We start from the raw sequence: 143,407 nt of genomic DNA, 5'->3' as shown, positions 1-143,407 counted from the left end.
CTCCTAGTTCCAGGCTCCCTCCTCCCTCCCCTCTCTCCTTTCCCTCCCTCCCTTCGAGTTCCAGGCCCCCTCCCTTCTCTTCTTTCCCTCCCTCCCTCCCTTCGAGTTCCAAGGCCCCCCCTCCCTCCGAGTTCCAAGGCCCGCCCTCCCTCCAAGTTCTAAGGCCCCCCTCCGAGTTCCAAGGCCCTCCCTCCCTCTGAGTTCCAAAGCCCCCCCTCCGTTCGAGTTCCAAGGCCCCCCCCCCCGTCCGAATTTTATGTTTAAATCATTTTTATTAGGAAATGAAGTACAGAGTCACATGTCTCAAAAGTCCTTAACAACATTCCTAAACGAGATCATGCATATCTAGCAATAAACTTTAGCCAAATTTTAGAAACATTCCCCCCCTTTCCCCGCCTATCTCCTATCCCTCCCCTGTTCCTCTTCTCTCCCAGGGTTCTTCATCCCGTAAAATGTCAGATTTTTTAAAATTAAGGTACGGTGTAGGTATAGCCCTCAAATTCTTCGACTGTCCTTGCTGTGTTCAAACTGCAGAGGATTAGACTGGGCATAGTTCACATGTGTTTACATTCAAAGCCTGCTTTTGAGCTGTAGCACGATCATGGGACACCATAAAATAAAGCTATTTTCAAAACCAAAACGCGCTTTTCACATACGTATACAGCAAGTATTTTGCTGCTCATTTAAAACCTTTTAAACAAGACTGTTTTGTTGTCCTTTTCACGATGGAGTTTCCCGGTCAAATATCCCGAGTGGGTCTTTCGACAATAGGTTGTGCAAACTCCACTAGGTGAGCCCCCAGGTGCAGGCGGCCACCAGGACTTCCAGAACCGGCGGGGTTGCACGGCCACTGACCTGACAGGCAGGGAGAGCAGACACCGTCCAAGAGTAAAGGAATCAGCAGCGCAGCGAATAGTCAGAGAAACAGTCCGAGGTCTAGGCAGGCAGCAACAGAGCGCATAGTCAGGCAACAATCCAGGGTCTGGTACACAGGAATCACAGGAACAAAGACAGCCGGCTGTAGAACACAGACATAGACCACGACCTCTAAGCAGTAGAAGCTGAAGCATGGAAGGACTGGTGGCAGGGTTTTAAATAGTGTAGGAATTAGGCTCAAACATGTGCAGCTGTTCCAAGATGGCTGCCCCCATCAGAGGAGATGCTCTACGCCCAAATATGGGCTTCCTTCCTGAAGCTGCCCAACTTCAAGATGGCTGCCACAACCTGAGACGCCCATCTCCAAGATGGCCGCCCAATCCCACATCCAAGATGGCTGCTGCATCCTCGAATGCCCACACCCTGCGCAAGCAGGCTGCACCTCTGGAGGAGTGTAACAGATTGTAACAGGGAATAAGAATCATGCGAGTGCGAGTAAAAGGAATAGTCCCTGACCTTTGGATAATGTAATCTCCAAACATCACATACTGCTAACTTCCTAGCCAAATCTCCCAGAGCCGTAGAGTTTATAACATCAAGCTTCGACTGCCCTCCGGATTTGTCCAAAGTCGGGTCAAATGAGGCAGAGTACGTCCATGTGATCTAGGATTTCTTCCTTTGAAGCTTTTATTTCATTCCTTATCTCAGTAAAGCACGACGTTAGTTCCTTAGGCAGACCACGCGCAGACCCACCAGCGCACACATCAGCTGTGGACAATGCCGAATCTGAGTCAGAGCAGGACATGCGCTCGGAAGAAATATGGCGCCTCAGGACCTTACCTGCCGACCTGCCGGGCTGCTGCTGAATTTCCTTATGTACCGCCGACATTACAGCTTACCAAGCAGCCAGATTACGCCCGAAAGTGGTAGGTTCAGTGCGAGCAGGGTTTTTGCAAAATTGTTTGGCAAAAGGCTACCGATGTCGCCAATTAATCTCGGGGATGTCGCGGAGCTACGGACTTAAGCAGCCATCTGCGCTCGTGATGTCACTTCCTCCCCTTATCCTTTTTTAATACGCGGAAAATATTCGGCCTGGGCTTCCAGGATGGTGTTTTTGAACAGCATCCATGCCTGATGTAAATTTTTGACCCTCGAAGCTGCTTCTCTAATTTTTTTTTTCACCGTTCTCATTTTATCATAGTCTACTTTTTTAAAGTTAAACGCTAACGTATTGGATTTCCTGTGTATACTTACTTCAAAGCTAATACCAAATTTGATCATATTATGATCACTGTTATCAAGCGGCCCCAGCACCATTACCTCCCGCACCATATCATGTGCTCCATTAAGGATTAGGTCCAGAAATTTTCCTTCTCTCGTTGGCTCCTGTACCAGCTGCTCCATAAAGCAGTCCTTGATTTTGTCAAGGAATTTTACCTCCCTAGCATGCCCCAATGTTACATTTACCCAGTCAATATCAGGGTAATTGAAATCACCCATTATTATTGTGTTGCCCAGTTTGTTTGCTTCCCTAATTTCCTTTAATATTTCTACATCCGTCTGTTCATCCTGGCCAGGTGGACAGTAGTACACTCCTATCACTATCCTTTTCCCCTTTACACATGGAATTTCATTCCATAGGGATTCCAAGATGTGTTTTGTTTCCTGCAGAATTTTCAAACTATTTGATTCAAGGCTCTCCTTAACATACAGTGCTACCCCTCTACCAATTCGATCCACCCTATCACTACGATATAATTTGTACCCCGGTATGACAGCGTCCTACTGGTTATCTTCCTTCCACCAGGTCTCAGAGATACCTATTATATCAAATTTTCCATTTAGTGCAATTTATTCTAACACTCCCATCTTATTTCTTAGGCTTCTGGCATTCGCATGTAGACATTTGAAACTACGTTTGTTGTTCCTATTTACATCATGCTCAGTACTTGACAGTATTAATTTGCAATCTTTTGTCTGATTTTTATTTAAGGACACCTGATCTACTATGGTCTCTTTTGCAACCTCACTATTGGGATACCCTATCTTCCCTGTTTTAGTGATATCTTTGAAAGATAGCTTATCCCAAACCATGCACTTTTGAGCAACTGGCGACCTTCCCTCAGTTTCTAGTTTAAAAGCTGCTCTATCTCCTTTTTAAATGCCGATGCCAGCAGCCTGGTCCCACCCTGGTTAAGGTGAAGCCCATCCTTTCGGAATAGGCTCCCCTTTCCCCAGTATGTTGCCCAGTTCCTAACAAATCTAAAACCCTCCTCACTGCACCATCGTCTCATCCACGCATTGACACTCTGGAGCAGTGGCGTTCCTAGGGGGGGGTGGGTGGGTGCGGTCCGCCCCGGGTGCACGCCGCTGGGGGGGGGGGGGGTGCTGCGCGCGCCTGTCCTCCGTTGTTCCATGCTTCTTCTCTGCCCCGGAACAGGTTACTTCCTGTTCCGGGGCAGAGAAGAAGCATGGAACAACGGAGGACAGGCGTGCACCCAGCGTGGGGGGGGGGGTTCCTTCACGGGGGTGTCCTTTCGCCGGGGGGGGGGGTCCACACTGCTTCGGGGGGTGGGTCGCATCTGCGATCCGCCCCGGGTGCCAGCCCCCCCCCCAGGAACGCCACTGCTCTGGAGCTCTACCTGTCTCTTGGGCCCTGCACGTGGAACAAAGCAGAATAATTTATGATTTATAATGTGATAGAAAACCCAGATTTTAGTTAAGTCCAGACTGGTGGGTGTCAAAATATTTCTTTTTAACTTCAAAGGTCTTACATTCCGGGATTGTTTTAAAATTCACTTTTAATATTCTGACCATAAAGTCATTGATGCAGTGCTCTGGTCTTGCAAAGTGCTCTCCCTTAGAGGTGTCACCCTGGTTAGCTTTGTGGTGTTTAATGTGGTGCCTGTGTAAGTTGATTCTTGTCTTTAGCATCTGGCCTGTCTCCCCAACATAGCATCCTTCTTCACATTGTAGGAGTGGACACTAGATATGGCCTGCAGCAACCACTGGACTGGCAGGACGGCCTCAAGCTTTGTGCATATTACCTATGGACTTTGCCTTCTTTGTGCCACATTCCATACTTGAATGTTTACTGGACATTTACATTTTCTTGCACTGTGCCTTAATACTGTGCCTAACTACAAACTGTCAACTCCTGCTTGCAAGCTAAATAACTGTTTGAGTCAGGATGCAGGAGCAGTAGATAACAGCTTGTAACATTTAGTTGCCAAGGCTTGCACACTGAATCAGCCTACACGTAGACGCCACATGAATAGAAGATAGCCTGCATCTCTGAGCCTTATGCTCCAGTGAGCCTTATCAACTCTGTGAAAGAAGCATTGTGTGATTATATATGTGTGTGTGCTAAACAGGGAGATAAGTTTCGTTTCCCTTGCTAGTATCATTTCAGTATTATGACATATGTATGTACTGTAAGAACTACAAGAACTACAAATGTTTACTGCGCATGCCAACTGTGACGTATAAGGGGCCTAATGCGCAGGCCCAGAAGGGAAGTATAAATGTGAGTGTCAGGTGATTTCTGACACACAGTATCCTGAGATGGAACTCAGTACTGTACATTGCTAGCAATAAAGCTGTCTTGCCTTTGGAACCAGTTGCCTCTTGTCTCCTGATTTACTAGCCGAGGGTCCTGTTACATCTGGCGAGCCAGCCAGGAGTATATAGAGGGAAACGGATTATATTCTTTCCCCTCCCCCGCCGCACGGTCGAGTCGGGTGATCGCCCCCCCCCCCCCCCGAGCGGGTGGTGAGTGGCCACCGCTGAGTTCAGCGTCCACCCCCGAAGGAGGGCTGATAGATGCCGACTGGCTGGCGGTGGGGCTATGTGGTTCCAGCAAGACACCTTTCTTGAACTCCGAAGACAGCGGACAGGCGAGTATACTCTGGGTAGTTGACCAACCCAGTAAAGGGTCGAAGAGAGGCTTGATCTCCCTCTTAGCCAGTGTCAAGTACGGACTAGGTCCCGAAACCCACTAGGCTCCGGGAAGAAACCGAACGGCAGGGGAAGGGGCTGAAGGGGCAGGGGGGCGAGGTCCCCTATAGGACGGAACCAGTGCGCCAACTGCCGACAAGAAGGGCATTGGTGGGTGGACTGCCCGGAGAAGCCACGAGACCATAACCGAGAGGTGGCGGACGACGACCGTCCAAGGGGCCCCAGGCAAGGGCAACGAGGCCGAGGTCGAGGCCGGGGACACATCGAACAACAGGAGTGGCAGATGGCCCTTGATGCGGCCCAGGGCTACCCCGCATGAAGTGACCGGGAGGGCAGAGTCCCCACTGACCCTCTGGTGGAAATCCGGGTGGGGACACAACTAATGAGGACCCTATTAGATACAGGGGCCCAATGATCTGTCATCACCACTGCCATAGCCCCTCCCACGAAGGAAACCATACCGATTGTGGGAGCCTCAGGAAAGTCCCTCACAGCCCCGCTCCTCAAGGAACGCCATGTCCAAATCGGAGGAACGATGGTGTCCCACCAGTTTATACATATCCCTGAGTGTCCAGTCCCCCTGATTGGCCGGGACCTACTGTGTAAGCTCCAAGCCACTTTAAAATTCAAGGCTACGGGAGAAGTAGAAGCCCAGTTCGAAGACCGACCAGTAACACTCATCTGCCCTGTCCGAGAAAAATGGAGACTACACGCCCCCCTGGTCGCAGGCCCCGCTGACTGCTGCTATTGCCAGGATACCGCTTTCGCACGGCAGAGGAGAACCCTCATGGCTGGAGTGCCTGGCGTGTGGGCAGAATCAAACCCCGGAGGACTGGCGGTCAACGCCATCCCCATCTGGATTGAACTCAAACCAAATGCTCAGATTGTCAATCAAGGACAGTACCACATTCCTTATGCGGCCCGACACAGTATGCAAACGCACCTACAGAAACTCCTTCAACAAGAAGTCCTAAAACCAGCCAGATCTGCCTGGAACACCCCATTGTTGCCCGTTAAGAAGCCAGGGACATCAGAGTACAGACCTGTCCAGGACCTGAGGAAGGTCAACAACCAGGTGGCCGACATAGTGGCCCTCGTGCCCAACCCATACTCCATTCTAGCCCAAGTGCCAGCCCAAACCAAGTGGTACAGTGTCATTGATCTGAAGGACGCCTTCTTCTCCATCCCTCTTGCTGCTGATAGTCAACAGTTGTTTGCCTTCACGTGGGAAGACTTACAAACTGGGAGTAAGCAGCAATTCACTTGGACCCGACTCCCCCAGGGGTTCAAGAACTCACCCACTCTCTTCGGAGAGCAACTTGCCCAAGACCTGAAGTCATACCAGTGCGAGTACGGGCCTGTCGTCCAGTATGTAGACGACCTGTTGGTGGCCCGGGAAACGTACACGGATTGTGCAGAAGCTACCCTTTACCTCTTGAAAACCCTGGAAGCCCAAGGGTACCGAGCCAGCCGAAAGAAAGCCCAGATATGTGAGATCGAAGTCGAGTACCTGGGATTTCGCCTTCGAGAAGGAACCCGAAGGCTCGGTACACCCCGTACCCAAGCTATCCGCAACCAACCCATTCCTGCAAATAAGAAGGAACTGTGAGCGGTACTAGGAGCAGCCGGATACTGCCGGATTTGGATCATTCATTTCGCTGTTTTGACCCAAGACTTATACACCAAGCTGAAGGGACCTGAGCTCGAGGCCCAAACCCTCCAGTGGGAGAAACACGAACTGAAGGCTCTCGTGGACCTAAAGGAGGCCCTCGTGGCCCCGCCAGCGCTCGGATTGCCAGATGTGACTAAACCATTCCACTTGTTTGTCGACGAGAAGAAGGGTTTGGCACTTGGGGTCCTCACCCAAACAGTTGGCACCTGGCAACGACCCGTAGCATACCTTTCCAAGGGCATGGACAACGTGGCACGAGGTTGGCCGGGGTGTCTCCGAAGCATTGCGGCTGCATGTCTGTTAATACACGAAGCCAACAAACTCACCTTTGGCCAGACGCTCCTCGTGACAACGCCCCATTCCATCCGTGGCCTGCTCGAGAGCCATGGGCCCCGATGGATGACTAACTCCCGACTAGTCAAGTACCAAGCCCTCCTATGCGAGAATCCGGAGGTGCAAATCCAGGACACCACCAACCTGAACCCTGCTACCCCTCTCCCGGCCCCGGAACCACCACTCCATGACTGTGAAGAGGTAATGGCCACTGTACATTCTAGCAGACCCGACCTTAAAGACCAACCCTGGCAGGGGGGAATCACCTTGTTCACAGACGGAAGCAGAGGCGTATCTGCGTGGGGCCTCAGGGGCCTGGGCCCCCGCAGATTTCGCCCTGGACCCCCCTACCGCTGCCAACCCTCCCCCTCCGTTGCTGTCGCCTACCTTCGCTGGCGGGGGACCCCAACCCCCGCCAGCCGAGGTCCGCGTCCTCCTGCCGCTGCCGGCTGCCTGTAAAAGAATTCCGTCAGCTGGCGGGGGACCCCCAACCTCCGCCAGCCAAGCCGAGGTCCTTTCATTTCTTCCACTAAAGCTGGCGCCGAAAGTTTCTTCTGAGTCTGACGTCACTGGTCTCCATCATCCAGGCTCTTATCTTCAGCTGGGGGGGGGGGGGGGGGGAGGTGTTACAGCGAGAGCTAGGAGCTTTTGGACCAGGAACAAACCTTCTGCATGACACGTCTGCCCACAGATGAACCCTCACTCTGCTGTGACAAGCCCTCCCTTTTTATTAGGCTCTGAGCACATATTCAGAGCTATGGAAAGTTACAGAATGCTTCTCTACTGTGGGAACGTGGTCACATGCTTTCCAAAGTCCACGTGGCCAAGCTGGGCCCCGAAAAACAAGTGTCATCCTCCCATTCACATACCAAATTAGTTAGAGCTGTGTCTTATCTTCTGTATTCCAACTTATTTTCACACAATCAAAGTTAAACAACCATTTTTAAACAGAATTACTTCTAATCAACAATACAGACCCCGAGTGCACTGGTTGGTCCAAACAGGGCTGAAAAATAATCTATAAAATTCACTTCCATTACATAAGTTAGAACGATCTTCATAGAGGTTAATTTGGCGGTTTGAATGATTCAATCATTATCTCTGACTCTTGGGTCACAGCATATACAATGATATTGTGTGGCATGGCTGTGTACAATGGATATTTTTTGTATGTGAAGGGTGGAAAATGGAGTTGTGGAAGTAGCTGCATCTATCAGTTGGTTTCCTGTGTGTGTGTGTATATATATATTTGTTTATAGCCATTGTTGATAGAAATTGTGGTGTCTATTTTGGATAAGGGTCAGATTCCACTCCTTATTTCCCTTGATCTCTCAGCAGCATTTGACCTTGTTGACCATTCATTGCTTATTTCACACTCAAAGACACTGGACTAACCAGCCTTACCCTAGCTTGATTTACATCATTCCTCTCAGACTGTAGTTTTTCAGTAGTTTCCCAATCTGGAACCTTACTTCAAGACTTTAATATTCAATTCTTCATCTGTGCAGATTATATCTTACTGATCTACTCGGTTTCCCCTTTTTGTATTGATTTAAATCCACTTCACATGGCATTACAGGCTTTATCAAATTGGTTGTCATCTCACAAATTGGTTCTAAACCCAGCTAAAACTACTGCTTGCTGGATTATAGAATTTCTTTCTAAGCCTACATGCTCACTCTCACTGTTTGACCTTCCTATTATTCCAGTGGATTCATTCAGGTACTTGGGCATTATTATTGATTCTATACTTGCATTCGAAAAATAAGTCTCCCAGGTAGTCCAAAAACGTTTTTTTTTTGCTTCGGTACTTGATTTTTCCTCACTTCACACCCTAGTTCATTCATTTATCATATCTCGTCTTGACTACTGCAGCATGATTTATGCTGGTCTACCTCAATCTCAACTCTGTTGCCTTCAGACATTACAGAACTTCACTGTCCATTTGTTATTTAAAGCTCGCTGCTTTGACCCAGCTACCCCTTTTCTAGAAAAGGTCACTGACTCCTTCTTATCTTCCATGTTCAATTTAAGGTCCTTCTCTTTACTCACAAAACTCTTCACCTTAATAGCCCACCTTACCTTGCTTCCCTGGTCATACCATATACCCCCTCATGCTCTCTATGATCCCTGAATGCCAATTGACTAGTATTACCCTCTCCAAAACAAGCCCACTACGAGTCTACTCGTCACTCTGCTTTCTTTTTCCTGGCACTACACTTACCACCAAATATCAGATCTGAGCAATCCCTGTTGAAATTTAAGATCAAACTTTTAAACCGTTCTTCTTTCAGACTGTTTTTGGATTTGCCTCATGTCCGCATTTGAGTGCCTGGGTATGAATTCTGAGACACAAAGGCTGTTTTTCTCTTCCTTTCCCTCCCTCCTTCTTCTATTCCTTCTGTTTTTTTTCATCCTTTACTTTTAATTTTACTATGTGTGAATGATTTCTACACTATACTATTTTAATGGAGTTCCTTTCTATCTTTTGTATCTGATATTTTAATTTGTATTGTAAACCACTTTGACCTTCTGTAACATAAGGCAGTATATCAAAATTTTAATAAACAAACATTTTCTATGGAGTAATCAATTTTTAATCTGATTGAACGATGGTACGCACTGAAAGAACTGAAAATTGTTTTGAGAGTCTCTTCTCCCTCAGTCCAAATCATATGTGTTCAAAAACGTCTCTTCCAGTTCTATCATGAAAGGGTTTGCATATTGTGGTGCCATCCTGGTGCCCACACCTGATGTAATGAGAAGGGATCAGAGTGCAGGAAGGGGAAATATGAAGGGGAAGAGCACCTGGAGGGAAGAACAAAGAGATGTTATGAAGGATCTGAAAAGGGCTGAGAGGCAGTGTAAAGGGACAGCTCTATGAAGGGAGAGAGAGAAGGAGATGAGAAACAGGGTAGAAGAGAAGAGGTTCCATGGCAGGTAAGGTTTTTGAAGGAATGATACTGGGAGGAAGATGAATGAGAGCTATGGAGAGGTTGAGAGTGGAAGATGGAAAGCCCATGGATAGCTGAGATGTGAAAAGTGGGAAACTGAGGTCTAGAGGATGAAAGAAGGGGATAATGGCAGAGGGGGTCAAGATGGCATTGGGAGCAGATCTGTGAACATGTCACTTCTCCCTGTTGGTTGGTAGTAGGATGCTACTGCTTGTACCAGCTGTTTGCAGCATGGGGAAGTGAAAATAAACCTCCAGAACTTACCCTCCATTTCTGGAAGCTCTGCTGCATCTGATTCAGACCACATTGCCGAGAGCTGTCTCGCATCATGCAAGAACAGTAGAGCCTGCTTTGAGAGGAGTGCCGAGTGATTTGGCAGACCTCCATGCAAACCGGGCATAATTAAGCCCGGAGTTGAGACTGCCCCCCACCCTACCTGCAGCCTGTAGGCAAGTAGCAGCACTGGAAAGGGGTTAATTTTCCCAAGAGGTTGGCGGAATTCCCCTTCAAGGAGGAGCAGTTGTGCACAAAACTTCGGTGGAACACCTGACTGTGAAAAGAGCTGTGCCGCAGGCTGGAGTTTTGGAGAATGGTGCCTCTGAAGGTAACAGCTTACAGTTGGGGGAAATTAAGAAACCGGCCACTGTGGATTTAGAGGCTCTTTGGCAGGCTATTAGAACCATGGACACTAACCTCAAAATGCAATGTCTGTAATAAAAACTGATATTGGTGCGATCTCCTCCAAAGTGGAAAAGCATGGGGAATTGTTGACCAACCACGGAGAAATACTGGGGAGACAGGCTGAACGGTTAATGGAAATGAAACAACTTGAATGAACTTATGTGAAAGAGATATTTGGTGGCACGGAAGCTGGTGTATATGAAGAACCAGTTGAGAAAGAACAATCTGAAATTTTTGAATTTCCCAGATCTCCAACTTTCTTCTTTGAATATAGTGCGGAAATACTTTTGTGAGATTTTGTTAATACCATCTGAGAATAGCCCTCCTATTGTGACCATAGGAGGTGAGCCTGGAAGTTCAACTCCAGTTGGGATTGAGAGATGGCACAGATGATTTGAATTTAATAATGTTTTTGGAAAGCTCCTTGGAGGTCCTAACAGCTAGAATGACTCTCCTAGTGACTTTTGCTTTGGAGCATGATAAAGGTTGTCTTGAAGTTGTATTTCTGGCATCTTAATGAACAGTTTCTGGGTTCAAACATTTGTATATTCCCTCATTTGTCTCAGTTGACACAGAAGCACAGAAAAAGTTTTTGGCTCTTAGACCAAGGGATCTTGTGCTAAGTGGCACATTTATTTTGAAATTTCCTGCTAAATGTTGTGTTGCATATCAGTCTAAGAATTTTCTAGGCAACTGGTTGAATTTGTTGTGGTTAGGGAAGGGGTTGATGTGATAGTGGGTTCTGATGCTTTGTCTTAGAGATAGCACGTTATGGCTGCAGGTTACTGCCTAGTTCATACTGCTACCCTTGTGTTAAATTTTTATTTTTTTCCTTTATTTTGTTTAATTATTTGATTTGCCCCCCCCCCCCCTTTATAAAGTGGACTAAATATTTATAAATTGTATTTTTTTTCTCATGTTTTAAATTTGATTTTCTGATCCGCTTCAAGTTATGGAATAATATATTGAGAAATGCATAAATATAAAATAAAAAAATTAAGGGCCCTATTTACTAAGCCACGCTATAGGCGCGCTAACATTCTTAGCACGCGCTAAGACTAGAGACACCCATAGGAATATATGGGTGTCTCTAGCATTAGCGTGTGCTAAAAATTAGCATGTGCTAAAAACACTACAGCATCTTAGTAAACAGCCCCCCCCCCCCCCAAAAAAAAGAAGGGGAGAATCAGGGGTTAAACTAGCTGTAAGTGGAGATACAGAGAGGAGAGATATAGAGAAAAACAATGAAGTAGAATAATCAAATGTCAGAAATAGATACAGAGGGGAAGGGAAAAAAGGAGAAGAAGAAATGAAAATGAGACCCTTGAAAAGAACTTAGAGGAAGATCAGCACAAAGAAATAGGAAAGGAGAGACTGGGACCAACAACATAAGTAAAATAAAACAAATGTAGAACATATTTATTTTTCAGTTAAGTGCCAGGAACATGTCAGCTTTTAAAATGTGCAAGCCTTAATTATTTTACACTAGTGAAAAAGACCAGTTTCTGACAGAAATGAAACGGGCGCTAGCAAGGTTTTCCTCGGAGTGTGTATGTTTGAGACAGTGTTTGTGAGATTGACCGTGTGAGAGAGTGAATGTGTGAGTGTGTCCATGAGAGAGAGTGAGAGAGAGAGAGAGAGAGACTGGGTGCGAGTGTGTCCGTGAGAGAGAGAGTGTGTGTGTGTGAGAATCAGAGTGTGTGCCAGGGGCCCCTCCCTCCTCCCTCCCAGTTCTAGGGTCCCCCCTCCATCCCTCCCTCTGAGTTCCAGGGTCATCCCCCCTTGCCTCCGAGTTCCAGGGTCCCTTCCAGTTTCAGGGTCCCCCCCCCCACCCTCGCAGTTCCAGGGTCACATTCCCTCCCTCCCAGTTCCATAGTCCCCCCCCCCAGTTCCAGGGTCCCCCTACCAGTTCAAGGGTCCCTCCTCCTCCCTCCTAGTTCCACAGTCCTGTCCCCTCCCTGCTTGGTGGTGGTGGCGGGGGGGTTTGTTATCCACCTAAGGAGACACTGCTTCTGGCGTCCAGCAGCTGTCCTCACCCACAGAAAGCTGGAGCTCCCTCATACTCTTTCAGTGACACACATTGACAGGCAACGGCGGGGCCGAAGCAACCACGGGCACTTACAGTGGGGGAAATAAGTATTTGATCCCTTGCTGATTTTGTAAGTTTGCCCACTGACAAAGACATGAGCAGCCCATAATTGAAGGGTAGGTTATTGGTAACAGTGAGAGATAGCACATCACAAATTAAATCCGGAAAATCACATTGTGGAAAGTATATGAATTTATTTGCATTCTGCAGAGGGAAATAAGTATTTGATCCCCCACCAACCAGTAAGAGATCTGGCCCCTACAGACCAGGTAGATGCTCCAAATCAACTCGTTACCTGCATGACAGACAGCTGTCGGCAATGGTCACCTGTATGAAAGACACCTGTCCACAGACTCAGTGAATCAGTCAGACTCTAACCTCTACAAAATGGCCAAGAGCAAGGAGCTGTCTAAGGATGTCAGGGACAAGATCATACACCTGCACAAGGCTGGAATGGGCTACAAAACCATCAGTAAGACGCTGGGCGAGAAGGAGACAACTGTTGGTGCCATAGTAAGAAAATGGAAGAAGTACAAAATGACTGTCAATCGACAAAGATCTGGGGCTCCACGCAAAATCTCACCTCGTGGGGTATCCTTGATCATGAGGAAGGTTAGAAATCAGCCTACAACTACAAGGGGGGAACTTGTCAATGATCTCAAGGCAGCTGGGACCACTGTCACCACGAAAACCATTGGTAACACATTACGACATAACGGATTGCAATCCTGCAGTGCCCGCAAGGTCCCCCTGCTCCGGAAGGCACATGTGACGGCCCGTCTGAAGTTTGCCAGTGAACACCTGGATGATGCCGAGAGTGATTGGGAGAAGGTGCTGTGGTCAGATGAGACAAAAATTGAGCTCTTTGGCATGAACTCAACTCGCCGTGTTTGGAGGAAGAGAAATGCTGCCTATGACCCAAAGAACACCGTCCCCACTGTCAAGCATGGAGGTGGAAATGTTATGTTTTGGGGGTGTTTCTCTGCTAAGGGCACAGGACTACTTCACCGCATCAATGGGAGAATGGATGGGGCCATGTACCGTACAATTCTGAGTGACAACCTCCTTCCCTCCGCCAGGGCCTTAAAAATGGGTCATGGCTGGGTCTTCCAGCACGACAATGACCCAAAACATACAGCCAAGGCAACAAAGGAGTGGCTCAGGAAGAAGCACATTAGGGTCATGGAGTGGCCTAGCCAGTCACCAGACCTTAATCCCATTGAAAACTTATGGAGGGAGCTGAAGATGCGAGTTGCCAAGCGACAGCCCAGAACTCTTAATGATTTAGAGATGATCTGCAAAGAGGAGTGGACCAAAATTCCTCCTGACATGTGTGCAAACCTCATCATCAACTACAGAAGACGTCTGACCGCTGTGCTTGCCAACAAGGGTTTTGCCACCAAGTATTAGGTCTTGTTTGCCAGAGGGATTAAATACTTATTTCCCTCTGCAGAATGCAAATAAATTCATATACTTTCCACAATGTGATTTTCCGGATTTAATTTGTGATGTGCTATCTCTCACTGTTACCAATAACCTACCCTTCAATTATGGGCTGCTCATGTCTTTGTCAGTGGGCAAACTTACAAAATCAGCAAGGGATCAAATACTTATTTCCCCCACTGTACCTGGATAAAGTTTGTATTGTTGACAAATGATCTGAAAATACAGAGTTAAAAATTGCTGTTTCTACTGGGTAGAATAAGTTTTAAAGCTGTTTTAGTGATATTTAATTTAGATTTCATGATATTCATATGTACAGATGGGTAGCTTTCAAATAAATTTAAAAGGTGTGCAGTAAGAAGCCAAAAACAAAAACCTTTTGTCTTTTACCTGTTAAGGCACAGTTTATCCAGTAGAAACAGCTTTAGACGTGTTTCAGATGGAAGAAGAAAAAAAAAAAAAGACGACAATGTGGATCAGCAGCTCCTAGGTGTGCTTGGTTTTGAGTGTATGGGAATGATGGCTGTGTTGGGGAGTGGAAACAGAGATTAACCAATGGGCTTCCTTGTTTACATTGTAGTTGATTGGGTCACTTCCACTCGTGTGTAGTAATCGTCCTGGTGCATGGCCAGAGTTGGAGAGGAGAGGGGTTGCGGCGGAACGATGAGCGAGCGGCCACAGGGGGGTGGGTGAGGGGGGACTGGATGCAGCGGCGATTTTGTTTGGTTTTGAGTGTATGGGAATGACGGCTGCGTTGTGGAGTGGAAACAGAGATTAACCAATGGGCTTCCTTGATTCGTTGAGTGTCAGTGCTCCGCCCTCGACGTCATCACGTTTGATGCGAGGGAGGGGCAGACACTCATGGGCAAACCGGATATCTACACCACCACAAAGGGAGACGTTTCCGGCTTGCAGATGAGGCTTCAATAGAATGTTGAAGGTGCGTTTTATATAGATACTAGTAAAAAAGGCCCGTTTCTGACACAAATGAAACGGGCGCTAGCAAGGTTTTCCTCGGAGTGTGTATGTTTGGGAGAGTGTATGTGAGAGTGAGTGTTTGAGAGTCAGAGTGAAAGTGTGAGTCCAATCCATGCTCCTCTGTCACCTGGCCCCTCCATTCATCCCTATCCAGCAATTCCGCTGTCTCCCTAAGGCCTGCCCTGCAATCCATATGCATCCATGGCCATCTGTCCCCTCCATTCATCCCTATCCAGCAATTCCCCTCTCCCTGAGTCCTGCCCTTCCAATCCATGCCCATCCATGCTCCTTTGTCACCTGGCCCCTCCATTTTTCCCTATCCAGCATTTCCCCTCTCTGCCTGAGGCCTGCCCTGCAATCCATATCCATCCATGGCCATCTGTCCCCTCCATTCATCCCTATCCAGCAATTCCCCTCTCCCTGAGTCCTGCCCTTCCAATCCATGCCCATCCATGCTCATCTGTCACCTGGCCCCTCCATTTTTCCCTATCCAGCATTTCCCCTCTCTGCCTGAGGCCTGCCCTGCAATCCATATGCATCCATGCCCATCTGTCCCCTCCATTCATCCCTATCCAGCAATTCCCCTCTCCCTGAGTCCTGCCCTTCCAATCAGGGGCGTATCTGGAATCCGGCGGTAGGGGGGGCCAGAGCCAGAGAGGGGGGACACATTTTTGCCTCCCTCCCCCCCCCCCCGCCGCCGCCTCTCTCCACCCCCTCCCCGCCGTCAACCCTCCCCCGTTGCTTACTTTTGCTGGCGGGGGGCCCCAACCCCCGCCAGCCGAGGTCCGACCCGCAATCTCCATATTTCGTCTTCCTCCTCCGTGGCCATGTGCTTCAAGGAAGTAACGCTGCAGTGCTGATTGGTTGAATCCAGTTCGGCGTCTGACGTCGCTGCGACGTCAGACGCCGAACTGGATTCAACCAATCAGCACTGCAGCGTTACTTCCTTGAAGCACATGGCCACGGAGGAGGAAGACGAAATATGGAGATTGCGGGTCGGACCTCGGCTGGCGGGGGTTGGGGCCCCCCGCCAGCAAAAGTAAGCAGCGGGGGAGGGTTGACGGCGGGGAGGGGGGCCAGGGCGAAATCTGCGGTGGCCCAGGCCCCTGTGGCCCCACGCAGATACGCCCCTGCTTCCAATCCATGCCCATCCATGCTCATCTGTCACCTGGCCCCTCCATTTTCCCTATCCAGCAATTGCCCTCTCTCCCTGAGGCCTGCCGTGCAATCCATATCCATCCATGCCCATCTGTCCCCTCTATTCATCCCTATCCAGCAATTTCCCTCTCTCCCTGAGTCCTGCCCTCCCAATCCATGCCCATCCATGCTCCTCTGTCCCCTGCCCCCTCCATTCATCCCTTTCCAGCAATTGCCCTCTCTCCCTGAGCCCTGCCCTCCCAATCCATGCCCATCCATGCTCCTCTGTCCCCTGCTGCCTCCATTCATCCTTTTCCAGCAAGTCCCCTGTCTCCCTTCCATGACCCCCCCCTTGCATCCATGCTCCTCTCTCTCCCATGTCCCAGCCTGGCCCACCCTCTTCTTCCCCCCCCCCCCCCTTCGCATCCATGCTGTCGTTTCTCACCTGCCCTCCCGCTCCCATTGTTGTACTTTAGTGGCCACCCTCTTCTCTCCCCCCCAACATGTTTTTTTTTTTTTTTCTTGTTTTTAAATTTACCTCCGTGGCGGTTCCGGCAGCGAAGCGTCAGGGAAGGAGGCGGCGCTCTCGACGTCTAGGTTTCCCTTCGCTGTGTTCCGCCTTCTTTTGACGTCATCCGAAGGCGGAACACAGCAAAGGGAAGGCTAGACGTCGACCGCCTCCTTCCCTGACGCTTCGCTGCCGAGCGTTGCGATTGGTTGTGTCATTGCTCCGCCCTCGACGTCATCACGTTTGACGCGTGGGCGGGGCAGACACAATGCGATCTCACCCCCTTCACTTAGAATGTTCGCTAACTAACAGAGGCTTCATTAGAACGTTGGAGGTGCGTTTTATATAGAGAGATAGAAGAAAATGTTTCTATTTCTCCAATGATGCACTGCATGCAGATTGACTTCTCCAGATTCCTATTTCTAAATTGTGATCCCTTATTCTGTATTTGAGGTTGTGTCTGTATTCTGCTGGTGTAGCAGGTGAGATATTCTTTTATTTAGTTTCCGTATTGAATCTGAGGCAGTCTGGCTTGTTCTGTTTTTCCAGCAGGAAGTATTAGTATTCCAGGGTTCTGCATTTTATAGGTACGAGTTCTGGACATTAGTGCTCTTTTAGTATAACAGGTTTGCTATGTATGTCTGGAATATGTTTTTTTATGGTTTATGTTACTTCCAAATTATTTGATAGTGGAAAGTCTTCTGTTATGGGGTGTAAGGGAGTGAGTGGTATACTGACAGGTTTCCCTAAGAACACTCCTTCACTAGTGTTGAAGTCAAACTACCTTAAGGCACGTGCAAGACGACTCACACAGAAACAGAATCCTTCCACCCAGATCAGCTGCAGCAACGTGCCGGCCCAGAGACCGGTGCTGAGGAGGACTTCGGCTGGCGGGGTTGGTGACCCCCACCAGCAGAGGTACCTGATGGCGGTGGCAGGGGGCCAGGGCCAAATCTGGGGGGGGGGGGCAATGCCCCTGCGTAGCTATGCCCCTGTTCAGTGTCAGCCAAAATTACTGAACACACAGACAAACATGGTTTAATGGAAAAGAGTTAGCATGAATTCAGCCAAAGGAAGTCTTGCCCCACCAATTTGCTTTATTTCTTTGACAGTATGAATAACAGACATACCAAGTCACACATTTGACATGTGACACATGCATTGGGCCCCTGACTCCAGCTCACACACCAAAGCCCCCTCTTTTCACGCATTGAGAGGAAGAGGCCTTTGGCATGTGGTTGGGCAACAGCCACCCCCCAATCACTGCTTCCTGTGCTGGCTCCATGGTTTAAAATGGTGGTCGCAAACTCTCATGAGACTACTGTGAGAGGTCACAACTGTCATTTTAAACTGCTAAGCCGGCACGGGCAGCAATGACTGGTGATCACTGCTGTCCAACAGTACCCTAGACCACCAGGGCAAGTGAGAGGTGCATGCATCGGGGAGGGTGGGGAGGAGTGAGAGGTGCTGCATTGGAGGGGCAGGCAAGAAGGGAGAGAGGTGCTGGACAGGTAGGGAAAAAAGATTCAATTGGGGTGAGGAAGAAAAAGGGCACGGAGAGGGAAAGAGGTACAAGGAAAGAGAGAGATGTCAGGACCTGTGGGGAAAGAAGGAAGAGGGGAGGTGCTGGTTCTGCAAAGGGAAGACAGAACATGAACAAGGGTAGAGAGAGGAACACTTGTAGGACCCCTAGTGGGGGCAGAGGGAGAAAAGAGAGGTAGATTTTCATGGGCAGGAGGGAAGGAAAAGAGAGAGAGAGATGCTGGCATGTGGGAAGGGGGAGGGGTAATAGGGGCACAGAAATGGGAGATGCTCAACATGATGGGAAGACAGGAGTGATACTGGGTGTCATGGTCTCAGGGTCTCAGACACTGAAACCACGTGAGCCCTTGGACCACTGCCGCCAAGCGGCAGCAGTAGGCAAGACCCCCAACCAGGACTGGGTAAACAAGCAAGGCAGGAGAAACTGTAGGCAGGCAAAGCTGAAACAACCGAACTGGAACTAAAGCAGTAGGCAAGCAGGGCATAAGCAGGACAGAGCAACCGGTCTTCACCTGTGCTTGACCACCTTTCCCCAGGGGTTGAGCCCCCAGGTGCAGGCGGCTGGCAGGACTTACTGGACTGAGCTTGCAGATAGACTGGACCAACAAGATTCTAAACAAGCTTGACTAAAATAGGGTTCAGGATTCTCACACAGGGTATAGGATTCTGAAACAAGCATGACTGAAACAAGGTTCAGGATTCTCACACAGGGTACGAGATACATAAACAAGCTTGACTGAAAGGGGTTGGGACTCAGGGTTCTCACACAGGATACTAGGTACAGAAACAAGCTTGACTAAAACAGGACAAAAGGGTAAAGCAAGGCAGAAGTGCTTCTAACAGCACACCAAGGCAGAAGTGCTCCTATCAGCACCAAAAGGATAAAGCAGGGAAGCCAAAAGCAGACAGGGTAGGAATCAAGACAGAAGTGCCCACAGGCACCCAAACAAGAACAAGGCTGAAGTGCAACTGCACAAACACTAACCTGGACCTTTGGTGTTGCAAAGGCAAAGCAGCAAAGCCCACAAGCATTTAATAAAGACCATCACCAGCTGAGGTACAGCTACAGGAATCTCAAGGCAAGTAAGGGTGCTGCTTAGGTACAAACAAGCCAAGCAAGTTTGGCAGACTGGAAAATCCGGACCAGACTGGCCTCTGGAACATGTTTGGAAAACAGCAACAGATAAGTCTATAGCAGACACAGGGTCTGGCCACCAGGGGGCAAAGTGGATACAGACATGGAAAATAGTCACAATCGTGACACTGGGTCAGATAGATAGGGGTGCAGAGAGAAGATGGATGATGGATATGGAGAGGAGTGCCAAATGGACAAGGAGACTCTGGCAAGACAATTAAGAGAAGAAAGCAGAAACCAGAGACTAGGATCAACACAATAACAAAAATAAAATGACCAGATAAAAAAGTAGAAAAAAGAATTTTATTTTCTATTTATTGATTGGAATATGTCAGTTTTTGGAATGTGCATCTGCCAGAACTAGTTTTAGACATGGCTGGGGCCCACAAGAAAAACCTCACTCATTGGCCTTCAATCTCCAGCATTGTGGTGGGCCACCCTTGGCATCACTGGAATAAACATGTGGATAAAGGTGAGCTGGATGATGTAGTGCATGGTGACTACAAAATCAGACTTGGCGCTTAAGGTTTACAGCCAGCATGAAAACATACCTTTTCTTCCTGGCAGGCACATGGCCTTTACGGAAGAAAATGTAAAAGATTTACCTGTACCAGAAATGATTTTCAAGGGTGACAATGTGGAGGAACTGAAAGAAATCTTGGTGAACCTGGAAGACATACTGAGCCAAAGTAACAAGTTAAAGAGTGATAAATCATCTGGCCCAGATGGCATATACTCCAGGGTACTGAAAGAACTCCAACATGAAATTGCTGATCTGTTAGCGATCTGTAACCTGTCGTTAAAATCATCCATAGTACCTGAAGATTGGAGGGTGGCCAATGTAATGCCAATTTTTAAAAAGGATTCTGGGGGTGATCTGGGAAATTACAGACTGGTAAGCCTGACTTCGGTGCTGGGGAAAATAGTGGAAACTATTATAAAGAATAATTAGTTAAATCAACCCAGAACTATCTAAAGTTTAGAAAATTATTAAAGTCCATCCTATTCAAAAAGGTCTACTCTCCAGATGCAACTTAATCTGATCAATTTCTTTGGTTTCAAATAATCCAGAGCCACTTAAACCTATTTTCTTTACTATTCTGTTGTTTAATATAATGCCAATGTTTTTATTTACTGTTTGTACTGTTTAAACTTACTATTAGTACTGTAGTCCTGATATGCTTTTGTAAGCCACATTGAGCCTACAGAACCAGTCGGAAAATGTGGGATATAAATGCTTTAAATAAATAAATAAAATTACAGAACACATAGACAAATATGGTTTAATGGGACAGAGTCCGCATGGGTTCAGCCAAGGGAAGTCTTGCCTCACCAATTTGCTTCATTTCTTTGAAGGCTTAAATAAACATGTGGATAAACGTGAGCTGGTTGATGTAGTGTATCTAGTTTTTCAGAAATCTTTTAACAAAGTTCCTCATGAGAAACTCCTGAGAAAATTTAAAAAAAAAGTCATGGGATAGGAGGCTATGTCTTTCTGTGGATAAGGAATTGGTTATTGGACAGAAAATAGAGGATAGGGTTAAATTACCATTTTTCTCAATGGAGGAAGGTGAATAGTGGAGTGCCGCAGGATCTGTATTGGGACCAGTGCTATTCAATATATATATATATATAAATGATCTAGAAAATGGAATGACAAATGAGGTGATTAAGGTGACACAAAACTATTCAGAGTTGTCAAAACACATGCGGATTATGAAAACTTACAGGAAGACTTTAGGAAACTGGAAGACTGGGCATCCAAATGGCAGATGAAATTTAATGTGGATGAATGCAAAGTGATGTACATTGGGAAGAATAATCCGAATCATAGTTACTTGATGCTAGGGTCCACCTTAGGAGTCAGCACTCAAGAAAAAAAATCTAGGTGTCATTGTAGACTATATGCTGAAATCTTCTGCCCAGTGTGTGGCAGCAGTCAAAAAAAGCAAACAGGATGCTAGGAATTATTAGGAAAGAGATGCAAATTAAGATCAAGAATATTATAATGCCTCTGTATATTGCTCATTGGTGTGACCTCACCTTTGAGTATTGTGTTCAATTCTGTTCGCTGTATCTCAAAAAAGATATAGCAGAACTAGAAAAGGTTCAAAGAAGAGCGATCAAAATGAGGAAAGGTTAAAAGTTAGGTTCTTCAGCTTGGAAAAGAGATAGTTGAGGAGGGATAGGATTGAGCTCTAAAAAATGCCGAGTGGTGTAGAACGGGTTGAAGTGAATCAATTTTTCACTTTTTCAAAAAGTACAAAGACCAGGGGACACTCAATGAAATTATATGAAATACCTTTAAAACAAATAAGAAATATTTTTTCATTCAAAGAATAGTTAAGCTCTGGAACTCGCTGCCAGAGTATGTGGTAACAGTGGTTAGCAAATCTGGGTTTAAAAAGGTTTGGACAAGTTCATGGAGGAAAAGTCCATAGTCTGTTATTGAGATGAACATGGGGGAAGCCATTGCTTGCCCCAGGATTAGTAACATGGACTGCTGCCTACTAACTGGGATTTTGCCAGGTACTTGTGACCTGGATTGGTCATTGTTGGAAGCAGGATACTGGGCCAGATGGACCATTGGTTTAACCCAGTATGGCTATTCTTATTCATATATGTATTGTGGGACAGATGGAAGGAGACCTTTGTATACCAGAAGGAGTAGTTTATTGGTGATTCAATAAGATACAGGCAGCCAGTGTTCTTGCTATAAGAGAGGAGTAACATTCACACTTCCGGTCATTGTATAGGAGTTTAACCGCAGTAGACTGTATGAGCTGTAAACGATTCAGTGAGGACAAATGTAAACCAGAGAAAAGAAAATTACAGTAATCTAGATGAGTAATGACAAGGGCAAGAATAAGGGAATGAATGCTTTTCAAAGGAAGAAAAGATCTAACTGAACAAATGTGTTGTAGAGCAAAAAAGGACGATTGGATGGTTTTATCAATATGGTATTTGAAAGAGTTTTGAGTCAACAATGACTGCAAGCCTTTTCAGTGTGTGGCTGTATTCCTGAGAGTTCCTTCTAACCCTGGCTAAGGATCCACTCTGCCACATGGGGTAACTCAGTTATATGATGTACATTGTATTTCACCTATAAAGGTATAATTTAGTACAGTATTTCTACTTTTGTACATGCTTTAAAGATCAATATCAAATAAAGTTTTTAAATCTCTGATATAATTTCCTGTTTCCACGAGGACGGGACACAGTAAGGTAAGGCCTGAGACAGCCTGCTTCCTTCACAGACACTGCTGATTCAAAGATTTAAAAAATACATGCAGGGTGGCAGAAACAAGAAGGGGGCTGTCACAGGAGCTGAGAGCAGACAGGTGGGTACTGGGGGCTAGGGCTGAAAGGGGGGGGGGGATGAAAAGGAGGATAGGAAGGATAAGGGGCTAGGACTGTAAGTGGGGGCTGGAACTTGGGGCAGGTGGGATGATGGGACTGAAAAGAGAGGGCAGAGGCTTGGCAATGGCCCTGATAAGGGGCGGATGGGGGTTGGGGACTGTAGAGAATGAGGTATGTGGATAGAGAAGGAAATATGGGAGAAGAGGCAGGGAAAAAGGATGATTAGGAAAGAGGCAAAAGAGATAGGGAGTTGTGAGGAGGGCGAAGGACAAAGGAAGGGGACAGATCTTTGAAGGAGGTGAGAAAGGGTGGAAATAAAGAAGTTTAAATGGGAAATGGGTGCCTGAATAAGGGGATAAGACATAAAGGGGATTGGAGCTGGAGAAGGGATCAGTGACAGGAAAGGAGTTGAGAGGTTGTTAGCAGCCAATTATTGGTGCTGATTGGCTCATTAATCAAGTTGCGTGCCTAAATAGGCAATGCATGCTGATTTACATGCACAATTTTAGTTTCCATATATAGAATCCAGGGGTTTAAGAATATTTAGGTGCTCATTTTCAAAGTGTATAGACTTACAAAGTTCAGGGCCGCCGAGGGGGGGGGGGGGGGGGTACAAAATTCCCCGGGCCTGGGCCCAGGGCCGGTCTTAGCAATTGCGGGGCCCTGTGCAAACTTTTTTTTTTAATTTCAAATAAAGACAAATCAAGCAAAACTTGTACAGAAAAACTAATTCAAATATGCAAAATGCTATCATAGGAAACCTTTGGGTTTAAAAAACAAAAGCATGTGCATGTAAGGACTAGATAAATTAAACAAATCCACTTAATATGTAATACTTGGTAGCAATAATTAAACAGTAATTGAATATTAACATGGCTGCCTGAGCCAACAGTCTCAGCAGTCATTTTTAAAGCACGATGCGGCAACAAGGCATCAGCGCCGGCAGCGGACAGGAAAGTGGGGATCTTTCCTGCCCTGAAGACTCCACTACACCACCAGGGCGGCAAGGAGTGAGATCGTGGCAGTGGTGGTGAACAGGAAGGAGCACAACGGGGTCCCTGGAGGCACGGGGCCCTATGCGACCGCTCCTTACGCCTCTGCCTAAGACCGGCCCTGCCCGGGCCTCCGAGGGACCCGGCGCCAGGGTCTCTCTCTTTCTCCTGCTCCTGATGGGACCTGAGTGATCGTGTCCCGACAGGAGCAGGACAGAGAAAACTCCGGCACCAGGCATCCCTTGGAGGTTGGAGAGGCCTCGGAGGAGCAGACACTGCAGGTCTTCCTCCAGCACTGCTCTTTTGCCCATTGCTTGCTGAGCAGCTGCTTTTCCTCTTAGGCATGCATGCTCGGTTTTGAGAGTCAGCGCTGGATTAAGACGTCTTCTGCTGGTGGGTCCGCGGGATCCCCACCAGCCAAGGTAATTGAATTGCAGCAGTGATCCAGGGGGGTGGCAGTGGCGATGATCGTGGTGGGGGGCGGCAGCGGATGATGATTGTGTAGGGGGGGCGGTGGCCTTGCCTCGGGCCCGGTTCAGTGTCTCAGCAGCCCTCACAAAGTTACATGCTAACCTATGTAACTTTGTAAAGACTATGTACTTTGAAAATGAGCCTCCACATGTTCATTTTTTCCACTGTTAAAGGTATTCAATGTGTCTATCCATATCTTAACCTTCACTTATCAGGCAGCTTTACTGTGGAATGAGCTTCCATTAGAATCACGGCTACAAACTAATTATTATTTTGGAAGCAGTTGAAGACTTTTTATTTTGAAAAATTTTGGGAATTGAACTTAATAAAGGAGGATGTTCAATAGTAGCAGAATTGATCTTAATATCTGTTTATCCTAGGTACACTTTACTTAATCTTTCTTTTTGTAATCCACCTAGACCTTGTGAGGTTGCAGCAGAATATAAAGTACTTGAATTTGTATTTAAAATTCTGATCATGTAGTATATTTTGTATAGATTAGAATTGTTCTGCACATTAAATCATCTACATGTGTAACCCCCGAGGAGGTGTCTCTGCTGCAGAGCAGGGGTGGGAGAATTTCCTGGGGTCCCCATGGTGAATGGGAGCTAGAAGAGCTGCCTAATCAGTGGAGATGGAGGAAGCCCAGCCCTGAGGGGGTGGGGGAAAGAGAGAATAAAAGTACTAAGCATTGTTAGAGCGGGGTCTTTGCCCAGTCCCTGCCGAAACTAAGCATCAAGGGGGAATCTGGGAAAAGTGGATCTCTGTTTTTGCCTTAGAAAGGGAAGTGCTAGAAGTTGAAGGAGTGAGCAGAACAGAGAACAGCCACTGTTCCTTAATTCACCTTCTCCCATCCTGTTGTTCAAGGAACAGGAGGAGAATGGGTGAAGTTGTTCAGAGCAGAAGAGCTATTCTGCTCCATAATTCAGCTTTTCCTCTCCTGTTGTTTCTTTTCTCCCAGTGTGCCCCCTGGCACCCAAAGATCTCTGCAATTTCACTGAAATCCTGGCATCTCTGAATAATATTTACTTCCATTTGAAAGAAGCATGGAAAGTACTATGTAGAATATAATTACAGAGCTTCCAGTTTACCCTGTTCACCCTGATGCATTATGGGACCTGCATTGATTTAACTGGGTAAAATCAGGGACTAAAAATCCCACATTGCTTTGGAATATACATTTAAAATTAGGATTGGTCAAAAAGTCTCCCTTCTTGAACTGAGGAATTTGGCAACTCTGCTCTTATGAATATCACAAATACATGCATCTAAGTTTGGAACACCATGTCAGGTTCTCAGGTTCAGAGCCCGCGGGGCTGGGCTCTGGAGCAAACGTGAGCCCTTGGGCTGCTGACGAGGAGCGACAGCAGCAGGCAAAACCCACCAACCAATGCTGGGCAAGCACACCGACACCGGCAGGGACTGCAGGCACCGCCCAGCGAGCCGGAACACATGGACTGGAACACTGGACTGGAATTCCCCGGACTGGAGGACACAGGACTGGAACACCGGACTGGAGCACACTGGACTGGTCCACACAGCTTCACCTGCACTTAGCTACTAAGCCCCCCAGGAGTTGAGCTCCTGGGTTCGAGTAGCCGGCAGGACTTACTGGATACCGGATGACACAGGGACCAGGACTGGAAACAGAAGTGTTCCTAAACCTAAACTGATCTACGTGCTCCCAAGCCCTAAACCAGCAGGAGTGTTCCTAACAGTAAACTGACAAAAGGACTTCCTAAGCCCTATACTAAACAGGAGCTCCAAAGCCCTGCTCAAGAAAGGGACTTCCTAAGCCCTAAACTAACAGAGCAGGAAACTAAACACAAAGCTAACACAGGTGCTACTAAGCACCAAGCTACAAGCAGAGCTCTACACTAACAAGCTAAACACAAAACTAACAAGCTACCTAAGCACTGCTCTAGCAAGCTAGATACAAAACTAACAAGGTGCTTCCTAAGCACTACTCTGGCAAGCAACCAGAAGAGCTCCTAGCACTAAAAGGGAAGACAGGGGAGCCACAAGGAAAAAGCAGGGAAGCTAACACATAAGCCAAAAGTGCTTCTAAAGCACCAAACACCAACAGCAAAGACTGCAATGCTCCCAATAGCACAAACACCAGAAGTACTTCTAACAGCAAAATCTGTAGTGTTCCTAACAACACCAAACCCTGAAGTACTTCTATCAGCAACAGAGCTTCCAAAGCCCTACACACAGCAATGCTTCCAAAAACCAAGAGGGAAAAGCAGGGGAACCATAAGGGAAAAGCAGGAAAGCTAAACACACAGTCACCAGTGCACACTGCACTAACACTAACCTGGCCCTTAGCAAAAGCAAGCAGGGAAACTAGACACAAAGTCAGAAGTGCACACTGCACCACCCTACCTAAAGCAAACACCACCGTTGCAAAGGCTCTGAAGGAAACAACACCACTTCCTTATCAAGGCCCTCCCTGATGATGTCACACTCCCTAGACCCAGGCAACAGCACACTGACCCAGAGAGCACCCTGAAACCCACAGAGGCCCAACCCACACCAATGCAACACCGTGAAGCACTTGAAGCCAGTACACCCAAGAGAGTTAGAGCTAACTCCGTCCACACACACAGCTGTAGTAAAGTGAAACAATTAGCCCCATGCTGCTGGAAGCTGCCAGCACAGAGAGACAGATCCAGCTCAGAAAGGACAGACAAAAGAAACAGAAGCCAGCTAAGAAGCTGACCCCCAGGAAAGAGGTAAGTTTGAGAGGGGTTCTGACCCCAATCATAACACACCAATTCATTGTGTCTTGTGTTCTTTGAAATGCATAGCAGTGTTTGGATACAGTTTATCCCACTGGAAGTCTTACTTTATGTTTTACATATACTACTCCTTGGGGGAATTCTGCACTATTGTGCAATGCAGAATTCTGTCTTTCCCACGCAGAATTCTATGCAATTTGCTGAATATGCTCTGTTTCTGGCTGGCTGGCTGGCTGCCTACGTACCTGCACACACTACTACAGCACGGCAAGGGGGAGGAGCTGCTTCCGCTTTCCCTGCAACTTTGGTCCCCAGCGGTTCCTTTAAGTTGCATGATTGTACAGAGGCCCATGCAAATCAAAGGAATAGTTGGGCCCAGGATGACAGAGGAGGAGAAAGCAACCCGATGTACGGCTGTGCAGCTTCTTTCTATTGAAGTACTATGTGGGTAGGCAGAGAGGGTGGTGATGCCTGGAAAGAAGGTGGATGATGTGTGTGGGAAGGGGGTGGAGGGCTACAGGAAGGTGCATGTGGTGGTGTGTGCCATAGCGGGGGGGAGGGGGGGGGGCTGGGGAAGGTGGATAGTGTGTGTGATGGGGTGGAGGGCTAGATAAAGGTGGTGGTTGGGGGATATATGCACCTGGGGAAATGCCAGCCCTTTATAATAGGAGAATTCTGCACAAGAGAATTACAAATAAAGGGCTTCTTTTACAAAGCTGTGCTAGTGATTCCTGCGCAGCAAATGAGAGGAAGCCCACTCAATTCCTATGGGCATCTTCTCATTTGCCACGCGGGAATGGCTAGCATGGCTTTGTAAAAGAAGCCCAAAGTATGCAGAAGTTTCAAATATTGTGTGCAGAATTTCAGACTTTTTGAGCAGAATTCCCCCAGGAGTAATATACTCACATAACATGTCTACTGTAATGTTATGTTTCAAACATTTAATAATTATGCAAAAAAAATTGTTTTTTTCTTATAACTGGTCTAGATGTATTCCGGCTGGAAGAGTCTTTCAGTTCACGCATTCTCCCCTACTATTGTCTCATGTTTGCTTAGTGGAGGAGTGGCCTAGTGGTTAGGGTGGTGGACTTTGGTCCTGAGGAACTGAGTTCAATTCCCACTTCAGGCACAGGCAGCTCCTTGTGACTCTGGGCAAGTCACTTAACCCTCCATTGCCCCATGTAAGCCACATTGAGCCTGCCATGAGTGGGAAAGCACAGGGTACAAATGTAACAAAACAAAGAAGATACATACCATTGTATTTTATTCAGGCCAGTTTCTTTCCATCCTGTCTACAGTGTACCAGGGATTAGCTGCCTGACTATATATGCCTCCCTCCTTCCCTTCCATCTGCATTGCATGGAACTGTGGTAACCATGCTAAATTTAGAACACAGGGCACCAAGAAGAGATAGATGCATAACTAGTCAGGTTGCAAAAAAAGAAAACAAACAAAAAAACATAACTGTGTCCCTCCCCTAATAACCTCACAGTTCTCTCCAATATAGTAATCTAGAGGAAGGCAAACAATTGTACACCAGTAGCCAGCTTTGGAGCAGAAAATATTTCTTTCCCAGCCCATTCCTACATTTGGCAATAAGATCAGACTTGTTAGAGATGAGTATGTTTTCCTACCAAGTAGCAATATAATTTTCATCTAAAAACATGGCCAATTTACTTTTGAAAAGATAAGGGTGCCTGATAAGTGCTGAAAGTTCATACTCAAAAAAAGATGCCAAGAGTGAACCATCCCAAAGAGTGAGATTTTCAGACGACATGTCTAGGGTACACACCTAGAAAAATATTTGTATTACTTTACAAATGAAAAAAAACAGCATAAAATTATATTTGTTCTTCTTTGCTGCCTCTAAAATAATATTGACAGAGATGAGGCATAGACAATTGTCAGAGGAATTTGCTCAGTGGCTAAAAGTATGTGCATAAGCTTCACTGCAAGTGTATTTGTAGGTGCAAGTCCACATGGCTTTTCTTCTCTTAGGCTTGCCTCTCATATGAAAGCAGTAATCAGGATCAATGCACTGGAACTGAGGCTGTGTGAGAGAAGGGGTTTAAAGTGTGAAACTGAGATAGCCTTCAAATGTGTGACACACTCTTAACCGTGTGTGAGGTGTGGCATCTCCACAGAAAATGATAATAGAATAACAATTTGTAGGTATTTCCTAAATACCTCCCTCCCTTTTAAGCTGTGCTAGCAGCTTCAGGTGCGGTAATGCTGACACAGCCCAGTCAAACTGAAGGGTCCTTTACAAAGCTGTGGTAAAAAGTGGCCTGCAGTAGTGTGGGTGCGTCTTCTGGGTGCACGCCGGGCCACTTTTTACCATGGCTTGGAAAAAAGCCATTTTTTAATGGGTCGGGAAATGGGTGTGCACAAAAATTAAAACTATTGCATGCCTATTTACAGCCTGAGCCCGTACTGCCAGCCATTGACTTAATGGTAAGGGCTCACACGCTACCCACGTGGTAATCATGCAGTGCGTGCCAACATAGCCACACTGCCAATTACCCCTGCCTCCAGGAACACCCCCCACAGTAGAAAATAGAAAAATATTTTCTTTTTTTATTTTATTATTTATTCATTTAAACAATATTTACAAGAAACATCTTGATTAGGATAGAGTCAATAATAGGAATTACACAAGTGAATATAAAAAAAAAAAAAAAAGACAAAAAGGAAAAAAAAGTAAATAAATCTTTACTTTTCAAAACCTTATGACTCTCAAGTCCATAAATGGAGATCCAAGATTAAATAATCTAGGGGAGAAATATAACACAGGAACTAATTAAATGGCAATTCTTGCTCTGCTAAGAAATTGTACATCTTCTTCTTAGTGCTTCTCCATTTTAACAGAGGTTATCAGTGTTGAAACTTGGACAGGTTCAGTAAACATGTATTTTTTTTACCCCCAAGCCTTATTATGCACTTGCAGGGGTACCTTAAAAAGAAGGTACCCCCCAAGTGCAAAACCTCCGGCTTAAGGAGCAAAAATTGTTTCCTCCGTCTTCTTGTCTCCTTAGAGACATCAGGAAATAGCATTATTCTGAAACCCAAAAAGGGTTTCTCTATTTCGGAAAAACAGATGGAAAATCCAGTTCTTATCAGGCATCAATGCGACAGTCGCCACCAAAGTAGCGGCCGACACCAAGTCAGAGTCAGAGGTCTCAAGCAAAAGAGAGACATCTATCGGTTTTTCTTGATTCAAATTTTTTCCTGGGACATAATATACTTGTGAAAAGGGTGGAAAATCCTTTTCCAAGATATTCAAAACTTCAGAAAAATAACGTTTCAACATATTTATTTATTTATTGCACTTGTACCTCACATTATCCCATCTTTTTGCAGGCTCAATGTGGCTTAGAGTAGGTTATGATAGAGACATACCTGACTTAAATACAATTGATCAAAAGCAGAGGTAAGAGAGGTGGTAGTTGGGCAGATGCTTAGGTAGATTATATGAGAGGTGTTTAGGTGTGTTTGGATGGATTGGGGGAGGAGTTGTATCATTGATGGAGACTTTTGTAAGCTTTGTTAAAGAGGTGCGTTTTCAAAGCTTTGCGGAAGCTGGTTAGATTGTTCGTGGTTTTCAGGGTTTTGGGTAGTGCATTCCAGCACTGTGTACTTTTGTATGCAAAGGTCGTGGCATATGTTTGTTTGTACTTTACTCCTTTGCAGCTGGGAAGGTTCAGGTTTAAGAATTTGCGGGCCGATCTTTTGGCGTTTCTGGGCGGCAGGTCCACTAGGTTTAGCATATAGAGTTGGGCATCTGCGTGAATGAATTTGTGCACGGTTGTGCATATCTTGAATTCAATTCGTTCCCTGAGCGGAAGCCAATGCAGTTTTTCTCTCAAGGGCTTCGCGCTTTCATATTTAGGTTTTCCAAAGATGAGTCTGGCTGCTGTGTTTTGAGTTGTATGGCTTTTCCTACCATCTCTATGCTGATGACTCCCAAATCTACCTTTCTACCCCTGATATCTCACCTTGCATCCAAACCAAAGTTTCAGCGTGCTTGTCTGACATTGCTGTCTGGATGTCTCAACGCCACCTGAAATTAAATATGACCAAAACCGAACTTCTCATTTTCCCCCCCAAACCCACCTTCCCGCTCCCCCCGTTTTCTATTTCTGTTGATGGCTCTCTCATTCTCCCTGTCTCCTCAGCTCGAAACCTTGGGGTCATCTTTGACTCTTCTCTCTCCTTTTCTGCTCATATCCAGCAGATTGCCAAGACCTGTCGTTTCTTTCTTTACAACATCCGTAAAATCCGCCCCTTTCTTTCCGAGCACTCTACCAAAACCCTCATCCACACCCTTGTCACCTCTCGTTTAGACTACTGCAATCTGCTTCTTGCTGGCCTCCCACTTAGTCACCTCTCCCCTCTCCAGTCGGTTCAAAACTCTGCTGCCCGTCTCATCTTCCGCCAGGGTCGCTTTACTCATACTACCCCTCTCCTCAAGACCCTTCACTGGCTCCCTATCCGTTTTCGCATCCTGTTCAAACTTCTTCTACTAACCTATAAATGTACTCACTCTGCTGCTCCCCAGTATCTCTCCACACTCGTCCATCCCTACACCCCTTCCCGTGCACTCCGCTCCATGGATAAATCCTTCTTATCTGTTCCCTTCTCCACTACTGCCAACTCCAGACTTCGCGCCTTTTGTCTCGCTGCACCCTACGCCTGGAATAAACTTCCTGAGCCCCTACGTCTTGCCCCATCCTTGGCCACCTTTAAATCTAGACTGAAAGCCCACCTCTTTAACATTGCTTTTGACTCGTAACCACTTGTAACCACTCGCCTCCACCTACCCTCCTCTCTTCCCGTTCACATTAATTGATTTGATTTGCTTACTTTATTTATTTTTTGTCTATTAGATTGTAAGCTCTTTGAGCAGGGACTGTCTTTCTTCTATGTTTGTGTAGCGCTGCGTATGCTTTGTAGCGCTATAGAAATGCTAAATAGTAGTAGTAGTAGTAGTTAGTGGGGTCCCGCAGGGGTCTGTGCTGGGTCCGTTGCTTTTTAATGTATTTATAAATGACCTAGAGATGGGAATAACTAGTGAGGTAATTAAATTCGCCGATGACACAAAATTATTCAGGGTCGTCAAGTCGCAGGAGGAATGTGAACGATTACAGGAGGACCTTGCGAGACTGGGAGAATGGGCGTGCAAGTGGCAGATGAAGTTCAATGTTGACAAGTGCAAAGTGATGCATGTGGGTAAGAGGAACCCGAATTATAGCTACGTCTTGCAAGGTTCCGCGTTAGGAGTTACGGATCAAGAAAGGGATCTGGGTGTCGTCGTCGATGATACGCTGAAACCTTCTGCTCAGTGTGCTGCTGCGGCTAGGAAAGCGAATAGAATGTTGGGTGTTATTAGGAAGGGTATGGAGTCCAGGTGTGCGGATGTTATAATGCCGTTGTATTGCTCCATGGTGCGACCGCACCTGGAGTATTGTGTTCAGTACTGGTCTCCGTATCTCAAAAAAGATATAGTAGAATTGGAAAAGGTACAGCGAAGGGCGACGAAAATGATAGTGGGGATGGGACGACTTTCCTATGAAGAGAGGCTGAGAAGGCTAGGGCTTTTCAGCTTGGAGAAGAGACGGCTGAGGGGAGATATGATAGAAGTGTATAAAATAATGAGTGGAATGGATCGGGTGGATGTGAAGCGGCTGTTCACGCTATCCAAAAATACTAGGACTAGAGGGCATGAGTTGAAGCTACAGTGTGGTAAATTTAAAACTAATCGGAGAAAATTTTTCTTCACCCAACGTGTAATTAGACTCTGGAATTCATTGCCGGAGAACGTGGTACGGGCGGTTAGCTTGACGGAGTTTAAAAAGGGGTTAGATAGATTCCTAAAGGACAAGTCCATAGACCGCTATTAAATGGACTGGAAAAATTCCTCATTTTTAGGTATAACTTGTCTGGAATGTTTTTACGTTTGGGGAGCGTGCCAGGTGCCCTTGACCTGGATTGGCCACTGTCGGTGACAGGATGCTGGGCTAGATGGACCTTTGGTCTTTCCCAGTATGGCACTACTTATGTACTTATGTACTTATGTACATCCTGCATACAAGGCATTGCAGTAGTCCAAGTGGCTTATAACTAGTGACTGGACTAGGGTGCGAAAGATATTTCTTGGGAAGAAAGGTTTGATTCTTTTGAGTTTCCACATCGACTGGAACATTTTTTTCGTTGTACTCTTCACGTGGGTGTCGAGTGTGAGGTTTCGATCAATGGTGACTCCCAGAATTTTCAGGTTTTCTGATATAGGTAGTGTGCAGTAGGGTGTAGTTATAGTGGAGTACATATTTGTGTTGTATTGGGATGTGAGGACTAGGCATTGGGTTTTTTCAGCTTTGAGCTTTAGCCGGAATGAGTCCGCCCATGAGTGCATGATCTGGAAGCTCTGGTTGATCTCGTTGGTTATTTCGTTTAGGTCTTTCTTAAACGGAATGTGGATTGTGACATCATCAGCGTATATGTAGGGGTTAAGGTTTTGATCGGCCAGGAGTTTGGCTAGTGGAATCATCATTAAGTTGAAGATTGTGGGTGAAAGGGGGGATCCTTGAGGGACTCCACATGCCGGTGTCCAGTGCGGTGATCTGGTATTATTTGTTATAACTTGGTAGGATCTGGTGGTGAGGAATTCTTTGAACCATTTCAGGATTGGGCCTCCAATTCCGAAGTATTCTAGAATGTGTAATAGTATTTCATGATCCACCATGTCGAAGGCACTGGACATGTCGAATTGTAATATGAGTATGTTCTTGCCGATTGCAATTGTTTTTTTGAAGGAGTTCATTGCAGACACTAGTACGGTTTCGGTGCTATGATTTGCTCGGAATCCTGACTGTGATTCGTGTAGAATTGAGTGTTTGGTCAGGTAGTCTGTGAGTTGCTTCGTCACTATGCCTTCCATCAACTTTGTAGTAAGTGGGATGGAGGCAACTGGTCGGTAGTTGGTTAAGTCCGTTGTGCTTTTCTTGGCATCTTTCGGCAGCGGTGTGAGTAGTATGTTTCCATTTTCCGTGGGGAAGAGACCATGTAGGAGTCTATAGTTTATTTGGTTCGTGAGGTCATGTTTAAATTGTTTGGGTGCTGCTCTTATTAGGTTGGTGGGGCAGATGTCTAGTTTGCACTGAGATTTGGCATATTTTTTAAGCCAGTGTGTGAGTTCATCTACTGTAATTGGGTTAAAGTTGGTCCATGATCGGTCAGCTGGATATTCTCCAGGTTTTGGGTCTAAGCATTCAAGGATAGTTGAATATTCAGTGGCGTTGCTTGGTATCATGCTTCGGAGCTTTGTAATTTTTTCGTTGAAATAGTTCGCTAGGTCGGCTGCCGATGGGGTGTCTGTGCTGTTTGAGGTGACTCGTGTGGTGTTTAGGAGGTTGTTCACGAGTGAAAAGAGTTTGTGTGTATCCTTGTAGTCTGGTCCTATTATGGTTTTGTAGTACGTTCTTTTGGTATGTCTGATGCTGTATTTGTATTTTCTTTGTAATTGTTTCCATTCTTTAAGTGTGTTTTCATCTTTTTTTTTTGCTCCATGCTCTTTCTAGTCTTCTGACCTTTGTTTTTAGTTCTTTCAGATCTTCGTTGAACCATGGGATAGAGTTAGTTCTATGCAAGGTTCTAGTTTGGAGCGGAGCTATGTTGTCTAGAACTGTTCTGCATCTGTTATCCCATTCCTGTAAGAATTGGGGTGATTCTGTGGTTGTTGTCCATTCGGCAGCATAAATTTGTTGCCAGAATGTTAGCGGGTCTATTTTGCCTCTTGTACTGTAAGTTCTTTTTTCCTGGTGTTGTTTTTTTTCTTTTGTTTTCCAAAGGAGGGATGTATTTGCTTTGTAATGATCTGACCAAGGTGTAATTGTCCATTTTGTATCCTTGATTGTGAGGTTCGTGTCTGATGAAAATTTGTGAGTTATAATGTCTAGTGTGTGTCCGTATTTGTGGGTGGGCTGTATATTAGGCCAGTGGAACTCCCAGAGTTGGAGGAATTCCTTGCATTCTTGTACATTGTTTGAATTGGTGTCTTCAAGGTGGAGGTTGATATCTCCTGCTATGATGATATTTTGGGATGATATACAGGTGTTTGATATGAAGTCTGTGAAGTGGATCTGTGCTTCTTGCCATTTGGTTGGAGGTCTGTAGAATAGGATTATATTTAGTTGGTCCTGCAGGTTAGGGTGTGTGACTCTGACTGCTGCTATTTCGATATCCAAGGGAAGAACATTTGGTAACCTAGGAAAGTTGACAAATCTCAGGTTATGATTTTTAGTGAAATTATCAAATATTTCCATTTTTTGCCTGATATTCGTCACATCTTTTAACATCGTAGTTTATATTGTTTCCAACTTCATAACCCTTTGATCAATTTTTTTCTACTTTTTCATTCAAAACTTTAGTCTCTTCTTCCTTTTTTTGCAAATCCATTTCAATACGCTTTACTTTTGGTAAAACCTCATTAACTTGTTTAAGGAAAAGCTGTCCCAGGTTAGACATTAAGTCCCACAAAACATCTAGAGTCACTTCTTTTGGTTTTACCGCTAACTCTTTAGGAAGTTCAAACCTTGCTGAAGACTGCTCACGATCTTCACTTCGACTCTCCCTTCGTTTCCCACCGGCACTGTGGGCAAACTGCCCTCCATTCCCTCCTCGGATCGACGCTTCTCCCCGGCGTTCTCCTGGGTCCGTGCCTTCTTCCAAGGGGGACCCTGTCGGGTCAGAGAGGAAGGAGCTTGCGCCGAGGGGTTGGGGAGGCGGAGTTCGCGCTGCGGGGCTCAAAGTTGTTTCGAGACCGGGGGAAGCCGAAATCTCCCTTTCGCCGACGTTCCCTACCGGTGGCATTCCGCTTTCAGGTACAACTGCACGTGGCCTCAAAAACTGGCCAATTGGACCCAGTAAAGGGGGTTGAGGCGGGGAAGCTCTGCCCGCTATTCTCCCCCTATGCTTCGGCATCTTGAGAGCGAGGTTCAGAGCGTCCTAACAGAGCCCATCTTGGATCTGCTGTCAGAAAAATATTTTCTTCCATGGGATTCGGTGCACACCAAACTTGGAATTACCGCTGGGCACACACACTACCCCAGTGGTAGTGCCTATTTGGTGCACACTACGTGTGCATTGGTGACTTTGCAAAAAGGCCCCTGAATGGGTTGTGTCCGCATTACCGCACAGCTTTGTAAAAGGGGTGTGTGTGTGTGTGTGTGTGTGGGGGGGGGGGGGGGAGTAATAGACTTAGGTTTAAATGTACTGAAAGGTTTTCCACATTTTCCATGGTCTTTGGCACTATAACCTTGCAAGCTGAGAGATTTCAGTGGGTACCTTGGCTTGAGTGGAATATGGGAATTTATATGTGCATCTACCCAACGAGAAGGCTTATTATTTAGGCAGACCGAACAAATTATTTTGGTCGTTATCTGTTTTTATTTGATGTTATCAGCTTTGCTAAGTGACTCGGTTCAAGGAGAGAAAGCTTTTCGACCAATTCTGGTTTATGATTATGAACTTACATCCTAGTGCATAGTGGTAGTCCCAGAATGCATGTGATGGGGTCCTTAATCATGCAAGCAAAACAGACCTAAAAATGTTCTTCTTTGAATTGGGTTATTTCACAGTTTTCTTTTTTTTTCCCTTTTGGGTATTCCTATTGCCTTTTTCAGCACAGGTAATGCATGACCACTAATGGACTTACCCCACGACAAGTCGCTCCATGAACCAACCAATCAGAATAAATAGCTGTTTTTATTCATTTGTAGGAAGCAAGCTGCCCATTGAAGTTTAAGTGTTCTGACGTCATCTCCGTGGGCGGGTGGAATGTTGACGATTACCAATCAAGGAGTTTTATACCTGGCTGGTACCAATGGAGGCTCTCTACCTCCTTCCGGGATAACTGTTTAAAGAACCAATCACCTGGGACAGTCACACTGCCCCCGCAATGTTTCTAGGCAACATCCAATCAGTAACTAAGAAGGATGGGAAAGGCTAAACGTCAGAGGAAGGGGCAGTAACAACACGAGAGATTGATAAGTTTTTTGGGTCAATCAGATTCAGAGGTTTAAGAAAGCGGAAGGGGATTTCACCAATGTTCCTGTAGCGTGGGCGGTTCCTTCTTGAGCTGTCAGCTTCTAGTAAGTTCTAGAAGGCGCGTGGGTAGTGTGATCCGGAGACCGCGGGATGGAGGCGGTAAGGCGGGTTTGATATTGAATGGGGTGGAGTGAATCTCTGCGGAGGAGGACGAGAAGTGAGGGATGTATTCTAGAGAATGGGAATCAGCATATGGCCCCCAATGCAAAAATGTGTTGGCCTTTAGTTCATCCGCATCTTTGAATTGGTTCTCTAATCTATCAAGGTTATTTCTTCCCCCTCCCCCCCCCCCCGTACCCATTTTTAGACTATCGTACAGTACTGTAAGCCACGGATTTGCCTTTGTGTGCTACTGATTAAATCACAGATTTAGCTTTATCTAGAGTTAGCAGGCTTGCGGGAGAGGATAGAGTGACTATAGACTATCTTCTTCGATTTGGCTCATTTTCCAGGTGTTTTTTTTGGGCTCCCCACTAAACTTTTGTTAGTATGCCTCGTGTGCTTTTTTAACAACAAAGACTTCGAAGCTCATGACTTCGAAGCTCATTTTTGTAGCTCTTGGTTTGGGAAGAAGATGAGAACCGAGCTCATTGGTACCAGATTGTAATGGGTTCTTTTACTAAAGTTTAGCTCAAGTTATCTACTTCCTACTCTTCTGCCGTCCCTTGGTATTGTTCTGAACCGAATTTTACTGAGCCACTGTTACTCCTTAGTGGCGTGTAGCTGATAACACATGGGGCCTGCTGGTACCAGAGTTATACGCATGATCTGGGCACTGTGTAAAAGCCAGATCCAGCGGGATCCTCGGGATCTTCTGTCACTGATGGTATGGTCTGGAGTAAATTAGGGGTGAAGGAGAGGAGCAGCTGCCCTGGGGTCATAAAAATAGCTGAATTGCAGCAGGCATGCTTGTTTCCTCTGTGTCCAGATTGAGGGAGGGAAAAGAAAGAATGGAGGAGATTTGGGAGGGGGTTATGTAAATACTTATGTGATAGGTATTGAAATGCCTGGCATATGGTGTTGGCTGTGAATACAGCTACCCTGCAAGCTGTTCCCAAGAACACTTCCAGAAAGTAGCAGTGTAATTTATTTATTTATTCTAAACTTTAATTGTCTTGTAACTCAGTTAAAAGTTGTAATTTTTATTTTGCCAGGCAACGCTGCCTTGACTTAGGAAGTAGGTTATCTATTGCTCTCCTAGCACCTGTTAGTGAGGTAATATAATTTGTAATCTTTTTGTTTTTGTTTTTTTTAATTTTGAGAGGAATGATAGTCATTTGCAGATTAGTGCAGTACTACTACTTAACATTTCTAGAGCGCTACTAGGGTTATGCAGCGCTGTACAGTTTAACAAAGAGAGACAGTCCCTGCTCAAAGGAGCTTACAATCTAAAGGACGAAATGGCAAGTTGAGCAATCTAGATTTCATGAATAGAGGTATAGTGGTTAGTACACTTGGTTTTAAAAATTAATCTGGAATGTAACTATTTGTGACTGTCTGGAAAAAGATGACTTAATTACTAGAAACAAAAAATGAGGTTTTAATGAATTTGTTAGAGCAATTTGTAATACAAGAGTCCAAAACTCATCCTTTTATGTGGAAAAAAATAAGTTACAAGTTAAAATATGTAACTTTTACAGACAGCTTATGGACTGTATATATTCAGGACACATGACATGACGAGGCAAATCGGCCAGTTCTCAGTTCTGTGGATCCACTAGTTTAGTTACCTTTTCCTGGAGATTGTCACATTTGGAGGTGTATTGTCAAAGCACTTAGCCTTACAAAGTTCCATAGGTTACTATGGAACTTTGTAAGGCTAAGTGCTTTGAAAATGAGTCCCTTGGTGAAACGTGTTCTTCTGCCTACTATCCCACTCCTTAATTTGTTTTGGGGAGAGTGGAGGAGTACATGGGAAGGCATTTTTCTTTCCTCCCCCGAACACAACAGGAGCAGAATATAAGCTTTTAATACGCTAAACAAAATACACACCTACCTCTCTCTACCCATCTCTGCTAGTTCCCCATTATCTTTACTGTAGATACCTGCCTGGGAACGGGGCTCGCGGGAAACCCGTGGAGACGGAAGCAGTTCCTGCAGGGTTCCTGTGGAAGTGTATGCTGCATTTGCGCCAGCCTCTCACCTACCGAGTACCAAGCTGTTTGAGTGCTGTCTCCTCCTCCTTGCTTTTAACAGCACAGATGTGGAAAGTCATGGTGACGAAATTCAAAAAGGCATGGGATGAACACAAAGGATCTCTAATTAGAAAATGGAAGTTATAAAGAACTTAAACTTAAATGGCTGCATTGTGTGTGGCTGTGTCGAGTGACTTTAGTTGGCGATTCCGGCTGTGGTGAACTAGGCCCGATACCAGGCAGACTTGTATGGTCTGTCTCACATATGACAGTCTGGTTTAGGATGGGCTGGAAAGGGCTTGGACAGCAACTTTAGTGGCTGGAACATGAGTACAGTGCTGGACAGGCTTTTACGGTCTGTGTCCCGCAAATGAGACGATGAATAGGCTGGAGTGGGCTTTGCGGGCAACTCTAGCAGGTAGACTTCTATGGTCTATGTCACAGAAAGACCAAAATCAGGTATATAACATCATGTTCATTGTTGGTTTAATCATAAATTCATACTGAGTGTAACTATTGGGCAGACTGGATGGACCATTTCTATTTTTATCTGCTGTCACTATGTTACTATTAATCCTTTCTGCGCCCAGGCTAAAGCGCAGACCTCAGCTCTGACATAGGCACGAGCATCGGATGTCACCTGACATACTGGCGCGTGCATGTGGCGACCTCTTAGCACACAGTGCCAGTGAATCAGAGACAAGTCTTGCATGTTCACACCAGTGTTCCAACTTCTGATCCTTCTTTGCCTGCAGTGCTGTGGCTCGAACCCAGAGAGAGACTTAGAGAGCCGACTGGAATATTTTACTTATGTATCATTAAACTCAAGTGGGGCTAGGTGGGGACAGGTTAAATTCTGGTGGGGATGGGTAAGATTCTAGTGGGGATGGGTAAGATATCTATTTGTCCCTGTGGAACTTGCTACTTTACTCTCCTTTTCTCCTTCCCATCCCCCTGGATTCTCCCTGCAACCTACCTGTTTGTTCTTCTTTCATCTACTGTAGTCCCCTCTACTCCTGAACTCTGAGCAGATGCAGCCGCTTCTTCCAGGGCCTCAATTGGGAGGGAAAGCTCTTCTGCCTTGCCTGAAGGAGAGAGAGAGAAAAAAAATCTACCAGCCCTGGGAGAGTGGGCATCTAGATTCCCATTTGGCCACTAAACTTGTGTGGATGCCATTGACTGTGTAAGTAGGGAGGCTTTATTATTTTTTTAAAGATATGTTTTTTTGAGACTTGATAGCTCACATAAGCGTTTCCATACTGGGACAGACAGAAGGTCCACCAAGCCCAGTATCTTGTTTCCGGCAGTTGACAATCCAGCTCACAAGTACCTGGCAAGATCCCAGAACAGTAAAACAGATTTTATGTTGCTTATCCTAGAAATACTGGATTTTCCCAAGTCCATCTTAATAATGGTTTATAGACTTTTCTTTTAGGAAGCTATCCAAACCTTTTTTAAACCTCACTAAGCTAACTGTTTTACCACATTCTCTGGCAATGAATTCCAGAATTTAATTACACATTGAGTGAAGAAATATTTTCTCCAGTTTGTTTTAAATTTACTACTTAGTAGCTTCATTGTGTTTCCCCTAGGTCTAGTATTTTTGGAAAGAGTAAGCAAGTGATTCATGTTCCACACAACTTAGTATTTTATAGACCTCTTATCACATCTCCCCTTGGCTGTCTTCTCTCCAAAGTGAAGAACCCTAACCACTTTTGCCGTTCCTCAAAGAGAAGTCATCCCATACCCTTTATCATTTTTGTCGACCTTCTCTGTACGTTTTCTAATTTTGCTATATCTTTTTTGAGACGCTGTGACAATGGATCAATACAAAGGAACTATAACATTCTAATTTTTGTTTTCCATTCTTTTCCTAATAATTCCTAACAATCTATTTGCTTTCTTAGATGCCTCTGCTTACAGAGCAGAGGGTTTCAACGTATTATCAACTATGACACCTAGATCAATTTCCTGGGCGGTGATTCCTGTTGTGGATCCTTGCATCACTTGGTTATAATTTGGGTTCTTCTTTCCTACATGCCTCACTTTGCACTTGCTCACATTAAATGTCATCTGCCATTTGGATGCCCAGTCTCCCAGTCTAGCAAGGTCCTCTTGCAATTTTTCAAAATATTCTTGTAATTTAATAACTTTGAATAATTTTGTGTCATCAGCAAATTTAATTCATCACTAGTTATTCCCATCTCTATATCATCTATAAATATGTTAAAAAGCAGTGATCCCAGCATAGCCCCTGGGGAACCCCACCATCAACTCTTCTCCATTAAGAATACTGATCATTTAACTCTATTCTCTGTTTTCTGTTTTTTAACCAGTTTTTAATCCACAATAGGCCATTGCCTCTTATCCCATGCCTTTCTAATTTCCTCAGGATTCATGAGGTACTTTTGTCAAATGCTTTTCCAAAATCCAGCTACACAATATTGACCAACTCATGTTGGCTTTGTCTCATTAATCCACTTATATGTATATGCTGTGTAATTTTGTTCTTTATATTAGTCTCTACCATTTTGCCTGGCACGGATGTCAAGCTCACTGGTCTATAATTTTCCGGATCACATCTGGAGCCCTTTTAAAAAATAGGCATTAAATTGACCACACGTCAGTCTTCTGGTACCACGTACTACTACGACTTATCATTTCTATAGTGCTACTAGATGTACGCAGCGCTGTACACTGGACATGATGAGACAGTCCCTGCTCGACAAAGCTTACAATCTAATTAGGACAAATAAGGGATAAGGGAATTACTAAGGTGGGAATGATAAAACATGGGTAACAAGTGAGTAAGGATTAGAAGTTAAAAGCAGCATCAAAAAGGTGGGCTTTTAGCCTAGATTTGAAGACTGCCAAAGATGGAGCTTGATGTACCGGCTCAAGAGGTCTATTCCAGGCATATGGTGCAGCAAGATAAAAGGAAAGGAGTCTGGAGTTAACAGTGGAGGAGAGGGGTTCAGATAAGAGAGATTTATCCAGTGAATGAAGTTCCTGGAGAGGAGTTTTGGGAGAGATAAGAGTGGAGAGGTACTGAGCTGAAGAGTGAATGCATTTGTAAGTAAATAAGAGGAGTTTGAACTGTATGCGGAAACGTATAGGGAGCAAATAAAGTGACTTGAGGAGAGGGCTAATATGAGCATAGCAACACTGGTGCTCATAAGTTGTGCAGCAGAATTTTGAACAGCTTGAAAGGGAGAGAGATGGCTTAGTGGAAGACCTGTGAAAATCAAGTTGCAATAGTCTGTGAGAAGTGATAGTTTGGATAAGGGTTCTGGTAGTGTGCTCAGAAAGGAAAGGACAAATTTTGGAGATATTATAGAGAGAGAAAAGACAGGTTTTAGCAGTCTGTTGAATATGTGCAGAGAAGGAGAGAGAGGAGTCAAAGATGACCCCAAGGTTACGAGCTGATGAGACAGGGAGGATTAGAGTTTTATCCACCGAAATAGAGAATGGGGGAAGAGGAGACGTTGGTTTAGGGGGAAAGATAAGAAGCTCAGTCTTGGTCATGTTTGGTTTCAGATAGCAGTGAGATATCCAGGCGCCAATGTCAGACATGCATGCTGATACTTTGGCCTGGGTTCCTGCTGAAATTTCTGGTGTGGAGAGGTAGATCTGGGAGTCGTCATTGTAAAGGTGATTCCGAAAACCATGGGATGAGAACAGAGTGCCAAGGGAAGAAGTATAGATGGAGAAAATAAGAGATCCCAGGACAGATATCTGAGGTACGCCAACTGATGGATAGAAGTGGAGGAGGATCCACCAGAGTATACACTAAAAGTACGGTGGGAGAAATAAGAAGAAAACCAGGAAAGAACAGAGCCCTGAAATCCAAGTGAGGACAGTGTATCAAGGAGTAGGCGGTGATCTACAGTGTCAAAAGCAGCAGATAGATCGAGAAGGATGAGGATAGAATAGAGACCCTGCAAACAGTGAGCGGTGCACAAAGGGGATCGCATACAAATGAGCTGCACGGATCTCCCTTTGTGCATCGCTTACTGATTGATTTTAAAGATAAATTACATACAAATGCAATAAATAAAATACAAATAGCTCTGTAAGTTCATTTTTCAATTGCCAGTACTCTTGAGATATATACCATCTGGTCCAGGTGATTTGCTACTCTTCAGTTTGCCCCATTACATCTTCCAGAGATTTTTTAGTTTCTCCGACTCATCAGCATTGAATACCATTTATGACACTGGTATCTCTCCCCCATCTTCCTCTGTGAAAACTAAATTAAAGAATTAATTTAATCTCTCCGTTATGACTTTCTTTCCAGAGTGTCCCTTTTACCCCTCTCTTCTAGCGGTCCAACAGATTCTTTTACTGGTTCTTCCTTCTAATATACCAATGTGATTTTTGCTTTGAATTTGACTTGCTGTTCCTTATGCTATTTCCTATTTTGAGACAGATTTTTCCGTTTTCTGAAGGATTTTCTTTTAGCTCTAATAGCTTCCTTTACCTTGCTTTTTAATCTTGCTGGTTGTCGTTTGGCTTTCCTTCCTCTTTAAAATGCAAAAAAAAAAAAAAAGCAAAACATATTGGTGAATCATAAAGAACCAATGGTAATAAAATGGATAATAAAGAAATGGGGAAATACATCTCAAAGGAAAATCTCTCTATATAAAAGGCAACACCAACGTTCTATGAAGCCTCCAGACGGAAGTGTGAAGGGGGAGAGATATCCGGTTTCCCCATGAGTGTCTGCCCCGCCCTCTCTGTAACACAAACAGTCAGTGAAGGAAAACAGCAGAGCAGGAAATCTCTGGCTCTGTAACAGTGAAGGACTCAGAGGGGGGAGGGGAGAGAGGCCGGAGGGCAGGGACACACACACTCCCACATGCACACAGAAGAGAACCTTGCTAGCCCCCGTTTCATTTGCATCAGAAACAGGGCTTTTTTACTGAAGGACTCGGAGGGGGGAGGGGAGAGAGGGCAGAGGGCAGGGACACACACACTCCCACATGCACACAGAAGAAAACATTGCTAGCCCCCGTTTCATTTGTATCAGAAACGGGGCTTTTTTACTAGTAGCTTTATATTGTCCACAAAAAGAGGGGGGCAAGAATCCCAACAGTCTGAGGAACAGGAAAATGTAACATATAGCAAGCTGAACATCCAATGTCTTAACGGCTCAGGGAGTCTGACTTGGGGCCTGATGCACAAAGGCAGCCATAAAATACGGCTGCCTTGGTAAAATTTAGCAACTTGCAAACAGCGAGTGATGCACAAAGGGAGCTCTGTGCAGCTCATTTGTATGCAATCCCCTTTGTGCATCGCTCGCTGTTTGCAAGTCCGAGCTGTCAAAATACATTTGACAGCTCTGGTGTACTGGACGCTCCCCCCCCCCCCCCCCGACCCCCACACAGTTTTTTAAGCTTGCTGTTTTGGAGAGGCACTTTCAGTTCTGTGCTCTCCCTTTTGGTCTGGCCATGGCGCCTCACACTATTTCCAAAGTGACGATGGTCGTGGCAGTGGCCTTGCAAAAGTAGAGTCGTTTTTCATCCTTACCTCAACGATTGGCTCATCCGGGCAAAGTCCTTTCAGAACAGTGTGCAAGCTATGGTCCAGGTAGTACAGTTGTTTCGGGAGCTGGGCTGGGTGATCAGCCTGGCCAAAAGCCATTTGGAGCCATCTCAGAGTCCTGGGGGTTCGTTTCGATATTGCTCAAGGAAGGGTATTTCTGACAGACGAACAAGTTCAGAAGTTGCAGGGCCAGGTGTCCTTGCTCCTTTGGAACCAGTGTCCGCAGATGAGTATCTCCAAATGTTGGGGGTTCAAGGTGGCGTCCTTGGCCGTCAGTTCGGTAGACGAGGGCACATGTGCATCTCCTCCAGAAAGCTCTCCTGTTGCACTGGTCGCCTCAGTCTCAGGATCTGGACATCAGATTGCCTCTTCGGGCGAAGAGGCAAGTTTACGGTGGTGACCTCTCATCTAATGGGGGGAATCAGCCTGGAGGCCCCAATGTGGACAGTGGTTTCCATGGATGCCAGCCTTTTGGGGCAGGGGGTGCACATGACTCAGGGCTGCTGGTCCCTAGAGTAGGCGGTTCTGACAAAGTCTTGCAGACCAGAGCAGTCTGCCTGGTGTTGTCCATGTTTCAGGACGTTCTACTTGGCAATGCGGTGCGGGTGTTTTATGACATTGCCACAGCGGTGGCATATCAGTGCAGTACAAGGCGTCCACAGCTCGCCTGGAATGCGGCCCTTCTGTTCACATGGTTGGAGGGGACTATCTCAGCCAGCGTCTGCTGAATCCTGGAGAGTGGAGCCTTGTTGGGGAGTTACGGTGTTGGACTTGATGGCAACGTCCCTCAATGCTCAAGTGCCAGGGTTCTTCAGCAGGCTCCAGGACAGCAGATCAGAAAAGATAGCCGCTCGTGGGCAAGATCATTCAACGCATTATGTGCCATCCGGTTCAGGTGGTTCTGGTAGCTCCAGATTTTTCACGGTAGCCCTCTTATGGTGACTAGTCTGTCTCTTGGGGGAACCACCCTTTTGCCTACCAGCATCACCCTCTCTGCTGGCCAAGGGGCCAGTGTGTCTGGACGACCCAGGTTGGTTATGGCATGGCTCTTGAGGGGGCACGTTTGAGGAAAAGAAGTCATTTTATTGATACTTCTTCATTTCCATAGGCGGTCAACCTTGCTGGCTTATGTCAGAGTCTGGCAGGTCTTTGAAGATTGGTGTCGGGTCCATCTGGCCTCTTCTTCAGTTTTTGCAAGATAGTCTTTCCAGAGGTCTGGTGTGGTTTTTTCTCAGAGTCTAGGTAGCAGCCATGGGTTCCTTTCACAGCCACTTGGGGGGGGGGGGGGGGGGGGAAGTCCCTTGCATTCATTCTGATGTGCAGCGTTTCCTGCAAAAGGGGGGGGCTCAGGGATTTATTTTATGGGACTTCAACTTGGTCCTTTTGTTGTTGGTTTCTCTGCTGTTTTGATCCGTTGTTCGGTTCCACCTTAAAGGACCTCACTCTGAAGACTGTGTTTCTGGTGGTAGTGATCTCCACGTGTCGGGTTTTGGAGCTTCAGGCCTTGCCCTGTCGGGAGCCCTGCTTAAGTACAAGGTGAAGTTGCGTTTGGTGCTTCTTTCCTATTGAAGGTGGTTTCTCTGTTTCATGTCAACCAGTCCGTGGTGCTTCCTGTCCTTGTTGATCATTCTGGTTTGGAAGAGGAACGTCGTCTTCATTGTCTGGACATCCACAAAGGCGTTACCTGAGGGTTTCACAGGAGCTTTGTTACTCCGACCGGCTCTTCGTTCTAGTTGGGGATGCTAGGAAAGGCAAGGCTACTTCAAAGACAGCTATTGTTCATTGGATAAAGGAGACCATTGCTTCTGCCTATCTGCTTAAAAGGAAACCGGTACTGGACCTATTGAAGGCTCATTCCACCAGGGCTCAAGTGTCTTCCTGGGAGGAGCGAACTTTGGCATTCCTTGACATTTGTAAAGCAGCGACTTGGTCCTCTTTGCATTCCTTTATGGGTATTGTTTGGATGTGCAGGAGCATTGAGACGTGATCTTTGTGCTCGAGTGTTGGAATCCAGGCTCCGAGGGTCCCACCCATAAGGTCACTGCTTAGGCACTTCCCATCCGTGCCGGTCCAGAGGTACACTGGAGAAGGAGAAATTAGATCTTCTCCGAGGACAAGCAGGCTGCTTGTTCTCACGATTGGGTGAGGTCCACGGCAGCCCCAGGACGGCAATCTTCCTAGCAACAAACTTTGTTAGAGCCTTCGGGTGTGCGCATGCGCAGCCGTCTTCCCACCTGTTGCGCGAGAGTCCCGCTTTAGTTCTTTTTTTTCTCCGTGGTAAGGGAGTGACTGCTTGCGGTCTCTCTCCGCCCTGAAAGAGCCCTCATTTTTTTTTTCTTTTACGTTGTATTCCTTAAATTAAAAAAAAACAAACCCTTATTTCTAAGTTTTTGGTCCTTGTAAGTTTTCTTTTGCTCCCGTCGCGGCCCTCTTAGGTCGCGCATACGCGTTTCATTTTTGTGCCTTTATTTTTTGGCACCATCGAGAATTTTGATTTCGCCGCCGCTATTTTTCCGTCCATATCATCAAATACGCCAGGCGGCTTCAAGACGTGTACTCGGTGCAACTGGGCGATCTCAGGTACCGACCCCCACGTGTGGTGTCTTCAGTGCCTTGGGCCTGACCATCGCCTGGACGCATGTAAGTTGTGTCTTAGCTTGAAAAAGCGGACACAGGCGTCGAGACAAGCTCTTCGGGATCGTTTTTTCGGAGCTTCACCAGGTTCTTCGGCGTTGACATCGGTACCGCGGTCGGCGTCGTCGATATCGGCACTGGAGATGGCATCGACCTCGGGAGCGCAGGTAATGGCTGTCCAGAGATCACACACTGGGAGCAGTGAGCCATTGAATGGGTCTCCACCTGCCTTGAAGACTCCTGCTGTGCAGGCCCAACGGGACTGACCACTCTCTGACCCGACCCTGAGGAGGTGTGTGGATTCCACATCCTCCTCGTCGGTACGAAGGAGTATCGATGACGTGCATCGAGCGAAAGGTGAAGAAGCATCATCATCGGTCTCCTAAGCACGGTACTGGGAGCTCCGGGGCATCGAAGGATTCGGCACCCGTGAAGCGCTAACGCTGGGAGGAGCGCTCACCTTCCATTCAGGACGTGTCGGTCTTCGGACAGCCCAGTACCGCCTCCTTGACTTCAACAGATTCTGGACCCGGTTCCTGCACCAACCCCGCAGCCTTGCTCGACAGAGACTCTGGACGAGCGCATCCAAGCCAGTTTCCCAGGTTTGCTGGAAGGGTTGCTGCGTCAGCCTGTTCCGGTGCCGGAGATGCTTGCGCCTTCGGCACCGTTGATGGAAGCGGCAGCTGGCTGTGGCCCCGAGGTGAGGTCTCCGACGCCGGTGCCGCTTGTGGCATCGACGTCTGCTGCCACCCAGGTCAACTCCCCATCGATGGAGGGAGCTTCATCACTGCTGGCACAGGGGTCGACTTCTCAGCACCGCCATCGGGGACATGGTTCCTCGGCGTCGAGACGGGCCCGGATTTGGACTGCAGTTCAAGAACTCTTGTCCGATACTGAGGAGGATGCCTCGTGGGATGAGGTAGAAGATCCCAGATATTTTTCTTCCGAGGAGTCTTGTGGTCTTCCCTCTGATCCTACTCCTTCACCAGAAAGAAAGCTTTCTCCTCCGGAGAGTCTTTATTTCTCTTCTTTTGTCCGGGAAATGTCTGTGGCTATTCCCTTCCCTGTGGTATTTTAGGAGCAGTCCAGGACTGAAATGCTCGAGGAATCATCCACTGTTCCCCTGCATAATGTTCTTAAAGAGACACTGCTGAGGAACTGGAGGAAACCACTAACTAACCCCACCATCCCTAAAAAAGCTGTGTCCCAATATCGGATTCATGGAGAACCTGAGTTGATGAAGTCGCAGTTACCTCACGACTCTATAGTTGTGGATTCCGCTCTCAAGAGGGCCAGGAGTACTAGAGATTTTGCCTCTGTGCCCCAGGGGCAAGAATCTAGGACTCCTGACTCGTTTGGGAGAAAGGCCTATCAGTACTCTATGCTTATGCCCAAGATTCAGTCATAGCAGCTGTACTCAAGCATCCACATGTGGAACAGTGTAAAGCAACTGGCGGACTTGGTGGACAAGCTCCTTGTGGAGCATGCCAGGCCTTTTCAGCAGGTGGACAGGCAGCTGAAGGCGTGTCGTAAATTCCTGTCCAGCGGTGCTTACGACTCTTTTGATGTTGCATCCAGAGCTGCTGCTCAGGGTATAGTGATGTGCAGACTCTCGTGGCTGCATGCCTCTGACCTGGACAATCGACTCCAGCAGTGGCTTGCGGATGTCCCTTGCTGGGGGGGGGATAATATTTTTGGCGAGAAAATTGAGCAGGTGGTCGAACAGCTCCACCAGCGGGAAACTGCTATGGACAATCTCTCCCGCCGGGTGCCTTCAGCTTCTACCTCATCAGGTAGACGTTTTTTCCGGGGAAGAAGGAGTGCTCCCTATGCCTACAATAAGCGTAGGTACAATCCTCCTTCCCGACAGCCTTCTCAGGCTCAGCCCCAGCGCGCTCATTCGTGTCAACAGCATGCGCCCAGACAGGCCCCTGCAGCTCCTCAGCAAAAGCAAGGGATGGGCTTTTGTCTGGCTCCAGCTGAGCATAGCCGCTATCAAAGTGTCCGTGCCAGACGATCTACTAGTCGGAGGGAGGTTAAAAGTTTTTCACCAAAGGTGGCCTCTTGTAACCTCCGATCCACCGATATAGTCCGGTTAGGATACTCCCTCAATTTGATCTCCAAATCTTCAAATTGCCCACCGGGAACTCAATCCTTCAGCTTCCAGCACAGGCAGGTACTTGCAGAGGAATGCTCCGCCCTTCTCAGCGCCAATGTAGTCGAGCCCGTTCCTCCAGGGCAGGAAGGGCTGGGATTCTATTCCAGGTACTTCCTTGTGCAAAAGAAAACAGGGGGGATGTGTCCCATCCTAGACCTAAGGGCCCTGAACAAATACCTGGTCCGAGAAAAGTTAAGGATAGTTTCTCTGGGCACCCTTCTTCCCATGATTCAGGAAAACGATTGGCTATGCTCTCTGGACTTAAAGGTTGCTTATACACACATCCCGATATTTCCAGCTCACAGGAAGTATCTTCGATTCCGTCTGAGAGCGCAGCACTTTCAGTATTGTGTGCTGCCCTTTGGTCTCGCGTCTGCGCCCAGGGTGTTTACAGAATGCCTGGCAGTAGTTGCAGCGTCGCTACGCAGACTGTGCATGTGTTCCCTTATCTTGACGATTAGCTGGTGAAGAACTTTGAGGCAGCAGCTCTACAGTCCATGCAGATGACTATTCAACTGCTGGAGCTATTTGGGTTTGTTATAAATTACCCCGTCCCATCTTCATCCTGTTCAAAGACTGGACTTTAGAGCAGACAGTCTTCTGTCTTTAGTTTCCATGGCCAGAGTGTCTCAGTGGGTCACAGCTCGGCAGATGTTGAGACTTCTGGGCCATATGGCCTCCACAGTTCATGTGACACCCATGGCCCGTCTTCACATGAGATCTGCTCAATGGACCCTAGCTTCCCAGTGGTATCAAGCTACAGGGAATCTAGAGGATGCTATCCAGCTGTCTACCGAATTTCACAATTCTCTTCAGTGGTGGACAATTCGATCCAATTTGACCTTTGGACGTCTTTTTCAAATTCCTCAACCTCAAAAAGTGCTGACAACGGATGCATCCCTTCTGGGGTGGGGAGCTCATGTAGATGGGCTTCACACTCAAGGAGCTTGGTCCATCCAGGAATCAGATATTCAGATCAATCTTCTGGAGTTGCGAGCGGTCTGGAACGCTCTAAAGGCCTTCAGAGACCGGCTGTCCAATCAAATTATTCAAATTCAGACAGGTTGCCATGTACTACATCAACAAGCAGGGGGGTACCGGATCTCGCCCCCTGTGTCGGGAAGCCGTTCAGATGTGGCTTTGGGCTCTCCGTTACGGCATATTTCTCCAAGCCATGTATCTGGCAGGCGTAAACAGCAGTCTGGCCGACAGGTTGAGCTGGATCATGCAACCTCACGAGTGGTCGCTCAACTCGGGCATAGTGCGCAAGATCTTCCAAGCGTGGGGCACCCCCTTGGTGGATCTTTTCGCCACTCGGATCAATCACAAAGTCCCTCAGTTCTGTTCCAGGCTTCAGGCCCATGACAGACTAGCGTCAGATGCTTTTCTCCTTCATTGGGGGAAGGGCCTTCTGTATGCATATCCTCCCATACCTCTGCTAGGGAAGACTTTACTGAAACTCAGTCAAGACCGTGGATCTGTGGTTCTGATTGCTCCTTTTTGGCCGCGTCATATCTGGTTCCCTCTTCTTCTGGAGTTGTCCTCCGAAGAACCGTGGAGATTGGAGTGTTTTCCAACCCTCATTACTCAGAACGAGGGGGCGCTTCTGCATCCCAACCTCCAGTCTCTGGCTCTCACGGCCTGGATGTTGAGAGCGTAGACTTCGCCTCCATGGGTCTGTCTAAGGGTGTCTCCCGAGTCTTGCTTGCTTCCAGAAAAGATTCCTCGAAGAGGTGTTACTCTTTTAAATGGAGGAGGTTTGCTGTCTGGTGTGACAGCAAGGCCCTAGATCCTCGTTCTTGTCCTACACAGACCCTGCTTGAATACCTTTTACACCTGTCAGTCTGGTCTCAAGACCAACTCCGTAAGAGTTCACCTTAGTGCAATTAGTGCTTTTCATTATCGTATAGAGGGTAAGCCTATCTCTGGACAGCCTTTAGTTATTCGCTTCATGAGAGGTTTGCTTTTGTCAAAGCCCCCTGCCAAACCTCCACCTGTGTCATGGGATCTTAACGTCGTCCTCACTCAGCTGACGAAACCTCCTTTTGAGCCTCTGAATTCCTGCCATCTGAAGTACTTGACCTGGAAGGTCATTTTCTTGGTGGCTGTTACTTTAGCTCGTAGGGTCAGTGAGCTTCAAGCCTTGGTAGTACATGCTCCTTATCTCAAGTTTCATCACAACAGAGTAGTCCTCCGCACTCATCCTAAGTTCTTGCCGAAGGTGGTGTTGGAGTTTCATCTGAACCAGTCAATTGTCTTGCCAACATTTTTTTCCCGTCCTCATACCCACCATGCTGAACGTCAGTTGCATACATTGGACTGCAAGAGAGCATTGGCCTTTTTATGTGGCGCGGACAAAGCCCCTTCAGACAGTCCGCCCAAATGTTTGTTTCTTTCAATCCCAACAGAAGGGGAGTCGCTGTCGTGAAACGCACCATTTCTAATTGGCTAGCAGATTGCATTTCCTTCACTTATGCCCAAGCTGGGCTGACTCTTGAGGGTCATGTCACGGCTCACAGTGTTAGAGCCATGGCAACGTCGGTGGCCCACTTGAAATCAGCCACTATTGAAGAGATTTGCAAGGCTGCGACGTGGTCATCTGTCCACACATTCACATCTCACTACTGCCTTCAGCAGGATAGCCGACGCGACAGTCTGTTTGAGCAGTCGGTGTTTCAGAATCTGTTCGAGGTTTAGAATCCAACTCCACCCCCCTAGGCCCATTTTTATTCTGTTCCAGGCTGCACTCTCAGTTAGATGTTCTGGTTCGTAGGTCAATCCTTGTTATGTCCTCGCCGTTGCGAGGCCCAATTGACCTTTTTTATGTTTTGAGTGAGCCTGGGTGCTAGGGATACCCCAATCGTGAGAACAAGCAGCCTGCTTGTCCTCTGAGAAAACGAAGGGATACCTGTAGCAGGTATTCTCCGAGGACAACAGGCTGATTATTCTCACAAACTCGTCCGCCTCCCCTTTGGAGTTGTCCTTTGTCTTTGTTATTGCTTTCTAATTTAACTAAAGCGGGACTCTCAGACGACGGGCGGGAAGATAGGTGTGCGCGCCCGCGCGCTCGAAGGCTCTAGCAAAGTTTGGGGCTGCCTGGGGCTGCCATGGACGTCCCCCAATCGTGAGAACAATCAGCCTGCTGTCCTCGGAGAATACCTGCTACAGGTATGTATCTTCGCTTTATCTGCTAATTTGCTTTCCCTTTGTCCCTCTGGACAGGCACACAGACCACTCGGGCGATGTACGGTTGGTCTATATTTGCTTTCGCTGGAGTGGGTTCTCTTACCGCCCCCCCCCCCCTTATTTTCGGGGCAGTTTAAGGCAGTTGCAGAGTGGCTTTTTCTTTTTCTCAGGATGAACATGAATGAAGTTACATAACCAGAAATTATAGTAACCTTCCTGGTGCTTGTTCTAGATGCCAGGTCTGAGGATGTTCAGTTCTTTGGCATCGATTCAGTGTTGGGGGGTGGAGGTGGAGACCTTGTTTCACTGTTGGCACCACATGTTCTTTCATTGTTTGTAGTTGGTTGTCTTTCGTCGTTCTTTGGGGTGTTCTCTTGCAGTGGGCTCTTTGGGGATCTGCTTTTCTCTTGTAGACTGACTTTCAGGGGACTGCACAACCCACTTATGCACTCCTACCAGCAGATGGATACTAAGAACATGCTGCGCTTGAAGTGAATGTATTTCTCATCCGTGTCTGTCCAGAGGGACTAAGGGAAACCAAATTAGCAGGTAAGATCTGTTTTCTCCTTAAAGGTTCTTTATGCCGATTAAAGAGAAACGTTGCCAACAAAGTAGATCTTAGTATAATCTCCTCTTGTGATTTCTCCAAAATATATCGTTTAGGTTCAGACTGTCAGGAAACATACATCAATGATTTTCTCACAGGAATAGATTGCTTCTTAGAAACCGGTAGAAAATAAATTCTGTACAGCGAAGGGAGTACCTCGGAATATTTAAACACCTCTTGGAGATACTTAGAACATTTCCTTAGATGTCATTGACATAAACTGAGGAAAAATTAGCAGGTGCAAGTTCAAGAATCAAGTGTAGTTCTCAAAATTCTCAGCTTTTCTCTGAAACAGACTATCTTGTAATATAGTAGCGTGAAAATTTTTAACCTGATCAACTTGGCCTGTCAGTTCTTCAATCTTCCCTCCATACGTTTTCAAAGTTCTGAGACTTAGCAGAGTTTTCACCCACCATGGGAAATACTAAGAAGTATATCTTGTATATGATTCCAGTCCAGCCCAAATGGACTTGTCGCCTCTGACAGTTTAACGGGGGGGGGGGGGGGGGGGGGAGATTTCCTGTGGCGTGTGCCTTAGCACATCCTGACAGTGACAAAGGCACTGAGGTAGAGGGCAAAGCCTGCCCTCCATCAGAGGCTAGTTGCGGCAGTGAAGTTCCAGACAAACAGCGTTTTGGGCATTGTCTTGCTTCAGAGTGCCAGGGGAACAACTGAACCAGTCAGGCTGAGTGACACCTTGCTCTCTAGCGCAGGGCTCTTCCTCTCACCCTGTGCAGCAGAAACGTCTGAATCAGCATTCACTTGAGTGAACCGAGTAATCTCTGCCACAAAGGAAAACCAACTGAACTGGAGGGAGCCCAAGGCTTCCCTTTCCATTTAGGCATCGGGGAAAAGGTAAGAGCACCAGAAAATCAGGACCCCCCCAAAAAAACAAAAAAAACAAAACCGGAGGTCCAGGTGGAACTCAGTTCAACATGTCCTTGCTAGTGGCCATCTTTCCCCCTCCTTTAATACATGGAATATATTTGGTCTGGGCTTCCAAGATGATATTTTTGAATAGCATCCATGCCTGAAGTAAATTTTTGACCTTTGTAGCTGCTCCTCTGTTCGTTTCTCCAGGGACAAGCAGGCCATTATTTCTTACAGTTGGGTAATGTGGTGCCGCATTACCTGGTCTGGAGCTTATAACGAGCTTTAAGAGCTTTGTGGCGCTCAAAAGACACTCTACTGCGCATGCGCGGGTGCCTTCCTGCCCACCGCAAAGGCATGGTTACCGCTGTTGTTTTTCTACTGTGGTGAAGAGAGGTTATTTCCTTGTCATCGAGCAGATGAATCCACTACGAGTGGGTTGTGTCCATCAACCAGCAGGGGGAGATAGAGAGCACTGAAAAACCATAGTGCCTCTTGGCCAGCTAGCTCCATCTGCCTCTTCAGTGTTCTCTATCTCCCCAGCAGGGTGGTTGCAGCTTGTTCATGCTCCTTCAGAAAATCTGCCTGGGGTGACTCCTGTGCTTTTGCCAGTTGTAGCAGGGGTGTTGTGGCTGATGGTGCCCACTTTAAAGGCAAGTAGGTTAGCCTTGTCCCTGTCTTTGCCCACGCTGTGGATGCAGGCACATAGGTTCGCCCTTTCCCTGCCTTTCCCACACTACTAATCCTCCAGAGTGGAATTTGCCTCTTTCGCTGTTGCCTCAAACTTTCCTTACAGCGTTAACTTTTTTTTTTTTTTTTTTTTTTTAATGTCGTGCTTTGGCGCTGCGATCCCAGAAAAGAGGTTTTCTTCTGTTGTGCAGCCTGACCGGAGCTCGGAGACTCGGTCTGGTGAGGTAAGAGCATTTTGTAGCTCCTCCGGGGAGGGCCCGCGTTCTGGACGATTTTGGCGCGAATCCGCCATTTTGAATTTCCGCCGCTTTCGGCAATGACTGCTGAGAAAGTAAAGCGCTGTTCCGTTTGTGGCAAGCGCAAATCTGCAGCGGGGCTCTGTAAGGCGTACTTTTCAGACGGTAGAGCCAGCCCGAGCATGGCGAGCGATGTTCCTTACCGCTCCATGGAGCTGGCAGCGGGCGCCATTTTGGAACAGCATGGCACGACCCCCGCTGAGGCGGAGGGGTTTGAGCCTGGAGGGGCGCCTCGTGTAGAGGTTAATAAGAGCTGTTTCCCCCGGACTGGAACCGGGAGGCCAGGGTGAGCCATTTTCCCCTGAATTTGTTTTATTGCTGCATAATGCATACATCTTAAAAAGAGCTCTTTCGCAGAGGTCCTCTGCGGGCCTGCTTTCTGTATCCCTTCCAGTGGAGTCTGGCCTTGGATTACCATCAGGCGCATTTTCCCCTGACAGATGGCCGCAAGACAAGTGCAGAAGGGTGGATTTCCTTCAGAGAGTGGCGCAACCTCCCCCCCGTGGTCGGGATGTGAGGTCTCTGAGGCCTTCTTGGTCTGGAGAGCCAGAAGATGGTGCAGGATTGCCACCGGATCCAGATGATCCTTCCGCGGTGAGGATTTTCCACCGCGATGAGCTGCCAGCACTTATTACTAATGCCTTGCAGGTCCTCTCTATAGAAGACCCTGGGAGTACTGAGACCTCCTCTGGTAATCCGAGGATGGCAAGTACTAAGAAGCCTGCTCAAGCCTTTCCTTTGCAAGACTCCATCCAAGAGCTTATCACGGCTCAATGGGCTGACCCCAAGGGGCCTTTGAAAGTCGCCAGGGCTATGGGGCAATTATACCCTCTAAGTGAGGAGCATTTGGCGCACCTAGCAGTGCCTAAAGTGGATGCCCTAGTCATGGCTGTGACAAAGAAAACTACCCTCCCAGTGGAAAAAGGAGTTGCCCTGAAGGACATGCAGGACCGTCGCCTGGAGGCAGCTATGAAACGGTCCTTTGAAATTTCAGGCCTATCCTTACGGGCGTCTGCATGCAGCTGCTACGCTGCCCTTGCCTGCCTCGCTTGGTTACAACAGGCAGTGGAACAGCCCGGAGATGGAGTGGAGGCCCTTACGGAGGTGGCACCGCGGATGGAGTCGGCCTTGTCATTTTTGGCTGACGCCCTTTATGATCTGGTCAGAGCTTCAGCTAATCAGATGGCTGTAGTGGTAGCGGCTCGCCGTCTTCTGTGGCTACGGCATTGGGCAGCTGACATGGTCTCTAAGCAAAGGTTGGTGAAGTTGCCCTTTCAAGGCCTTCTCCTGTTTGGTGAGGAGTTGGAGAAAATTGTTAAAGGCCTGGGGGATGCCAAACCCCAGCGCTTACCCGAGGATAAGCCGCGGCCTTCTTCCAAGGGTCAGGCGGTTCCCTCCTCTTACAGACCTCGCTTCCGTGAAGCTAGAAGGTACCGCCTGGGGCGTTCTGCTGGGTTCACTTCGCGTGCCCGTTTTCAGCAGAGGAACTCCTTTCGCTCAGACAAACGTTCCGCAGCAGCAGGCTCAAGACCTGGAGTTCAAGGGCAACACTCGCGATGGTGCGCCGGCCCCCTACTCGATTCCTGTGATAGAAGGACGACTTTCTCGAGGAGTGGGCCAAGATTACCTCAGATCAGTGGGTCTTGGACCTGATCAGAGAAGGCTACAGAATAGAATTCATGCCCCGATAAGAGACGTGTTTGTGGAGTCCCGATGCAGTTCTGCCGCCAAACGGGCGGCGGTAGAGGAGACCTTGCAAGGCTTGATTCACATTGGGGCGGTTTCCCCCATGCCTCCCGCCGAATGCGGCTCTGGCCATTACTCCATTTACTTTGTGGTGCTGCAAAAAGGAGGGTCTTTTCGGCGTATCCTAGACTTAAAATAAGTCAACAAGTCTCTGAACGTATGGTATTTTCACATGGAAACCCTGTGCTCTGTCATAGCGGCGGTACAGCCAGGAGAGTTTCTCACGTCTCTGGACCTGAAAGAAGCTTACTTGCACATACCAATTTGGCCCCCACACCAGAGGTTTCTGCGTTTTGCGTTGATGGGAAAACATTTCCACTTTCGGGCCTTGCCTTTTGGCCTCGCCACAGCTCCCCGAACCTTTTCCAAGGTAATGGTGGTAGTAACTGCTTTTCTCAGGCGAGAGAGTATTCGGGTTCACCCGTACCTAGACGACTGGCTCATCAGAGCAGACTCTGTAGAAGAGAGTCATCAGGTTACAGCCAGAGTGGTGTCAGTACTGCAATCTCTGGGTTGGGTCGTCAGTATAGCCAAAAGTCACCTGACTCCCTCTCAATCTCTAGAATATTTGGGGGTCCGGTTCGACACGGCCTCGGGGATGGTCTTCCTACCCGAGGAAAGGCGGTGTAAGCTTCAGAATCAGGTCCGTCTGCTCCTGAGGATGCCTCGCCCGCGAGATTGGGACATAGTCCAGCTGTTGCGGTCGATGACAGCCACTTTGGAAGTGGTGCCTTGGGTGAGAGCGCACCTGAGACCTCTGCAGTGTTCCCTGCTTCAATGGTGGTCTCCAATTTCTCAGGATTATCAATGCAGACTCACGTGGCTCCCTGTGGCCTGGCTCAGTATGGAGTGGTGGCTCTTGACAGCATGTTGCGGTGAGGAATGCTGCTAGCGCTCCCCGATTGGTACCTGGTGGTAACAGATGCCAGTCTGAAGGGCTGGGGTGCACATTGCCGGGGAAGGCATGCCCAGGGTCTCTGGACACACGAGGAGTCGGAGTGGTCCATCAATCACTTGGAGTTGAAAGCGATTTTCCAGGCGCTTCTTGTCTTTCAGTTGACCCTGGAAGGATTGGCTGTCAGTTCTGTCGGACAACACGACAGCAGTGGCCTACATAAATCGCCAAGGAGGCACTCAGTGCATAGCACTAGCAGCGCAGGCCGCGCAGATTTGCCACTGGGCCGGGCTTCATCTGCAGTTTCTGTCAACAGCTCATATTGCAGATCAGAGCAACATGCAAGCCGATTATCTGAGCAGGAATCAGATCGACCCAGCGGAGTGGGAACTTGCAGACGAAGTATTCCTGCAGATATGTGCTAAATGGGAAAAACCCGTAATGGATCTTATGACGTCAAGCAAGTCCCGTGCTTCTACAGCAGACGGAGAGATCCTTGCTCGGCAGGGTTGGATGCCTTGGCTCAGCTCTGGCCTCATGGCCTCCAGTATGTGTTCCCTCTGTGGCCCTTGATAGGGCAAGTACTCCTGCGGATTCGGCTCCACCAAGGAGAGGTGGTTCTCATTGCCCAGGATTCGCCCAGGAGGCCGTGGTATGCGGACCTCCGGCGGATGCTGGTAGAGGATCCCTGCCGTTACTTCTGGTACCGAACCTGTTGTCACAGGGCCCGGTGACCATGGAGGATGCCTGCCACTTTGGTCTTATGGCATGGCTATTGAGAGGGCGCAATTGAGAGACGAGGGATATTCCAGTAAAGTGATTTCCACTCTCCTACAGGCCCGCAAGCATTCCACTTCTGTGGCTTATGCCAGGATTTGGCGCCAGTTTGAGGCTTGGTGTGCTTCTAAAGCGATTACACCCATGCGGGCTTTTGTCTCGCTGATACTTGACTTTTTGCAGGATGGTTTACAAAAAGGCTTGGCCTATAATTCCCTGCGTGTTCAAGTGGCAGCCTTAGCATGCTTTCAAGGGAAGGTCGCTGGCCTCTCTCTGGCTGCTTGCCCGGATGTGACACGGTTTCTTAGAGGTATGCTTCGGCTCCGTCCTCCCTTGCGGGCTCCGTGTCCGGCCTGGAACCTGGGGTTAGTTTTAAAGGCCCTTCACTGTTCACCCTTCGAGCCGCTTAGGCAAGCTTCGGAGAAGGATGTGACCTTAAAGACGGTCTTTTTGGTGACCGTGACATCGGTGAGACGGGTATCTGAGCTCCAGGCGCTGTCCTGTCGATACCCATTTCTGCAATTCTCAGAGTCCAGAGTAAAGGTTCTTACCTTGGTAATTTTCTTTCCTTTAGTCATAGCAGATGAATCCATGAGCCCTCCCTCAGTGGTTCATTATGTGATTTATGTTACTTTTATGTTCAGTTTTTCCTGTAGATATGTTCCCTCATTGGGAGAAGTTGGAAAACAGTCTTAAGGATTTCTGTTCAGTTACAGGAGAATGAGTTCATTCCCTCCAGGTGGATGAGTCCATTCCCTTCTTTGACTTATAGTTCCAGTTTTGGGGCGTTCATCCGCTGTGAGGAAAGTTCATGCTATTATGCTTTGCGGTGTAACACTGCTTTGGAAGCTTCAAATACTGAAGAGGCAGATGGAGCTAGCTGGCCAAGAGGCACTATGGTTTTTCAGTGCTCTCTATCTCCCCCTGCTGTTTGATGGACACAACCCACTCGTAATGGATTCATCTGCTATGACTAAAGGAAAGAAAATTACCAAGGTAAGGACCTAATTTTCCCATTTGTGATTTCTCTTCCCTCCCGGTCTGGAATAGCTGGTTTTTTTTGTGCCTTTTTGGCTTTTTTCCGCAATTTATTTCGCTGTGCCTGTCTGGGCTTCAGTCCCCTTCTCGTCCCATACAGTTTTAGTTATTTTTTTTCCTTTTTTTAAAGTTTCCTTTATTTTTCATGACTTAGGATACGTTTAGGCCTAGTCTTCGGTCAGGTTTTTTCCTTGACTTTTTCTGGTGCCTTGCCCCTTTTTTTTTTTTTTTTTTTCAGGCACCATCACATCTTTTGATTTGGTTGCAGAAGTTTTTCCTTCAGTGTCCGTTAAAGTACCCAGTGACTTTAAGTGTTGTACCCAGTGCAATTGGATAGTCTCTGGCAAAGACACTCATTCTTGGTATCTTCAGTGTTTAGGGCCCGACCATAGCCCTGCCAACTGTGTCCTTTGTCTTCTGATGAAGAAGAGGACTCGAATGTCTATAGAGGCTCAACGCGAGGAGACTTTTAGAGCCAGGTCCGAGTCCTCGACATTGGCATTGACGTTGAAGATTGCATTGGTCCATACAACTGCTTCGAGTCCTATGGACACTGGTAGCAGTAGTACTTCGAGTGGGTCTCCACCAGTCTCGATGCTAACTGCTGGCCAGGGCCCCCGAGACTGGGCAGTGTTGGACCTGACCCCGAGACGACTTGAGGATTCAGCATCATCCTCGTCGGCACAGAGGAGTCTCGATGCCTAGCTCTGGGCGAAGGCCAAGAATCATCGGTCATTCTTGACATGTTGTGCCGGGAGCTCTGGGGCGTTGAGGGATTTAGCACCAGAGAAGCGTCTGCGCTGGGAGAATCGCTACCCCTCTATTCAGGAGGTACTGATGCGCCAGGGTTAAGCCAGGGCCTGACTCCTGTCTCTGCCCCATAGTTCTTCAGCCTGTCTTGGAGTCTGCACCCCAGTCTTTCCCGGTGTTGGCCCTTGATGAACGTTTCCGGACCTGTTTCCAGAGCTGCTGTAAGGCCTTTTGCAACAGTGTGCATTGGTATCTGGGGTGCTTGTGCCTACCATGCCACCCGTTGTGGCCCTGCTTGGTCCTCAGTCTGCAGTGTGGCCTCCAACGCCGGCACCCCCTCTACATTGGTGAAGGGAGCTTTGCCGGAGTCGAGGTGGGAGCTGACTCTTTGACGTGGCTCCTCAAAGTCGAGGCAGGCTCGGTCTCAGCCCTTCAATGAGGAGTTTGACACTGATGAGGAATGCTCATGGAAGTCGACAGGAGGATGCATCCTATGGCATCCCCTATGAACCCTCCCCTCCTCTTGAAAGGAGAAAATCTCCTCCGGAGAGCCGTTCGTTCCCCTCTTTTGTGAAGGAAGTGGCTGAGGCTGTTCCATTTCATTTGCTAGTGGAGGATGAGCCCAGGGCTAAGATGCTCGAGGTACTAGACTACGAGTCTCCTCCTAGGGAGGCTGTGACTGTCCCTCTCCATGAGGTACTCGAAGAAGTCCTTGATAGGAACTGGGAGACCTTCTGTCGGTCTCTGTCCTGACTAAGAAGATCGACACCATGTATCGGATTCACAGCAGATCTGGTTGTTGCCTCACAATTCCATGGTGGTGGATTCCTTGCTATCGACCATCTTTCCCCCTACTTCCTCCTTTTAGTACATGGAATATATTTGGTCTGGGCTTCTAAGATGATATTTTTGAATAGCATCCACGCTTGATGTAAATTTTTGACCTTTGTAGCTGCTTCTCCTCTAAGTTTTTACCATTTTCATAGTCTCCTTTTTGATAGTTAAAAGCCAACGTTGGATTTCCTGTGTGTACTTTAGAGATTATATCAAATCTGATCATGTTATGATATAAAGTGTTCCCAGCACTATTAACTCCTGCATAAGGTCATGTGTGCCACTAAGGACTAGCTCTAGAATTGTTCCCCCTCTTGTTGGTTGTGAACCAGCTGCTCTATAAAGCAGTCCTTGATTTCATCAAGGAATTTTACCTCCCTAGCATGCCCTGATGTTACATTTACCCAGTCAATGTCGGAGTGATTAAAATCACCCATTATTATTGTGTTCCCCAGTTAGCCTCCTTAATTTCTGATAACATTTCTGCGTCTGTTCGTACTGGCCAGGTGAAGATAGTACACTCCTGTTGCTGATCTTTTTCTCTTTACACATGAAATTTCTGTCTCTAGGGATTCCAAGATGTGTTTTGTGTCCTGCATAATTTTTAGTCTGTTCGATTCAAGGCCCTTCTTAATGTATAATTCTATTCCTCCACCAATTCGGTCCATCCTATCACTGTGATATAATTTGTACCCTGGTATGACAGTGTCTTCCATTGGTTATCTTCCTTTCTTCCAGGTCTCAGAGAGGCCTATTAAATCTATTATTTATTTAGTGCAGTATACTCTAATTCTCCCATCTTATTTCTTAGGCGCTTCTGACATGCATAGACACTTTAAACAATGTTGTTTCTGCTTATAACTTGCTCAGCAGTTGACAGTGATAATTTGTGATCTTTTAAATCTGACTGTTCTTGTTCTACTGTGGTTTTTACCGCAGTCTTGGTATCAGGATGCCCTATCTTCCTGTTTTGGTGATAGCTTTTAAAGATACCTTGTTCCAAGCCACGTGCTTTTGAGCGACTGTTGGCCTTCCCCCAGTTTGTAGTTTAAAAGCTGCTCTACTTTTTAAATGTTGATGCCACAGCCTGGTCCCACCCTGGTTAATCTGGAGCCCATCTTTCTGGAATGGGCTCCGCTTTCCCCAGAATGTTGCCCAGTTCCTAACAAAACTAAATCCCTCCTTCCTGCACCATTTCCTCATCCACGCATTGAGACTTTGAAGCTCTGCCTGTCTCTTGAGTCCTGCATGTGGAATGGGGAGCACTGCTGAAAATGCTATCTTGAAAGTTCTAGATTTGAGCTTTATACCCAAGAGCCTAAGTTTGACTTCTAGAACCTCCCTCCTACATGTACCAAGACAGGCTGCTCCCCAACACTGTCTAAAATCTTATCTAGATGCCACGTGAGGTCCACCACCTTCGCACCAGATAGGCAAGTGACAAGTGATCTTCATGTCCACCAGCTACCTACATGCCTAATGATTAAATCTCCAACTACAACAGTCCTAACTCTTCCTTCTTGGGCAGGTGGGACTTCTTTACTATGTCACAAGCACAATGAAAACTGTAGACTATAATCTTACAGCACAAAACCTCCACTGAAAAATTGTCAGCATTGAAACTCAAAACCTTATTCATAGCAATGATAGTGAGATCTATTAAAACGTGAAGGGAGGAAAAGCCTCAAACTCCGTCCAGGACTCCTTTCGACAAGCAAATGTCCTCACAGACCAATGGAGCACCCTCACAGGCATAAAAACCGTCCTTCTATTATTCAAATATATTTTTGTAAGTCTGTAGAAAAGTTTTAAAAAAGTTTTTAAACACCAATGTTCAAAGTTTTCTGTGTAGACAGACATTCAAAGAAAACTTTCTCACAATAGAATCACTCAGATTTCACATCAGTAAATTGTCATAGTAGTTTCATCAACACATGCTAGACAAAAGCAAATATTCAGCAAAACTTGCAACACTTATCTGGAGTGTAAGAGGAGTAATAATGGTCTCAAAAATATATTTGAACAACAGAAGGGAGGTTTTTATGCCTGTGAGGGTGCTCCATTGTTCTGTGAGGACATTTGCTTGTCAGAAGGGTCCTGGCCTGAGTTTGAGGCTGAGTCCCCAAACTGTGCGGCTTTTCCTCACTTCATGTTTTAACAGATCGCAGTGTCATTGCTATGAATAAGTTTTGAGCTCTCTAATGTTGATAACTTATCTACTATGTCCCTGTAGGCCTCCTGTATAAACCTCTGCCTCAGCTCCTCCAAGTCTGCTATTCTAGCCTCCAGAGATCGGACCCATTCCCTGAGTGCTAGGAGCTGTTTGCACTGAGTACACATGTAGGACTTCTCACCAACTAGGAGATAAATCAAACGTGACACTCTGCAATAGCTTCCATCTTGCTGCTGGACTGCTGCTTGTATCTTATTAGTGATTTCTTAATTACGTTATTAATGGAGTGGGAATATGTAAACTAACGTCTCCTAAGATTGCTAGTTATATGCTAGGCTGTGCTAATGTTTAGTCTTTTCTTTATTTTAATGTTAATAGGTTCCTCGTTATGGATCTAAGTAGACTGTATTTCGAAGAGCCAAATTCTGGCTGATAGAAGACTACAAATTTAATTATGGCATCTGTAATTGGTTCAAGGGCCTATAAATGGAAGATTAGGCCAGGGGGTGGCTTCTGTGCCTATTAATTGTGCTTTATACTGATTCTATAGTAACTGTAAAATAGCCCCTTAAATACTAGCCTATGGAACTGTAACAGACTTTATATGCTAAGAAAAACTATGCCCTAAACTCCTTTGCTAAGTGAGCAGAGTAACTTAAAATAAAGTCCCTGGTTTAACCTATTTAATTCTAAGTCTACTTTTCCCCAAGTTTAAAATCAATTTCCCAGGAAATTCTTACCAGTGAAGATCTACCCCTCTCTGGAAGTCTTCTCAACAGCACCTTTTCTCATGGACCTCTGCATAAAGCTTCTAGTATTAACTACATAAAAACAATCATCTTCATTTGTGAGGGAACACTTGTATTCAAAAATTGTAAACATTTCAGGCTCCCTATATCTATTCCAAGTCGTGTGAGGCTCCTGTACCTGAATAGTGTGCTGTAAGACAACAGTAAATTTTATTTTCTTGGTTCTGTAGCAGAATGCCTAACTCTTTTGTTAGCTCTTTATGTGCATTTCTATAGCACCTTTATCAACTTCTTCTTGGCAGCTTGCAGCACATAATTTCCCCCCAACCACCCCCCCCCCCCAAAAAAAAAAAACCCCAAAACTTTCCAAACTCTCCTTTTCACAGTTGTGAATTATTGGTGGTTCTAGAATTAAGTGCAGAGAGGCTGCAACAGTGACTTCTGTAACCGATGGGTCTTGGTTTAGGCATTTGTCCAGAGAGTATCACATATGCACCTTTTGTATTTCCTCTTCCAGGTAAATGAACTAAAGGAGAAGGGCAATAAAGCCTTGAGCTCGGGCAATACGGAGGAAGCTGTCAAGTATTACTCAGAAGCCATAAAGTTAGACCCGAAGAACCATGTTCTGTACAGCAACAGATCAGCTGCTTATGCTAAGAAGGGAGACTACCAGCGGGCTTATGAGGATGGCTGCAAAACTGTGGAGCTGAAACCTGACTGGGGAAAGGTGAGGGCCCAGCCCAGCTGGCTTTCTCTAGTTCCCAGAAACCCCAATAATCTTTCTGTATAAGGCAGATTTTCCCTTTATGTTCTTGGGACATTGATTATGCTTAGTGCCTGAGGCTCTTTAGAATGGTGGAAATGAAATTGGAAGGAGGTACTATACTGAGGTTTGTGTCATGCAGGGCTACTCGCGGAAGGCAGCTGCTTTGGAATTCCTCAATCGGTTGGAGGAGGCCAGGCGAACATACGAAGAGGGATTGAAGCATGAGGCAGGAAACCAGCAGCTGAAGGAGGGACTGCAGAGCGTGGAGGCCAGGTTGGCAGGTAAAAAGCAAAGGGAAGGGGGTGGTTGGTTCGAAATAGGAAAGGTAGTTGAGACTTCATGGGCTTGACCAAGCTGCAGCCTGTTGGCATGAAGGGAGTGAGGGAGGAAAAAATGGTGGTTCCACCACTCAGCACAGGATACTGGGGTAGGGAGTGCAGACGCAGGATGGACAGACTCCTGGATTCTCTGTAGATTGCCCAAAATTGGACGCGGCAACCAGATGGTGTGTGTAAACTCATTAGTCAATTGGGTGCTAAAAACCAATTCCTTGTCATCAGCAGCAGATGAATCCATTAACTGATGGGTTGTATCCGTCTGCCAGCAGGTGAAGATAGAGAACACTGAAAAACCATAGTGCCTCTTGGACGGCTAGCCCCAACTATTTCTCTGTCTCCCAGCAGGTGTGGACGTAGCTTGATGCTCCTGGATTACAGACTGCCTGGGGTGGCTCCTGTGCTTTGCCAGTTGAGCAGGGGTGTTGTGGCTGGTGGTGCCCACTTTAAAGGCATATATTTTCGCCCTTTCCTTGCCTTACCCATTCTCCATTCTCCCCGCCTCCTGGAGTCCCTCTGATGCTGCCTGCCTTCATCTTTCCTCACAGTGTTAAAAAAAAGAGTGCGCTTTTACTGCGTGGCTGTTCTGAGGCTTTTTCCAGTGATTCTGGTTCTGGCTCGTTGACTCTGTCTTCTGAGGTGAGTGGTGCCCAGCTAGCTCCTCCGGGGAGGTCCCGTGGACGCTGTTCCGATCGGGGTAAGTTTTGGCGCGAAGCCGCCATTTTATTGCTATATTCCCGTCCTATCGGATGATGGCTGCTGAAGGAGTTAAGCGCTGCTCCCATTGTGGTAAACGTAGATCAGCAGCGGGGTTGTGTAAAACGTGCTCCTTAGATGCTCACGCTAGTATGAGCATGGCGAGCGATGTTTCTTCCTGCTCGATGGAGCTGGCAGCGGGTGCCATTTTGGAAGCGCCGCATGCCTCAACCCTCGCGGTTGCGGAGGAGTCTGAGTGTAGGGGGTCGCCTCGTTTAGAGGCTGCCAGAGGAGTTCCTACATCCCGTTTCTCCTAATTCGGAGGCAGAGGGTCAGGGTGAGTTTTTCTCCCCTGAGTTTATGCTTTTAATGCATAAGGCTTTCATGCTGAAAAGAGCTGTGCCGCAGGTGTCTGACACTGTGTTGCATCCTGGCTTCCCTCCGGGTGTTGATGCCCCGGGGATGGCTTCAGAAGTTATTTCCTCCCCCGAGCGTTGGAAACATGCTAAACATAGACGGGTAAATTCGCTGTCCGAAAGTGGCGCATATCCCCCCCCCCCCCCCCCCCCCCGCCATGCTCGGGCTGTGGAGGGTCTGAGGGATCTGGCAGGCCCTCAGGGACGGATGATCCAGAGGGAGGGTGCCTGTTTGCCACTGGATTTGGATGATCTCAATGCGGTCCGGATTTTCCACCGCGATGAGCTGCCAGCTCTCATTACTGACGCCTTGCAGGCCCTCTTGATTTGATGATCCTGCTGAAGGCGAGGCCTCCTCTGTTAATCTTAGGATGGCGAGTACTAAGAAGCCTACTCGGGTCTTTCCGGTGCATGACTCCATCCAAGAGCTTATTTCTGCTCAATGGTCTGACCCCGATGGGCCTTTCAAAGTGGCCCGGGCTATGGGTCAGCTTTACCCTCTGCGTGAGGAGCTCTTGGCCCCTTTGGGGATACCTAAAGTGGATGCATTGGTCATGGCGGTGACAAAAAAGACCACTCTCCCAGTAGAGGGAGGGGTCGCTTTGAAAGACATGCAGGACCGGTGACTGGAGTCCGCGCTGAAGCAGTCCTTTGAAATTGCGGGCCTTGCCTTGAGAGCGCCTATTTGCAGTTCCTATGCAGCCTGGACATGTCTTTCCTGGCTACAGCAGGCGGTGGAACAGCTCGCTGATGGTGCGGGCCCCCTTTCTGAGGTTGCCCCGCGGATGGAGTCAGCCCTTTATGATCTGGTCAGATCCTCGGCTAAACAGATGACTGTGGCGGTGTCCGCCTGCCACCTTCTTTGGCTGTGGCATGGGGCGGCTGACATGGCTGATGAGGCTACCCTTTCGGGGCTTCCTGTTATTTGGAGAGGAATTGGAGAAGATTGTGAAAGACCTGGGGAAATCTAAACCCCAGCGGTTACCTGAGGATAGGCCGAGTCCTTCTTCCAAGGGTTCTGTGCTTCCTTCCTCTTCCAGACCTTGCTCCCGTGAAGCTCGCAGGTATCGCCCGGGGCGCTCTGCTTGGTTTTCTCAATGTGCCCGTTTTCAGCAGAGGAACTCATTTTGCTCGGACAAACGTTTCACAGGGGCCAGTTCAAGGCCGGGAGTTCAGGGGCGTCCTCCACAATGATGGGACGCTGGTCCACTCCTTGCCTGCAATAGGAAGACGTCTTTCCCGCTTTCTAGAAGAGTGGACCAAGATTACCTCAGATCAGTGGGTCCTGGACCTGATCAGAGAAGGTTACCGACTGGAATTTGGTGCCCCAGTGAGAGACGTGTTTGTGGAGTCCCGATGCGGCACTGCTGTAAAACGGGCGGCTGTAGAGGAGACCTTACAAGTCTTGCTGCTCCTCAGAGCGGTGATCCCGGTGCCTCCCGCCGAACGCAGCCGCTATTCCATTAATTTTGTCGTGCCGCGAAAAGGCGTGTGTTTCAGACCGATCCTTGACTTACGAAGAGTCAACGAGGCTCTGAGTACAACATTTCCACATGGAAACCCTGCGCTCCGTCATTGTGGTGGTACAGCCAGGAGAGTTCCTCACGTCTCTGGACCTAAAAGAAGCTTATTTGCACATTCCTATCTGGCCTCCACACCAGCGGTTCCTCCCGCTTTGCGGTGTTGGGAAAGCATTTCCAGTTTCAGGCCTTGCCTTTCGGCTTAGCCACAGCTTCCCGTACCTTTTCCAAGGTAATGGTGGTCGTAGCTGCCTGTCTCAGGCGAGAGGGTATCAGAGTTCACCCTTATCTCGACGACTGGCTCATCAGAGCGGATTCGGCAACCGAGAGTCATCTTGCCACAGCCAGATTGGTGGCAGTCCTGCAGGCGCTAGGCTGGGTGGTCAATATACCCAAAAGTCACCTGACCCCCTCTCAGTCTCTCGAGTATTTGGGGGTCCGGTTCGACACGGCATCGGGGTTTGTCTCTTGGGGTCAGTGACGGCCACCTTGGAGGTGGTGCCTTAGGCGAGAGCGCATATGAGGCCTCTGCAGATTGCCCTGCTTCAACAATGGTCTCCGATGTCCCAGGAATATCAACGCAGACTAGCGTTGCTCCCTGCAGCCCTGCTCAGTTTGGAGTGTTGGCTCTCCGACAGGATGCTGTGCCAAGGAATACCTCTTGTGCTTCCTTCTTGGTGTCTGGTGATAACAGATGCCAGCCTTCTAGGCTGGGGAGCGCATTGCCAGGGAAGCTATGCTCAGGGTCTGTGGACACCCGTGGAAGCGGGGTGGTCCATTAATTGCTTGGAACTGAGAGTGTTATTCCAGGCTCCTATGGCCTTTCTAAAGACTCTGACGGGGCTTGCTGTCCGGGTTCTGTCAGACAACACGACAGCGGTGGCATACATAAATCGTGCAGGGCCCTGGCTGCGGAGGCAGCCCTGATTTGCCACTGGGCTGAGCTACACCTGCAGCTTCTGTCGGCAGCTCACATAGCAGGTTAGAGCAACGTGCAAGCTGATTTTCTCAGCAGGCATCAAATCGACCCGGCGGAATGGGAACTGGCAGAAGTTTTTTTTTTTTTTTTCAGATTTGTGCCAAATGGGGGACGCCCGGAATGGATCTAATTGTGTCAAGTGCAAACGCCAAGGTACCTCACTTTTTCAGCAGAAGGAGAGATCCTCACTCGGCGGGGTGGGATGCTCTGGCTCAACCCTGGCCCTCGGAGCTCCTGTATGTGTTCCCTCCTTGGCCCCTGATAGGGCGAGTCCTACTGTGGATTCGTCAGCACCGAGGTCTGGTGATTCTCATCGCTCCAGATTGGCCAAGGCGTCTGTGGTATGTGGATCTCTGCCGGATGCTGGTGGACGCTCTGGTGCATTTGCCCCTGGTGCCGAACCTGTTGGTTCAGGGTCTGGTGTCTATGGAGGATCCCTGCCGATTTGGTCTTACAGCCTGGCTATTGAGGGGGCGCAATTGAGAGACAAGGGCTACTCTAGCAAGGTCATCTCCACTCTCTTGCAGCCCCACAAGCGGTCCACCTCCGCAGCTTATGCTTGGATCTAGCGCAAATTTGAGGCGTGGGGTGTTTCAAAGGCGATCACACCCACGCGGGCTACAGTCTCGACAGTACTGGACTTTTTGCAGAAGGGCCTACAAAGGCCTGGCTTACAATTCTCTGCGGGTGCAAGTGGCAGCATTATCATGCTATCGAGGGAAAGTCGCTGGCTTGTCCCTTGTTGCTCATCCGGACATTGCCCGATTTCTCAGAGGGGTGCTTAGGCTCCGTCCTCCTGTCGGGTTGCCCTGTCCGGCCTGGAACCTGGGGCTGGTGTTGAAGGCTCTTCAGTGTTCGCCCTTCAACCCGCTTAAACGAGCTTCAGAGAAGGATGTGACTCTCAAGACAGTCTTTTTGGTGGCCATGACATCGGCTAGACGCGTGTCTGAGCTGCAGGCGCTGTCCTGTCGAGACCCTTTTCTGCAGTTCTCGGAGTCCGGAGTAACGGTACATACAGTGCCTTCCTTCTTGCCTAAGGTGGTTTCAGCTTTTCACCTGAACCAGCCTATTTTTCTTCCTTCCTTTTCTAGGGAAGAGTTCCCAGACTCCTTTGGGCAGTTACATCTTCTGGATGTCTGCAGGGCGCTGTTGCAGTATCTACAGATGTCAAATGATTTCAGGACTTCTGATCACCTTTTTGTCGTCAGGTCCTCGGCGTGGAGGCCCGGCATCTAAGGCCACTATAGCCCGTTGGCTCAAGGAAGTCATTTTTGCTGCGTATCTGCTTTCAGGTCAGTCTCCACCTGAAGCATTTAAGGCGCATTCCACGAGAGCCATTTCTCCTCGTGGGCTGAAACGGGTGCACTGTCTCTTCAAGAGATCTGTAGTGTGGCTACTTGGGCTTCTCAGCTCTCTTTTGCCCAGCATTACAGGCTGGATGTTGCAGCGAAGCAGGACACTGTTTTTGGAGCTCAAGTATTGGCTCGTGGTGTGGCTTGTTCCCACCCTAAGTAGGGATTGCTTTTGTACATCCCATCAGTTAATGGATTAATCTGCTGCTGATGACAAGGAAGGGAAAATTAGGTTCTTACCTTGGTAATTTTCTTTCCTTTAGTCACAGCAGATGAATCCATGATCCCTCCCTGTCTGACTTTGTTTTTTTTTTTTTCAGATCTTTCATGCAGATATAAATCTCATTGGGAGAAGTTGGAAAACAGTTATCAGAATTTCTACATGATGTTCTACTACAGGAGGTTGAGATCGTCCCTCCTTTGATGCTCCTGTTCTGGGGCGATTGTTCGCTGTGAGGAAAGTTTATGTTGTAATACCTTTATGGTTCACTCTGCTTTGGAAATCTCAAATACTGAAGGCAGTTGGGGCTAGCCGTCCAAGAGGCAATATGGTTTTTCAGTGTTCTCTATCTCCACCTGCTGGTAGTGAAGGCAGTTGGGGCTAGCCGTCCAAGAGGCAATATGGTTTTTCAGTGTTCTCTATCTCCACCTGCTGGTAGGCGGATACAACCCATCAGTTAATGGATTCATGTGCTGTGACTAAAGGAAAGAAAATTACCAAGGTAAGAACCTAATTTTCCCTTATTGACATTAATCTGGATTTTTGCGCACATCTGCATGTGTACTGTTCTGTAACGCTGTGCACCCAAATGGTCTTGTGCAACCCAAAAGGGGGTGTGGCCATGGGAGGGGTGGTCAGGGGTGTTCCAAATATTTAGGTGCAGTGTTATATAGAGAATGACATGGGGACGGTGACAGATCCCACAGGGATGGGGCAGGGATGGAGACAGAGCTCGTGAGGATGTTGACAAACTTTGTCCCTGTGTCACATTTTTATTTTAAAGCCTGTTAATGAACTGGACTGTTATTTATGTTTGATGCAGACAACAATATTTTTATTTTTTTTGGAGAAATGAGCAAACATGCTGGCCACAGCTAGCAAAATTTGCATGGGGGATCCTGTACATCCTGCTACCAGCACATCTTCTAAGAAGACATCTTCTATTGAAGGAGGGACAGGAGAGCTAGACTGAATCCTGAGATTGTTGATGACTTCTTATTCATCCACAGATTAAAAAAATCATAAGAGTGCTTCATAGGGCATATTTCTCCCCTCTAGGGCATACAGAACGGGTTGTATTCCATATCATCAAGCTGATCAATCCATAGACTGGTGGGTTGTGTCCATCTACCAGCAGGTGGAGATAGAGAGCAACGCTTTTGCCTCCCTATATGTGGTCATGTGCTGCCGGAAACTCCCCAGTATGTTCTCTATCTCAGCAGGTGGTGGTCACACACAGCAGCAGCTCTGGCTAGGTCTCCAAGCCTAATTTTTAGGTTTTGTTGAGTACCTGGGGTTGAGGGCTCTTCTTGAGCAAGTGCAAACCTGGTGGCGCCAGGTCCCTCCTTTTCTCCCCCCTCCCGCTGGCGTTTATTTCGACGTTTATTTAAACGTTTATTGCAGCTACTCACTGGGACACCAGGTTGTTACAGCTCGGAGCGAGAAGCAGGTAATTTTACCTTTTTATAGCGGGCAGGGGGTTCCCCGATCGATCTCCACGTGGCCTATGGCGTCGGAGGGCGAGGGCGCGAAGAATCGCTCCCCGGACCGCGTGTGCGCTTCTAGCGGGGATGCGGGGGTTTTAAAGTCTGATTCGCCCTTGTCGGGTGTCAGTTTGGAGGCCGGTCAGTGTCCCGAGTCTTCCTCCGGTGCGGCGGTTTTTCCCGCCATAAACGCCCATCCCCCGCTGCTCGCCTCTGCCATCTTGGCCGGCCACTCTGCTCGGACGGCTTCTTCTTGGGCCGCTCTTGAGCTGGGAGACGTTCATGCCATGGCCGCCCTTGATTTGGGCGACGGCAAAAAAGCGGCTAAAGTTAAGCGCCATTCTTCCCGCGCGGCTTCTTCGCGGAGTGTCGCGCCGGACGCCATCTTGGATGCGCAGCATGTTTCTCCCCCGCTCTTGCGAGCGCCGGTTGAGGGTGCGTCTAGGGCTGTGGCCCAGGCTGCTGAAATACACAGTCTGGGGGGTTTCTCCCCCGAGTTTATTTTGCTGCTGCATCAGGCCTTCCTTATGCAAAACGCTGCCCCTTCTCCCTTGTCCGACAAAGGGGTTGAGGCCCCCGGAAGTAAACGCCCTCGGGTGGATTCCCAGGGCTTAGAGGACTTTGTCTCCTCTGATGTAGATGAGGGCAGCGTATCTGAGTTCTCCCAACGGTCCTTTGGGGATTCCTTGGAGGAGACGGATTCCCGCTCGGATGGAGCGGATGACCCCTCTGCAGCGCGGATCTTTCGCTCAGAGGATTTACCCAACCTGTTACTGCAGGCCATGAGCATTTTGAAGATTTCCTCTCCAGAGGACGTCTCTCCCTCAGCCCCTGTTGGCTCCGCCATTATGCTGGGGACGAAGCGCCCGCCTAGAACCTTCCACGTGCATGATGCCATGCACACCTTAATTTCGGCTCAATGGGATGTCCCGGAAGCGAGCCTCAAAGTGGCTAGGGCTATGTCCCGCCTCTATCCTTTGCCTGAAAGTGAACGGGAAGCCTTTCTTTGGCCTACTGTGGATTCTTTAATCACTGCGGTGACTAAGGAAACGGCGTTGCCGGTGGAAGGTGGCACGGCCCTAAAGGACGCCCAAGACAGAAGATTGGAGGCGGCCTTAAGGTCGTCCTTTGAGGCGGCTGCCTTAAGTTTGCAGGCCTCAGTTTGCGGCTCCTACGTGGCCAGGGCGTGCCTGACGATTGTGCAGCGGGCTTCCCCCTCGGATCCTTCCTTGAGGGCTGATTGGCCGGCCCTGGAATCGGGCTTGGCTTATTTGGCAGACTTACTGTATGATGTCTTGAGAGCCTCGGCTAAAGGTATGGCTCAGACAGTCTCTGCGCGGCGGTGGCTTTGGCTGAAACATTGGTCTGCGGACCACGCCTCTAAGTCCCGCCTGGCTAAGTTGCCTTTTAAAGGCAAGCTGCTCTTTGGGGTCGAGCTGGACAAAATTGTGACAGATCTCGGCACGTCTAAGGGCAAGAGGTTACCAGAGGTCAGGGCTCGGGCTAGTGCTCGCCCCGGTAACTCCAGAGGCCGGTTTCAAGAAGCCCGTCGGTACCGCCCGGGCAAGTCGGGCTCCTCTGCCCCCTCTTCCTTCAAGAGGAACTTCTCCCCCAAGCAGCATTCCTTTCGCAGAGACCGCCGTCCCGGAGGTGCGCCCTCCGGTCCTCCCCCAGGGTCTCGTACCCAATGACGGGGTCCTGGTCCATGGCCCAGTGCAGATTGGAGGACGCCTGTCCTCGTTTCTGGGCGAGTGGACCAGGGTAACTTCAGACGCTTGGGTGCTGGAAGTCATCAGAGACGGCTACAAGCTAGAGTTCTGCCGACCCTTAAGAGACTGGTTTGTACTCTCTCCCTGCAAGTCTCCGGTCAAAGCTGTGGCAGTGCAGCAGACCTTGGACAATCTGATCCGCCTGGGCGCGGTCGTTCCGGTGCCAGAAAATCAGCTTGGCAAGGGACGTTACTCCATTTACTTTGTGGTACCAAAGAAAGGAGGTTCTGTACGGCCTATCTTCGACCTCAAAGGGGTCAATCGGGCCTTGAAAGTTCGGCACTTTCGCATGGAGACTCTCCGCTCTGTTATAGCGGCAGTGAAGGCAGGGGAGTTCCTGGCATCCTTGGACATCAAGGAAGCGTACTTGCATATTCCCATCTGGCCTCCTCATCAACGCTTTCTGCGTTTTGCAGTCCTGGGCCGACACTTCCAGTTCAGAGCCCTCCCGTTCGGGTTGGCTACTGCTCCGCGGACCTTCTCCAAAGTAATGGTGGTCATCGCGGCCTTCCTGCGAAAGGAAGGAGTACAAGTCCATCCTTATCTGGTTGATCCGAGCCCCCTCTTATGCAGAGTGTGGCAAAGCTGTGGACCGGGTGATTGCTCTTTTGAGCTCCCTGGGGTGGATCATCAACTGGGAGAAAAGCCAGCTGCGCCCGACTCAGTCCCTGGAGTATCTGGGAGTTCGATTCGACACCCAAGTGGGCAGAGTGTTCCTGCCGGACAATCGGATTGTCAAACTTCAGGCTCAGGTGGACTAGTTCCTAGTAGCCTCTCCGCTTCGGGCTTGGGACTATGTGCAGCTGTTGGGCTCTATGACGGCCACGATGGAAGTAGTGCCCTGGGCCAGGGCTCATATGAGACCACTACAACACTCTCTGCTGCAGCGCTGGACTCCGGTGTCGGAGGATTATGCTCTGCGCCTTCCCTTGGACCCAGCAGTGCGCAAGGCGCTGAGCTGGTGGCTGAAGGCAGACAAGTTGTCTGCAGGGATGCCTCTTGTGACCCCGGAGTGGATTGTCGTCACGACGGACGCCTCTTTGACGGGCTGGGGAGCCCACTGCATGGGAAGGACAGCGCAGGGGCTCTGGTCTCCTGCAGATGCAAAGTGGTCTATCAACCTCCTGGAACTCGGAGCCATTCGGTTGGCGCTTTTGGAGTTCCTCCCGGTACTGGCGTTGAAGCCAGTACGGGTCCTGTCGGACAATGCCACGGCTGTGGCCTATGTCAACCGCCAGGGAGGTACCAAGAGCGCCCCTCTAGCCAAGGAAGCCATGAATCTATGCCAGTGGGCGGAAGCGAACCTGGAACAGCTGTCAGCGGCCCACATTGCCGGAGTCATGAATGTCAAGGCGGACTTTCTCAGTCGCCATACCTTGGATCCCGGAGAGTGGCAGTTATCGGCTCAGGCGTTCTTGGACATCACGAAGCGCTGGGGCCAGCCGAGCCTAGATCTGATGGCGTCATCGGCCAATTGCCAACTGCCGCGCTTTTTCAGCAGAGGACGGGACCCTTGATCTCTGGGAGTAGATGCTCTTCTCCAACAGTGGCCGACACAAGAGCTTCTCTATGTGTTCCCGCCCTGGCCCATGTTGGGCAGGGTGCTAGACCGGGTGGCAAAGCATCCGGGCCGGATAATCCTGGTGGGTCCAGACTGGCCCAGACGTCCCTGGTATGCGGACTTGATCAGGCTCTCAGTGGACGACCCTCTGCGGCTGCCAGTGGAGCAGGGCCTGTTGCATCAGGGTCCCGTGGTGATGGAGGATCCTTCCCCCTTTGGTCTTACGGCCTGGCTATTGAGCGGCAGCGTCTGAGGAAGAAGGGCTTCTCAGACAAGGTCATCGCCACTATGCTGAGAGCGAGGAAGCGCTCTACTTCTACTGCTTACGCCAGGGTTTGGCGTACCTTTGCAGCGTGGTGTGAAGCAGGCTCACTTTCTCCCTTCACGGGTCCAATTTCTTCAGTGCTGGCGTTCCTGCAAGAAGGTCTGGAGAAAGGCCTGTCGCTCAGTTCCCTTAAAGTCCAGGTAGCGGCTCTGGCTTGTTTCAGGGGCCGCCTGAAGGGTGCTTCCCTGGCTTCGCAGCCAGATGTGGTACGTTTTCTCAAGGGAGTTAATCACCTGCGCCCTCCTCTGCATTCAGTGGTGCCTGCGTGGAATCTCAACCTGGTGCTAAGAGCCTTGCAGAAGCCGCCTTTTGAACCCTTGTCGAGGGCATCTCTGAAAGACCTGACGTTGAAAGCAGTCTTTTTGGTGGCTATCACTTCAGCCAGAAGAGTTTCCGAGCTCCAGGCACTCTCATGTCGAGAGCCTTTTCTGCAGTTCACTGAGGCAGGAGTGACTATTCGCACAGTGCCTTCCTTCCTGCCCAAGATTGTTTCTCGCTTCCATGTGAATCAGCAGCTCTGTCTCCCTTCCTTTCGTAGGGAGGACTACCTAGAGGAATTCTCTGCTGTCAAATATCTGGATGTGAGACGAGTCATCATCAGATACTTGGAAGTGACCAATGATTTCCGGAAATCGGATCATCTGTTTGTCCTGTTTGCAGGTCCTCGTAAGGGTCTGCAGGCTGCTAAGCCTACAGTGGCAAGATGGGTCAAGGAAGCCATTGCAGCGGCTTATGTGGCCGCGGGGAAGGTGCTGCCTATCCAGCTGAAGGCTCACTCCACTAGAGCTCAGGCGGCCTCGATGGCAGAGGCCGGGTCCGTCTCCTTGGAAGAGATTTGCAAGGCGGCAACTTGGGCATCGGCCCATACCTTCTCCAGGCATTACCGCTTGATTGTGGCTGCTCGGGCGGAGGCCCGGTTTGGAGCTTCAGTGTTGCGGTCAGGGATTTCTATGTCCCGCCCTGGGTGAGTACTGCTTCGGTACATCCCACCAGTCTATGGATTGATCAGCTTGATGATATGGAAGGTAAGATTATGTATCATACCTGATAATTTTCTTTCCATTAATCATAGCTGATCAATCCATAGCCCCTCCCAGATATCTGTACTGTTTATATTCTGGTTGCATTTCAGGTTCAAGTTTAGTCTTCAGTTCCTGTTCAGGAGGACTTAGTCTTCAAGTTTTTTCAATTGGATTCTTCAAGAGTTGAGACGAGTTTGTGTTACAGTGAGCTGCTGCATTCCTCTCCCCTCCGTTTTACGGGGCTGGATTGAGACATAAATTCTGCCGGCGCTCCCTCCCGCTTCGTGCGGCTGTAAGGCAGCTTTGTACCCCTCACGCTTCGGCGGTGTTAGGGTCAGTCAGCTCCTCCCGCGGTTGCGGTTGCAGGATAAGCCAGATCCCCCCGCATCGGCGGGGTGGTGTCCCTCCCCCGCTCCGCGGGGATGAGCTGGACGGATTCCCCTCCCCCACTTGTGTGGGGATGAGCTGGGTTAATTCCCCTCCCCTGTTTCGGCGGTGGTGAGCTGGACAGAGTGTCCCTTTGTGGGTGTAATTCTCTAAGTGCTGAGTCCTGCGGATGGAGCTTTGATATCGACATACTGAGGAGTTTCCGGCAGCACATGACCACATATAGGGAGGCAAAAGCTTTGCTCTCTATCTCCACCTGCTGGTAGATGGACACAACCCACCAGTCTATGGATTGATCAGCTATGATTAATGGAAAGAAAATTATCAGGTATGATACATAATTTTACCTTGTGCACCCCTGTACATTTTAACAGGGTGGATTAGGATTTTTTGAGGTAGTAGAAGTCAGCTGCTATTGGGTTTCGAAGGTAGAGGGTGGTGGTGGGAGGGTTTATTGTAGTTGCTCCTTGTTGTTGTTTCCTATTTGTAATTTATACATAACAGTTGCACAGCATATTGTTTCTTTTTATACTTTTAATAAAAAGATTTAAATATAAAATCACAAGCGTTCAAGGCTTCTGCAGATGAGAACAGAGCCCATAGGGCGGGGATGGGGACAGAACCTGTGGGGACAGGACTGGGATGGAGACGGGGACAGATTTTATCCTCGTGTCTTCTCTAGTGTTCTAGAATATCGGGGTTACTTGCCGAAGTTGCAGAACAGGAGTTTCAGCTGGCATAAGTCTTCATGCCCAAAGTTGGGCTTGGGAATCCGTTCTAAGCACTACTCTGTAAAGGGCGTTAATCCTGGAGCACTCTTTAGATTAGTGCTGAGCTGGGATTTTTTTTTCTGACACCTAAATTTGAATGCCATATACTGAATGTGGCCCAAAGTACCTTTCGATTGTATAGTATGCTGCCCCTTAGCATGAAGGAGGGGTGGATATGGAGCTGTTGCCTCAGCACCAGGTGAAGGGAGGAAAGAGTGCAATTTGTGGGGCTGCCTCTCACGATGTTAGCTAATAGCTTTTGCTTTGCCTCCTTCTGACAGAGAGAAAGTTCATGAACCCATTCAATGTCCCTAACTTCTACCAGAAACTGGAGAGTGACCCCAGAACCCGAGCATTACTTAACGACCCCAGCTACCGAGACCTCATTGAACAGCTCCGCAATAAGCCGACGGATCTGGGCATGTGAGTATCTGCCAGTGGATCTGACAGCACCGTGCAGCACCCAGTTCATTTTCATCTACGTTGTTCAAAGCAGACAGTACAGATAGATCCTAGGCCCAGTACTTTGCCTGTTTTGGAATATTTCTAATTTGCCTTCATAAGTAGAAAGCTCCCCAGGAACATTTATGCTGGAGTCTGTAGATTGTGAAGTATAGACGTTTAGGAGTTAGCATATTGTTCCCCTGCCCATGTTTCTCTCCCACCAACATCATACTTCTGTCGCATTTTGACTAGTATATTCCCTTTTGGGGACTGAATTTATGACCTTTCTTATAAAGGATGTTTATCACCTCTGTAGGAAGTTGCAGGACCCACGAGTGATGACCACACTCAGTGTCCTCCTGGGGGTGGATCTGGGCAGTGCAGAAGATGAGGAAGAAACAGCTGCTGCATCCCCTCCACCACCCCCATCCAAGAAACAAAGCAAACCTGAGCCCATGGAGGAGGAGCTGCCAGAGAACAAGAAACGGGTAACACTGGTAACACGCTTGTTTGCCTTGGAAGAACCATTTGCATAGCATTGACAAATTCTGATTACAGCATAGCACCCAAGATGTTGATTGCTGAGATCAGTTACAATATGGCAGTACAGGTTCTGGGAGCACAGGCAGTCAGGATGTGATAGCTGTCGTGCTCCTTAATTTTTTTTCCCCTCTGTGGTCCTACTTGTATCCCCTCAGATGGAAATTTCTGTTCAGCTGTTCTTTTCAAGGTGGTGGAGTTAGTTTCCAAGACTAAAACTTAGTAGGATTTGTATCCATATTTGAAGTTTATTAAGTAATGATCTGCAGGGCCAGCACAGTCATTAGGACTAAGCAGTTGCCTAAGGCAGCAGTTTTTTTTTTTTTTTTTTTTTTTTTGGGGGGGGGGGGGGGGGGGGAGGCAAGATCAGCTGCAACCAAAGGAAAATGTTAGATCTTGACAACTACACAGTGTTTACTAGCAGGAGGGGGTGGCATTGAGGTGATCATAGGGAGGGGAGAATGCAAGGCTGAAGGTTTGCCTGGGGCGCCTGATACCTTTACACTATAGAGCTGCACGGTAATGGGGTTAGCGGGAATCCTGTGGTTCCTTTGGGGATCCGCTCCAGGTCTGCGGGACTCCAATGGAAGTGTAGTGCTGTGCCAGGCCAGCCTGCCTATCCTTGTGTTTCTAAACTAGCTTAGCAATTATAATAGTATGGTTGATAGCATTGAAATCCCCATAAGCACTGAGAGGGAAAGTTATCAACATGGGCTACTATTAAGTTGGGCTATTTTAATACGGGGACATAGGGAGCCGACTTTTCAAAATGATTGGGGATGCTTGACTTGGCACACATTCTATAAGGAACCACCTAGTTTTACACTGCAGGAGTGTACGGAAATTACCTGTTATAGAACACCATGTTGTGATAGTGTGTGCTTTCCAGTTAGGCATACACATGGGAGGAGATCACAGTCACACATAGAACATAGATTCTCAACAAATGCGGAATAAGGAGCCACAAATTAGAAATACAAATATGCAGACAAAAAACTGGAAATCCCAAGAAGGCATAGTCTGTATGCAGTGGAATGCTGGACAAATAGAAACAGAAATACATTTCCTCTTGTATTGTGCAAAATACGAGAGAAGAGATGTACATTCCAATTTCAACCACAAAAATCATTTTGTATTAGGTATTCTTCTTGTCTAAGCATTACATTAAAAAAAAAAAGATTTATACATTTCCAAAGAAAAGGAAACCTTTCAGTTAATTTCCTTAGTAGCACAGAAAATCAGAGGTGACCCAATGCCAATACTAAATACTGCAAGAGAAAACAGATATATACACCAATGCAAATCAAGGATATTAACTTATTTTGCATCTGCAGCAGCAACCTGAGTGGGGACAGCTTGAGCAGTCACTTTTTATCACACAGCAAAATAGTCGGTTCACAGAAATATATTTGGCCTCCTAGAAGTTGATTTATTCATTTACAGTATTGTAAATAGAACTGAAGATTGGTCCCCACGTTAGTTTCATCTGTCTTCTACCTTCTCCAGGGTCTTTCCCATTTATCACTTCTTGTTTTTCCTCTTACCTTCTTCCTTTCCTACACTGACATTGATTTATCTATGTCTTGTTTCTTGTCTCTCTACACCCTTCAGTCCCATGATTGTTCAGTTCACATCACTACTTATACTATACCTTTTCCACTACTTTTATCATGGTGGTTTAATCTCTCTTACTGATAAACAATGCCTTCATGTGCCCATAATATTTCAAGCACTTGCCAACACTAAACCACATACACATCTATGGAAACAATTCATCTATATGTATAGATCCCTCAAGAGGCAATCATCTCATAATTTAAACCTATCACACACGTCTGCTATAAAGACAACGAACGTCAGATTTTAAAAATTTTCTGTTCAAACTTTTTTTTATTAAAGAATCCAAAAACAAACATTCTCAATATGAATAACTTTGGATAACCAAGCCAACTTCCATCCCCCCTCCCTGCCAACCCCCGTGCAATGTAAAGTCAATGATGAACCCAACCTGATTCAACTCCCCCCTTCTCCCCCCTTAACCAGTAATAACCAGGTATCCATATTTGCAAAATTACCTACGCACGTGTTGATAAGAGACAAACAAAGAAAACACCAGCTAACTTTTCCCATTGTCTAAAACTTTCCCCGACTCTCCACCTTAAACATCAGCAGTCCAACAAAATGCCTCAATGACAGTATTCTCCCATGTATTATTATACTAGTGTTCCCCCCCAAAACCGCGTCAACTATAACAATACCCACATCAACTGTGAAGAAAGCCATTACCCATGGGCCATCCCCTACCCATGACAATAACCAATGCCCCCCCCCCCCAGAACTACCCTTCTCCCCCCTTCTACTGTGCAGTGTCTCACAAGTACCCCCTCAAGTGGACCTAATTCTCCCAGGGTGATTCAATATTTGACTTCTTGCCCTTGGCAAGATCATATTCAAATAGGCCTCCCATATGTGCTACCTCCCAGGAGACACACCTGCCCCTCGAGACTCCCAAACCATTAGTTCATGCAATTTGTTCCTCCAATACTAAAAAGAGGGATGGCGATCCTGGATCCAGTGGTTTAGAATGCACTTCCTCCCTAGTATGCATGACTTACCCAGGAACAACTTCTCTCCCTGCATTCTCCCCTGCCGCAGACACGGCACACTAAACACCGCTCTCTCAAGTAATAAAGTAATTGCACATCCTACCACTCCTTGAAGAAAATGAGCTATTGTCCAGAACAAGGTAATGTGTCTGCATTGCCATATCCTGTGGAAGAAGGTTTCCTTCGCCCTCTTACATTTTCTGCAACAAGGCGTCTCCGTCAACCTGGCACGAAAAGCCTGTCTGTGGGAGAAATAAGCCCTGTGTACCATCTGAAAATGGCACTCCTGTAGTTCCGCACTATGCACCAGACTTGAGCCACTCTTAAGAGAGGACAGTAACGTCTGTGTTGAGATTGTCCTACCCACCTCCTTACTCCACCTGTCCGTGACTTCTTGTAAGTCCTTGACTTGAGACTTCCTACATAACTCACCATGAAACCAAGAAATCGCTATCTGGCCTGCAGCGTCTCCCTCCAGAATTTCTCTGAGCTGGCGTCCAAACCGTTGGGACAGACTGCCCCCCCCGGCAAGGAACGCACATAATGCATTAGTTGACATTAAGCAAAAAGCGTACCTGGGTCCTTCGCACAATGATTCGAGAAATCATGAGTTGATATGGACCCATGCTCTTTAATTATTCTAGAAAAAATACCCTATTCCTCCACGACCCTCCAGACCGGTCAAGACGCATGGGTTATGTCCTCCTACCAGCAGAGGGAGACTGAGAAACACTGAACTTTTGAATACTGTATATATAACCTGTGCAGTACATTCACTAGCCAGTATTTTCTCAGTCTCAGCAGAGGTAGATGGACAGCCTGTGCAGTCTTCAATAGTCTGGTGAGGTAGTTTGAATTTATAGTTAAGGGGGTTTCTCCTCTTATTTCCTTATTTGTTGGTTGGGAGTATTCCCTGTACGTGGTTAAAAAAAAAAAAAAAAAAAAAAAAAAAAAAAGTGCTTCGGGGCCCTGGGTCCGGTGGGGTGTCCCTGGGTCCCTGGGGTGTCACACCTGTTTTCAGGTCCCTCCCCCTGTGCTGCTCTCTTTGGAGACGCTGGCAGCTTGTGCCTCGGCTGCTTTCTCTGATTGTAGCCTTGAGAGCCCCCACTTTTCAGCTGCCAAAAAGAAATTGGTAATATTTCTTTAAGAGCCGTCTGCAGTTTTGTGGGTAATATCCCTTTAAGAGTCGTCTGCAGTTTTCTTTACATAGGAACGGACGCAGGCCCGTCCCTATTACTGGCGAAAGAGAGAGAGAGCAGGGAGGATAATTGTTGTGGGAGAAAGCGGTGAAACAGAGGGTTTGCGCCGGTCAGGGCTTTGAAGTTATGGCGGGCAAACTTCTTCGCTGTCGCGCGTGCTCGCGTCGGGGTATAGAGGCGCCGGGAGGGCAGTGCCGGCTGTGCGGCGATCCGAAGCAGGTCGCGCCGGTGGCGGCACCCCCGGTGCTAATAGCGGAGGCCCCAGCTAGTTCGGGGGTGTCGGGAGTAGCAGCAACGTCGGCAGGGCCGTTTTCAACGAATTTAGTTTTGGCGGGAACGGCCGCCATTTTGGATTCCGCGCGTCCCGCGGAATCAGCTGTTTGTGGCCCGGCTGCTCCCGGTTCGGCCCCGAAGGTGGCTCCGGAGGGTCCAGGAGGCGTTGGCTTTCCTCCGGATTTTGTATGGACCCTGTTTCAAGCCTGGAAGGCGGGACCCCCACCTTTGGGGGAGGGGCTAGTGCGACCCCGGCTAAGAGGCCTCGTTTTGAGTGGGACGACGAGGAGGGATTCTCCCCTGTAGGATCTGAAGGGGCCTTGAGTGATAGCGCGGATCCTGAGGGGTTTGAGGGTCCTCAAGAGCCGGAATTGGTGGTACCTGGGGAGGATCCTTCTGTAGTGAGAATTTTTCACAGGGAGGAGCTTGCGGAGCTCATTGAGCAGGTTTCTTCCACCCTTAAGTTCGAACAGCCAGAGGCGGTTTTGGGGGAAGCTAGGCAGGTGGATCCCTTGGTTAAGGGGATCCAACGGCAGGCTCGGTCTTTTCCCATGAATAAGGACATCCGGGATATGGTAGTTCGAGTGGCTTTCGCCGGATTCTCCCTGTAAAGTGTCTAAAGCGATGTCTAGGCTGTACCCGCTCCCACAGGAAGATAGAGATTCCTTTAAGGCCCCCACAGTGGATGCGGTGGTGACAGCAGTCACCAAAGCCACGGCTATACCGGTGGACGGGGGGACTGCTCTCCGGGATCCCCAGGATAGGAGACTTGAGGCCTTCCTCAAGCGGAGTTTTGATTTGTCGGCCCTGGCCCTGCAGGCCTCGATTTGTGGGGGGCTGGTTGCGAGGGCGTGTTTCCGCTGGGCTGAGAAACTCCTTGATGACTCGGTGGAGGTTGGGACCTCCGGGGTACAGGAATTAGCCAAATTGGAAATGGGATCCTCCTTTTTGTCTGATGCGCTTTATGATTTGCTCCGTGCTTCGGCCAAGAATATGGCTATGCTGGTGGGGGCACGTAGGGCGCTGTGGTTGCGAGGTTGGGTCGCAGACGCGGCCTCCAAAGCTAAGCTTTGTTCTCTTCCGTTTAAGGGGTCCATGCTCTTTGGTGAGGATTTGGATAAGTTGGTAAAAGGTCTCAGCGATGCCAAGGCCCCTCGTCTTCCGGATTTTCGTCCTAAGGCGGCGTTCAGGGGTACTTCCTCCCGAGGTCGGTTTAAGGAGGCTCGCCGGTATAGGCCCGGGAGGCCTAGTGGGGCCTTTAGAGGTCGGTTTTTCCAGCGAACACAGTCCTTTCGGGGGAATCGGCGCGGAGGCCGTGATTTCTCCGCGGGAGGACAGGGAGGACAGGTTTCGGGGCGTAATTCACAATGAAGGTGTGCGGGTCCAGGCCCTGGTTCGGGTAGGGGCTCGGCTGAGTCAGTTTTACCAGGACTGGGCCCAAATCACATCGGATCAGTGGGTTCTCGAAGTGGTGCGAGACGGGTACGCGCTGGAGTTCGACAGCTCGCCTCCCGAAAGGTTCCTGGAGTCCCCTTGTCTTTCCAGACTCAAACGGACGGCGGTGCGAGACACGTTGGCGCGGCTGATCAGTCTGGGGGCGGTGGTACCTGTTCCCGCCGCTCAGCGGCGCTTGGGCTACTATTCAATCTACTTTGTGGTCCCAAAGAAGGAGGATGCCTTTCGACCTATTCTAGATCTGAAGGCAGTCAATGCAGCCCTCAGAGTTCCCACTTTCCGCATGGAGACATTGAGGTCGGTCATTGTCGCGGTGCGGGAAGGGGAGTTTCTCACGTCTTTGGATCTGACAGAGGCTTATCTGCACATCCCCATTCGGGCCGCTCATCAGCGATTTCTGCGTTTTGCGGTTTTGGGGAAGCATTTTCAGTTTTGTGCTCTGCCTTTCGGATTAGCAACGGCTCCGCGAACGTTTTCCAAGATCATGGTGGTAGTGGCGGCGGCCTTGCGAAAGCAGGGGGTTCTGGTGCACCCGTATCTGGACGACTGGTTGATTCGGGCAAAGTCCCAGTCGGAGAGCGAGGAGTCGACTGCTCGAGTGGTGCACTTTCTTCAGTCTCTGGGCTGGGTAGTGAACTTTGGCAAGAGTCACCTGGTGCCGTCGCAGTCGCTGGAGTACCTGGGGGTTCTATTCGATACCAGGAACGGTCGGGTCTTTCTGCCAGGCCCCCGGATTCGCAAGTTGCAGAGTCAGATTCGGCTATTTCTGTCGGAGGCGGCTCCGACGGCCCGGGAATACCTGCAAGTCCTGGGGTTAATGGCGGCCACCATAGAGGTAGTTCCGTGGGCCCGGGCGCATATGCGGCAGTTGCAGTCGGCTCTTCTCAGTCGGTGGGCGCCTCTGTCGCAGGAGTTGGATGTACGCCTTCAGCTACCGGTTTCCCCACGCCTCAGTCTCCAGTGGTGGCTAGACCCAGGCAATCTGGAGAAGGGAATGCCGTTGGAGGCTCCGCAGTGGGTGGTTCTCGTCACAGACGCCAGTCTTCAGGGCTGGGGAGCTCATTGTCTCGGTCAGGTAGCTCAAGGACGCTGGTCTCAGGTAGAAGCTCAGTGGTCCATCAATCGCTTGGAAACCTGGGCCATTCGACTAGCGCTTCTGGCGTTTCAGAGTGTGCTGGGGCAGAAAGCAGTCCGGGTGTTTTGCGACAACGCCACTGCCGTGGCTTATGTCAACCGTCAGGGGGGCACAAAGAGTCAGGCGGTCGCGGAGGAGGCGGCGCTGTTGTGTCAATGGGCGGAGGTTCATCTTCTGGCGCTCTCCGCGGCACATGTGGCTGGAGTAGACAACGTGGAGGCAGATTACCTAAGCAGGCATGCTCTAGACCCCGGAGAGTGGTCGCTTCGTCGGTCGGTGTTCAATCGCATTGTGTCGGTCTGGGGTCTTCCCGTGATGGATCTCATGGCAACGGCCCGCAATACTCAGGTTCAGAGGTTTTTCAGTCGCCGGAGAGATCCTCGAGCGGAAGGCATAGATGCGCTTCTAATGCCGTGGCCGCAGGAGTTGCTGTATGTGTTTCCCCCATGGCCGTTGGTCGGTCGGGTGGTTCAGCGCATCGCTCGACACCCCGGACAAGTGATTCTGTTAGCCCCGAATTGGTCGCGTCGGCCGTGGTACGGAGATCTGGTGCGGTTGGCGATAGCGGATCCTCTGCCGTTGTCAGGTTCAGGGGTGTTGTGTCAGGGACCGATAGTTATGCCAGATCCAGATCGGTTCTCGCTTACGGCCTGGCTCTTGAGAGGCACAGGTTAAGGAGGAAAGGTTTTTCGGCCAGAGTTATCGATACGATGTTGAGTTCGCGTAAGCGGTCCACTTCGTTGGCGTATGTCCGGGTCTGGCGAGTTTTTGAGCATTGGTGTGCATGTAGGCAGGTTCTGCCCTTTCGGGCTTCGGTGACAGATGTCTTGGAGTTTTTACAGGATGGTATGGACAGGGGTTTGGCCTTGTCTTCTTTGAAGGTGCAGGTAGCGGCTTTGTCGTGTTTCCGTGGGAAGCTCCAGGGAAAGTCGTTAGCTTCTAGTCCTGATGTGGTTCGATTTTTGAAGGGTGTTAAGTTACTGCTCCCGCCACGGCGGCGGATGGTGCCTTCGTGGGATTTGAATCTCGTTTTGGATACTTTGGTGAGGCCGCCGTTTGAGCCTTTGGTTTCTGTTTCAGATAAGGATCTGTCCCTAAAGACGGTGTTCTTGGTGGCTATTACTTCAGCTCGGCGAGTGTCAGAACTTCAGGCTTTGTCTTGTAGAGAGCCCTTTTTGTCCTTTTCCAAGGAAAAGGTTTCGTTGCGCCCGGTGCCGTCCTTTGTGCCCAAGGTGGTCTCAGAGTTTCATGTGAATCAAGTGATTTCCTTGCCAGTTTTGGGTGACTTGGCCGGGGATGCAGAGCAGCGTCGACTGGCCAAGTTGGATGTGCGAAGAGTCTTGCGCTGTTACATTTCCAGAACTCGTCACTATAGGCTTTCTGATCATTTGTTCATTCTCCATGGTGGGGCAAGGAAGGGCGCGGCAGCTTCCAAAGCTACGATAGCTAGATGGTTGAAGGAGTCAATTGCTTCGGCGTATTTGCTGAAGGGCCGCGTGGTCCCTAAGGAATTTTCGGCTCATTCTACCAGGAGTATGGCGGCCTCCTGGGCGGAGAGTAGTTTGATTCCTCCAGTAGATATTTGTCGAGTGGCGGTTTGGTCGTCTTTGCATTCCTTTGTTAAACATTACAGGATTGATGTGCATGCCAAGGAAGAGGCAGGGTTTGGGGCTGCGGTGTTGACCTCGGGCCTACGGGGTTCCCGCCCTTAAGATATTACTGCTTGGGTACGTCCCATGCGTCTTGACCGGTCTGGAGGGTCGTGGAGGAAGGTGAAATTAGATCTTACCTGCTAATTTTCTTTCCTCTAGACCCTCCAGACCGGTCAAGGCCCGCCCTGTCTGTACTGTAGGCCAAGAGGTCTGTAGTCTGTTGTTCTATCTTGGCAGCTGTTGAGTGTGATTTCTATGGTTTCAGACTTGGTTTGTATAAGTCTGGTCAGGTGTGACCGTGTTTGTTCGTCCACCTGTGGAAGCACACACTATCTGAAGGACACAATGAAGGATATGAAGAAAGTGTCCAATTGACAATTACCACGTACGGGGTTATTAGTTCTAGTTGGTGTTTTTGTTTTCTCTGCTTTGTCAGGGTTATACTGGCTAGTGAATGTACTGCACAGGTTATATATACAGTATTCAAAAGTTCAGTGTTTCTCAGTCTCCCTCTGCTGGTAGGAGGACATAACCCATGCGTCTTGACCGGTCTGGAGGGTCTAGAGGAAAGAAAATTAGCAGGTAAGATCTAATTTCACCTTCTCCTTCAAGGATTGAAAAACTCTGTTGTCTCTGCCCAGCTTAAAATCTGGATTCCCCTGTAAAGGCAACCATACACTACTAGTGAGGCATTGATTCCACAGGGGGAGCACAGCCTTCTACAGTAACCAAAGGGGTCTAAGCAGCACACTCCTACAAGTTCTCTCCGGCAGCCTTCCCCTGGGGGTGTGAAGTACATAATTTGGGTGCAATGGGCGAAAATAAGCCTGTTCTAATACTACATCTGTGTATGTTGTGGTTTCCAATAACCAGTCCCGCAGGTGGCGGAGCAAGCTTGCTTGGTTATGTTTTCGAAGGTTGGGAAGCCCCAACCCTCCTGATAGTACCACTTCATTTTTGGCTTCCTTCCTCCCCCCCCCCCCCCCCAACAGAACTTTGTCACCATCCGCTGAAGCACCACCAAATCCCTTCGCAGTAGGCAGATAGGTAAGGTTTGTAACACATACAACCATATCGGGGAAAACAATCATTCTATATAGATGTAACCTACCCAAAAAGGACAACGGGAGGATGGACCAAAGCGACAACTGCTCCGTCTCTCTGAGCAACTTAGAAACATTGTTCTCACACAGGAGTGATGGGTCCATTGACAACTGTATTCCTAAATAGCGAAATAACTCCCGTCCCCACCTCAAAGGGAACCCGTCTCCCCACGACTGTTGTAAAATATCGGAGCTTGCCAGTGCCTCAGATTTTGTTAAATTGAGTTGAAACACTGAGAAATCGCCATACTCTGCCATACTTTCCATTAGGTGTGGCAGCGAATACCGCGGGTTCGTAATAACAACAAGTCATCGGCGAATACTGCGGATTTGAAAATAAGATTCCCTATCTGCACCCCATGAATATCCGGATTATTCTGAATCTCCCTCAGAAGAGGGTCCAGGGTTAGGACAAAAAGTAATGGCAACAAGGGGCAGCCCTGTCCTGTCCCCCGTCTAATAGGGAACCAATCCGACAATGTGCCATTAACACACACCTGTGCCTTCGGATCTGAATACAGGGTCCGCAACGCCTGTGCAAACCCAACCCTCTATATCATACGCATCCAACACCCCAAAAAGGAACTGCCACTCCACCCTACCGAACGCTTTTTCTGCATCGAAGCTTATTAGTAGGGCTGAGGCCTTCTCTAGTCCAATAGTTTCCAAAGCCACTAGAATTCTTCTCATGTTTTTCGCGGTCACCCTCCCGCATGTGAACCCCACCTGCAGCTCGGCCACCAAGGAGCGAAGAATTCGCGACAACCTATTAGCCATGATCTTGGCCAAAAATTTTACCTCTGTATTACACAACGAGATTGGGCAATATGAATCCGGGCGATCCGCCAGCCTACCCGGCTTTGGAAGTACTATAATTTGAGCCGTGTTAAGATGCGGAAATAACTGCTCCCGTTGTATGAAATTATTAAAGACATCCGCTAAAACCGGACTTGTGTGACTGTAATAATTTGTAAAACTCATTACGCAAACCATCCGGACCTGGGGCCTTTCCCAAGGCACTCTGTCTAATTACCCATTCCACTTCTTCCGCCGTTATAGGTGCATTCAGCTGACCTAACTCCGACTCCGTAATTTTAGACAGATCCAGACTGGATAAATATACCTCACTGGCTACCGGAGGCGGTGTCTGCTGCTCATAAAGCCTAGCAAAGAACTCCGAGTGGATCTTATTGATATCCCCATCCTTCGTGTTTCCGAACTCCCCTCTAATCTAGCATCATGGATATTTTATGATTCCCTGTTCTACCATGCACAAGCCTGGCTAAAAATCTGCTACTTTTGTTCGCAAACCGATAGAGCTGGAATTTGTAGAATGCCCAAGATTTCTTCGCCTGTTCATGCAATAATTCATTCATGGCTTGTTGAGCTTCCAGCAATTGCCTTTTAATCCGCAAGGAATGATCTGTCCCATATTACTTGCGAAGAGAAGTTACTCTCTTTTCCAACCGGAGCACTTCCCTACGCCTCGCCTTCCTCTGGAAACTAACGTAGGAGATGATGTCTCCTCGGAGGACTGCCTTCGCCGCCTCCCAAAACAAGATTGGGTCGGATCTATGATTTCCATTAGACTCCCTATAAAGCTGCCATTTGGTAAGCAAATACGACAAAAAGTGACTGGCCCTATAAAGGAAGGATAGGAATCTCCATGCATTCCCTGAGGTCGTAGAGCCTCCCCCCTGCATCCCTAACTCTACCCAAGCATGGTCCAAGATCATTATCGGGCCTATCCTTACATCCACCACCTGAGTTAGTAGCTTCCTAGAAAGCAACAGATAATCTATTCTAGACATCATGGAGTGTACTCTAGATACATGCGTGTAGTCTTTCCAGGGGATTAAGGGTCCTCCATACATCACCAAAAATTCACCCCTCATTCTGTCCTAGCCAATTCCCTGTCAGTCGGCTTGGAATGATCTAAGGAACAGTCCGCCACAGCATTCAAATCCACCCCCCCCCCCCCCCCCCACCACTACCATCTGTGCCTCACCCATTTCAAGAATCTCACGAATTATCTGCACAAAAAACTTTTTCTCAAAAACATTTGGAACATAAAGATTACACAGCAAAAGAGGTTGTCGTTCCAATATCACAGAGGCTAGAACAAATCTGCCCTCCGGATCCACCACAGCCCTTTTGGTCTCCAGATGTTGTCCCTTTCTGATCAGGATCACCACTCCCCCCCCCCCCCCCCCCCCCCCCCCCCCCCCCGGCCACTGCTGGTGCCTCAAAAAATTTCTCCTACCCACCATTTTTTCAATTTTGCATGTTCCACCGTGGGGAGGTGAGTCTCCTGTAGGAAGGCAACGGAGGTCCCCCTATTGTTAAGAGCTTTTTAACAGCTTCTGCCTTTTGATCGGAGAGTGTATTTCACCAACATTCCAAGTAGTGAACTTCAAACTAGACATTTAACTTATTCCCTGGCGCTCAGAAAGAATATAGTTCCCACTAGTGATCAGCCTTGCCATAATTATACCAGAAAGGTGTCCCAGCCTCCACCCCCCCCCCCCCCCCAGAATGTGATCAAAGCAACCCCCCCAAGCTTAGATCCAGATGAGTTCTCCTTAAGTTATTGGACACTGCACCATCCCGCCCCTCATCCTCCCTCCCCAACCCTATAACCCCACACGTTCCGCTAACCTACCGGAACCTCCCAGCTTGTGAGCCCAGAACTACCCATCAAACAGACTAGGAACTTTCCCCGAAGAACCCCTCCCTTCTGATAATGCCCATGAGCTAATCATCATTCTCTGAGGACAAGCAGGCTGCTTGTTCTCACGACTGGGTTGACGTCCACGGCAGCCCCCACCAACCGGAAGAAAACTTCGCGGGCGGTCCCGCACGCAGGGCACGCCCACCGCGCATGCGCGGCCATCTTCCCGCCTGTGCGCGACCATTCCCACTCAGTTTTTTTTCCGTTCCACGCTGGAGAGAGACGTGTTCCCATCTCTCTCTTAGTCAGCCGCGGTTTTTTCTTTATTCGGTACGCGTTCGCGTTTAATTTTCCTTCCAAAAAAAAAAGCGAAAAAGAGTTTTCCTCGTCGTTCTTAGCTGCGAGGGCACGTCATCGTGGCCTTGTGGCCGTGTGGTCGTTTCTTTTTTTTCGGGTGTGCTTTTCACCACCACCATCGACGATTTTGACTTCTCCTATGCGATTTTTCCGTCGATGTCCTCGAAGGTCCCGAGCGGATTCAAGAAGTGTGGTCGGTGCGGCCGGCAGATCTCGCTGACCTATACTCACGCTTGGTGCCTCCAGTGCCTCGGCCCGGAGCATAATTCCAAGACGTGCACCTTGTGTCTTGGCTTAAGAAAGCAGACACAGGTGGCGAGACAAGTTCTCCGGGACCGTCTTTTAGGAACTTGCGCCGGCCCTTTGACGTCGACCTAGACATCGGTGTCGATGGCCGGGTCTTCGGTACCGATGTCGACGACGTCGGCGCCGACTATGGCATCGACCCAAGGAGCACAGGTACCTTTGGCCCGCTGGCCTGCCGGTGACGGCGGTGATGAGCGGCCGCGCGGGCAGTCTGCCCCGGACACTCCCGCTGCTCAGGGCCATCGGGACCGAACCCTGTCGGATCCGATACCTTTGAGGCCGGGGGGGGGGGGGGGGCTCCACCTCCTCGTCTCTTCCGCGGAGCGCCGATGACGGGCATTGCAAGAAAGCCAAGAAGCACCGTCATCGGTCGTCCACGGTGCACGGGACTGCCAGCTCCGGGACATCGAGGGACGATTCGACGCCCAGGAAGCGGCAGTGCCGGGAGGAGCGTTCCCCCTCAGTCGAAGAGGTGTCGCTGCGTGGGTCCTCGGGTATCTCGATACCGTCTCCTGGACCTGAACAGCTTCCGGCACCCACACCGGCCCCCCCCCCCCCGCCTTTCCCGACAGCAGGCCTTGACGAGTGCCTCCGAGCCATCCTTCCCGGGATCCTGGAAGGGCTGATGCGTCAGGTTCTGCTGGCACCATGGGTGCTTGCGCCCCCGGCGCCGTTGATAGAGGCGCCGGTGGGCTCTGGCCCGATGTTGAGGCCTCAGACGTCGACGCCGCTTGCGGCACCGGTGTCGACCGCCACTCAGGTGGAGTCCCCGTCGATGGAGGGAGCTTCGTCCCCGCTGGCGCGGGAGTCTACCGCTCGACGCCATCATCGAGGACGTGGTTCCTCGCAGTCAAGACGGGCCCGGTTGAGGTCTGAGCTGAGAGAGCTCATGTCCAACACCGAGGAGGAGGCCTCGTGGGGGGATGAGGAGGACCCCAGATATTTCTCCTCAGAGGAGCCTGTGGGCCTTTCCTCCGACCCCACTCCTTCACCGGAGAGGAAGCTCTCGCCTCCTGAGAGCCTCTCCTTTGCCTCTTTTGTCAGGGATATGTCTATCAGCATTCCCTTCCCCGAGGGCGGAGATGCTCGAAGTCCTCGACTATCCATCACCACCTAGAGTCTTCCATGGTGCCATTGCACAATGTCCTTAAGGAGACACTGCTTCGGAACTGGTTGAAGCCACTATCTAATCCCACCATCCCCAAGAAAGCAGAGTCCCAATACAGGATCCACTCAGACCCAGAGTTGATGCGGCCTCAATTGCCTCATGACTCGGCAGTCGTGGACTCTGCTCTCAAGAGAGCACGGAGTTCGAGGGATACCGCCTCGGCACCCCCTGGGCGGGAGTCTCGCACTCTGGACTCGTTTGGGAGGAAGGCCTACCAATCTTCCATGCTCGTGACCCGCATCCAATCATACACGAGCATTCACATGCAGAATAATGTGCGGCAACTGGCGGACCTGGTCGACATGCTCCCTCCGGAGCAGTCCAGGCCTTTTCAAGAGGTGGTCATAAGTACATAAGTAAATAAGTAATGCCATACTGGGAAAAGACCAAGGGTCCATCGAGCCCAGCATCCTGTCCACGACAGCGGCCAATCCAGGCCAAGGGCACCTGGCAAGCTTCCCAAACGTACAAACATTCTATACATGTTGTTCCTGGAAGTGGGAAAAATCCACACTTCCAGGAACAAGTCCATTTAGTAGCGGTTTATGGACTTGTACTTTAGGAAACCGTCCAACCCCTTTTTAAACTCTGCTAAGCTAACCGCCTTCACCACTTTCTCCGGCAACGAATTCCAGAGTTTAATTATACGTTGGGTGAAGAAAACTTTTCTCCGATTTGTTTTAAATTTACTACACTGTAGTTTCATCGCATGCCCCCTAGTCCTAGTATTTTTGGAAAGCGTGAACAGACGCTTCACATCCACCTGTTCCACTCCACTCATTATTTTATATACCTCTATCATGTCTCCCCTCAGCCGTCTCTTCTCCAAGCTGAATAGCCCTAGCCTCCTTAATCTTTCTTCATAGGGAAGTCGTCCCATCCCCGCTATCATTTTAGTCGCCCTTCTCTGCACCTTTTCCAATTCTACTATATCTTTCTTGAGATGCGGCGACCAGAATTGAGCACAATACTCAAGGTGAGGTCGCACCATGGAGCGATACAACGGCATTATAACATCCTCACACCTGTTTTCCATACCTTTCCTAATAATACCCAACATTCTATTCGCTTTCCTAGCCGCAGCAGCACACTGAGCAGAAGGTTTCAGTGTATTATTGACGACGACACCCAGATCCCTTTCTTGGTTCGTAACTCCTAACGTGGAACCTTGCATGACGTAGCTATAATTCGGGTTCTTTTTTCCCCACATGCATCACCTTGCACTTGCTCACATTAAACGTCATCTGCCATTTAGCCGCCCAGTCTCGTAAGGTCCTCTTGTAACTTTTCACAATCCTGTCGCGATTTAACAACTTTGAATAACTTTGTGTCATCAGCAAATTGAATTACCTCGCTAGTTACTCCCATCTCTAAATCATTTATAAATATATTAAAAAGCAGCGGTCCTAGCACAGACCCCTGAGGAACCCCACTAACTACCCTTCTCCATTGTGAATACTGCCCATTTAACCCCACTCTGTTTCCTATCCTTCAACCAGTTTTTAATCCACAATAGGACATTTCCTCCTATCCCATGACCCTCCAATTTCCTCTGTAGCCTTTCATGAGGTACCTTGTCAAACGCCTTTTGAAAATCCAGATACACAATATCAACCGGTTCCCCTTTGTCCACATGTTTGTTTACTCCTTCAAAGAATTGAAGTAAATTGGTCAGGCAAAATTTCCCCACACAAAAGCCGTGCTGACTCGGTCTCAGTAATCCATGTCCTCGGATGTGCTCTGTAATTTTGTTTTTAATAATAGCCTCTACCATTTTCCCTGGCACTGACGTCAGACTCACCGGTCTATAATTTCCCGGATCTCCCCTGGAGCCTTTTTTAAAAATCGGTGTTACATTGGCCACCCTCCAATCTTCCGGTACCAAGCTCGATTTTAAGGATAAGTTGCATATCACTAGCAGTAGCTCCGCAAGCTCATTTTTCAGTTCTATCAGTACTCTAGGATGAATACCATCCGGGCCAGGAGATTTGCTACTCTTCAGTTTGCTGAACTGCCCCATTACGTCCTCCAGGTTTACCGTGAAGTCAGTAAGTTTCTCCGACTCGTCCGCTTGAAATACTATTTCAGACACCGGTATCCCACCCAAATCTTCCTCGGTGAAGACCGAAGCAAAGAATTCATTCAGTCTCTCCGCTACGTCTTTGTCTGTCTTGATTGTCCCTTTTACTTCTCGGTCATCCAGCGGCCCAACCGATTCTTTTGCTGGCTTCCTGCTTTTAATATACCGAAAATTTTTTTTTTTTTTTTTTTTTATTATTTTAACATATCAAAATACAGACGATATATGTTTTTCATAACAGCTTTTACATATAACATCAGATGTAAACAGGTTGCATAATCCAACCGGGGCCCCCCCCCTCCCTGCCCACCCTCCTCCTTCCTCCCAAGGTAGCTCAAACCTTACAACACAATCCACTGTTATTTTGACCCATGTGCCCTTTTATACCTGCAGGCCCCTCCATTCCATATAATTGCTCCATATTTTAAAAAATTGTACCACCTTCCCTCTTTTCATAGCTGTTAATTTATCCATCACACAACAAAAGTCCACTTTCGCAAATACCTGTTCCACTGTGGGGGCTACTGCTTGCTTCCACTGTCTTGCGATTAGAGTACGGGCCGCTGTGGCTATATAGGTAAGCAAACAGTTTTGTGGATGTCGTAAACCTGCCTTGTGTATGTTAAGCAGGCATAAACCTGGGGATAGCTGGACTGAGATTCCCAGGTTACTTTGAATGTAAGTTGTCAAGTTTACCCAAAAGGACTGAATAATCGGGCATTCCCCAGATGTGCCAAAATGTGCCCTGTGCCCCGCACCCCCGCCAGCATGTCGACGCCCCTGTTTTATATATCCGTGCCAACCTATGTGGCGTAAGATACCACTGATATAGCATCTTATACCCATTCCTCAGCGACCCTCCAGACCGGTCAAGACGCGTGGGTTATGTCCTCCTACCAGCAGAGGGAGACTGAGAAAACACTAAGCTTTTGAAGCCTGTATATATAACCTGTGCAGAACCTCCACTAGCCAGTATTTTCTCAGTCTCAGCAGAGGTAGCAGTTGACAGCCTGTGCAGTCTCCAATAATCTGGTGAGGTAGTTTGTCATTGGGTCGTAGGATTTTTTCCTTCCAAACTTTATTCTGTTGCAGTACCCTGTACGTGTGTGTAAAAAAAAAAAAAAAAAAAAAAAGTGCTTTGGGGCCCTGGGTTTGGTGGGGCCCAGTTTTTCTCCCTGGGGTGTTACACCTATGTTTGGGTCCCTCCCCCTGTGCTGCTCTCTATTTCTGTTGGCTTGGCAGCTTTGTGCCTCGGCTGCTTTCTCAGTATTGTAGCCTTGAGTGCCTTACAATTTCCAGATGCCAGAGTTGGAGTACTGTGCCTTTAAGGGCATTTATTTCTTTATTTTCAGCGGGCCGAACGGGGGTTTTGATTCCTTGCTGGAACGAGAGAGCAGCGCTTTCTCCAGTGCTTTTGCAGTGTGAGTGAGTTTTTGGTTTGGCGCGTTTGCGGAACAGCTTTTCCCTTCCCTCGTGGTTTATGGCGGCCCAGCTCCTCCGATGTCGCGCGTGCTCGTGGCGAGGGGTAGAGGCGCCGGGCGCTCAGTGTAGCTTTGCGGTGCACCTATAAAGGTGGCTGCGGTACCCCCCGACTTGACCGCGGAGGGATCGATGGTGTCGGGAGTCTCCGGGTCAGCGGGAGCGTAGGCAGGGCCGCTGTCAGCGGGAACAGTTTCGGCGGGAACAGCCGCCATCTTGAGTCTGACGCGGCCCATGGAGCCGGCTGGTTTTGGGCCTGCGGCCTCCGTTTTTGGCACAAAAGGGCCTAATGACGGTCCAGGAATGGTGGGCTTTCCTCCAGATTTTGTCTGGACGCGGTATCAGGCCTGGAGATCGGGACCCCCCCCCTCCCCCCCCCCCCCCCAATTGGAAGAGGGGGCTATTTCCGTCTTGGCTGAGAGACCACGGTTAGAGTGGTCAGAGGACAGGCAATGTTTTTTCTCCTGTAGCTGCAGAAGCTGCGCTTAGTGATCTGGGGGAGTCAGATGGAATTGACGGCTCTCAGGAGCAGGATTGTTGGATTCCTGGAGAGGATCCTTCAGTAGTGCGGATTTTCCATAGAGATGAGCTGTCAGAACTCATAGATCAGGTGTCGTCCACCCTTCAGTTTGGTCCTGAGGTGGCGTTGGGGGAAACTGTCCAGGATCCGTTGGTGAAGGGCATTCAGCGTCAGGCGTGATCCTTCCCTATGAACAAGGATCTCCGGGAGATGATTTGTCAGGAATGGGATTTGCCGTGTAAGGTGGCAAAGGCAATGGCGAGGCTTTATCCCCTCTCTCAGGACGATAGGGATTCCTTTAAGGCTCCCACGGTAGATGCAGTAGTGACGGCAGTAATTATAGCTACGGCTATTCCGGTTGATGGAGGAACGGCTCTCCGTGATCCTCAGGATAGGAAGTTGGGATCTTTTCTCAAGCGTAGTTTTGTTTTGTCGGCTCTAGCCCTGCAGGCCTCGGTTTGTGGGGGTCTGGTAGCTCGGGCATGTTTTCGTTGGGCCGAGAAGCTCCTGGATGATTCGGTAGATGTTGGTTCTTCTGGGGGTCAGGAGTTAGCCGAATTGGACATGGGTTCATCCTTTTTGTCTGAGGCTTTTATGATTTGTTGCCTACTTCAGACAAAAAATATGGCTATGGTTGTGGGTCTCTGCCACTTAAGGGAGCTATGCTCTTTGGAGAAGATTTGGACAAGTTAGTGTGAGGTCTTAGTGATACCAAGGTTCTATGGCTTCCAGATTTTCGGTTCAAGGCAGGGGCCAGAACTAGTTCCTCTCGGGGACGGTTTAGGGAGGCTCAGCGGTATAGGCCGGGCAGATCGAGTGGGACCTACCCCTAGCTGTCTGTTTGTCCAATTTAGATTGTAAGCTCTGTTGAGCAGGGACTGTCTTTTCATGTTAATTTGTACAGCGCTGCATAAGTCTAGTAGTGCTATAGAAATGTTTAATAGTAGTAGGACCTCTAGGGGTCGGTTTTTCCAGCGCACACAGTTCTTTCGTGAGAGTCGTCGCGGAGGGCGTGGCTTTTCCGCGGGAGGTTAGTATTCAGGCCACAATTCCCAATGAAGGTGTGCGGGCTCAGGCTCTGGTGCATGTTGGGGCTCGGCTGAGTCTGTTTTACCAGAGTTGGGCCCAAATCAGGTCAGATCAGTGGGTTCTCAAGGTGTTTCGAGGCGGATGTGCGCTGGAATTCGAAAGCTGTTCTCCCGAAGTGTTTCTGGAATCCCTCTGTCGGTCTTGGAGCAAGAGGGCAGCAGTGAGGGACACTCTGCGGTGGCTGCTCGCGTTGGGAGCCGTGGTTCCTGTTCCTTCAGATCAGCAACGCTCAGGGTGCTATTTGATCTATTTTGTGGTCCACAAGAAAGAGGACACTTTTCGTCACATTTTAGATCTCAAAAGGGTCAATGCGGCACTCAAGGTGCCCTCTTTCCGGATGGAGACGTTGCGGTCGGTCACTGGTGCGGTCAGGAAAGGAGAGTTTCTCACTTCCCTGGATTTGACGGAAGCTTATCTTCACTTTCCTTTGTGCAGCCTTTTGGTTCCAAGTTACAGGGTCCGATTCGTCGGTTCCTTGCAGAGAAGGCGCCGACGGCCCGTACTTATCGTCAGGTCCTGGGCCTGATGGCGGCGACCATAGAGGTAGTTCCGTGGGCCAGGGCGCACATGCGTCAGGTACAGTCAGCTCTGCTCAGTCGTTGGTCCCCTCTGTCGCAGGACTTGGAAATGTGTTGTCCGCTGTCAGTGGCCCCTCGTCTCAGTCTCCGCTGGTGGCTCAGTCCGTGCAATTTGGGAAAGGAATGCCGTTGGAGTCCCCACAGGGGCTGGTAATGGTCACGGATGCCAGTCTGCAAGGTTGGGGGGCACATTGTCTCAGTCAGGTAGCTCAAGGCCGGTGGTCTCGGGCAGAAGCAGAGTGGTCCATCAACCGGCTGGAAACTCGGGCCATTCGGGTGGCGCTCCAGGCCTTGACGTCGGTGGTTCGCCACAAGGCAGTCCGAGTGCTCTGTGACAATGCCATGGCAGTAGCATATGTCAACCGTCAAGGGGGGAACAAAGAGCCTTGGCGGCGCAGTTGAACTCATCTTCAGGCTCTCTTGGCAGCGCATGTGGCCGGGGTAGGTCACATAGATGCAGATTATCTCAGCAGGCACACTCTAGATCCCAGAGAGTGGTCTTTTCTTCGGTCAGTGTTCCAGTGAGTTGTGTCGGTCTGGGGACTTTCGGTGATCTTAGGGCAACGGCTCGCTATGCGCAAGTTCAGAGATTTTTTTTTTTCAGTCGCTGAAGAGACCCTTGAGCGGAGGAAATCGACACTCTTCTGTTGCCTTGGCTTCGGGAGTGACTGTATGTGTTTCCTCTGTGGCTGTTAGTCGGTCGAGTAATATAGCGCATCGAACATTACTCCGGTCGGGTGATTCTGGTAGCTTCGGATTGGCAGCGTCGACCATGGTATGGAGACCTGGTGCGGTTGGCAGGGGCGGCGGCCCTGCCTTTGTTGGGATCAGTTCTGTGTCAAGGCCCGATAATCATGCCGGATCCGGCTCGGTTTTCGCTTATGGCTTGGCTCTTGAGCGGCACAAGTTGAAGAAGGGGCTTTCGTCCAGTGGCTTTGCTACGATGTTGAGTTGCCGTAGACGATCCACTTCCTTGGCGTATGTCCGGGTTTGGAGAATCTTTGAGCACTGGTGTGAAGACCATCGAGTTCGGCCGTTTCACTCTTCGGTGGCGGAAGTTTTGGAATTTTTGCACGATGGTGTTGATAGAGGTCTGGCCTTGTCTACACTGAAGGTTCAGGTGGCAGCTTTGTCATGTTTTCGTGGGAAGCTTCAGTGAAAGTCCTTCGCGTCTGTGCCTGAGGTAGTGCGTTTTTTGAAGGGTGTTAAGTTGCTGCGTCCGCCTCAGTGACGGATGGTGCCTCCGTGGGATTTGAAGCTAGTTTTGGATGCTTTGATCAGGCCTCCGTTTGTGCCTCTGATATCGGCATCTTGTAAGGATTTATCTTTAAAGGCGGTCTTGTTGGTGGCGATTACTTCAGCACGGAGTGTTTCAGAGCTTCAGGCTTTGTCTTTTAGGGAACCATTTTTGTCCTTTCTGAGGGAAAGGTTTCGTTGCGGACGGTGCTTTCCTTTTTTGCCCAAGGTGGTTTCCGAGTTCCATGTTAATCAGGTCATCTCTCTGCCAGTGTTGGGTGATATGGCTGGAGATTCGGAGCAGCGTGGTATTGCCAAGCTGGATGTCAGGAGAGTTTTGAGTTGTTATCTCTCTGGAACTCAGGACTTCAGAGCCTCTGACCGTTTGTTCGTTCTTCATGGTGGCCCAAAGAAGGGTGCAGCGGCTCCTAAGGTGACCATAGCACGGTGGTTGAAGGAGGCGGTTGCATCTGCTTACTTGGTGAAGGGTCCTGTGGTGCCTAGGGGCTGGTCTGCTCATTCCACTAGGGGAATGGCAGCCTCGTGGGCGGAGAATAGTATGATTTCTCTGTTAGATATTTGTCGGGCTGCGGTTTGGTTTTCGTTGCATTCCTTTGTGAAGCATTATAGGATTCCTGTGCATGCAAAGGACGAGGTGTGCTTTGGGGCAGCAATTTTGACCTCTGGCCTTAGTAGGTCCCTCCCATAAGTTAGTTACTGCTCTGGTACGTCCCACGCGTCTTGACCGGTCTGGAGGGTCGCTGAGGAAGGTGAAATTAGATCTTACCTGCTAATTTTCTTTCCTCTAGACCCTCCAGACCGGTCAAGAGCCCGCCCTGTCTGTATTGGAGGCCAGGAGGTGTGTTTGTTGGATAATTCTTGGCTGCTGTAAATTGTTGTTTCTCTAATTGCAGACTGTTTATTTCTGTTTTGTGATAGGAGTCCGGGACAGGTGGGGCTCTTCTTTGATAGTCCACCTGTAGAAGCCCAACTGTTTTATCAAAGGCAAAGGAATATGTTTCCGTAAGAGCAAGCGGAAGATGTTTCTTGTTTTTGCAGTTTACTGTGACCACGTACAGGGTTGCTAGTTGTTGTTAGTGTTTTTTGTTTCTCTGCTTTGTCAGGGGTATACTGGCTAGTGGAGGTTCTGCACAGGTTATATATACAGGCTTCAAAAGCTTAGTGTTTTCTCAGTCTCCCTCTGCTGGTAGGAGGACATAACCCACGCGTCTTGACCGGTCTGGAGGGTCTAGAGGAAAGAAAATTAGCAGGTAAGATCTAATTTCACCTTTTCCACCAGGGGCGTCGACACCGAAAAAGACAGTAAGTTTTTAAATATCTTAGTCCATTTCTCGGGTGCATACGTGACTGATAGCAGGGCCTCCCATTTTGCAATGTATGGGGTCAAAGGGAGAGAATGATGTAGTAATGCTTTATAAATTCTAGATACTCCTCCCTTCCCCGATCCAGATCCCATTGCCAATTCCAGTTCCGTGACGGCTAATCTTTAGCTTTCCGCTGTATAAAGTCACGAACCTGTATATAATGAAATCTGTCCCTGTCAGTCAGGCCATATTCATCTTTCAGGTCATCAAATGTGTGACAGTGCCCATAGTCCCATAGTTGTCCCAATAATCTCAGTGAAAGTGCGGACCACTGCCCATATACTCCTTCTTCCCTCCCCGCCGGGAAATCCAGCGCATATATTATGGGGGTATTTAGATGATACTTTCGTCCTGGAAACCATGCTTTCCTGCATCTGACCCACTCCCCAAGAGCCACTCCCATCTGTCCCTGTAATCCCTCAATGAAGCCTCTCAGCAGTGGTAGTGGGAGCCAAGGCGCTGCCCACAGGGGAACTCCCCTCAGGCCCCATTGTGCCGCATGTGACCAGGGTTTGAGTATCCCTTTCTGTCCTATGGACATCATCTGGAATAGTGTGGTTCTATAGTATAACCAAAAATTGGGCACCCCCATTCCACCATCCTTTCTAGATTGATACAGCACATTTCATTTGACTCGTGGAGGTCTCCTCCTCCATATAAAGGCGAAAACCTTCCGAGTAAGCGCCCGAAAAAACGCTTTCGGAATGTGGGTGGGGATGGCCATAAACAGATAAAGTAGTCTGGGGAGTAGAGTCATCTTCACCGCTGCTATCCTACCCATCCAGGACATACCTAGTCCCCCCCCTCCATAGTTCTAGATCCTGAAACATCTCTTGGGCTTTGAGCACAAAGTTTTCTTTAAAAAGGTCAGAAGTACTAGGAGTCAAATTAACCCCCAAGTACCGTATAGCTTTAGACGCCCATCTAAAAGGAAAAAAAGGTTGAAGTTCAGCCTGCAGACCTGGAGGAAATTGTAAAGGCATAAGTTCCGATTTTTGTATGTTAACCTTTAGGCCCGCTGCTTCCCCATATAAGTTAAGAATATCCAATACCACTGGCAATGAGGTCCCTGGGCTTGCCAAGGTTAACAGGACATCATCTGCGTACAGCAGGATTTTAGTTTCTTGTCTTCCTATATGTATTCCCTGTACCCTCGGCTCCTGTCTTATCATCCTAGCAAGTGGTTCCATGGTTAGAACAAACAGCAGGGGGGACAATGCCACATCCCTGCCATGTTCCGCGGAACAACTCAAAAAGCATAGTATGAGTACCATTAATTTTTAGTTGAGCCAGTGGCTGTCGGTAGAGCGCCGATACCCAATGCAGAAACTGTCCGCCAAAACCAGCTCGTTTCAACAATGCAAAAAGAAAGGGCCACAGCACTTTATCGAAAGCTTTTTCTGCGTCCAATGAAAGGAACACCGCTGGCTGTCCCAATCTCTGAATTCTATCCAATATATATTGCGCTCGTCTAGTGTTATCAAAGGTCTGTCTGTTAGCGATAAAACCTGCCTGGTCCTCATGGACCAAACGAGGTAACACTTTTTGTAACCTATTGGCCAGAATGGTGGTAAGGATTTTATAGTCCGTCCCTAGCAGGGAGATTGGGCGGTAAGATCCACACCTCTGCGGGTCCTTCTGTGGTTTAAGCAACACCACCACATCTGCTAACCTCCAGGAGTGTGGAAGGATGGCCTCAGATGTAATGTCATTATACACTCGGGTCAGCACTGGGGTCAAAATAGTCCGAAAGCATTTATAAAAACGGTTGCCAAAACCATTTAGCCCGGGGGCCTTCCCTCCCGGGAGTCCCCTAATAACTGTGTCTATTTCCTCCTGATCTATAGGGGCCGACAGCATAGCCCGATCTGCCTCTGTCAGTATGGGAAAATCTACGGCCTCTAGTATGGAGCGAATCTGTTCCTCCGATGGAGAAATCTCCGGCCGATAGAGCCGTTCATAATAGGTTACAAATTCTCTTTGAATATTCTCTGACCCCATATCTTCCCTTCATCATCTTTTATGCTGTGGATATTATTGCGACTAGCTAGCTGTCTTAATTTATCTGCCAATATCCTACTGGCCTTGTTGTTGAACTCATAGTATTCTTGCTGAACTCTCTGCAGCTGCTCTTGAATGGTTTTATTTTCTAAAGCAGCCATTTGGACCCTAGTTTTATGTAACTCTCCGTGCTGATCTGGGGTAGCACGCTGCTGTTTCACTAAGTTATCTAGGTCCTATATCTTGTTTCTTAATACTTTTTCCTGTTGCTTAGTATCTTTATGTATATATGCTTGAAGAGATATCATCTTTCCCCTTATCACGGCCTTCAAAGATTCCCATAATATCCCCGGTGCAATATCTGGTGTGTCATTAATAGAGAGAAATTCTTTTACTTCACCTTCGATTGCCTTCACCTGCTTAGGGTCAGTTAACAAGTTATCTGGGAACTGCCACATTCTTCGCCCACGCACTTCCCGCTTTCCCCTCAAAGAAAGGAGAACCGGAGCATGATCGGACCATGTGCGTGTCTCTATTTCTGTGGATATGACCTGCAACAGCATTCCTTCATTGCCCATCCACATATCAATTCTAGAGTGTGTACCATGGGGTGCCGAATAACACGTATAATCTCTTTCCGCCCCATGTAAGACCCTCCAAATATCCACCAAGCCCCACACATTCAAGAAGGAAAGCAGTCTGTCCCGTTCCGCCTGCGCATATCCAGCTGCCACCTCCGTATTATCCATCCCAGGATCCATAGTGATATTAAAATCCCCTCCTATTAAAACATCTCCTTGTACTACTTTTGAAAGCTGTGAGCTAACCTGATCAAAGAATTCCCCCTGGGCCTGATTAGGGGCATAGACATTCACTATAGTATATATTTGACCCTCTAATTTGCCCACCAGGATCACATAACGCCCACCTGTGTCCCTTTTTATCGCTATTGTTTCCCAGGCCAGCCCTTGTTTTAACATTATCCCAACTCCAGCTGTTTTCCTCTGTAGTCTGTTAGATGCCAGATACTGAACAGGGTACCGTGGATTACCTAATAAATGCTCAGCTCTCTCCAGCAGGTGCGTCTCTTGTATTAGAATAATATCTGCTCCCACCCTGTGAGCTTCCCTAAGAAGACTTTTCCTTTTTTGTGGAGAGTTTAAACCACGGACATTTAGTGTCATACATTTTATCTGTGCCATCCTAGTCCCATGTCTTTATGCTTTGTTTGTATGGCTTGCACCTCATGTACCCTCCATCTTAGTATTATATAAGCCCCCTCCTTCTGAGTTACCCTGGTTCCCCGCCCTCCTCCCCACCATCCCCTTTTCATCCAATGGGTCCAACATATCCCACCCATTAAGCAAGAGAACAGTGACAACATACATGCCCAACTGCTAATACTGATTATCTTATTCAAATCTATACATAACTTCTCCAAGTCCACATTTACAAGATTGAACCTGTGTGCATTATCTCACCCTTAACCAAGCAGGGTTATAGCCTTCCAAGTCTGTCCATCTGTGGGATTTCTGCAGCTGGCTTGATTGTTGTCGAGTGAGGCGCCCTTTACCTCTGGTCACCCGGGTCCATCCTTGATGTTTCGGACTTGCTGCAGGCTCTGTAGGGTACTCCGGAGTGTCCTGCGTCGCCTCCACCTCTGGCCATGTTGCACGTGCTTCCTCCACCGACTGAAGTTTGTTCCACTTTCCATCCACCTTATAAGACAACGCAAATGGGTATTGCCAGCGATATAATATTCCTTGATCACGTAGATATCTCGTAAAATTCCGGAATTCTGCACGACGTTTCAGAGTCTGCGGGGCCACATCTTGATATATCTCAATCGGGAGTAAATCCCATTTGATTACGTCCATTTTACGGGCTTTGCTCATAATGGCTTCTTTAATCCGGTATTCTGAAAGGCATGCTATTATATTTCTAGGCACATTTGCCCGGGTACGGCCCATCACTCTGTGTGCCCGATCGATTTTGATATCATCCGGCTGCATCGCCTGCTTTTCCTCCAAGAGTATCATGCTGGCAACTTGTTGCACAACCTTTTCACAGTTCATGTACTCTGGTTGTTCCGGAATACCTTGGATTCTGATATTCGATCTTCTGCTTCGATTTTCTAAATCCTCCACTTTATTCATGAGCGATCCGCAAATGTCCTGTTGCTCTCTGAGAGCGGATGTCAGCGTGCTTAAAGTTTCTTGATGTTCATCGATACGCTCGTCCACTTCTGCTACCCGTCTCCCCATCTCTGCCAATTCGCCGCGAAGCTCTGTGGCCAACTTTGTAATGTCTTCTCGGCCACCTTTTACTTCTGCCCGGATCTCCACCAATAGCGCATGCATTTCTTTCGCTGAGAGCTCGCCTTCTCCCGCCATCGCGTTCCGCTCTGCTTCCCGCCTGCTATTATCTGACTGTGCAGGCCTAAGCCCGGTCGCCATCTTGTTTCCCTCGGACTGCAGCTGGTAAGTGAATGCTTTCAGCGATTTGCGGGGCCCACCCAGCTCTTTCCCGGCCATTATATCTCACACCTGCACTTCCGATATCGGAATCAGTCGAACTTGGGGGGACTTGGAGCTCCGAGATCGCTATGGAGAACGCTTATGTTTGTTGGGCATGCAGAGCTGTTCACTCACGCTGCCATCTTACCGCGTGACGTCACCACTCTCGAAAAAATTTTTTACTATGTTTTTTTTGCCTCTGCTATTTTTTTTTCGTAATCCCTCTTGGCCTTCTTTATCTGCGCCTTGCATTTGCATTGACACTCATGCTGCTTCTTGTTATTTTCAGATGGTTCCTTCTTCCATTTTCTGAAGGCGTTTCTTTTAGCCCTAATAGCTTCCTTCACCTCACTTTTCAACTAGGCCGGCTGTCTTTTGGACTTCCATCTTTCTTTTCTAATTCGTGGAATATGTATGGCCTGGGCCTCCAGGATGGTATTTTTGAACAGCGTCCACGCCTGTTGTACAGTTTTTACTCTCTCAGTTGCCCCCCTAAGTTTTTTTTTTTTTTTTAACCGTTCTTCTCATTTTATCATAATCTCCTTTTTTAAAGTTAAACGCTAACGTATTTGACTTTCTGTGTACAGTTACTTCAAGGTCGATATCAAAACTGATCATATTATGATCATTGTTATCAAGCGGCCCTAGTACCATAACGTCCCTCACCAGATCATGCGCTCCACTAAGGACCAAGTCTAGAATTTTTTCTTCTTTTGTCGGCTCCTGCACCAGCTGCTCCATAAAGCTGTCCTTGATTTCATCAAGGAATTGTATCTCTGTAGCGTGTCCCGATGTTACATTTACCCAGTCTATATTTGGATAATTGAAGTCACCCATTATTATCACATTGCCCATTTTGTTTGCGTCTCTGATTTCTTTTATCATTTCTGCGTCTACCTGCTCGTCCTGGCGAGGCGGACAGTAGTACACTCCTATCACTGTTTTTTTCCCTTTTATACATGGAATTTCAACCCACAATGATTCAAAGGTGTGACTTGTGTCCTGTTGAATTTGTAATCTATCTGAGTCAAGGCTCTCGTTAATATACAATGCTACTCCTCCACTAGTCCGGTCCACCCTATCACTACGATATACTTTGTACCCCGGTATGACAGTGTCCCACTGGTTATCCTCCTTCCACCAGGTCTCAGTAATGCCTACTATATCCAATTTTTCATTTAGTGCAATATATTCCAACTCTCCCATCTTATTTCTTAGACTCCTAGCATTTGCATATAGACATTTCAGAGTATGTTTATTGTTCCTATTTGCATGATGCTTAGTACCTGACACTATTGATTTGCCATCTTTTGTCTGATCTTTAGTTGTATTTAAGGGCACCTGGCCTACCACGGTCTGTTGTGCAACCTCACTATCCAGAAACCCTATCTTCCCTGTTTGTGAGGTATCTTTGCAAGATACCTTTTCCCGAACCATGCGCTTTTGAGCGACTGTCGGCCTTCCCCCCATTTCTAGTTTAAAAGCTGCCCTATCTCCTTTTTAAATGCCGACGCCAGCAGCCTGGTCCCACCCTGGTTAAGGTGAAGCCCATCCTTTCGGAATAGGCTCCCCCTTCCCCAGAACGTTGCCCAGTTCCTAACAAATCTAAAACCCTCCTCCCTGCACCATCGTCTCATCCACGCATTGAGACTCCGGAGTTTTGCCTGTCTCTTGGGCCCTGCGCGTGGAACAGGTAGCATTTCAGAAAATGCTACCCTAGAGGATCTGGATTTGATCTTTCTACCTAAGAGCCTAAATTTGGCTTCCAGAACCTCTCTCCCACATTTTCCTGTCATTGGTACCCACATGTACCAAGACAGCGGACTCCTCCCCAGCACTATCTAGAATCCTATCTAGGTGACGTGTGAGGTCCGCCACCTTCGCACCAGGCAGGCAAGTCACCAGGCGATCCTCGCGTCCACCAGCCACCCGGCTATCTATATGCCTAATGATCGAATCACCAACTACAACAGCTGTCCTAACCTTTCCCTCCCAGGCAGCACTTGGAGACATATCCTCGGTGCGAGAGGATAGTACATCCCCTGGTGGGCAGGTCCTGGCTACAGGAGTACTTCCTACTTCACCAGGGTGATGCTCTCCTTCTAGGAGACCTCCCTCCTCCAAGGTAGCACAAGGGCTACTAGACTGGAGGTGGGACTTCTCTACAACATCCCTGTAGGTCTCCTCTATGTACCTCTCTGTCTCCCTCAGCTCCACCAAGTCTGCTACTCTAGCCTCAAGAGAACTGACACGTTCTCTAAGAGCTAGGAGCTCTTTGCATCGGGCGCAAACATATGACATCTCACCAACTGGGAGATAATCATACATGTGACACTCAATGCAAAAGACTGGATAGCACCCCTCTCGCTGCTGGACTGCTGACTCCATCTTAGTGTTTTTTGAGTTTTTCAATAATTTAAAACTTGCTACAGTATTAAGGATAATAGCCTAATATAAACGTGTCTTTTACTTTCTATAGTATATTGTATGATTTATTTAGTATTTCCTTCTTAGATGGTAATGAAATGTATTTAAAACTCTAAGAGCACTCCTTGCTTGTTTCCATAATTACAATAACTGACTATAAATGAGGAGTTGTCCTCTTCCGTGGGCTCACTGATCTCATCTCATGGTTTCCAGTATCATCTTTATGCTGATGACACCCAGCTATATCTCTCCACACCAGACATCACCGCGGAGACCCAGGCCAAGGTATCGGCCTGCTTATCCGACATTGCTGCATGGATGTCCAACCGCCACCTGAAACTGAACATGGCCAAGACCGAGCTTATCGTCTTTCCACCAAAACCCACTTCTCCTCTTCCTCCACTCTCTATCTCAGTTGATGGCACCCTCATCCTCCCCGTTTCATCTGCCCGCAACCTCGGAGTCATCTTCGACTCCTCCCTCTCCTTCTCTGCGCATATCCAGCAGATAGCCAAGACCTGTCACTTCTTTCTCTTTAACATCAGCAAAATTCGCTCTTTCTTCTCTGAGCACACCACCTGTACTCTCGTCCACGCTCTCATTACCTCTCACCTTGACTACTGCAACCTACTCCTTACTGGCCTCCCACTTAGCCATCTATCCCCCCTTCAATCTGTTCAGAACTCTGCTGCACGTCTTATATTCCGCCTGAACCGATATACTCATATCACCCCTCTTCTCAGGTCACTTCACTGGCTTCCAGTCAGATACCGCATACAGTTCAAGCTTCTCCTTACCTACAAATGCACTCAGTCTGCAGCCCCTCATTACCTCTCTACCCTCATTTTCCCTTACGTTCCCGCCCGTAACCTCCTCTCACAGGACAAATCCCTCCTCTCAGTACCCTTCTCCACCACCGCCAACTCCAGGCTCCGCCCATTCTGCCTCGCCTCACCCTGTGCTTGGAACAACTTTCCTGAGCCCTTACGCCAAGCCCCCTTCCTGCCCATCTTCAAGTCTTTGCTTAAAACCCACCTCTTCAATGCTGCATTCGGCACCTAACTCTTACCGTTCAGTAAATCCAGACTGCCCCAATTTGACCGCCCCTATCGTACTGACCGTTCACTTGTCTCTTAGATTGTAAGCTCTTTGAGCAGGGACCGTCCCTCTATGTTAAATTGTACAGCGCTGCGTAACCCTAGTAGTGCTTTAGAAATGTCAAGTAGTGGTGTTGGGGAGGGTAGGGGGGGGAATACTAAATTAGATCCTGCAGTGGCTGTTAGATTCTATCTATTAATGCTGTGGTCCAAAGCTTGTAAAACTAGGTGGAAAAGACTATGGAGATTAGCTGTTAAAATTTGCTTTTTAATTTTGCCTAACACTAACCTACAATTCCTCCTTTAAACCCCAATCTTTAAGTTCCCAAAGCACAAGCAAAGTAGCGTTCACTTACCAGAGAAATGTCCTCTTCTCTCAGAACTTCTCAGAAAGAGAAGCTGAAGGCGTGCAGAAAGTTCCTGTCCAGGGGTATCTATGACACCTGTGATGTGGCATCTCGAGCTGCGGCCCAAGGTATAGTGATGCGCAGACTCTCCTGGCTGCGTGCCTCTGACCTGGACAACCGCACCCAGCAGCAGCTGGTGGATGTCCCTTGCCGGGGGGGATAACATTTTCGGCGAGAAAGTCGAGCAGTTGGTGGACCAACTACACCAGCGGGAAACCGCTCCCGACAAGCTCTCCCACCGGGCGCCTTCAGCATCCACCTCTGCAGGTGGACGTTTTTCCTGGGCCTGGCAGGCTGCACCTTACGCCTACAGCAGGCGTAGGTACTCCCAGCCGGCCCGAAGGCCTCCTCAGGCACAGGGACAGTCCCAGTGCGCTCGTTCCCGTCAACAGCGTGCACCTTAGCAGCCCCCTGCGCCTCCACAGCAAAAGCAGGGGACGGGCTTTTGACTGGATCCATGGGAACATAGCCGCCATCAAAGTAGCCATGCCGGACGACCTGCCGGTCGGGGGGGAGGTTGAAAGTTTTTCACCAAAGGTGGCCTCTTATAACCTCCGACCAGTGGGTTCTCCAAATAGTGCGGTGCGGATACACCCTGAATTTGGTCTCCACTCCACCAAATAGCCCACCGGGAGCCCAATCCTTCAGCTCCCTTCACAAGCAGGTACTTGCGGAGGAACTCTCCGCCCTTCTCAGCGCCAGTGCGGTCGAGCCCGTACCACCCGGGCAGGAAGGGCTGGGATTCTATTCCAGGTACTTCCTTATGGAAAAGAAAATGGGGGGGATGCGCCCCATCCTAGACCTGAGAGGCCTGAACAAATATCTGGTCCGATTAAAGTTCAGGATGCTTTCCTTGGGCACCCTTCTACCCATGATTCAGAAAGACGATTGGCTATGTTCCCTGGATTTAAAGGACACTTACACTCACATCCCGATACTGCTAGCTCACAGACGGTATCTCCGATTCCGTCTGGGGACACGGCACTTTCAGTATTGTGTGCTGCCCTTTGGGCTCGCCTCTGCACCATGGGTGTTCACGAAGTGTCTCGTGGTGGTTGCGGCGTATCTACGCAAGCTGGGGGTGCACGTGTTCCCATATCTCGACGATTGGCTGGTCAAGAGCACCTCAGAGGCAGGAGCTCTTCAGTCCATGCAGTGCACTATTCACCTTGTGGAGCTGCTGGGGTTTGTGATAAATTACCCAAAGTCCCATCTCCAGCCAGTCCAATCTCTGGAATTCATAGGAGCTCTGCTGAATTCTCAGACGGGTCAGGCCTTTCTTCCCGAGGCGAGGGCGCAGAATCTCCTGTCCCTCGCTTCCCAGACCACAGCGTCTCAGCAGATCACAGCTCGGCAGATGTTGAGACTCCTGGGCCATATGGCCTCTACGGTCCATGTGTCTCCCATGGCTCGTCTTTACATGAGATCTGCTCAATGGACCCTAGCTTCCCAGTGGTGCCAAGCCACAGGGAATCTAGAAGATGTCATCCGCCTGTCCGTCAGTTGCCGCAATTCGCTGCACTGGTGGACACTTCGGACCAATTTGACCCTGGGACGTCCATTCCAAATTCCACAGCCCACAAAGGTGCTGACGACGGATGCATCTCATCTCGCTGGGGTGGGGAGCTCATGTCGTTGGGCTCCACACCCAGGGGGTGTGGTCCCTCCAGGAACAAGATCTTCAGATCAACCTCCTGGAGCTCCGAGCGGTCTGGAATGCACTGAAGGCCTTCAGGGATCGGCTGTCCTACCAAATCATCCAAATTCGGACAGACAATCAGGTTGCAATGTATTACATCAACAAGCAGGGGGGCACCGGATCTCGCCCCCTGTGTCAGGAAGCCGTCAGGATGTGGCGTTGGGCCTGCCAGTTTGGCATGCTTCTCCAGGCCACATACCTGGCAGGCGTAAACAACGACAGGCTGAGCAGAGTCATGCAACCGCACGAGTGGTCGCTCCATTCCAGAGTGGTACGCAAGATCTTCCGAGAGTGGGGCACCCCCTCGGTGGATCCTTTCGCCTCTCAGACCAATCACAAGCTGCCTCAGTTCTGTCCCAGATTACAGGCACACGGCAGACTGGCGTTGGATGCCTTTCTCCTCCATTGGTGGAACGGCCTCCTGTATGCATATCCTCCCATACCTTTGGTGGGGAAGACCTTGCTGAAGCTCAAGCAAGACCACGGCACCATGATTCTGATAGCGCCTTTTTGGCCCTGTCAGATCTGGTTCCCTCTACTTCTGGAGTTGTCCTCCGAAGACCCGTGGAGATTGGAGTGTTTTCCGACTCTCATTTCGCAGAACGACGGAGCGCTTCTGCACCCCAACCTTCAATCTCTGGCTCTCACGGCCTGGATGTTGAGGGCGTAGATTTTGCTTCGTTGGGTTTGTCTGAGGGTGTCTCCCGCGTCTTGCTTGCCTCCAGGAAAGATTTCACTAAGAAGAGTTACTTTTTCAAGTGGAGGAGGTTTGTTGTCTGGTGTGAGAGCAAGGCCCTAGAACCTCGTTCTTGTCCTGCACAGAACCTGCTTGAATACCTTCTGCACTTATCAGAGTCTGGTCTCAAGACCAACTCAGTAAGGAATCACCGTAGTGCGATTAGTGCTTACCATTATCGTGTAGAGGGTAAAGCCATTTCTGGAGAGCCTTTAGTCGTTCGATTCATGAGAGGCTTGCTTTTGTCAAGGCCCCCAGTCAAGCCTCCTGCAGTGTCATGGGATCTCAACGTCATCCTCACCCAGCTGATGAAGCCTTCTTTTGAGCCACTGAATTCTTGCCATCTGAAGTACTTGACCTGGAAGGTCATTTTCTTGGTGGCAGTTACTTCAGCTCGTAGAGTCAGTGAGCTGCAGGCCCTGGTAGCTCATGCTCCTTATACCAAATTTCATCATAACAGAGTAGTACTCCACACTCGCCCTAAGTTCCTGCCAAAGGTGGTGTCGGAGTTCCATCTTAACCAGTCAATTGTCTTGCCAACATTCTTTCCCAGACCACATACCCGCCCTGCTGAACGTCAGTTGCACACATTGGACTGCAAGCGAGCATTGGCCTTCTATCTGGAGCGGACAGAGCCCCACAGACAGTCCGCCCAATTGTTTATTTCTTTCGACCCCAATAGGAAGGGGGGTCGCTGTCGGGAAACGCACCATCTCCAATTGGCTAGCAGATTGCATTTTCTTCACTTAAGCCCAGGCTGGGCTGACTCTTGAGGGTCATGTCACGGCTCATAGTGTTAGAGCCATGGCAGCGTCAGTGGCCCACTTGAAGTCAGCCACTATTGAAGAGATTTGCAAGGCTGCGACGTGGTCTTCGGTCCACACATTCACATCACATTACTGCCTCCAGCAGGATACCCGACGCGACAGTCGGTTTGGGCAGTCGGTGCTGCAGAATCTGTTTGGGGTTTGAATCCAACTCCACCCTCCAGGACCCGATTTTATTCTGTTCAGGCTGCACTCTCCGTTAGTTGTTCTTCGTAGGTCAATTTCTGTTATGCTCTTGCCGTTGCGAGGTTCAATTGACCTGGGTTCTTGTTCTGAGTGAGCCTGAGAGCTAGGGATACCCCAGTCGTGAGAACAAGCAGCCTGCTTGTCCTCGGAGAAAGCGAATGATACATACCTGTAGCAGGTGTTCTCCGAGGACAGCAGGCTGATTGTTCTCACCTACCCTCCCTCCTCCCCTTTGGAGTTGCGTTTTACTCATTCCTTTGCTTGTCATTCAACTGAGCGGGAACTGTCGCGCACAGGCGGGAAGACGGCCGCGCATGCGCGGTGGGCGTGCCCGCCCGTGAAGTTTTCTTCCGGTTGGTGGGGGCTGCCGTGGACGTCAACCCAGTCGTGAGAACAATCAGCCTGCTGTCCTCGGAGAACACCTGTTACAGGTATGTATCATTCGCTTTCTCCAAGGGAGGAATAAGAAGTAAGCGAGGAGTAGGGGGGAAAAAAATAACTAGGGGTGGATCTCTCACATTCGCTTACTCCTTTGCCCAACAAAGTAAGCTGTATATACAACTTCAAATTGTGAGATCCCCTCATGGTAATGATGTTCCCCCAGCTTCCAACCTACCGCGCACCCTTTCTCTCAGTCTTGGGCGCCAGGGAACCCCCTCCCCAGTTAGACCCGACTCCCAAGTTGGCTCCTTGTTGAAGGCTCACTGCCCTCAGCCTGACATGTTTGTCCTCCTATCTCCGGAACATTTTCTTTTTGACCTTAATAGGAGAGGGGAAAAGAGAGAGAAAAAAACAAACAAAAAAAAAAACCATGGGATATCCCCCATACACTCCCTTCACATGCACACTGCAAATTTTGCTATTTTAACAGAATTAAACCATGAGAACTCCCTCTTAAGAAATGATCGGCAACAAATGTCACATAAGTTCACTGCCAACCCTCGGCTCCATCTTGCTCCATGTTCTGAATGTCGGGTCTCCCAAGCCTGACTAGTACAAACTCCAGAGTTGAGGTTTGGTTGTAAATATACTGCATTCAACCACACACGCTTTATCCAAGTCTCCCCTCACACTCACACCAGAGAGTGGCAAGTTACGGAGTCCATTTTTAGCAGGAATTCAGTAGCAAAGGCCTCGGACGCCCCCTGCCGAATGGAAGCTCAACTCTGCTTTCAGACCCAGGCTCTTATAACCCGCAAAACTTGTAAATTATAATAAACTGCAGGCTGTTGGGTCCAACTGCAGTTAGATATTCCAAAGATTGAAGTCTTCCTCAGTCCTGTCCACCATCTATGAAGCCTAATTGTCACTCCTGGTCTGTGCGCTTGGCCAACAGCCTGTCCAGAAATGCTCTCGCTTCTTCTACTCGATCAAAATAGTGCGCCTGACCGTGCTCCATGACTTTCAGTCTCGCTGGATATAGTAGGCTAAAACAGAGTTTTAGATCAAACAGTTTTGAGCATATTGGCACAGAAGCCTTCCGGGCTGCAGACACCTTTGCAGAGTAGTCCTGAAAGCATAAAATGTGGCCATTTTGATATTTCAACTGAGCGCCCCCCCCCCCCCCCCCCCCCCCCCCCCGCACTGCTTGTACAATCAGCATTTTGTGGGCATAGTTTAGTATCAGAAATCACTCTAGGTTGATCTTCTCCCTCCTTGCGCTGTCCCAACCGATGCGCCCTCTCCACCCGAAATACACCAGCAAGGTCTGGGAGCGCTAGTGCCTCTGGAAGCCAGGCCTCCAGAAACTTCCTCAAGTCTTTCTCTGGGAGCAACACCGGCAAACCTACTAGCCTTACAATTGTTTCTGCGCGAGCGGTTTTCTAGGTCTTCTATCCTTTCTTCCAACTCTGACAAGCGCTTTATTAACTGAGACTGCCCCTCCGTCACCTTCTGTACTGCATCTTCGATGTTCCCCACTTTCTGTTGCACTGTTTGGAGTTCCGCTGCCATTGCCAGATACCTCTCCTCCATGCCATCCAGTTTGTCCAAAATCTTTTGGAATTTTATGTCTACCGTCTGCTCCACTGCCGATTTGACCTCCGTGATTATTTCTGCTGCCCGTTGCGAACTCGGCGTCGGAGACGGCGGCGTGCTTTTATCTGCCATCTTAGTCAGTTGGCCCTTCTCCCGATTCTCCGTCCTTGCGGATTTGGCAGCCATCCGTGTTAAGTAGCTCCACTGAAGATGCATCAGACCCACGACCATATGAAAATATTCTTTGTATCTCTTTCAGGAGAAAGCTGGTGTTTCCAAGTGCTGATTAGAACGGGTGCTCCGGAGCAGCGATCCACCACCACCTCACTCCTCCAAAGCCCAACCGGAAGTCTTTCAAAATTTTCTAAAACTACGTCTGTTATGAGAAAAAGTTTTGATGTCACCTCAGTAAGGCCAAAACACCATGCACAAATTTGTATAAAAAGTATACTCAGAACTGTACCATACCATCATAGCATTAACTCCCAGGACTCAAAAGATCAAAGCAACTCCATTACACCATCTAGTGAAAAAAAAACAAAACAGGACAGCAGGAAGATCTCTATACAGATACTCCAAGCTATCAGAATACCACCTTAGTCACACGCACAAGACCCGACAAAAACTGATCTGGAAACCTCAAGAAGTCGGACTTGCATGTACAACAATACTAGAGAAATAAAAACTAAAATGCCAAAATATCAGAGATGCAAATTTCCAAAAGCTGACATACTCCAATTAATACATCAGAATAAATTACTTTTTCTACCTTTGCTGTCTGCACATTTCCATTTCTAAGTCCAGCACCTCTCCCTGCAGTTTGATGCACCATCTTAGTTGACTTGATCTCTGCCGTACGGCAACCCAGACAAGTTGCGTCGGGGCCTCGGCCTTCCCGGTGATGTGTCCTGCCACCTCTGACATAACATCCTGCTCTCATGGGGGTGGTGCCCATCACTAGGAAGGTTGAGGCCCCGAAGCAGCCTATTTGGATTGCTGTATGGGAGAGATCAAGGCAAGTCAGATGGCACGTCAAACTGCAGGGAGAAAGGAAGGAAAGGGAAGCTGCCTGTCTGAATAGCTATATTGCTACCTACTTTGTATGTGTGGCTGTGCTGGGACGGCAGCATACCCATTGGAGCTGCATTCTGAGTTCTCCCGTCAGTTTTGGATGACTGTAGGCTGGCAGTGGTCTAAGGATCTTTGCTGTCAGACTGAATGGGTGAGGATGGGAGGATATTCCAGTGGGAACGGGCGGAGACTGTTTCCAGTGGGGATGGGTGAAATTTCTGTCCCTGTGCAACTCTACTTTATACCAGCCCTGGTTGCCTGACATTGGTAGTTGATTTACTGTATAGAAGTTCTGTAAAATAAAACAGTGTTGGTGACTGAATAAGTGGGATATAGCTTAACTTATTCAGCGAGCTTCAGAAACAATAATTTTGTGCCTTATTTTTCAGTTCATTGTGTTGTCGAATGCCAGGAGGTGCAAATCTGTAAGCTGCTGCTGGGTTGATCATAATTAGAGGCCGACTGAGTTTCGGCTTCAGTGCCGAAACTGTCCCGAAATCCATGTTCAAAATTATTTCAACTGAAAATGCCTGTGCATTTTTGACTGGAACTGCAAATGTTGTGCAGCCCTCTCCTGGATGCACACCCGCCAATGGTGGCAGATCCTCTCCTGGACGCACACTCTCCTGGGTCTACCTTTTCATTGGTGGGGTAGTGGGCACAGGAGCAATTCACTCGCTCGCCCACACAGGGCAAGCAGCTCCTTCAAAATGGCTGGGTGTCTGGGAGGTGAACATATTTTTTTTTGGTTTGTTTGAGCTCTAATCATAATCCATTCTTAATGTAACTAGTGTCTGGGCAGCATTCAGGCTGCTGTAGGGGTGACGTGTATTGCCTGTTGATTCATAGAAGTCTAGAATTGGATAGTATCTCATCAACCTGGAAATGCCAAATCCAGAATGGGTGGCATTTGAATTAAAGAGAAACGGATCTGCCACAGAAAAATGGCGGTTATAGTTTGCTGAAAACCAAGGCTGTTCAGTTAAATTGGTTGTCTTGATTTTCATGTCTCTTCCTTTTTGCTGATTCTTCAGGCTTTGAAGGAGAAGGAGCTGGGTAATGAAGCTTACAAGAAGAAGGAGTTTGAGACTGCATTGAAGCACTACAGCCAGGCCAAGGAGCTGGATCCCACCAACATGACCTACATCACCAACCAAGCGGGTAAGATGTGCTGGGTGGGACCTGACTTGACTTTTCTCCGGGGTGTTTGGGGATAGGAAATTCTAGCAAAAACTGGAGAGAGAAGTACAATTGCTCAGTTTCTTTTGACTAAAGGTGGGCTTGGGCTGGGGAGGAGATCAGAGCTGTTTAGCTCCTGACATTGCCTGTAGCAGAATCTACAGCAGCTTTAACTGTGACACCATGGGATTGTCTGGGTTTCCCTGTTTATTGTCTGCATGTCTTGTCAGTTTGAGCACTCTCCATTTCCATGAGCTGTTGAAAAAGACCATCCCCAGCTAGCTTTGTGTTCTAGAAATGGACTGTCGCTCAAGCAAACTGACAGCATGAAACTGACTGGAATCTCGACAACTTTTTTTAATATTCTGGTATTGTCCTGTTTAAGTGATTTATTTCTGATGTGTCTTGTTCTTTATTGCTTTTGTATTTTCATTTATTGTATATTTTATGAATGGTTTTTATTGTAATCTGCTCTGGATAAGGGTGGACTAAAAAATAATCTAATCCTAAAGATATTTTTCTTTAGCTGTGTATTTTGAACAAGGGGACTATGCAAAGTGCCGTGAGCTGTGCAAGCAAGCTATCGATATCGGGAGGGAGAATCGAGAAGACTACCGGCAGATTGCAAAGTGAGTTCCAGGGGCTCTGAAAAAGCATAAGGGAATGTAGATCTGAGGGCAGAGGCCTGGTGGCTTTGGTGAAGTAGTGCTAGTAATGTTTTGTTCCTTCATGCCCAAGTGTCCTTTAACAGGCATCCTAGATTTCCTGGAAGGACTCTGATATATTTGTTTTCTCTTTTGAATATGGCAAGCTAGCTGTCGTGTAATCTCATGAAAGCTGTACCCTCATTTCACAAGTTGGGAATATTAGCTGTGCACAGGAAGCTAACAGATTGGCTCCATCCTTCTCCTTAATAGGGTGTCAGTTTCTGGCTGTGGAAAGTGGAATTTATGTATTTTTCAGAGCATATGCACGAATTGGCAACTCCTACTTCAAGGAAGACAAGCACAAGGAAGCCATTCAGTTCTACAACAAGTCACTGGCAGAACACCGAACCCCAGATGTGCTGAAAAAGTGTCAGCAGGTGGGTGACCAAAATGTGTGTGTGTGTGTGTGTGTGTGGGGGGGGGGGGGGGGTTGCTGAACTGGGCAGTGCCTCGTGGAGATCTCTCTCTATCTATATCATTTTTTTTTTCCCTGCAGGCCGAGAAGATCCTTAAGGATCAGGAGAGGCTGGCATACATTAACCCTGACCTGGCCTTGGAAGAGAAAAGCAAAGGCAATGAGTTCTTTCAGAAAGGTTAGTGTGAGCCCTTGATACTCTAACATTCTAACTCCTGATATCGACTGGCTTCTTTGCAGGAGCACAGTGGATCTCAGTCACTTTTCAGTAGACAGTGGTGATTGATTGTTTATTCTAGCGTGTGGCATAGGAGGCTCAGTACAACTATAATCCTCTTGTTACTGACTGCAGGTTGCTTCCTCTGATGTTTCTCCCACTAGGTGACTATCCACAAGCAATGAAGCATTACACAGAAGCCATTAAGCGCAACCCCTCAGATGCCAAATTATACAGCAACCGAGCTGCCTGTTATACCAAACTGCTGGAGTTTCAGCTAGCCCTAAAGGTTAGTGTTCTACTCCTACTTTCTCGGGTCTCCTTGCTGCCCCATTCAGGGCTTGATGTCTCCCATAGAGAGAGGCTTTTTGCTCCACTTGTTTCACATCAGAGCATTTCTAGCCTATCAATCTGATGATAATGCAGTTTACTCTGCCACCTTAAAAGGCAAAACCCTTCATATTATGCTTCTCTCTTCCTTTTTCTGCCAGGATTGTGAGGAGTGCATTCGGCTGGAACCCTCCTTCAGTAAGTGTCCTGGGATGGATCTCATATTACCTGTTTAGCTGACAAACATTTTAATATTTTATAATTCTGTCCTTTTTGTTACTGTGATAACTTGGTGGGTGGTATGGTGAGATGCTCTAAATGCTAGTGTTCTCCTCTGCAGTGGGGTCTTTGCACCCTCTATACGAACCCTATAGCTTATATCTCCTGCCCCCCTGCATCTCAACAGGAAAACGGGTTAATGCAAACTCTTCTCTGCCACACTTACAGGACTGGGGAGGTTGGGGGGAGGGGTTGTGCTAAAGTGACAGTCTTGTGTTTTTTGGTTTGTTTTTTTTAATATGTGCTTGTGCTTCTGATCTGCTTTACAGTAAAGGGATACACACGAAAAGCAGCTGCACTGGAGGCAATGAAAGATTACAGTAAAGCTATGGATTTTTATCAAAAGGCTCTGGATCTGGACTCCACTTGCAAGGTCTGAAGGGGGTAGGGACTTGGGGATGGGGTGGAGAAGTAGTGTCATTCTGATCCTGCGAGCTCAACAGTGAGGCTGGGCAGACTAGAGGGGCCTAAATGGGTGTATGGTGTCATTTGACAGCACCAACATGAATTGGTGCTCTCAGAGCTTATAAAAACCTAGGTTTTCCTGAACATGAGTATTCCATGCAGCTGCTCTTATCCTAGCTTCCTTCACTCTGCTTTGGTGAATGGACATATTGGCTATTTCATATAAAATGTTATTTTCTGATGCATATATTTTAATTTTAGTCCTGGGGGAAAAAAAGGAAAATCAAGGTTTATCCCTCACCCTTTTTAAATTTTTTTGGTGCTATGTATCTTGTGCCCCCCCTCCCCCCCCAAACAAGCTGTGTGTAGTTGGCAACAACCAGATCAGGCTGTTCTCCCTCTGAGTTCAGTAAGTGTAAAGCTTAAGTATGCGCAGGAGTTCTTTCTTGCACTGCAGCTGGTCTTGCCTTCCTTTCGGTCTGTTTTGTCTGTGTTGTGAACCTGAAAGGAAGGCAAAAATGGGAAAATGAATACAGAAGGCAGAAATACTAACCATTAAGTGTGACCTTGCTTAAGTTCTCAAAATGCCCGTGAAACCAGGCTTTAAAATTTGTTGGCAATATTACTGCATAGCAATGTTTGGGTGCCAATGTGAGTCCCAGGGTTAAGAGAGCTAGAGGCCATGTCGTAAGAATTCTTGGAAAATTCAAACTGAGGGCCCAATGCACAGAAGTCCCCAGAAAGAACCAGTCGTTATTTCCACCTCGGAAAAAATTACCGAGGTGGAAGAAGTGAGCGATTATCAAAAGAAATTGTGTGCAAATGAGCTGCCCAGATTTTTTAGCGTGCAGCTCCAGCTCGGTAGGGAAAGTGCCCCTGGGCATGTGCATAGCAGTCGGTCATTAAGGGTGGCTGCTATGCACGTGCCCTGAACATCCCTCCACAGCATTTTCATGCACACATGGCTGTGACATTGTTTGAACCTGGAAACTTTCGGGGCCAGAGACCCTTGCCAGTGTGCTAGCTCAGAGACATCAGTTCTAACGCCTTTGATCTTCGGTCTCAGACTCTGCAGTGCTTTGCTCTCCCCAGTAAGGCAGGGTTTTCTCCCAGCAGCTGGGCAGCGTCCTCTCGCAGTCATCTCATCAGTCCCTCGGGGGGAGGGGGAGGGGGGGCTTTCTCCCAGTCCTTGAAGAGTTTGGCCTAGAACCCCCTCCATCCTCCCGTTCACAGTGCTTGGGACAGGAATGAAGGTTTGGTTCTGGGCATGTCCTGACCAGGTGCTGCACCGATGTTGGCGGGATCTGTCCCAGGCAAGTTGGGCCAGCTTCGAGTGGTAGCCAGTGTTGGGAGAGGGATCAGAGTGACCCCCCCCCTTTACATCATGGGCAGAGCCAAGCTCCTGATCTGCTTCCTCAGCACCTGTCAGGCTGTCCCTCCAGCGATCGCCTTCCACATGCCTCATGAAAACACTGTGGAGAAATGAGCGGCACACAGCCTGATGGAGGTTTTCCTTGCTGAAATCCAAACCCTGTAATAAGAATTTTTCCTTGATTCATTTCTGATCAGTCACGCTTTCCTCGCTACTGTTCTGTCCGCAACTAGACTGTTTAAAGAACATCAGTCTGTTTTGTACAATGGACCATTCAACACGCCAATATAGAAAATATGAGGCAAAATCCAACATCCGTGCTTCTATGACAGCTCTTAAAAGGTAGGCTTTTCTTTATGTGCATTGCTCGGAGTGCACATTTGAATAGTAATCAGCTTGTTATACATTTTCCTACAATTCTCATCTGCTGCTACGAAGGGTAAAAAGCTCGCAAAGCCCCTTTATGCATTTCCCACTGAAGACCATGCTCACTAAACCAACTGGAACCGGTCAAAAACACACATTGCTGGCCTGGTAAGTTGTTTTTTTTTTTTTTTTTTTTGTGCGTCGGGCCCTGAGAGGCATAATTCCAGGTCAGATACCTTCTCAAGCTTTCCAAGTGTAGGTAACTGGACTCTAATAAAGAACAGCTGCACAGTGCCATGGAGGATACAGCAGCAACAATAGTTGTGCTTTACAGAGCCACAGTCCCACGAATTGGAGTATCATGTCGGTGCTGACAACCTGATATGCAACCACACATCATCAAAAGCACCAGGAAGCAGTGCTGCAGGCAATACTTGCCATACCAGTGCAACTTAAGAAACACAGTGCTTCACATGGAACTGGTTGATAGTGGGGAGCTTCAGTTGATTTGCCACACAAAACAAATTCCACCAGCAGCAGAACTGCTGAAATTACTATGGATAGCAGTGGTCAGCAACTTCCAAGTCTGATCACTCCAGTGGAAACCCAGCTCCTTAGTAAGGAGAGCGGCAAGATGAGGTAAAGCCCTGGCTGTGGATGGCAAATCTGTTTACCCAGATTTCACCATAAATCAAATTTGAGTCCATCTAAATCTTCTCTCTTGAAGATTTTCCTATCTCCCCCCCCCCCCCCCCCCCTTCAGCCAACCAATAGCTCTTCAGAGGTCTGCATTCACACAAGGGTTAATGAGTGTTTGTTTTTCATAACCTGGATAGAGGTGTTCCATTTTTTTTTACCTGAAAAGGACAAAACCTCATAGGAAGACCTTGGTTTTTTTTATCTGATGCCAGTATTTAGAGTTATCAACCACATTCTGATTTCAAATTTTTTTTTTTGTCATAAGCAAACTTCTTTTTTCTTCTCTCCAAACAAGGTGAGCTGTTTACAGCACTATCATCAGGTGTGCTGTTTCACCTGGTCATCAGTCCAGGCAATAAAGTTTAGAGAATGTGTAGACCAAGACTTGGTGATGCAGTTAACTATTTTTCCTTTTTTTTTTTTTTTTTTGTTGGAAGCTTCAGCAGTCCCAACTGTTCCTTTTGTAGAACTCATTGGGTTGCTAGGCCTCAAAACTTTCCGGTATTTATAGAACAACACAACTTTTTAGCTTAGGTGACCCCCACCTATATGATTGACACATCGCTTGTTGATGGGAAACTAACAGTTACTTGTAATGTGCTCCTTATAAGTAGCAAGATAATCCACATATTCCTACCTATTTTCTTGAAGAGTTGAAGCTAGATTTATACGCAAGACCAAGGGAAATCACAAGGCGAGTGGCAGCATACACACCTGTGCAAGGTCAGTCTTCTAGATTTTGCTGACCTCTTCACTGCTTACCTATATCTGCACTATCAGATGATGATGCCCATTTGTGTTGCTGAATTGAGCCCTGAGAACAAATTTAAGTCCAATTTGTTAAGGTGGGAGATATTGACCATCTAATTTGAGGTATACATTTCAGTATAAAAAACAAGCAATGCTGGAATTGGCTTTAATTTGTATGTAGATATAGACATGGCCTGATTTTCTGTAAGGGCCCGATGCACAAAGCTTACCATGCTTGCAATGTTTGTTTTAGACTGGTTGTAGCTGGTCTAAAGCAAACATTATTTAGCATCTAATCCACAAAGAGGTTTTGTGTGGCTTTAACCGTTCACCATAGCAGCTACTGATAATACAATGCAAATGGATTAAAACGAGCTCATTAGTATTAAAATGAGCATTCCATGTGATGCACAGGAAGGAAGTGCCTACCTTTTAACGTGCAAAATTTTCCAGCAGGTCTGGAGCCATCATTGTGAGTGTGACTTCTCGGAGGAGGTGAGATCGTCTAAAAAAGCATCACCCTAATGCAGCTGTAGCCAGGACCAGACCACCAAGGGATCCAGTATCCTCACGCACAAAGGATGTATCTCCAGTAGCTTCTGGCCAGGAGGGAAGGGTTAGGACTTGGTAATTCGATTATTGGGCATGTAGATAGCTGGGTGGCTGGTGGACATGAGGGTTGTCTCTTCACTTGCCTGCCTGGTGCGAAGGTGGCAGACCTCACACATCTCCTAGATAAGATTTTAGTGCTGTGGAGGAGCTGGGTGTCTTGGTACATGTGGGTACCACTGACATAGGAAAATGTAGGTGAGAGGTTCTGGATGCCAAATTTAGGCTGTTGGGTAGAAAGCTCAAATCCAGAACCTCTAGGCTAGCATTTTCCAAAGTGCACCCTGTTCCACGCGCAGGGCCCAAGAGATAGGCAGAACTCCGGAATCTCAATGCGTGGATGAGGCGATGGTGCAGGAGGTAATGGTGATGGGGCCGCTTAATAACAGTGATCATAATATCAGATTTGATATTGACTTTGGAGTAAATACATGCAGGAAATCCAATACATTAGAATTTAACTTTCAAAAAGGAAGTCTATGATCAAATGAGAAGAACGGTGAGGAAAAAAAACTTAAGAGGAGCAGCTGTGAAGGTCAAAAATATACATCAGCCTTTGATGCTGTTTAAAAATACCATCCTGGAAACCCAGGCCAAATATATTCCATCTATTAAAAAAGGAGGAAGGAAGATCAAACGACAGCTGGCATGGTTAAAAAATGAGGTGCAGGAAGCTATTAGCGCTAAAACAAAATCCTTCAGAAAATGGAAGAAGGATCTAAATAAAAAAACAAAACAAAAAAAATGCATAAGGAACAGCAAGTCAAGTGCAAAGCCACTGATAAGGAAGGCAAAGAGGGACTTTATTGCGTTGGATTCAAAAACACATGGTAAAAAATTTTTTTAGGTATATTAAAAGCAAGAAGCTGGCAAAAGAATCAGTTGGACTGCTAGGTGACAGAGGGGTAGATGGGCACTCGGGGAAGACAAAGCCATAGTGGAGACATTAAATTAAATTAATTCTTTCAGTCTTCACCGAGGAAGATTTGGGAGAGATACCGGTGCCAGAAATGGTATTCAAAGCTGATGAGTTGAAGAAACTGAAATCTTTATAAACCTGGAAAGATGTAATGGCGCAATTTGACAAATTGAAGAGTAGTAAATCACCTGGGCTGGGTGGTATTCATCCCGGAGTACTGATAGAGTTGAAAAATTAACTTGCAGAACTATTGTTAGGAGTATTTAATTTATCTTTAAAATCAAGCATGGTACTGGAAGATTGGAGGGTGGCCAAGGTAACTTTGATTTTTAAAAAAGTCCAGAGGTGATCCGGGAAATTATAGACCGGTAAGCCTGACGCTGCTGGGCAAAACGGTAGAGACTATGATAAAGAACAAAATTACAAAGTGTATTCAAAAGGATGGATTAATGAGAAAAAAGCCAGCATGGATTTAGTGAAAGGGAATCTTGCCTCACCAATTGTTCCTTTGAAGGGGTGAACAAACGTGGATAAAAGTGATCCAGTCGATACTCTGCATCTGGATTTTCAAAAGGTGTTTGACAAATTACCTCATGAAAAAATCCAGAGGAAATTGGGAAGTAATGGGATAGGAGGTAGTGTGGATTAAAAACTGGTTAAAAGATACAAAAACAGAGAGTAGGGTTAAATGGTCAGTATTCTCAGTGGAGAAGGGTAAATAGTAGGATTCCCCAGGGGTCTGAGCTGGGACCGTTGCTTTTTTAACATATTTATAAGTGATCTAGAGATTGGAGTGAGGTAATTAAATTTGCTGACAATACAAAGTTATTCAAAGTTGTTAAATCACAAGAGGATCTTACAAGACTGGTCATCCAAATGGCAGGTGACGTTTAATGTGATCAAAAGCAAAGTGATGCATGTGCGAAAGAGGAACTCGAACTTTCCTCAGTAACCCTCCAGACCGGTCAAGATGCTTGGGTTATGCACGCCTACCAGCAGAGGGAGACTGAGAACACTAGCTTCGAACTCTGTACATATACTGGACATATGTGGTTAGGCACAGGTTATATCTCAGTCTCCAGCAGAGGGTAGACATGCAGTCTGTGCAACTTGTCCGGTCTGGTAGGATTTAGATTTTTTTCTAAGGGAAGTTGGTTTATTTTTTCTTCCCTAGGTTAAAGAAAAAAAAGGAAATCCCTATGCCTGGTCCCTTGGTGTGCTTTGGGGATGGGGGGGCCCGGTGGGGCCTTCCTTCGTCCCCCGTGGGGTGTCACACCCGGGTAGCCGGGTCCGTCCCCCTAGCTGGCTCTCCCTCTTGGGCAGCCTTGTGCCTTGGCTGCCGTGGTAGAGCGGCAGCCTTTAGTGCCTGTTAGTAGCAGCGGGGCTCAAAGTAAAAAAAAAAAAAAAAAGAGCTAGAGCAGCTGCTCTCCGGTTTTGAACCGGTGTTCGTCTGACTGCCTGGGAGAGCTGAGGCTTGCAGTGAGTCTCTGTGTTGGGTTTGCTGCAATTTGGGTTGTTTTGGCTTGTTCTTCCCCGCTGTTTGTAATGTCTGGGAAGCTCCTCTGCTGCCGGTTTTGTGCGCGTCGGGGTTTAGACACATTGGGAGGTCAGTGCCGGCTTTGTGGTGAACCCAAGCCTCCTTGTGCGCCTCCGTTAGCGGCAGAGGTTCCTGCCGCCTGTTTAGATGGGGCTGAGGAACCACAGGCGGGAGTTTCAGCGGCGGTCCTGAATTTGGCGGGAACCGCCGCCATCTTGGATTCGGCCCATGCAGGAGCGGAGCCGATGCTCTCTCCACAGGGAATCCCTGGTTTGGGTCAGTCTGCGGGGGTGGAAGCCTCCGGAGGCATGGGTTTTACTTCGGATTTTATTTGGGCCATGTTTCAAGCCTGGAAGGCGGGTCCCTCTTGTGTGGAGCCCTCTAGTCAAGGAACTGGGGATGTGTTGCCTATGAGACCGCGTTTGGAGTGGTCAGAGGACATGGAGACCTTTTCTCTCCCAGATTCTGAGGGTGAGTTTAATGCGCTGGAGGAGGAAGAGTGTCTCACGCAGGTCAGGATAAAGAGGTTTCTTTGCCAGGAGAGGACCCTTTGGTTTGGATTTTTCACAGGGATGAGTTATCCGAACTTATTGATCAGGTTTCTGCTACCTTAAAATTTGATTCTGTGGAGGTTCCGCTGAGGGATGGGAAGCAGGTGGATCCGCTGGTTAAAGGGAGTCGCCGGCTCCCTCGCTCTTTTCCCATGAACGCAGACCTGAGGGACATCATAACGCAGGAGTGGTTTTTCCCTGAGGCACCGTGTAAGGTGGCTGGGGCATGGCTAAGCTGTACCCTCTTTCCCAGGAGGATAGAGATTCTTTCAAACCGCTGGCGGTGGATGCCGTGGTGACGGCAGTGACTAAAGCTACAGCTATCCAGGTGGATGGTGGGGCTGCGTTACGGGATCCTCAGGATAGGAAGTTGGAATCCTTTCTGAAGCGGAGTTTTGATTTGTCTGCTTTGGCGTTACAAGCTTCGGTTTGTGGAGGTCTGGTAGGTAGCTCGTGCGTGTTTTCGCTGGGCTGTGAGGCTACTGGATGGCCCGGAGTCTGATAGGGCTTCCTGGGTTCAGGATTTGGCAAAGTTGGAGATGGTCATCTTTTTTGGCGGATGCGCTATACGACTTGTTACGGGTATCTGCAAAGAACATGACCCTAGCAGTTGCAGCTCGTCGGGCCCTGTGGTTGCGGGGCTGGGTTGCTGTTGCGGCTTCTAAGTCAAAGCTTTGTTCGCTCCCTTTTAAAGGTTCTATGCTTTTTGGGGAGGAGTTAGATAAGTTGGTGCGAGGACTTGGTGATGCTAAGGTCCTGCGGCTTCTGGAGCTTCGTCCTAAGTCAGTTTCCAGGGGGGCTTCAAGAAGCAAAGTGGTATAGGTGGTAGGACTTCTGGTGCGACCAGGGGTCGGTTTTTCCAGAGGATCCAGCCCTTTCAGGGTGGACGCCGTGGGGGCAGGGATTACTCCTTGGGAGCTTCCGGCACGGTCTGTCCTTCTCAATGATGGTGTGGGGGCCCAGCCTCTAGTGCGCGTCGGTGCTCGGTTACGCTTGTTTTACCAGAGGTGGGCCCAGATCACGTCAGACCAGTGGGTGCTGCAGGTGGTACGCGACGGTTATACGCTGGAGTTCGAAGGTCCTCTTTCATATTTCTTTCTCGAGTCTCCGTGTCACTCGTGGCACAAGGCGAGAGCAGGCGGCTGGTTCCCCAGGAACGGAGATTTTCCAGCAAAATCTAATAAAAAGCTTTGCGACAGCCACCAGGGCGCAGGACGGACGCACTGCGCGGCAATCTTCCCGCCCACGCGCGTCCGTTCCCGCCTCAGTTTTCTTTTTCCGCAGTGGAGAGTGCCTGCGTGTCGGTCTCTCTCCCTCAGGTCCCAGAAAAAAGTTAGGCATCCTTCGCGTTGTATTTACCGCTTTCTTTTTGTTATATGTCGCCTTTTTTTTGTCTTTTTCTTTTCCAGTTAAAAAAAAATAAATAAAAAAAGAGGAACCCTATTTTCTTAGTTTTTGTCCCCTGTTAAGGTTCCTTTCGTTTCCGTTGTTGCAGCCTTCTTTGGCCGTGCGTCCGCGGTACTCCGTTTTGTGCCCTTGGTTGGCACAATCGAGCCGTTTCATTTCGCCGCCACGATTTTTCCTCTGATGTCATCGAAGCCTCCCAGCGGCTTCAAGAAGTGTGCTCGGTGCCAGCGGGTTGATCTCAGGCACTGACCCGCACTCCTGGTGCATCCAGTGCCTTGGGTCCGACCATTGCCCAGAAGCTTGCAAGTTGTGTCTGAGTTTGAAAAAACGGACACAGGCGTCGAGAAGAGCTCTTCGGGACCGTCTTTTCGGAGCTCCGACTGATTCATCAACATCGGGAGCGCAGGTAATGGCTGTCCGAACATCACCTTTAGCTGGGAGTAGTGAGCCGTCGAGTCGGACCTGACCCCGAGGAGGCGTGTGGATTCCACGTCCTCGTCGGTACAGAGGAGTATTGGTGACGTGCTTCGAGCGAAGGTGAAGAAGCATCGACACCGGTCTCCTTCGAGGCACGTACCGGGAGCTCTGGGGCGTCGAACGATTCAGCACCCGGAAAGCATTGATGCCGGGAGGAGTTGGTGCGTCAATCTTCAGACAGCCCGGTACCACCTCCCAGGCCTCCACAGATTCTGACCGACTCCTGTACCGGCCCCACAGCCTTCCTCGACAGCGACTCTGGAGGAGAGCATCCGAGCCATTCTTCCAGGCCTTCTTGAAGGGCTGCTCCGTCAGTCCACCTCGGTACCGGGAGTGCTTGCGCCCTCAGTTCCGTCGATGGAAGCGGCAGCTGGCTCTGTGCCTGTGGTGAGGTCCCCGACGCCGGTACCGCTTGCGGCATCGGCCTCGGCTGCCACCCAGGTCGACTCCCCGTCGACGTCATTGGAGGGAGCTTCATCGCCGCCGGCATGGGAGTCGACTTCTTGACATTGCCATAGGGGACATGGTTCCTCGGCGTCGAGACGGGCCTGTTTTCGGACTGCAGTTTGAGAACTCTTGTCCAATACCGAGGAGGATGCTTTCTGGGATGAAGGGGAAGATCCCAGATATTTCTCTTCCGAGGAGTCTTGTGGTCTTCCTTCTGATCCCACTCCTTCACCTGAGCGGAAGCTTTCTCCGCCGGAGAGTCTCTCCTCATTTGTCCGGGAAATGTCTGTGGGCATTCCCTTCCCTGTGGTAACTGAGGATGAACCCAGGACTGAGATGCTCGAGGTCCTGGACTATCCTTCGCCACCTAAGGAGTCCTCCACTGCTCCTCTGCATAATGTCCTTAAGGAGACATTCCTGAGGAATTGGATGAAACCGTTATCTAATCCCACCATCCCCAAGAAAGCGGAGTCCCAGTATCGAATCCATGGAGATCCTGAGTTGATGAGGTCGCAGTTACCTCACAACTCTGCGGTTGTGGATTCTGCTCTCAAGAGAGCCAGGAGTACTAGAGATTTCACCTCGGCGTCCCGAGGCGAGAAGCTAGGACTTTAGACTCTTTTGGGAGGAAGGCCTACCAGTCCTTTTATGCTCGTGTCCAAAATTCAGTCCTACTAGCTCTACACGAGCATTCACGTGCGGAACAATGTTAAGCAACTGGCGGACTTGGTGGACAAGCTCCCTCTGGAGCACGCCAGGCCTTTTCAGGAGGTGGTCAGGCAGTTGAAGGCGTGTCGTAAATTCCTGTCCAGGGGTGCTTATGACACTTTTGATGTTGCATCCTGATCCTCTGCTCAAGGTATAGTGATGCGCAGACTCTCCTGGCTGCGTGCCTCTGACCTGGGTAATCGGCCCCAGCAGCGGCTTGCGGATGTTCCTTGCCGGGGGGGGGGGGGGGGGGGGGGGTATTTTTGGCAAGAAGGTTGAGCAGGTGGTAGAGCAGCTCCACCAGTGGGAAACTGCCCTCGACAAACTCTCCCACCGGGTGCCTTCAGCATCTACCTCATCAGGTAGACGTTTTTTCAGGAGGAGGACTGCTCCTTATCCTTACAATAGGCGTAGGTACAATCCACCTTCCCGACAGCCTTCTCAGGCTCAGTCCCAGCATGCTCATTCGCATCAATAGCGTGTGCCCAGGCAGGCCCCTGCAGCTCCCCAGCAAAAGCAAGGGACGAGCTTTTGACTGGCTCCAGTTGAGCATAGCCACTATAAACGTACCCGTGCCGGGAGCTCAGTTCTTCAGCTTCCAGCACAGGCATGTACTTGCAGAGGAACACTCCGCCCTTCTCAGTGCCAATGAGGTCGAGCCCGTTCCACCCGGGCAAGAAGGGCTGGGATTCTATTCCAGGTACTTTCTTGTGCAAAAGAAAACGGGGGGATGCGTCCCATCCTAGACCTAAGGGCCCTGAACAAATATCTGGTCCGAGAAAAGTTCAGGATGGTTTCCCTGGGCACCCTTCTTCCCATGATTCAGAAAAACGATTGGCTGTGCTGTCTGGACTTAAAGGATGCTTATACACACATCCTGATACTTCCAGCCCACAGGAAGTATCTTCGGTTCTGTCTGGGAACAGAGCACTTCCAGTATTGTGTGCTACCCTTTGGTCTTGCATCTGCGCCCAGGGTTTTTACAAAATGCCTGGCAGTAGTCGAAGCATTGCTACACAGACTAGGAGTACATGTGTTCCCTTATCTGAACGATTGGCTGGTGAAGAGGCAGGAGGCAGGAGCTCTACAGTCCATTCAGGTGACAATCCAGCTTATTTTCGAAAGTGATCGCCGGCCATTTCCCGACATGAATCGGGAGATGGCCGTCGATTTCGGAAAAGCGGCATTTTTGACAGCATCGCCGCTTTCCCGTTGCTTCGCCGGCGAAAGTTCAAGGGGGCATGTCAGTAGATTAACGAAGGCAGGACATGGGCGGGCATGGGCTTGGTTACCAGATGGCCGGCTTTTGCCGATAATGGAAAAAAAAAAAGCGTCGTTAAGCAGTATTTCGCCGGCTTTTTTTTTTTTTTTTGTTACATTTGTACCCCGCGCTTTCCCACTCATGGCAGGCTCAATGCGGCTTACATATTGTATACAGGTACTTATTTGTACCTGGGGCAATGGAGGGTTAAGTGACTTGCCCAGAGTCACAAGGAGCTGCCTGTGCCTGAAGTGGGAATTGAACTCAGTTCCTCAATTCCCCGGGACCAAAGTCCACCACCCTAACCACTAGGCCACTCCTCCACTCCTACCAGCTTTACTTGGTCCTTTTATTTTCACGACCAAGCCTCAAAAAGGTGCCCCAACTGACCAAATGACCACTGGAGGGAATCAGGTATGACCTCCCCATACTCCCCCAGTGGTCACCAACCCCCTTCCAAACTAAAAAAATAAAACTAAAAACCTTTTTTGCCAGCCTGTATGCCAGCCTCAAATGCCGTACCCACCTCCATGACAGCAGAATGTGTTGTATCCTCCAACAGCCTTTCCCTGGTTGCGATGTGGGTCTCGGGTGAGTGTGACACCTTTTCTGTTAGGTGCCCTGCAGAGTCACATTACCAATGCATTGTGTTGGGTGTAGGGTATTGGGCTGTACTCCCCTGGTGCTTTCCCCCCCCCTGCTAACTGGGTCAGAGTGTGCCCTGTTTTGTTTCCTGTTGTAGTCCATGCGGTAGTGGCCATTTTTGTAAGCCAGTTTTAGTTCCCTTTCCTGTGTTACCCACGTTAGAGAACGTAGTTCTTACCTTGCATGGTGCTGAAAGAGGGCATCGTACACCATTGTGCCAGCTCTGACCTACTGCTGATCTTAGTACCAGAGGACTCTTTGCCAGTGGGGCACAACCTCTGATCTGCAGTTAACTGTAAGTAAACGTGCTTATTTCAAGAAAGGACTTTTTTTTAGAGAGAAAGTCTTCAGGTGCGAACTGGTGTGCCAAAGTTATACTGCAGCAATAAGTCCTAGAGGCTGTATGCAGGTCCCTGGAGCAATTTTAGTGGGTGCAGTACATTTGTGGGTAGTGGGTTTGGGGGGGGGGGGGGGTTGGGGGGGCTCAGCTCCCAAAGTAAGGGAGCTATGCACGAGGGAGCTTTTCTGAAGTCCACCGCACTGACCCCTAGGGTGGCTGGTTGGTGTCCTGGCATGTCAGGGGGGCCAGTGCACTAAAAATGCTGGCTCCTCCCATGGTCAAATGCCTTGAATTTGGCCGGGGTTTGAGATGGCCGACATAACTTTCCATTATCGCTAAAAAAACGAAGCCGGCCATCTCAAACCCCGGCCAAATCCAAGGCATTTGGCCGGAACTGTATTGTCGAAACAAAAGATGGCCGGCCATCTTTTTTGAAAATACAGGTCTGGCCAGCTGTTTGCGGCGCCGCCAAAATACATCGCTGGCCATGTATTTCTCCGGCGCTGTTTGATTATGCCCTCTATTTGACTCTTGGAGCTACTAGGGTTTGTCATCAATTACCCAAAGTCCCACCACCTTCCAGTTGAACAACTAGAATTCATATGAGCTCTGCTGGACTCTCAGACAGCTCGGGCCTATCTTCCCGAGATAAGGACAGACAACCTTCTGTCGTTTCCATGGCCAGAGCGTCTTAGCAGATTACATCTCGGCAGATGTTGAGACTGCTAGGCCATATGGCCTCCACACAGTTCACGTGACGCCCATGGCACGCCTTCACATGAGATCTGCTCAGTGGACCCTAGTTCCCAGTGGTACCAAACTGCGGGGAATCTAGAGGATCTGATCCAACTGTTCACCGAATTTCACAATTTCTTTCAGTGGTGGACAATTCGATCCAATATGACCTTGGGATGTTCCTTCCAAATTCCTCCGCCTCAACACACTCAGGGAGCTTGGTCCTTCCAGGAATCAGGTCTTCAGATCAATCTCCTAGAGTTGCGAGCGATCTGGAATGCTCTAAAGGCTTTCAGGGATCGGCTGTCCAATCAAATTATTCAAATTCAGAAGACCACTAGGTTGCCATGTATTACATCAACAAGCAGGGGGGGCACCGGATCTCGCCCCCTGTGTCGGGAAGCCGTCCAGACGTGGCTTTGGGCTCGCCGTCAAGGCATGTTTCTCTAAGCCACGTATTTGGCAGGCATAAACAGTCTGGCCGACAGGTTGAGCAGGATTATGCAACCTCACGAGTGGTCGCTCAACTCTTGTGTGGTACGCAAGATCTTCCGAGCATGGGGCACCCCCTCGGTGGATCTTTTTGCCACTCAGATCAATTGCAAGGTCCCTCAGTTCTGTTCCAGACTTCAGGCCTACAACAAACTAGCTTCAGATACCTTTCTCCTGCATTGGGGGGAGGGCCTTCTGTATGCGTATCCTCCCATACCTCTGGTGGAGAAGACTTTGCTGAAACTCCAGCAAGACCGTGGAACCATGATTCTGATTGCGCCTTTTTGGTCGCGTCAGATTTGGTTCCCTCTTCTTCTGGAGTTGTCCTCTGAAGAACCGTGGAGATTGGAGTGTTTTCCAACCCTTATCACTCAGAACGAGGGGGCGCTTCTGCATCCCAACCTCCAGTCTCTGGCTCTCACGGCCTGGATGTTGAGAGCGTAGACTTCGCCTCCATAGGTCTCTCTGAGGGTGTCTCCCGAGTCTTGCTTCCAGAATAGATTCCACGAAGAGGTGTTACTCTTTTAAATGGAGGAGGTTTGTAGTCTGGTGTGACAGCAAGGCCCTAGATCCTCGTTCTTGTCCTACACAGACCCTGCTTGAATACCTTCTACACTTGTCAGAGTCTGGTCTTAAGACTAACTCCGTAAGAGTTCATCTTAGTGCAATTAGTGCTTTCCATTATTGTGTAGACGGTAAGCCTATCTCTAAACAGCCTTTAGTTCGCTTCATGAGAGGTTTGCTTTTGTCAAAGCCCCCTGTCAAACCTCGGCCAGTGTCATGGGATCTCAACGTCGTCCTCACCCAGCTGATGAAAGCTCCTTTTGAGCCACTGGATTCCTGCCATCTGAAGTACTTGACCTGGAAGGTCATTTTCTTGGTGGCTGTTACTTCAGCTCGTAGAGTCTGTGAGCTTCAAGCCTTGGTAGCCCATGCTCTTTATACTAAATTTCATCATAACAGAGTAGTCCTCCGTACGCACCCTAAGTTCTTGCCGAAGGTGGTGTCGGAGTTCAATCTTAACCAGTCAGTTGTCTTGCCAACATTCTTTCCCCGTCCTCATACCCGCCCTGCTGAACGTCAGTTGCATACATTGGACTGCAAGAGAGCATCAGCCTTCTGTGTGGAGCGGACAAGCCCCTTCAGACAGTCCACCCAAATGTTTGTTTCTTTTGATCCCAACAGAAGGGGAGTCGCTGTCGGGAAACGCACCATTTCCAATTGGCTAGCAGATTGCATTTCCTTATGCCCAGGCTGGGCTGACTCTTGAGGGTCATGTCACGTCACGGCTCATAGTGTTCAAGCCATGGCAGCGTCAGTGGCCCACTTGAAGTCAGCCACTATTGAAGAGATTTGCAAGGCTGCGACGTGGTCATCGGTCCACACATTCACATCTCATTACTGCCTTCAGCAGGATTCCTGACGCGACAGTCGGTTTGGGCAGTCGGTGCTGCAGAATCTGTTTGGGGTCTAGAATCCAACTCCCCCCTAGGCCCATTTTTATTCTGTTCCAGGCTGCACTCTCAGTTAGATGTTTTTTTGTAGGTCAGTCTCAGTTTTGTCCTCGCCGTTGCGAGGCCCAATTGACCTTTTTTGTTGTTTTGAGTGAGCCTGGGGGCTAGGGATACCCCACATGTGAGAACAAGCAGCCTGCTTGTCCTCAGAGAAAGCGAAGATACTTACCTGTAGCAGGTATTCTCTGAGGACAGCAGGCTGATTGTTTTCACCAACCTGCCCACCTCCCCTTTGAAGTTGTTGTTTTATTCTTTATTTGCTTTTCATTTAACTGAGGTGGGAATGGACGTGCGCGAGAAGATGGCCACGCCCTGGTGGCTGTCGCAAAGCTTTTTTTTAGATTTTGCTGGAAAATCTCCCATCCTGGGGCCGCCGTGGACGCTGACCCACATGTGAGAACAATCATCCTGCTGTCCTCAGAGAATACCTGCTACAGGTAAGTATCTTCGCTTGGTGGTTGAAGGAGGCTATTGCTTCAGCTTATTTGTTGAAGGGGCGTGCAGTGTCATCAGTGTTTTAGGTGCATTCTACTCGGGGGGGGGGGGGTGGTAGTTGCTTCCTTAGCGGAGAGTATATAATTTTTTTTTTTGAGCCCGTGTTCTGCTGGGGCTGTTTCTTAGTATGTTTGGTCAATGTCAGGGATGTTTTCCTTGACCATAATATGTTGCAGAGTGGAGCGCTCTTGCGTTCAGTTTGCTTGAGCACACTTTGGTTTTTGTCTCTTGGGTTTCCAGGTACAGGGGTTTGTTTTTAGTTTCAATCGGATGTTGAATTTTCTCTGCTTTGCTAGGCATATACTATACATATGTGGTTAGGCACAGGTTATTTGTACAGACTTCGAAGTTAGTGTTCTCAGTCTCCCTCTGCTGGTAGGCGTGCATAACCCAAGCGTCTTGACCGGTCTAGAGGGTCAGAGGAAAGAAAATTAGCAGGTAAGGCCTAATTTCACCATAGCTACGTAATGCAAGGTTCCACGTTAGGAGTCACTGACCAGGAAAGGGATCTAGGTGTCATTGTTGATAATAACGTTGAAACCCTCTGCTCAGTGTGCAGCGGTGGCTAAGAAAGCAAATAGAATGTTAAGTATTATTAGGAATGGAATGGGAAACAAAAATGAGGACGTTTATAATGCCTTTGTATCACTCCATGGTGCGACTGCACCTCGAATATTGTGTGCAATTCTTGTTACCACATCTCAAAAAAGATGTAGTGGAATTACAAAAGGTACAGAGCAGTGCAATGAAAATGATAATGGGGATGGGACGACTTCCCTATGAGGAAAGGCTAAAGTGGCTAGTTCTCTTTAGCTTGGAGAAGAGAAGTCTGAGGGGAGATATGATAATGGTCTATAAAATAATGAGTGGAGTGGAACAGGTAGACATGAATCACTTGTTTACTCTTTCCAAAAATACTAGGTCTAGGTCCAAAAATGCTAGGTCTACCCTGGAGGGAGTAGAAACGATGAGAAGGAGTCTCCGAACATTAGAAGAATGGTCGAGGGTCTGGCAGTTAAAATTTAATCACTATAATGCTATTAGGGTTCTAATGTTTTCAACTGGGTATGAAGTTTTAACTATACTAGTTTACAATTTCCACAAGTACACTCGTTTCTCTTGTTTGAGTAAACAATATGTAACTTTTTATTTTTTAATATGCAGTGCTCCGTATATGTTTGAAGTGCAAATCTACCATATAACTGGTTCCAACACGTTAGCACAACAAATCTATAAGATCATTGCACCAAACCTGCCTATCCAGCCATGATGTCAAAATATATTCACAGTCAGTTGTACTTTAGACTAACTTATCATTTGTGGGTGGTTTGTGTCCGGTTCCGTGCTGTGTTTTGTGCTGCTGCTGGATGCCCATGCATTTGTGCTCCAGTGTTTTAAAACCAAATTAGTCTTTTTCATTCCCAAGGTGCAATGATGTTATAGATTTGTTGTGCTAAAGTGCTGAAACCAGTTATATGGTAGATTTGCACGTCAAACACATACTGAGTACTGCATCTTAAAAAATAAAAAAAAATTACATATTGTTTACTCAATCAAACCAAGAGAAACGAGTGTACTGGTGGAAATTGTAAACTAGTATAGTTAAAATTTAATGCCAAGAAGTGTAGAGTGATGCACTTGGGTTGCAGAAACCCAAAAGAGAGATACCAAATAGGAGGGGAGAGATTAGTAAGCACGACTCAGGAGAGGGACCTTGGGGTGTTGGTGAAGGTGAAGAAACAATGTGACAAGGCGACGGCTATGGCCAGAAGGATGCTAGGCTGCATAGAAAGGGGTATAATTAGCAGAAGAAAGGAGGTGTTGATGCCCTACAAGTCGTTGGTGAGGCCCCACTTGGGAGTATTGTGTTCAGTTTTGGAGGCTGTATCTAGCTAAGGATGTAAAAAGACTGGAAGCGGTGCAAAGAAAAGCTACAAAAATGGTATGGGATTTGCGTTGCAAACCGTACGAGAAGAGACTTGCCGACCTGAACATGTATACTTTGGAGGAAAGGAGAAACGGTTGACATGATACAGACATTCAAATATTTGAAAGATATTAATCCGCAAACAACCCTTTTCTGGAGACAGGAAGGAACTAGAGGACATGAATTGAGGTTGAAGGGGGGCAGACTCGGGAGTAATGTCAGGATGTATTTTTTTCACGGAGAGTGTGGTGGGTACGTGGAATGCTCTCTCGCGGGAAGTGGTGGAGATGAAAACGGTAATGGAATTCAAGCATGCGTGGGATAAATACAAAGGAGTCCTGTTTAGAAGGAATTAATCCTTGGAATCTTAGCGGAAATTGGGTGTCGACGCTGGTAATTGGGAAGCAAAACCGGTGCTGGGCAGACTTCTACAGTCTACGCCCTGATTATGACTGAATAGATAAGGATGGGCATGAGTGTAAATTTTAAGGGGCTTTCACGTTAACTTTAGAACTTTTAGTACAAGAAAAATGCTGGGCAGACTTATATGGTTTGTTCCCTGAGAATAGCAAGGACAAATCAAACTTGGGTGTATATATATATATAAAGTATCGCATATCAAGTAAAATGAGTTTATCTTTTTGGGCAGACTGGATAGACCGTACAGGTTTATCTGCTATCACTTACTATGTATATATGTAGAAAATATTTTTTCACTCAACGTGTAATTAAACTGTGAAATTTGTTGCCGAAGAATGTAGTAAAAGCAGTTAGCTTAATGCGGTTTAAAAAAGGTTTGGATAGCTTCCTAAAAGAAAAGTCCATAAACCATTATTAAAATGGACTTGATCCACTGCTTTATTTCTAGGATAAGTAGCATAAAATGTACTGTTTTGGGATCTTGCCAGGTACTTGTGATCTGGATTTTTCACTGTTGGACCTTTCAGTCTGTCCCAGTATGACAGTACTTATGTATTTTTGAGGAGCAGTCTGCTTGTAGTTTTCAATGGCGGGAGGAACAAAACTGTGTGGGAGAGCAGAGAACAGCCTAAAGGGGCAGAGAAACAAAAACAGCTAGCCAGTCAGCTGGGGAAAGCCCCTATGTTGTTAGCTGGGGGCCTTTCAGAAATCTAACCTGTTCCACTGGAATTTAATGTTACCTTTAAAAAATAAATTCTGGTCGACTCTTTCTGGGTTTGAGCCACAGCACTGCAGGCAAGGAAGGAATGGAAGTTGGAATACTGGTGCGCATGTGTCAGACTTCTCTGATTCACTGGCACTGTGTGCTGAGAGGTCACCAGATGCATGCACCAGTAGATCAGGTGACCTCTGCTCATGCCTATGTGGGAGCCGAGGCCTACTGTGCATCAGCCCAAGAGCAGAGGAGATTAATGGAAGACTTTCTGCATCTGCACTGTTAAAGCAAGGAAGATGAGGCGGCACTCAAAGAATTTGGTACTTATAGGTGAGAAGCTGGCACGGCTGTAGCTTATGTTTCCACAGGAAGTGGAGTTGCTGCTGTCCCCGTAGGAACCCTGCAGACCCGGAGGGGATTCCCCCAAACCTGGTTTTCATGCAGGCCAAGCATGCCAGCAAAATTAATGGGGGGGGGGGGGGGGGGGGCGGGGGCAGATGGAAAGCAAGCTGCAGGAGGAAGGTTCAGGAAAGCACTGCAGGGGAAAGGAGAGAGTTGTGACAGTGGAGCCAGCTTCAGAGCACTGCAGTGGAAGAGTGCAGCAGCAGGACTAAATGATTCCTGGGTACGTGCAGAACAGGGACACTTAATGAGCGACCCTTCTGCGCATGTGCTAGGCGCTTGTCCCTACCGAGTTGGCTGTAGAACTTCTGTGCATCTCATTTGCATGCAATTCCTTTTTTTTTTCCCAATTTTTCACAGTCCAAAACAGAGCAATACAGCACTGCGTAACAATTAACATGTAAACATGCCATTCAGAGCAAAAGTCATGCCAGCACTTTTTGATAGAATACTACATAAAACCGAGGCATGATATGGTCAATCACCAAGCCCAGCCCCTCCCCCTAAAATAAAAACTCCCGATAGATACAACTAATAGATAAAAAGCAGTAAGATGACACTAAGCAAGCAACATCACTCTGTCTCATGCTTATGGTGCAGGGCAGTCAGTTTAGACATACAGCAAGCATAGTCTACTTCGAATAAAAGTTGCTGTCGCGTGGGTAGAGTACTTCCATTTTGCTGCCAAGGCTATGCAGCCAGCTGTAAGAATTATAGAACTTACCCGGTAACACTGGAGGTTTAATATTCAACAAACCACAGCCCGTCACGGGAGGCGGTGAGAGGCCAATGATCTTCGTGATTAAGCCAAACGTCTGAATCCCTGGGCAAGACCACTGTATATGCATGCAATTCCATTTGAGCATCGGTCATTCTTTAGAATTCGGAAAGTTCATCCCTGGCTGTCGTATTTAATGGTGACTTTTGAGCATCGGGGCCTCAGTCTTGAGGCCGTAGAGGTTATGAATTGCTTTTGCTGTGGAGGGCTCAATTACCTGCTCTCTAAAAGGTAAGTAACTTTTTCTCACCTAAATGGCATAATGTGGAGAACTATGCCTCATAAAAATCAAGCCAGTACAGGCAAAGGTAGATGGCTTGTTGATACTAACTCAAGGACATGTGAGACTGTTCCTGAACATTGTATCTGTTTAGATTTTGGTAGCTGTCTAGAACTGTGCTTCTCAGCCCAGTCCTTGAGGCACACCTAGTCCCATCAGGTTTTCAAGATATGTACAATGAATATGCATATGAGAGAGAGAGAGAGTTTTGTACTGCCTTCTTGATAGATAAATCTATCTTATGCATATTCATTGTGGATATCATGAAAACCTGATGGGACTTGATGAGCAGCACTGCTCCCAGTTTTCCACAATTCTGCAGGAAGGGCTGCAAAAGCCAGTGCTACCATGGAACTGCTGTGGGAAAACAGAGTTGGGAGTGTCTGCACTTCCCACCCAGTGTCTTTTTTCCCCCTGCTTTTAAGGACAGCAGCAGTGCAGCACTTTGTGCTGTGTCCTCTTCTGCTGCCTGGGTTCCAAGAGTCACACTTTGTGTGGGATACTGTAGCACAAGAAGAGGGTAGCAGAAAAGGATGACATGGCCTGAGGGTGCTGTACTGATGTTTTACTTGGCCCTACAAACTGGGATGGGGGGAGGAAGAAGACTACCTTGATTCTGACAGAGGGCCTGACAAGAGTGCATCAGATACTGCACTGTTGCCCTATTTATTGATGGGGTACAATGTTAAGAGGAGAATCCAATCTTCAAAACACTTTTGTAGAATACTGTGGATGCAGGTTATTTGAATAGTTTATATTGCATGGTCATCTGTTGGAAAATCAGTAAAGATACAGACAAGCTCTTTGCTTTGCCATGGCTCAGTGTCGGCATTGTTCACTTCTACATGGAAGGTCTGGTTCAGTCTTCCAAGCTGTCTCTCTTGGGTTGGCTGGGCTGAGGGGTACTATGAAGGAATTTATGGTCATCCATTAAAGGCCACACCTGGAGGCTGGATTTAGTGTCGGTAATAAAGTTATGAATAAGACCCTGGTGTATGACTTTTCAACTTCAGGACCTCTACTTCAAGGACAAGCAGGGAACATGGAGGGAAGGGTCTGTTTTGAAATAAAGGAAATTTTCTCACATTGTTAAAGGAATGATTATGTAGAAAGAGTCCCATTTAACTAGACGGGCTAATTAGTTAAATTAATATATGATATAGTAATATGATCTCTTATGCTACAGGAAGCCTCGGAAGGCTACCAGCGCTGTATTATGTCACAGTATCATCGCAATGACAGTCCTGAGGATGTGAAGCGGCGTGCCATGGCAGATCCTGAGGTTCAACAGATCATGAGTGACCCAGCCATGCGCCTTATTTTAGAACAGATGCAAAAGGACCCTCAGGCACTCAGCGAGTAAGTGATGGAGAGGTCCTGTAAGGAGAAGCCCTTTTCTGCTCCCCTCCCTTTGTTCCTCTTGCCTGAAATCCCTTCTCTATGTGCACTCAGTGTGAGTACTTTTAGAGACAGATGTGTGGATGCTCAGCAAGAAAACATATTTAATCCCCATGTGTGAATGATGTAGAAGTGAGACATTGGAACCCTTAATGTAAGTGCTTTGACCATCTTTGGAGGAGCTACACTGGAGCATCATAACTTGCACTGATCTATACCTGCAAAAAGTGAATTTAATTCCCATACATTAGTGAGAGCTTTATTCTACACAATGTATTACTGTAATAAAACTCATAGAATGTATGCAAAGGGACATTCCTGCACTTGCAACAGGCATCTGCCCTCTGCTTGAATAATAGTGGGCTGTACCAATTGACCTCCCCCTTTTTTTTTCTCCTTCCTGCCTCCCCTTAACAGGCACCTGAAGAATCCTGTCATAGCTCAGAAGATTCAAAAACTGATGGACGTGGGTTTAATTGCAATCCGATGATTAGATCTGACTTCATCTATCCTTTCCTCCTTACCTGTGGCTAGAGGAGCTGGGTCATTTGGGCAAGGGAAGCTGAAGAAGCAGTTCCCCAAGTTCTGTACTGTACGAGGAAATGCAGTGGATGTGTGTGTTAGTGGACTGCATCCCAGCTGCTCAGGCATCTTATGTATTTGTTCATGGTGCCTGGGATCCTGTCCAGCATCCTTCTATCCTCACCTTCACTGGCTGTGAAGAGAGCAGAGGGCTTGGGGTCTGTGCTTCCTAGCAGCAATTCTCATTGTAAGACATTTACATTCTATCGCTAATTAAAATTTAGTTTGATTTTGTTATGGATTTCTAGTGGGGCTTTTTTTTATTGATTAGTTCATGTTGTATTGAAAGATAATGATTTGCTTGTTAGCTCTGCTGTATAATCCTGCAGCCTTCTCTGTGTGCTTTGCCAAGCAGAAGCCTGGAACTGACTGGTGCTTCAGGATTCCCAAGAGTGGGCTCTGTGCTTTTACGCTTGCATGTTCACTTGAATATTAGAAGTATTGCATGTAATAGAACAGATTGTGTTAAGGGCTTAATTATTTACACAGAACCTGCTACCAGAAGCCCATGAATACTGACTTTAGTTTATTCTCTAGTGGGTAAAGTAACTTTTCTGGCTTCACTTTCAGTGGAATCTTGACTCTCCTGCCAGCAGGTGGCACTATCACACAGGAAACCTATGCAGCAAGCCTACACAAAATGCAATAACTGGTGATCCTAGATCTGAAAGAAAAGACCTAAAAAAACATACAGCCTGTTAAGTTTCACAATAGCCTATCACATTAATGGGCTAGGTCAGCCACAGCCTGGCTAAGGAGAATTGAGCCCCTGAGAACAAAAGTGGGCCAAGTCCACTTTGTTACAGTGGGAAAAACTGGCCATCTTCATTGTGAGGTATACATTTCAGTAGAAAAGAACAAACAGTGCCTTAGAAAAAAAATTGGGCCATACCCATACTGACATATAGATTAACGCCAACTAAGTCTTTAGGCCATAGAGGCAGTGAACTGGTGCATAACTGACTGGGGCTTCTAGGAAAAAGTACTCCTGAGACCAAGGAGAAAAACAATTATCCATAGCAATTGTCTGTAATAATATGAAAGGCTGTTGTGAAACTTAACAGGTTATGTGTTTCTTTAGGTCCTTCTTTCAGGCTTAGTCAGAATACCATTGGGACATGGCAGTGCAACTATGGCTACAGCAGAGGATAAGACAAGTTTTCCCAGTCAGAATGGCAGTCTAAGCCCAAGCAGTCTGCAGAGGCTTCTCCCTCAGAACCGCAAACTAAACAGCCAAAATTACAACACAGACAGCTTTGGCTGTTCATGTGCTTTCTGCCTTCTCTGTAGCCAAAGTAATCCTGGCTTCTACTATTTCAGTGCCATTTCCAAAAGTTGTTCAGACACCTCTTCAGTTTCCTCCCACTGAAACAAAGAAGTCTGCTAAGCAGGACACTTTACAAATGGATATGCCTACTGCTACATCAGAATCTAACCCTTCATGTTCAGGCCAGGCAGTTTTATCTACCCCTATAGAGTGCACTCAGGATGCAACTTTATTAGTCCAGCTGTTTCAGAAAATTCTTCAACAGCCTTTACTGCAGATTTCTACTTTTTAATCAGCATCAGCCTCCACAAGACACAATGTTAAGCAATTTACTCAGGCCTTGTACCCCTTCACCTGCTGTATCATTCTTCAATATCTCCACAGGGGCAAGATACCTGTCGTCATGATGCAGGATCATACTCTTCCAAAAATGAGGAAGCCTTCATCCCTAGCTTGCTTCCAACACTTCCCAGACCTAACTCTTCTATCCAGCCTCTCCAGGAGATGCCTCTCCCTGCACAACAAAATACCTTTTTGGTGGTTTCAAATCATGTAAAGTTCATCTAAAAAAACTTTTTTTTTAATGAATTAACCTTTGGTTCCCTAGACACATGCTCAGATAAAAGACTTTGAGGCAATAATGAACTCCTTCAATAATCTTAAAAGGTACATTTCTAGTACTTATTCATTTAGTACTTCAAGGGCTACAGACTAGAATCTGGCAAAATTCATCAGTGCAACCATATTACTCCAGTGTTGTACTGATTACACTGGTTCCCTGTGCCAGTGCGCATCAGCTTTAAGCTGTTGGGTTTGGTTTGTAAATCATTCCGTCTGGGATGTCCAACCTACCTTTGTAGCAAGTTGATAAAATACACCTCTCGATGGGAACTTACCTGCTGCTA

General features: G+C 48.2%; 1 protein-coding gene across 2 annotated transcripts; it reads left to right on the top strand.

The window, feature by feature from the left end:
- The first annotated feature begins 36,991 nt into the window (after positions 1-36,991).
- STIP1 (stress induced phosphoprotein 1) lies at positions 36,992-141,476 on the top strand. 2 transcript variants are annotated; one of them, XM_030218388.1, is made up of 14 exons: positions 36,992-37,072; positions 64,573-64,782; positions 64,961-65,102; positions 77,939-78,080; positions 78,418-78,589; positions 116,912-117,038; positions 117,583-117,685; positions 118,020-118,140; positions 118,260-118,356; positions 118,560-118,684; positions 118,887-118,923; positions 119,274-119,377; positions 140,442-140,614; positions 141,071-141,476. In XM_030218388.1, the coding sequence occupies exons 1-14, from the start codon at positions 37,064-37,066 to the stop codon at positions 141,141-141,143; spliced, it is 1,635 nt and encodes a 544-aa protein (XP_030074248.1). In that variant the 5' UTR covers positions 36,992-37,063; the 3' UTR covers positions 141,144-141,476. The 2 variants fall into 2 exon arrangements, with proteins under 2 accessions (XP_030074248.1, XP_030074247.1); XM_030218387.1 differs by having other exon boundaries at positions 78,418-78,598.
- Positions 141,477-143,407: the final 1,931 nt, after the last annotated feature.

This window comes from Microcaecilia unicolor, chromosome 11, assembly GCF_901765095.1.
Source record: "Microcaecilia unicolor chromosome 11, aMicUni1.1, whole genome shotgun sequence".
Taxonomy (NCBI): Eukaryota; Metazoa; Chordata; class Amphibia; order Gymnophiona; family Siphonopidae; genus Microcaecilia; species Microcaecilia unicolor.
The sequence above is the reverse complement of the archived record's forward strand: the minus strand, read 5'-3'. Positions and strand labels throughout refer to the sequence as shown.

What these genes read in the sequence shown, in the direction of transcription:
- STIP1 (XM_030218387.1), top strand. An exon ending in TGAAACCTGACTGGGGAAAG is followed by an intron (nt 64,783 to 64,960) that starts GTGAGGGCCCAG and finishes TGTGTCATGCAG; the next exon opens with GGCTACTCGCGGAAGGCAGC. An exon ending in TCGGCTGGAACCCTCCTTCA is followed by an intron (nt 118,924 to 119,273) that starts GTAAGTGTCCTG and finishes TCTGCTTTACAG; the next exon opens with TAAAGGGATACACACGAAAA.